The sequence below is a fragment of the Carcharhinus amblyrhynchos genome, chromosome X (genome assembly GCF_965287045.1).
Source record: "Carcharhinus amblyrhynchos chromosome X, sCarAmb.v2.hapA, whole genome shotgun sequence".
NCBI lineage: Eukaryota > Metazoa > Chordata > Chondrichthyes > Carcharhiniformes > Carcharhinidae > Carcharhinus > Carcharhinus amblyrhynchos.
The window spans coordinates 13,093,630-13,215,748 of record NC_137359.1 but is presented as its reverse complement, the minus strand read 5'-3'; the positions used below and the strand labels follow the sequence as shown (position 1 = coordinate 13,215,748).

Sequence of the window (122,119 nt, the reverse complement as noted above, 5' to 3'; positions counted from 1 at the left end):
GTTGAGTGTATTGGGGAGATTGGGGAGGGGGGTTGAGTGTATTGGGAAGGGGGGTTAAGTGTATTGGGGAGATTGGGAAGTGGGGTTGAGTGTATTGGGGAGATTGGGGAGGGGGGTTGAGTGTATTGGGGAGATTGGGGAGGGGGGGTTGAGTGTATTGGGGAGATTGGGGAGGGGGGGGTTGAGTGTATTGGGGAGATTGGGGAGGGGGGTTGAGTGTATTGGGGAGATTGGGGAGGAGGGTTGAGTGTATTGGGGAGATTGGGGAGGGGGGTTGAGTGTATTGGGGAGATTGGGGAGGGGGGTTGAGTGTATTGGGGAGATTGGGGAGGGGGGTTGAGTGTATTGGGGAGATTGGGAAGTGGGGGTTGAGTGTATTGGGGAGATTGGGAAGTGAGGTTGAGTGTATTGGGAAGGGGGGTTGAGTGTATTGGGGAGATTGGGGAGGGGGGTTGAGTGTATTGGGGAGATTGGGGAGGGGGGGTTGAGTGTATTGGGGAGATTGGGGAGGGGGGGGTTGAGTGTATTGGGGAGATTGGGGAGGGGGGGTTGAGTGTATTGGGGAGATTGGGGAGGGGGGGGTTGAGTGTATTGGGGAGATTGGGGAGGGGGGGGTTGAGTGTATTGGGGAGATTGGGGAGGGGGGGGTTGAATGTAGTGGGGAGATTGGGGAGGGGGGGGTTGAGTGTATTGGGGAGGGGGGTTGAGTGTATTGGGAGATTGGGGAGGGGGGGTTGAATGTAGTGGGGAGATTGGGGAGGGGGGGTTGAGTGTATTGGGGAGATTGGGAAGTGGGGGTTGAGTGTATTGGGGAGGGGGGTTGAGTGTATTGGGGAGATTGGGAAGTGAGGTTGAGTGTATTGGGAAGGGGGGTTGAGTGTATTGGGGAGATTGGGGAGGGGGGGGTTGAGTGTATTGGGGAGATTGGGGAGGGGGGGTTGAGTGTATTGGGGAGATTGGGGGAGGGGGGGGTTGAATGTAGTGGGGAGATTGGGGAGGGGGGGGTTGAGTGTATTGGGGAGATTGGGGAGGGGGGGGTTGAGTGTATTGGGGAGATTGGGGAGGGGGGGGTTGAGTGTATTGGGGAGATTGGGGAGGGGGGGTTGAATGTAGTGGGGAGATTGGGGAGGGGGGGGTTGAGTGTATTGGGGAGATTGGGGAGGGGGGGGTTGAGTGTATTGGGGAGATTGGGGAGGGGGGTTGAGTGTATTGGGGAGATTGGGAAGTGGGGGTTGAGTGTATTGGGGAGATTGGGAAGTGGGGTTGAGTGTATTGGGGAGGGGGGTTGAGTGTATTGGGGAGATTGGGAAGTGGGGTTGAGTGTATTGGGGAGGGGGGTTGAGTGTATTGGGGAGATTGGGAAGTGGGGTTGAGTGTATTGGGAAGGGGGGTTGAGTGTATTGGGGAGATTGGGAAGTGGGGTTGAGTGTATTGGGAAGGGGGGTTGAGTGTATTGAGGAGATTGGGAAGTGGGGTTGAGTGTATTGGGGAGGGGGGTTGAGTGTATTGGGGAGATTGGGAAGTGGGGTTGAGTGTATTGGGGAGGGGGGTTGAGTGTATTGGGGAGATTGGGAAGTGGGGTTGAGTGTATTGGGGAGGGGGGTTGAGTGTATTGGGGAGATTGGGAAGTGGGGTTGAGTGTATTGGGAAGGGGGGTTGAGTGTATTGGGGAGATTGGGAAGTGGGGTTGAGTGTATTGGGAAGGGGGGTTGAGTGTATTGGGGAGATTGGGAAGTGGGGGTTGAGTGTATTGGGGAGATTGGGGAGGGGGCTTCTCGGGACAGAGCTGTCAGTTCCCCAGGGAGCAAGATTGGCGGGGGTGCGGGGGGGAATCTTGGCTTGTAGTTTCTGTCTGTCTGTCTGACACAAGGAGGTGACCAGGCGGGAACGCGCCGGATGAGGGACTGCCTCTCTTGGTGGCGCGTCGCTGCTTTATTTTCTGTTCCATGGCTGTGCCAGTGAGGAGAGTGTGTCTATCTCCGGCAGTGTGCGCTAGTCCTCCGGGAGCAGCCCATTTCAAAGAGCTCTGCAGCCGGCTAGAGGCGGGGAGATGCAGCCGGCTTCCGAATTAGCTCGCTTCGGTCTCCTCTACTGCTGCTGCTGCTGCCTCCTGGTCCCGGTCCAGAGCTGTGGACCCGGCCGGGGTTACGGCAGGAGGAGACCGTCCCGAAAGCTCACCCCTCTCCTCTACAAGCAGTTCATCCCCAATGTGGCCGAGAAGACCCTGGGGGCTAGCGGCAGATCCGAAGGCAAAATCAGCCGTAATTCGGAGAAATTCAAGGAGCTAACTCCCAACTACAACCCTGACATTATATTTAAAGATGAAGAGGATACCGGGGCTGATCGTCTCATGACACAGGTAAGAAGAGCGATTGTACCATTCAACCAGGGCAAAGGCAGCACGGATTCAAACCCATCGCATTCAGAGATTTGCCCCTCCTTTTGAAATCATTGATTGAGATTTCGATTATTAAACAGGAATCAGGAGCTGGGGGTTCAATAGACATACCGTTGTCTCTTTTTATCCAGCCAGCGCCATTTAGAAGGGATACCATATCGTGTGTTTAATTCATTATTTATTCCCTCTCAACCCCTTGAGTGTTTGAAGCATTGCATTTTTTTAATTACTGGAGGTGATTTGATTCTGCTTGTTTTTTGTGAGGAATCTCGCTCTTTGAATGGTTGGGTTCTTCAAAAATAATACTCCCATTTGTTCTCCACGGGCCATTTAGGACGCGTTCATTCGGCATTTCATTGAATGAATTATTCTGTCATTTTGGGAACCCCGCGTTTTTGAGGCTGGAAATTTGCCCCCCCCCCTTTCTTTCCCTGCAAGGTGCAACTCTTCACACCCTGTGACAGTCTGACCCCCGCCCCCCTCTCGCCACAGCACTTTATGCATGGCAACTGCTTCCAAAAATAAATAAGAAACATCATATGTTGTGATTGAAGCTGGAGTGTTGGAAATGGATTATTTAACGAGAGGTGCTGCGGGCTCTCAGCATCTCTCCCCAAGCTGGTGCCTGCTATATATAGACAATGACCACAGCTTCAGTCAGAGAACGAGTTGGAGTGTAGCTTTAGGACAAAACAAATATAACATCCTGAAATGTATGTGATGTGGAGTTTAATGTGGAAAGAAAGCTCCTGGTCTCTGCTGCCACCCCGTCCTCCCTCTCTCTCTGCCACTTTTCTCTCTCACCATTACTAAGGTGACCTCTAGGCAGCCAGGACTGGCTGGGAGATCCTGAGGACTCGATACCATGGTGACTGGAGGCTGCATCCCGACCTTCTGGAGACTGGGTCGGGATCAGACAGTCCTGCATCCCGTTGCTATGGAGATGGGGGCCGGGACGAGGCCGCCTCGGGCCCCTGGAGTGTCATCACGTCCTCTCACATCTCTCTCATAGCTCACAGACCCCCCTCGCTGCTGCACCATATTCACCCTCTCCCTCTCTCTGTTCCGGAGCATCGCTCTCACTCTGTCTCTCTGCCAGTTGTTGCCTCGCACGGGATGAATGGATGAAGATCACCAAATGCCTCCGATCGCATCTATTTTGTGAGCGAGTGAATGTGTGTATGTGAATGAATGTGAGTGTATGCTGTGCAAGAGTTTTAACCGCTCGCTGCTTTTTGCTGGCCTTTTAGCTGCCCCGTTTTCGAGCCTCCGTCCTGTTTCGGTGGGCAGAGCGGTCGAGGAGACAGAGAGCGTCCTGGGGGGAGGGACCCCTGAATTTTACACACACATTTCAAACAGGAGCGATGGCACCAGCTTCCAAACACAATTCCATATCTGCTATCTATAATGACTCACCAAATATAAAAAGGCAACTTGTAGTTTAGGGCTAAAATGATTTGAAATAATTTGAATTGAGTGACTAAGGTTGCTTTACACATCCAGTCTTTCCTGCTTTTAAAGCGAGCTAGTATTTTCTGTTGCAAGTCCTTACTGGTGAATGTTCTGTGCCCATCCACGGTGCCAGCCCAGGTTTTGTGCCTTTATACTAGTTGGTCAAATGGGATTTTGATCAGGGTTTTGCTTGTCCTTCCCCATTGGGCAAACGCTTTTCTTGGCAATACTAAGCCACTTTGGATTGCAGAGGATTCATGTTGAATCAGTCAGAATGTACATTTGACTCCAACATCCTCAGGCCAAAGAGAGGGTGGAGGATATGGGACAGGGCTCTTGCTCTTCATCACTGTCCTGAAACCTCTCCACCATTAGAATTCTGTGTGGGATATCAATGGAGAGGACCAAGTTATGATGGTTACGTGAACGAATAGCTCTGGGTGACTTGAGCAAAACATCAGAAAACATTTGGAATTGTCCCTTAATATGTCATTGGCTTTGAAAAGGATCAGGGAGGAGCATAGGAAGGGAAATAAAGAAATGTTATTTATTTCTAAACCATCTGAGGAAGCTTATCAATTCATCTGTGTCCCGAGCAGGTTCAGTTCAGATGCTGATGATGTGACCCAATCTAATACAACCTCTGATGTTACTTGGGATGGTTCTCCCCTTCTAAATCAGCTTTTACAGTTAGGGTATTAAATAAGCCACCAACAAAGGGCCTGATCTCTGCTTTCTAACTGACATCAACATGAGATTCTCATCTGCCTTTTCTGCAGCCTGCTGCAAACATCTCTCTTGAACTAAGCAGTGAGCATTTTACTGTGAACTCCAGCCTGATTAATTATCTCCACAACATTTATAAAGTCAATTGCTTCAACTCTGTGACAGGTTCAAATTGGCAGCATCATATTAAAAGTGTGATCCATAGCATGTTTCTTGATAGTTATTTCTTACCCTCATCTTTGAATTTAAGGGTAGCAGGATGCTTTGAATAAAAAATGGCAATGAAATGAATCCTTTTTGGATTATTCCTAATATGATCACTTTTTGCTGCAAGTCCATTTTTATTGCATAAACTGACAATCTTAATTCCATTTGTGTCTTGATAAAAGTTTCCTTCTCCCCATGAATTAAGTTTTTGTAACCGTCTGGATCAATCACAGTGAACTCAATGCAACATAATCATTTCCTTTGAATACAACAGGACCATTATTTAATATCAAAATGCAAATTCACACAGTTATGTCAGGATGCAAGTTCACTTTCATTTTCTCCCCCCCTTCCCCCCACTTTTTCCTCTCCTCTCCTCTCCACTCATTCGAAAAGCAGTAAGATGCAGGGCAACAGTTCAATGGGCTATGGTGGCCCTCTGGTACTTCACCTAGGTGGCCATTCTTCACTGAGCTTTGATAGTAATTGTTAGCAGCCCCCTTTGACTGTGGGCTTGATCCTGTACCTATCTAGAAACCACACTTGTACCCCTTGGCAGAACAGTCGGGATGTGAAGAGCAACTGTGGTGCCTTCTTTGGCTGATCTCCAGTAGTTCATCATGCAGAAATCTAAGCTGGAACTGACCTATGCTTAGATAGTTAGGTCCCTTGACATGCATTTTTTGTGCAAAATTATGAAGGCTTTTGAGAGTCCAAAATTTAGATGGGCTCTTGTATATAAGGAGCAGGAGCATCAGAGGACACAGATTGAAGGTAGATGACAGAAGAACCAGGGGGAAATTGAGGAGAATTTCTCTTTTACACACCAGTTAATCTGGAATGCACATCCATGGAAGCAAATTCAATTATGACATTCAAGAGGGAATTGCAAAGGAAAAATCTGCAAGGCTTTGGAGGTAAGAGCAGGCCATTGGGACTAAGTGGATCAAAGAATCAGCACAGGCACAGTGAGCCAAATGACCTCCTTCTGTGCCATCTCATTTTATGAACACTTTGTGGTAGCTGCAGAACTCACATTTGCTACTTTAAGGAATTTCTTTTTGCCAAAATACGTGTGACGTACATAAGCGTGAAGAAGAGGATGCGTCTGTCATGATTACAAACTAAATGTAACTATTAAGAGTGGATAGCATTGTAACCGCCCCAAAATTCACCTGATGCATGAAAAAGGCTTTGTTCCATATAACAAGGGTAACAGAAGCAGACATGATCCTCCCAGAGAGGATGTTGTTTTAACATTACTGTTTCAAAGGGTTAATGATGGGCGAGACTTCCCATTTCAACCCCAGCATGAGTTCCACAATCAGGACCTGATTTTCAGGAAATGTGCAACATAACTATACCACTCACTTAACCTGCGTTGTTTATTGTCAGAAACTGGCTCCTTTGCTGTTTTCTGCTTCCTTTCACTGACTTTCTTTTTTTGAAAGCAGTTGCAGAATTTCAAGATTATCCAAGATGTAAATGTTGAGGAATCGTTTAAATGCTAGTTTTTCACAATTACCATTGTCTCTTTCGCTAAGCAGGGAAAGCAAAAGTGGTCAGCAAGTTGTGGGATATCATAGCCTGTCGACTAGGAAAAAGATCTGACATGAGCAGGCCCCCAGAGAACAATAAAGAAGGCAATAGGGTGGAAAAGAAACATTTATTTTTTAAAAGGCCTTTGCACATTTATTGTAACTGTGAGAAGCTGTTAAGAAAGTATCGCAGGGCAGAGTGATGAGGGGATGCAGAGGTTTGAAATATAACACTAGTTTTCTCCCTTCGCACTGGCCCTTCCTCCCTTTCCAAGTGGAGAGGATCTCCAAAAACACCGCAACCTTCCTCTCTTTCCAAGCTGCCAACACCTGTAACTAGCAAGCTTTCAACTCAAAGCACTTGCCAAAATGCAAACCAATGTACTTGTATTTGAAAAAGAAGTGTACAATTTGCTTTAGTACTATTGCCATAATATTCATATTTGTCTTATGTGCATATTCGTAATATCATTCGCACACTGTTAAATTCAGAGAGCAGACATACAATTCTCAAAATTAGGTCATTTTCAAAAGGCTCAAGTTTTGTAAGAGGAGAACAAGTTTAATGAATTTTTTAAATGTCTTTAGTTTGTATCTGGCCACATGCAAAAACATGACAAAGATTCATGATCGTTTAGTCTTTATGATAATTATGCAAAGGCAAAAGCCACAAAGATCAGGAAAATTTCCCTGTTACAGTAACTATTGTGTTTCTTACAGATGCAGTCTAATTCTCTGTACTATACACTCAATCATCTATTCTAATTGGGAAAGTAAATAGCTACAGTTAAATGTAGGCAGCCCCAAATGTCAGAATGCAATACAGTAGTCCTAAAAAGGATACCTTGACATTTGGAGATGCAATTCATCTTCAGTGATAGTGCACCTACAATCCATTTTACATTCTGCTCAATTGAAGATAATGGAGAAGATGGCTATCACTTAAGTGGTGTCATATCGCACACACACACACACACACACACACACACACACACACACACACACACACACACACACACACACACACACATTATACTGCCTAGCCCATACAATCTGAAATTCCCTGCCTAAGCCCCTCCATGTCTTCACCTCGAGGGACCAAGTAAGTGCCAGTTGTTATAATGGTCAGTGATTCATTTGCTGAAAACGCCACAAAGTGTGCACCAGCTTTAAGTAAGTGCCAGTTGTTATAATGGTCAGTGATTCATTTGCTGAAAACGCCACAAAGTGTGCACCAGCTTTTGAATTGTTTGTCACGGTTAGAATGTGGGACTTTCTACTGTAGGATGTAGTTGAGGCAATTAACTTGGATTCTTTCAAAAGGAAACTAGATGCGCAGATGAGAGAAAAGGGAATAGAAAGATATGTTGAGAGACTCTAAGATGAGGGAGATGAAAAGAGACTTGTATGGAATATAAACTCCAGCACAGTCTAGCTGGATCGTATATGTTGTTTCTGTACTGCATATTCTATGTAATTCTTGATAGGACCCATTTATCTCTTAAAGCTTTTTTTTATTATTTGGAAAACTTGAGAGATGCTTTCCTCAGGTTTAAGGTTTTGTTTAAAACCAATTGAAATAAATCAAACTTATTTTCATTGATCTGTTGTACTGTTTGTCTAAATATTATTGATTCAATCAATGATTCATCAGTTACTATTTTAACTCGCATTCAATTGCAACTCACATAAGAATAACATTCATGGGAATATTTGAGTATATTAGTAAGGTAATTGTTGAAAAGATTAATTGTGAATAGTTTTGTTCATCAGAGGTGACAGAATAGTCATTTTCTTACCTTTCTTTGCGTCTTTCCTCTTGCTTTTCAAACAGGTTCTACTGTGAAGGCAAAACATGATATCGTTAATCAGATATAAAATATGCAATGATTAGAACACTGACTATGGGTGTACACGTATCAAACAGCGCTTTATTAAAAATTTGAACAGATTGTTCAGCTGCAAGTTGCATTGTGAAAAAATTATATAAAAGATTATAAACCATCTTCTATAGATGCACACAAGGACACTGAGAAATAATTCTAAAACAGCTTGCTTTTCTTAGGGATTGAGCATGGATGGCAAGGGCATAATTGGAAAAGATAATTATCAAACTTCAATATGCATCCCACCCTCAAATACCATTGTAAGATTTTTTCTAACCATTGCCATGAACTTTAATAAAGCGAGACTGCAGTTTTTGTTACCTCTAACACTGGAGTTTTGCAAAGCAGGTGGGCTTATTCAGAACTCGGGCATGAAAATCAGTTTTCTGTCTGGGAATGCTAAATTGTAACACTTATCTCTTTGATCCCATATTCTCAGTTACTGTGCCATCCAAATTTTGTGAATCAATTTTAACAATCGTGCTTCCTTCCCCACACCAACATCCCACCTTGCACCAGTGTCATGTATTGTACTTGTATTGCTGTTATTGCCAAATAGGTACGTGCAATCATTACTTTGAATGCTTTCATCTGATAAGTCAAGCTGCACTGTCAGGAGTTAAATGTGATTTAAAGGTTGGAACAGAAATGGGCCGTGTGCTGGTGGGAATGATTTCAATTTGGACCAGGAGATCTGAGTTTAATGTAATCTACTGCAAAAAAATAGAAAACAGGATTTGTTCAAACTATAAAGGCTTTGTGTTGCACGTGTGTACTACAGGCAGGACTATCTGAGAAGTTAAAAAGTAAATTTTGCAATACTGTAGCCGCTAACAAATTCTTTATAATGCCCTGGGCAATATCTATAATTCTGCTGAAACAGCAGGTAGAGAGCTCAAGGTTTGGTTTCATAGCAGGAAGCCATTCACAGCATCAACATCCAGCTTCACACACAGGACAGATTAGAGTGTTACCACAGGACTATGCTGCGGTTTTTTTTCTTCATTACTTATTGTAAAACATGCATTTCCAGTTGGCTGTTTATCACTTTATTTGATCACTTTACCAGAAAAATTCATGTTGTTGTCAGGAATACGGAATTCAGTTTGTGCAAATTCCATTGAAGGAGAAATCTCTTTATTGCTAAACTGAATCCAACTTTCAGAGATACTTACTTGATATCTGTATTGAAATAATGATATAGATTCTTGAGTGTTGTTGGAGTTGCACTCATCCAGGCAAGCAGAGAGTATTTCATCATACTCCTGACTTGTGCCTTGTGGACAGGAGGTGAGTTATTCGCCGCAGAATTCCCGCCACTGACCTGCTCTTGCAGCCACAGTATTTATGTGGCTATCTAGTTCAGTTTCTAATTAATGGTAATGCCCCAGGATGTTGATGTTGGGGGAAATTCAGTGATGCTAATGCCATTGAATGTCAGTTTTGGGCAGTCCAAAGAGCATCTTTCACTGAGTTGATGACCTTCCAGCAGCAGTTGATGTTTATCTCTGTGTGCCTCTCTGAAGCAGCTTACAGAGCAGAAGAGGTCCTGTGTCGTGAAGATGTTTAGAATGGACCTCAACAAAAACTACTACATTTCTTTCCAGGCATCCTTTGCAAAGACACATTCCAGAAGGGGGTAGGTAACAGTCTCTTCAACCCGGCTCTCTTGAGGGAAGAGCGTGGTTGTGCTGAGACTCTGGAGTAGGGGCTCTTCTCACCATCAGCCAAATTAGATCTTGGTGCTTGTCTGGAGATGTGGCGTTCTGACAAATGATTTTGGCAATCTGCCCAGGGAATCATCTGATAGGATCCACCATCTCCTTTTCCAACAGGGCCTCGGAAGTTGTGCGTCAGCCACTGCCTGATGGACTTAAAGGTGTTTTCTTACATAAACATCTCCATGACACATTGGTGGTACAGCACAATCCAACTGAATGGAGGGTTCTGTGGCAATGTGACCAGACCTCCCCTTTGCAACGCTGGGGACAGTTAGAGCCTCAGCATGTAGAGACACTTTGTGTTAATGTACTGAGAGTCAAAGAAGCTGCATCAGGTGGCCATCAGAATGAAGATGATGTTGGGTACTCTTTTCTCCCCTTTATCTTGTGGTACATTGTGTGTGTAGATATGGTCAGTTTTAAATCTACAGACCTAGCAGGAGATGGCTCAGGTGACCTCTGCACAGGAGCCAGGTATGGGGTAGACCTGTGCCACATACAGCAACATGGAGCACCTTGCTTCTGATGACTGGGTGCTTGCCCCTAATGAAGGGGCGCCATTCCCAAATGTCCTTTTCACCATGGCAAGCGATCCTCCCATGCTTGGCACAGGCCCCTGATCCTCTAAGCCATATTCCCTGACCTTTCAGGCAGTCTGATCTGATGGTGAATGGGACAAAGTATCAGTCAGCCCAGTTCCCAAAGAACTTGGCCTCACTCTTGCCATGGTTTAATGAGCTCAGCTGTAGCAACCCCACTGCCATTGTGACTTAGATCAGTTAACCCAGTGCTGCTTGGGGAGCGATTTTGGGACTTCCTTAATTTGTGTAGTCCAGTTCCAAAGCCATTGATTATGTTATTGGAACCATCAGGGGAGCCTTAATCAACTCATTCTAAGCAGATTTCTAATCCTCAGCTCTCTAAAGTTCTGCTTTCTGTGTCTTAGCCCGACCCACATCAAGTTCTTGCTGATGTTTGTTGGTCTCCTAATGCACCCAATTTTAAATGATCATGTTTATATTTAAATTTCTTTCTGGCATCACTTCTCCCTACCTCTGTAATCCATTCCAGCCACATAACCACCAACCCCTGCTCCCCCAATCCAACACCCTGAACCTTTTGTTCCTCTAACTCTGGCCTCGTGCATCTGTTTCCTCTTTTTAATCCACCATTGGTGGCTGTGCCTTCAGCTTTCTAGGTCCCATGTTGTAGAATTGCCTCACTAAACTCCCTCCTCCCAGGACCCTCCTTAAAAGCCACTGAGCTTGTGCTCTCTGCTCCTATTATCTCCCTCCTTCTTTGTTTGACATCCCATGTGATTACACCTCTTGAAGTGTGTTACAGTTAAATGTGCTTTGTAAAGTTGTTGAGAGGTATAACTGGATGCTCATTAATTTGAATAGTTTAAGGAAATGTGTATTTGATGGGAGTGGTGGAGTGGAGTGGGTGGGGTAAATCAAATGAAGCCTGAAGAAAGATTGTAGATACTTGTTGCAGTCTTAGAACTCTACAGCACAGTAATACTATGTGAGATTGTCCTGTTGGATGTCTTTCTAGTGTTACGGAAGATTGATGGATCAATAAGGTGCACTGTAGGGTGATAGGATACAGGGTCACACCGACTATTCCCCACACGGCAAATTGTCTATCATAGTTGGGTTCCCAGGAGATATCATTAAATGGAATAGACCTTCTCAGGAGGGAACAAATTTTCATAGAATCCCTACAGTGCAGTCTGCAGCAACTCTCTAATAGAGTATCTTACCCAGGCCCTCTCCCCTGTCCTATCCCTATAACAAAGAACAAAGAACAACTCAGCATGGGAAACAGGCCCTTCGGCCCAACGAGCCCACGCCACCATTTCAACAAAGCATTTTCCTACACCTACCCTGCCCCGTGTGTATATGAATGGTACCCCTAATGTAGCCAGATTCAGGGGAGAATAGTGTAGGGTCAATTTAGTACACCAATCAGCCTAAGAGCACATCTTTGAGGTGTGGGAGGAAACCGGAGCACCCGGAGGAAACCCACGCAACCACAGGGAGAATGCGCAAACTCCCACAGACACAGGCCCAAATCCATGTGTCTGCACAGCTAGCAGTGATAGTCACTGAGCTGTTGTGGTGCCCATCTGCTGGTCCAGTTTTAAGCACACACAACAATGCAAAGTACTAGGCCACTCTTGAAACATCCAAGAGCAGCCCACGCGCGACCCACCGTGTGCATGCCCCTTGTTTGACAACAAGGTGGACCGACACCTGTGGATTAAAAGAGACAAAAACATTAACATGTAATACTACATTTCCAGTGTCGTCCCGAGGATCTGACCCTTTTTAGTACCGTCTACAATAACCCTCCATCCCTGTTTCGCTCACGTGTCTATCTAAGTAAACCTTAAACAAGTCCAACATGCCTGCCTCCACCACCTTACTTGGTAGCACATTCCGTACCCCCACGACCCTCTGCGTGAAAATCCTTCCTCTAGTATCCAAATCATACTTCTCCCCCCTCACCCTTAGATCGTGACCTCTCGTAATAGTTGTCCCCAATCTAGGGAAAAGCCTGCCACTGTTGACTCTATCTATTCCCTTCATTATTTTATACACCTCTATCAGATCCCCCCTTAATCTTTCTAAGGAGAAGAGCCCCAGCTTTTCCAACCTTTCCTCATAACTCAGTCCTTCCATGCCAGGCAACATCCTGGTAAACCTCCTCTGCACCCTCTCCAGGGTCTCCACGTCCTTCCGGTAGTAAGGTGACCAGAACTGGACGCAGTACTCCAAATGCGGCCTAACCAACGTTCTGTACAACTGAAGCATTAGACGACAGCTCTTATACTCTATACCCCTTCCTATAAAGGCTAGCATTTCATAAGCTTTCTTCACAACCTTCCCTAGCTGTGTTGACACCTTCAGAGACTTGTGCACCTGCACTCCCAGGTCCCTCTGTATTTCTATACTTTTAATCGGTCTACCTTTTATCATGTAACCCAACGTATTTACCCTGCTAATCCCCTAACTTACACATTTTTGGTCATTAAGGGGAATTTAGCATGGCCAATCCACCTAATCCACACATCTTTGGACACTAAAGGGCAATTTAGCATGGCTAATCCCCTAACCTACACATTTTTGGATACTAAGGGGCAGTTGGTAGCATGGTTAATCCACTTAACCTACACATCTTTGGACTGTGGGAGGAAACAGGAGCACCGGGAAGAAACCCATGCAGACATGGGGAGAATGTGCAAATTCCACAGTGTCTCAAGGCTGGAATTGAACCTGGGTACCTGGCGCTGAGGGGCAGCAGCACGAACCACTGTAACATTCAATGCTGTCATTTTCTTTGGAAGTGTTAGGAAAATTTTTGGGGAAAAATTGCAAATCTGCATGCACCTCATCCTGAGCCTCTCTTAATTTTCTGACTTCACTGCATCAAGCACATCAATATATAACGTTGACACGTGCAATTCCTTTGTCTATGGTTTTAATGAAAACGATTTTAAATGGGTCACCCATTTAAATATAATACCGAACAAAGTGATTTTATTTGTTAAACCTTTGTATGCTAGTATTTGTACAGAGTAACTTAAGGTCAGAGTCTAGAAGGATGATAATTGAATAGATTTTAAGTAGTTTTCTATTATGAATCAGTTTTTGGGAGAGCAACATTCAAATGCCCTTTGTGCTTTGCTTTCCCTTTGATAGCCTGATTTAGCACCACTCTCCCTGTAGGCCTGTTGGAAGACAATCCGTAAAGAGGACACTATTCCTGGGTATACATACGTGATTGCATCACAGTACACTGCACATAGCAAAAATGTTTAAAATTATGCAACCTCAATTTAAAATACTGCGGTGAAAATATTTGCTTTTTAAAGCCAAATTATTTTCTACATGCATATGGAGTAATAAATTGAGAGTCTGTCATGGACAGCAACAGAGATTGCGCCATGCAGACAGTAAAGGGAGGTCAGTCCATCATTTTTAATTAACAAATGTAATCTGCTTTCACTGAAAGTAAAATGGGACTAATGAAGTTTTAGTTTTATAACAGGTTAGACCCAGAGATGCTTATTCAAGAAGATTAATGGTAACCTCCTGAAGTCGTCCACAACCAGAGAGTCCATCCATTGAAGGCAACATCCAGTGTCTGAGATTGAACAGATAATGTATGAAGCGCAGGGGGATAGAAATCAAATCCCCAACAAATCTTCCAATTTAAATGCCCATGTATGTCTAAGAGTAAAGACTTACACTCAACAATTTGAGAAAGGGAGGAATTCAATATGTGGTTTACATTGAATAAATACAAAGCTTTTTTCATCAGTGTCACATTTTTATTTGTGACATTTACATTCATGACAATGAAAGAACAGTCCCTGTCCCCTTTGATGTTGTGAAGCGAATAGTCTATTGTTTATTTCAGACCACTTTTTAAATCAGGAGGTAAATCAGTCAATGATAATGTTGTTGATAATCCAGCATGGGCTTTTATACTTATTTTTCCTTCACCAGTTTGTCTCCTGTGGTTTTTAACCCACCCTTACCTGGAGACTGGTGTGTAATCACTCTCCACTGCCTTGCATAAGTCACTATTCTTCATATATCAGCCTTGACAATGAGCACCGGCAGGGTGTCTTTAATCACAGCTGAAGCCAATTCTGTCCTGAGTTTTCACTTTTGGGAGTACATGGCAGTCATGTAATATCGAGAGGAAAATGTGAAGGAACCAAGTACACAGGGGAGTACCTGAACAATAGCCGTAAAGGGCCAAGCCAAGTGAAATCCAGCTCCATTTTAGCAGCTTAACGTCACAACCTAGTATTCGATTTCAGACATTAGCAGTGCCAAGAGGGAGAGGTCAGCCGTAATAATGATACCTCTTGCATTTTATTAAATGCTTCGTCATGTCAAATATCTCTGAGTGCTTCACGCAATCGGTTAATTTTGAAGTGCTGATGATTGTTCTGTAAGTAATGCAAGCCTGTGTCTGCAATGTAGTTGGATCACCAGAGATAGACTCCTTTGTATTTGGGAGTACATTGGAGAGCGGGAGAAGCACACATCTGCGATCGACAGCACTCTGTTAAGGTAACATTGCCTTCAAAGTGGAATGAAACCCAGGGTTAAAATCTTCTTTCTTCCTCTCCTTTTGTATGAATTATTAAGCATGTGTCTCAGCTATTTTTTCCCCCCAGCACCCCCTCCCAAAATCCAAGTGGTTTCTTTTGAACTTAATTTTGAACTTAAGAGTAAATGGCTAATCTTGTGATCCTAATAAGCCAGGCTTGGATCACTGCTAGGACTACAATATTTGCAGCTTCAATTTTCCAATCCAAGCCCCCTCCCCAAGTGCAGATTTTAAAATATTTTCATCCATTAAGAGAGAAGGTTATGTTCAGCTTTTTCTGCCCGTGAACTGCACCTGTTTTTCAAATTGGAGGTTCCCTTTGGCTGGATTTATACCTCAACTTCAATAATGATGTCTGGCTGAAGCCAGCACACTGGCACATAAGCACTGCTAGTGTATAGATCAATCTGTGGGCAGCACAGTGGCACAATGGTTATCACTGCTGCCTCACAGCATCAGGGAGCTGGGTTCAATTCTGGCCTTGGGTGACTGTCTGTGTGGAGCTTGAACGTTTTCCCCGTGTCTGCATGGGTTTCCTCCCACAGTCAAAGATGTGTAGGTTAGGGTGGATTGGCCATGCTAAATTGTCCCCTTAGTGTCCAAAGGTGTGTAGGTTAGGGTGGATTGGCCGTGCTAAATTGTCCCTTAGTATCCAAAGATGTGTAGGTTAGGTGAATTGGCCATGCTAAATGTGTGGGGTTACAGAAGTGGGGTGGGGGAGAGGCCTGGGCGTAAGATGCTCTGTCAGAGAATCAGTGCAGAGAATCAGGCCAAATAGTTTCCTTCTGCCCTGTAAGGATTCTAGAGAACCTTTCTCAAGCAACTCGTAAACTGTTTCTATTTAATTTCTTGTGAACCTTCTGCAAATAAAGTTGGATAGTGAAGAAACCAGTTATTAATTAGTGGCTATCTGCAAACCAAGGTTTTTTTGTGCTGTGACTGAAATCCCCTTTATCAACTGAATAAATTTTCCAAGCTTGGATGTGGATAGCTAAGCATTGCCTCATAAACCCTTAGTGAGAGAGTAGGGAGAAGCAGTAGGATCTGAGGATAACACAAAGATAATGCACACTGTTGTCAGTGAGGAGGGAGAACTTGACCTCAGCCAAAACTCCCTTCACTGCAGCGGGACTGCAGAATCCCGGGCACTCTCTCCCCTGCCCCCCTCACACTGTCTCTCCCCCTCACACTCTCCCCCTCCCCGTCACATTTTTTCCCTCCTTACACTCTTCCCCCCCCACCCCCCCGACACTCACTCTCCCCCTCACGCTCTCTCTCCCCCCCTCGCTCTCTCTCTCCCCCCCGCGCGCTCTCTCTCTCTCTCTCTCTCCACCCCCTGCGCTCTCTCTCTCTCTCTCTCTCTCTCCACCCCCCTGCGCTCTCTCTCTCTCCACCCCCTGCGCTCTCTCTCTCTCTCTCTCCACCCCCTGCGCTCTCTCTCTCTCCCTCTCTCTCTCCACCCCCTGCGCGCTCTCTCTCTCTCTCTCTCTCCACCCCCTGCGCTCTCTCTCTCTCCACCCCCTGCGCTCTCTCTCTCTCTCTCTCCACCCCCCGCTCTCTTTCTCTCTCTCTCCACCCCCTGCGCTCTCTCTCTCTCCACCCCCTGCGCTCTCTCTCTCTCTCTCCACCCCCTGCGCTCTCTCTCTCTCTCTCTCTCCACCCCCTGTGCTCTCTCTCTCTCTCCACCCCCTGCGCTCTCTCTCTCTCTCTCTCTATCTCCACCCCCTGCGCTCTCTCTCTCTCTCCACCCCCTGCGCTCTCTCTCTCTCTCTCTCTCCACCCCCTGCGCTCTCTCTCTCTCTCCACCCCCTGCGCTCTCTCTCTTTCTCTCTCTCTCTCCACCCCCTGCGCTCTCTCTCTCTCCACCCCCTGCGCTCTCTCTCTCTCTCTCTCCACCCCCCGCTCTCTTTCTCTCTCTCTCCACCCCCTGCGCTCTCTCTCTCTCCACCCCCTGCGCTCTCTCTCTCTCCACCCCCTGCGCTCTCTCTCTCTCTCTCTCTCTCCACCCCCTGCGCTCTCTCTCTCTCTCCACCCCCTGCGCTCTCTCTCTCTCTCTCTCTATCTCCACCCCCTGCGCTCTCTCTCTCTCTCCACCCCCTGCGCTCTCTCTCTCTTTCTCTCTCCATCCCCTGCGCTCTCTCTCTCTCTCTCCACCCCCTGCGCTCTCTCTCTCTCTCCACCCCCTGCGCTCTCTCTCTCCACCCCCTGCGCTCTCTCTCTCTCTCTCCACCCCCTGCGCGCTCTCTCTCTCTCTCTCTCTCCACCCCCTGCGCTCTCTCTCTCTTTCTCTCTCTCTCTCTCTCTCTCTCCACCCCCTGCGCGCTCTCTCTCTCCACGCCCTGCGCGCTCTCTCTCTCTCCACCCCCTGCGCGCTCTCTCTCTCCACGCCCTGCGCGCTCTCTCTCTCTCCACCCCCTGCGCGCTCTCTCTCTCCACGCCCTGCGCGCTCTCTCTCTCCACGCCCTGCGCGCTCTCTCTCTCTCCACCCCCTGCGCGCTCTCTCTCTCCACGCCCTGCGCGCTCTCTCTCTCTCCACCCCCTGCGCGCTCTCTCTCTCTCTCTCCACCCCCTGCGCTCTCTCTCTCTTTCTCTCTCTCTCTCTCTCTCTCCACCCCCTGCGCGCTCTCTCTCTCCACGCCCTGCGCGCTCTCTCTCTCTCCACCCCCTGCGCGCTCTCTCTCTCTCTCTCCACCCCCTGCGCTCTCTCTCTCTCTCCACCCCCCACGCTCTCTCTCTTCCCCCCTCCTCGCCCCCCCCCACCACCATCCCCTCGTGCTCTCGCCCCCCCAATCCCCTCAGGCTCTTGCACCCCCCACCACCCCCCCCCCCCCACCACCCCCTCATGCTTTCCACTCCCCCTTTGTGTGAAGAAATGCTTCCTGATATTGCTCAAGTCACCTAGCTCAAATTTGAAGATTATATACCCTAGTTCTTGATTTGCTCAATCACAGGAAATAGTTTCTTTATATGTACCCAATATTTTTGCCATTTTAAACACTTTGTCTAGATCACTTCTCAATCTTCTCCATTGAAGTGAATACAAGTAATGGTTGTGCATCTTGCCCTCCTAGTTTAATCCATAAAGCCCTGGTATCATTTCAGTGAATCTGAACTGCAACTTGCTCTGAAGCCAATGTGCCCTTCTTTGTGCCCAATGCACCCAGAACAGAAGGCACAAGGTGGGGTTTGATCAAGAATCTATAAAAGGTAATACATAACTTCCTCCAGTTCGTATTCCTTCCCCATTGAGATATGCCTGTTCAATTTGTTTTATTTTGTATCTGTCCACTAGTTTTAAATGATTGGTGTAGATGGTCCCTGAGTGACTCTGCCAATCTCCAGTCTCTAGATTCTTGCCTTTATAGAAATTATTCCAATTGATCTTTTTTGGGTCAAAGTTTCTGACCTCACACTTGCCCATATTGGGATCAATTTGCCACATGTTTGTTCACTCACTTGGCCTGTCTGGGTCCTATGGCAGCTCACTGCATTACTTGATGTCCTTTTTAACTTAGTGTCATGATTAAGGAGGTGTGGGGGATGGACACAGACCAACTGGTGACAAAATCAAATACTTTCTCTGATCTACAATTCCAGAAGAACACTAGGATATTTATTCTTTTAAATTGGGCAGTTCAGTTTGTTACATTCAAGGGTTAGGGTGATTTTGGAGAAATGTACTTGTGTAATCACAAATGTACTTTCTGCTCTCTTCACAGACGATGGCACAGGAGCCAGTGGTCTTTGCTGGAAATGAGAGCAGCAACGTACATCATAGCATGCACTGTCACAACTCACAATTACACACATTGTCAGCCCACAATCCAAAATTTTGGGATTTACAGTGAGTGGGGGACATGATGAAGAATTGGTATAGCAGAGTGTGAGAAAAGGGCAGAAGAGGTGCAAACTGATGAGAGGTCAGCAAGTACAGGGTGAAGGCTCATCATGGTAGCTGTTTCTGCTTGAGGTCCTCAAGTGAGCAAGCTTAGTGTTCCTGCATTCCAACAGAGGCTTATTCAACAATGAGCAATCTAAAGTAAGATTAGATTTAGTAAAATTTTTCTCCACACAATTATGCTGGATCAACCGGACTGTTAAAAGTCGATAAGCCTTTCTCTGCTAGTTTAATGTCAATGCTGCTTCTACTTTACCTTTGCCTCACACTTGCACAAAGCCCCCTTGTGTTGGCATTTATGCTCCTTTTCTTCCCTTGTTGATGCTCCTTGTGCTTATGCTGTTCTTTTGCAGCTTCCAATTAAAACACTTTTAATTAGTTCACATGGTCCTTATTCTTTATCCTCTGCTGTGAGATCAGCCAACTCTAACCCAAAGTTCAGATTTTTTTCTGATTTCTAATAATAAATGTGTTTTGAATAATTATCTTTCATTTCATCTTTGAACACCTCGTTTAGTCTTCAGGTAATACATATCTCGCTTTTGTTACTGCTTGTCGCAATTTGGACTTCTCTCAGAATCCCACAGCAACAAAACACTTTGATGAATTCCATACAACATTAACGATTCTGAATCTGTGCGATCTGGAAAGACGTACTAGCCAACTGCTACAAAACCCAGAAAAAGGCATGCTGATGGACTATATATTGGTGGCTAAAAAAAAATCAGGTTTATTATAAACTACAAATTCACACAGAAGCAAAATAAATAAGAGAAAATTAAAAATATTGTATTACATAGATATTTAAAGTAAAGTTAATTTATTAGTTACAAGTAAGGCTTGCACTGCAATGAAATTACTGTGGAAATCCCCTAGTCGCCACACTCCAGCACCTATTTGGGTCAATGCACCTAACCAGCACGTCTTTCAGACTGTGGGAGGAAACCGACTCAGACACGGGGAGAATGTGCAAACTATACACACAGACAGTGACCCAAGCGGGGAATTGAACCTGGGTCCCTGGCGTTGTGAGGTAGCAGTGCTAACCACTGTGCCGCCTCTTAACTTTTGCTGATATGTAAACTGGTTTTCTGAAACTGAAACAATGAAGAATAAATTTATTGGAGTCTTTTTTTCCAGTGCCCTTTAGCTAGATCATGGATAAATATAACATGGGTGATTCAACTTCTGTTCTGCTGTATCAGTATGGCTTGACTCCAGTCTGGTTAAATGAACTAAAGTTATAACAAAAGGAAGCATGAAATGTGCCTGTTTCAGCCAGTTTTCGATGTTTTAGATAAACTTAGACTTTTCACAGTCAGAAACTATCTTTGAGGAAATTCCAAATCCGTTTTCTGTTTTCAACAGCCCAATAGTCAATATTGAAATGTTTTCTATCACCCTATATAGGTAAGAAGTGTAAAGTATTCACAAACAGATATTTTCCAATTCAAACTTGAAAACAAAGCTTTTCAGAATTTTGCCTTGCCTTTAAAGGCTGTAGCTCAACGTTCAATGCAAGGACAAAGGAAATCCTATCGCAAACAACAGCAATTTCATGATCCCAGTAACACAGCTACCCACAATTTTCTATGGAAAGATAAGTCAGGAAAATAACACTAACATTGATACTCTCTTTGAACATAACTCCTGACAATGTATACAGGATCAGGAAATGTACACTATAGTGTAACTCTACTCCTCTCACACAAGCGATGGTTACGTGTTGGTGTCACATGTGTGGGAGAAACAAAAACTATTGTCAGTATCTTGCTCAAGACAACAGCATGGTGACTAGTTGTTGTGCTCCACGAGACACAGTCTGCTTCAGTATGCATATAGAAACACAGAGCTGTCAGTATAACCATGTCTCAGCTGAACTGCGTCTTATCCCGGGGTAGCTAGTAGGTGCTGAGTCTCCGATACCTCAACTTTCTCTTTCTGAAACTTATTCCATCATCCACAATGCCCACCCATTATCCGGCACAAGAAACCAAGTACGCCTGGAAATGCTTATCCTGGTAACTGTACTTCCTTGCCATCAGAAAAACTGCACCAAGCTGTGTAATGTGCCCAAAGGAAAAGCGGGTGTTTTGAACTTATGAGGCTTTAGCCTACTGCGCGAACTTAGTATTCCCACATTTGGTTTTTATTTGCATAATTGTCCTTACACGTTCAAGGCAACCTCTCCATTTGGCAACAAAGACACATTAGGCACACAACCCAGTTTTTTGTGCTGTTCTTGCACCAAAGGTAGTGCCTTTGCCTGAAAAGAATGAATACCAAGGCACAGTTTTATTACATGAATAAATCTGTTAAAGAATCAGTGGTTTTGTACAATTAGTCATGTAAGTGGGGAATGACAATTTATTTGTCCAACTGGCTGATTTATGCTCTCCCTAGAAGCTTTTTATGTTGGGAGTGTCGATCTAGCCTATGAAGAAAACACTGTATCCTATCTCTTATACTACATATTCATCTGCAGTTTAGTGGTCTAGCATTATTAAATTTATTATTGTCACATGTATTAGTATACAGCGAAAAGTATTGTTTCTTGTGCTACACAAAGCATACCGTTCACAGAGAAGGAAAGGAGAAGGTGAGGAATGCAGTGTTACAGTCAGAGGTAGGGTGTAGAGAAAGATCAACTTAGTATGAGTTAGGTTCATTCAAAAGTCTGACAGCAGCAGGGAAGAAGCTGTTCTTGAGTCGGTTAGTACATGACCTCAGATTTTTGTATCTTTTTCCTGATGGAAGAAGGTGGAAGAGAGAATGTCCGAGTTGCGTGGGGTCCTTGATTATGCTGGCTGCTTTTCCAAGGCTGCGGGGAGTGTAGGCAGAGTCAATGAATGGAAGGCTAGTTTGCATGATGGAGTGGACTTAGTTCATGACCCTTTGTAATTTCTTGCAGTCTTGGACAGAGCAGGAGTCACAACCAGAAGGATGCTTTCCATGGTGCATCTGTAAAAGTTGATGAGAGTCGCAGCTGACATGCCGAACTTTCTTAGTCTCCTGAGAAAGTAGAGGCGTTGGTGGGCTTTTTTAATTATAGCATTGGCGTGGAGGGACCAAGCCAGGTTGTTGGTGATCTGGACACTTAGAAACTTGAAGCTCTCAACCACTTCCACTTTGACCCCTTGATGTAGACAGGGGTGTGTCCTCCACAATGCTTCCTGAAGTCAATGACAATCTCCTTCGTTTTGTTGACATTGAAGGAGAGATTATTGTCATCGCACCAGTTCACCAGATTCACTCATTCCTGTACTCCGTCTCGTCATTGTTTGAGATCTGGCCCACTGCAGTGGTGTCATCAGCAAACTTGAAAATTGAGTTGGGGGGGAATTTGACCACACAGTTGTTGGTGTATAAGGAGTATAGTAAGGGGCTGAGGACACAGCCTTGCGGGGCACCAATGTTGAGGATAATCGTGGAGGAGGTGTTGTTGCCTATCCTTACTGATTGCGGTTAGGAAATCTAGAATCTAGTCACAGAGGGAGGAGCCAAGCCCTAGGCACGGAGTTTGGAGGTGAATTTTGTGGGGATAATGGTAAAACAGTGGTTGCATTTGTTCGTGTGGGGTCAGACTTGACAGTGTAGGCCATCAAGGGTCCTGTGTGAGAGTGGGACTCGGGATAAAAGTGACAGTAACATTTTCAGCTCCTTCCTGCTGACGAGTTAAACTCCTGATAATCTGTTAAACTAGGCAGATATTAGAATATCAGCACCAGTCTTTTCAATCTAACATATAGCAATCTGGAATTAGAAAGTCTACTGATGACCATGAAACTATTGTCGATTGTTGTAAAAACCCATCTGGTTCACTAATGTCCCTTTAGGGAAGGAAATCTGATGCCCTTACCCAGTCTGGCCTACATGTGACTCCAGAGTCACAGCAATGTGGTTGATTCTCTGAAATGGAGGTCAATTAGAGATGGGCAATAAATGCCGGCCCAGCCAGCGATGCCTGCATCCCGTTAATGAATTTTAAAAAATTCCAGGCAATAACAAGCCTGGGTTATTCCCTCTGTTTTGGTCATTTACATTTCAGCATTATGTGCACAGAAAGAAATAACCAATAGAAATAAATGGAAGAACATTTACAAATAAGAAAAGAAAGACGTGCATTTTTATTGTACTGTTCATGACCATTGGACTTCTCAAAGTACCTTACAGCCAAAAAAAAGTACTTTGGAAGTGTAGTCATTGTTGTAGTGTAGCAAATAACATAATGGGGAAGCAATGGCATAGTGTGTATGGTCACTGGACTAAAGTTTAAGTTTATTTATTATTGTCACAAATAGGCTTACATTAAGCTTAGGCAAATAGGCTTGCAATGATGTTACTGTGAAAATCCCCTAGTTGCCACACTCCAGCACCAATTTGGGTACACTAGGGGAGAATTTAGTATGGCCATTTCACCTAACCAGCACGTCTTTCGGACTGTGGGAGGAAATTGGAGCACCTGGAGGAAACCCACGCAGACACTGGGAGAACATGCAGACTCCGCACAGACAGTGACCCAAGCCATGAATTGAACTCAGGTCCCTGGCACTGTGAGGCAGCAGTGCTAACCACTGTGCCATCATACTGCCCCGAGACCCAAATCCAGAGATCCAGGGTATTATTACTGTGGGGGACGTGGATTCAAAGCCTACCATGGCAGAATGCAAAATTTCTTTTCAATAAAATCTGGGATTAAAAGTCTAATGATAACCATAAAACCATCTGGTTCACTAAATCTGTCCTCATCTGGTTCCAGACCCTCTGAAATGGCTTAGCTACCTCCTCAATTCAAGGGTAATTAGGGAGGGGCAATAAATGCTTGTCCAGCCAGCGATGCCCACATCCCGTGAATGAATTTTTAAAAATGTAAGAATCATTCCTCATTATTTTATTTTACTTTACCGTTTCATAATGGCTTACGTCATGAAACAATATATTCAGTGTGTTTTTACAACTAATGGTAAGATAAGTTCATATTTTCCTAACTAAACTGTCCTCACCTGGGTGAGAGTATATAAAAACATGACCCTTCAACTGAGCTGCAGTTCATAGTAGATAATGATAGAATAGTAACCCATAAAGGCAAGCCCGGAGTACTCTCAGCAGAGGAGGAAGGAATAGGTGAGAAATATTCACAGTAATTATGCTGGGATGGGAATGATTCGTCTGGTTTTTGAATTCTGTTGTGATCCAATTCTCCATAAGATGCAGACCGACTTCACAACTAAAGAAAAAAAGTCATAGAATTTGCTGAAGCATGATCAAAATTGACTTTTATATGGTTCAGAAGATGCCTTTTTTTGTAAAGGACTAACTGCAATTTTTTTTTACAAGAGTATAAAGGTACTTTTCTGTGACTCAGCTGGTTATGGCAGTGAAGAGCTAAATGAGACAGATCAGCAAGATAATCATTTTTATAGTGCCCTCTCTCCAATCCTTGATTTGTCTTCCATATTAACATCTGTTATTTTGCAATCAAACAAGTTGCAACAAATTAACAGATTAAAAAAAGATTATTATGCTTGAAGAAACATGGAGTCAGAGAGGTTCAACTTTGTATTGGTGAACTGTGAAAACAATTTGTTGGTTTGCAAAGGGAAATTTTCTGTCTCCAGGAATTGGAAGGGACAGATTCCGAAGGAAAATGATCAGAGGTACAGCGAGCCCATTGGGACAACAGTTCATCTTCCATCATGCGATATTTGCTTTCCTAGAGTATGTTCAGAGAAAAAGATTCAGACTGTGGTGCGGAACACAATGCAGAAAAGTGGGGAAATGCAATGTTCAGACATTTTGGACAAAATAAATTTGATCTTAAAAAGTTAAATGAATGTGACAAAGATGTTTAATAATATATTTCAAAATGCGGGTGGAGATTCATTTAGGTGATGATGCAAAATGTGGGCTGTAAAAGTATATATATAAAAAAACATAAATTATTAACCACTCTGTCTCCTTGAATATTCTGTCCTTGTAAAAATTATACATGGCCCCACTGGGTTGAAAATAAACACAATTTAATGGCATTTGTTGTCATCTTGGAAAGTACAACCTAGTTTTCGATTTAGGAAGAAGTTTAGGGATAAATCTTAAAAGGCATATGATATCTTACTGGCTCTTTGGGGTATTCTAGCAATATGTGGAACCATCTGGAACAGCCTTGGCTGTTTCCATAGCAATTCCTTTTTTATGATGATTGCAAGACAGCAGCCAATCCTATTTCTTTGATGACATCACTAACCAATGCTGGCGAGTTTTATTGTGAGATATAGGACAACATCAGTACTCTGTGATTACACAGCCCCATGTTTTCCTCACAACATTAAGGCCAACAACAATATACTTTCACAACTGAGGAAAATAATTCATTGAAGAACTCACTGTTAGCCTCCAGGGCTGAAAAGCAACATTGAGAAAAGTGGTTAATTCTGTTAAGGACTCATTAATATCTCTAATGACCTCGTAGAGAGGAAATTTGATGCAGGTTGCACCGATTTCCTCAAGCTGTAATGCTAACAGGCTTTTCTTTCAGCATACCAGACGAGATAAGATGTTACTGTGGAAAGGGACATCTGCCATTCCAAACTGTGCTGCCCCTCCCCCCATCCCAATAGCCGCAGTACCATCTATGAACTCAGCTGCACTACCTGTTTTAAGCTCATAACCAGCTTCATCCTCAAACGCATGACTGTCTCTGAATTCAACCACATCACTCTCCTATACTCATAATCCCTACAGTGCAGAAGGAGGCCATTTGGCCTATGGAGTCTGCACTGACCACAATCCCACCCAGACCCTATCCCCATAACCTCATTATTTACCCTAGCTAATTCCCCTGACACTAAGGGGCAATTTAGCATAGCCAATCCACCTAACCTGCATACCTTTGAAGTGTGGGAGGAAACCCATGCAGACACGGGGAGAATGTACAAACTCCACACAGTGACCCGAGGCCGGAATCGAACCCAGGGTCCCTGGCACTGAGGCAGCCATGCTAACCACTGTGCCACTGTTCCACCCAAACCCTGTGACAGCCGTCAGCAGAAATCCTAGGACAAATGTCAAAGGAAAGCCCTCTGTCGCCCCACAAGCTTAAATGAATGAAGTTATTACTAAACTCCTAACTCATTGGCTGCTTCATTTATGCATGGGACTCGTTCATTGATTCCTTTAATTCATGTGTTTTTTGCAATTCCTTTCCAACTAAATTTATAGTTATCCTCTGTTTAAGAATCGGTAACTTCATAGCTGAAGGTTATTTGGTAAGCTAGTCATTCTTCATGAAGTTAATTTATCAGTGTTACACAGAAATAATATAGTTAATGAGCTGACCATAATTTCCGTCACTTGTTTTCATTGCGCAGTTCAGCTGAAGGCTATTGGTCGGAGTTTTCTGGAGAACTATTATGAGGCTTGAGCTCAAAGGTGTTAGCAGAGTTGACCTGATGGATTGTAGCAGAAGTGAGCAGAGATCTGGAATAGAACATGGATGCAGAGGTACAATGCATGAAGGAGAATGCCCATGTCCCAAGACAGTCAACCAAAATGTACAAAATTTCTTAACTACTAATTTATATTTCTCTTATATTTTTCTGACTGCGTGACTAGAAGTATACTTCTCTTCAATGCTGTACCAATTAAATGCAAAGTCACAAACTGCACATCCAGTTAGGCTGTTTCTTGCTGGATGCCTTTAACACGAAAACAGGTGAAGAAAACAACATCCTTTTTATGCACCCCAACATTTTGAACAAGAAGTACAACCTTCTAAAATAGGTAAATGTGCCATTGAGGGGATGATAGTTCATGAGGGAGAAAGGAATATGCCAATAGGGTTGTTGATGAAACATAGAAAATGGGAGCAGGAAGCCATTCGGCCCATTGAGCCTGCTACACTATCCAATATGATCATGGCTGATCCTCTAACTCAATGCCACATTCCCATGCTCTCCCCATACCCCTTGACGCCTTTAGTGCAAGATGTATGGCGACTTGTGAGGAGCAAACTCATTGACTATGGTGATTGTCCCTTTAAGGGCAACATAGCAGAGTAAGGATCTCATGGCTTGTATGACCCTTACTCTGCTGTGTTGTCCTTAAAGGGGCAATCACCACACTAATGCAGATCATTTTGGTTGAATCGTCTGTGCTGTAATTCGATGCAAAAACGTTTTTTGGCATGCAAGTAAGAAAACCTGGTCACATGGCCTTTAAAGCTTCAGTACCTCTTTCCTAATGATCATTCACAATGTACCAAAACTTACTCAACCCGAGAATTGAGTAATTTCATAAACTGTACTCTCATTATAGTCTGATTACTGCAATGGAAGTTAGACTGTTTCTAAAAAGGAAAATGATTGTTCCTTGTAGCTATAGTAGACGCTGATTATCAGGGGGTATCAGTGACCATGAGTAGATGTTTCAGAGGTCTGCAGAAAATATACAGTCAAGCCAGTTCTGAGGAGTATTTAATCCATGTCACAAGAGACTGAGTTTAATGATATTTGTATTTCTTGTTATACACTTGTGTTTGTGCTCATGTGTGTTTTGCAATAGGTGGAAATAAAATGATTTAAAGGGGCTAAAACAAAGGGCAAACAATTAAAAATGGTGAATTACTGACTGAAGTTCGGTGGGGGTCACAACGTTTGTTTGCACATTGGTCCATAAAAAGGTTCAGAATTGATGGAAAAGGCAATTTCAGCATCTCTCAAAGAAAGATTTAAGTGGTGCTTCAGAGTGTCAACTAACCAAGACTTATCTAATCAGTTGATTCAAATCCCACATAAACCACTTTAAAAACTCCAGTTTAGCTTCTCCTTCAAGTACTTTGAAATCATTCCAAATGTAACTTTGAAGGAATCTGTTGTAATCCAGCAGTTTTCTAAAGGCTTCCTGTTTCAGATACAGAGACAAAAACACTGGGTATTAACAAGCGTTTACTGCTGTCTCCACAAAGACGTATTATTAGATTAACTGTGCAGAAAACTAGCAGGCACATGATAGGGTCTGTGGCCAAAAGTTTTCATTTTTATTCATTTCCCTATATTCTCCTCTTTCCCCCATTTTGCACCTGTTCCCTCTTCATATTTTTTAGTTGACTCTGCCAGTCCCACTTCCAGCTAATGCAAGTTGGTGCAACTATCATCTTCCCTCTGGAAGATGTGCTTCACCCTCCACTCAGTCCATCCCACTGATTGAATCTTCCGACTCTCTCATCCTCCTTCAATGATAGTGTCATGTGAGACCTCCTGGACTTCCCATGAGGTGAGTTTTTAATTTCAATCTGGGATATTGCAGAACTCCTGTGCATGCACTTGAACTGCAGTGAATGGCAGTGGAGCAACATGCTAAGTGAAAACTATTGATTAAATGATTACATTTTCAAAAAGGCTGTATGCTTTAGTAAATTTGTTCTGGCATACACTTGGCTATACTAAAGGTGTTATTGGAATGTCAAGCCGTAATATTTTGCAGTAGCAGATCTTTCTCTCAATTTACATAGATATATTTCAAATAACATTACAGTGTATAACACCAGAAAGTTATAAGCAAACAATTGTAATGTTTACAAGAATGATTCCAGGGATGAGAAATGACAGCTTTGAGGAGAGGTTGGGACTGTTCTCCTTGGAGAGAAGAAGACTTAGAGGAGAGTTGATAGAGATGTTCAAAATCATGAGAGGGCTGGACAGAGTAAATAGGGAGAAACGGTTCCTGCTCGTAAAAGGAACAACAATGAAAGGACACAGATTTAAAGTGATTTGCGAAAGAAGCAAATGTGACGTGAGAAAAAAACTTCTCAAACAGCAAGTGGTTGGGATCTGCCTGGAAATGTGGTGGAGGCAGGTTCAATTCAAGAGGGCTTTAGTTGATTATTTGATTGGAAACAATGTGCAGGGGTTACAGGGAAAAGGCAAGGGAATGGCACTAAATCATAATGCTCATTTGGAGAACAGATGCAGTTACAATGGGCCAAATGGCCTCCCTCTATGCTGTAACAATTCTGTGATTTATGCAAACATCCACATGCATGGCAGGACAGCCTAGCTGATTCAGTGGCCATCAATAACTTGCAATAATACAGCACCTTTAACATGGCAAGATGTCCCAAGGTGCTTCACAGGGGCATAATCAGACAAAATGTGACCCAGAGCCACATGAGGTGACCAAAAACTTGGTCAAAGAGGTTGTAATGAGTGACTTGAAGGAGGCGAGAGAGATATCCAGATGAATAGGTTAAGGGAGGGAACATCAGAACATCGGGCCTAGATGCCTGAAGGCATGGCAGTCAGTGATAGAATGATTAAAATTGGGGATGTGCAATAGTCCAGAGTTGGAGATCTTGGAGGGTTGTAGAGCTCGGAGTTGGTGTGGGGGGGGGGGGGGGGGTGGGGGGGCTTGGAGGGTTGTAGAGCTGGGAGTTGGGGCAGGAGGGGGCGGGCTGTGTGGCGGTGGTTACAGAGATAGGAAAGAAATCATGGAGGGATTTGAAAACTAGGATGATGATTTTACATTCTAGGCCTTCCCAGACCAGGAGTCAACGTAGGTCAGCAGGCATAGGGGTGATGGGTGAACGAGACTTTGTGTGAGTTTGGAATCTCATGCTATTCAAGAGAGCTAAGGTTAATAACTGATGCATGCCACCACTGTAAATCAGACATTTGTAACACAGATTGCTGACGGATGATCTGAGCGTCAATTAGCTGTGCAGCTTAGTTGGCTTTTGATGATGTACATTATCCTTTTGTTTCAAGGGAGGGTGGCTTCATTTTATTATGGAAAATAAAGATATCACATCAGCAATTATCGCCTAATGTTAGCTCCCTATAAAATCAGCCAGGGCTGGTTAAAAACCACCCCTATCAAACTCCACTCACGTCCCTGGCGTTACTGCACTTCTGATTCAGACAAGTTTGCTTTTGTAAAAGTTTGAAAAGGGTCTTTGTGGGAAATGATGACTGGTGCTGTTTTTGTACATATTGGGAAAAGATTCAGAAATTCAGCATTCTCGTGTCTGCTGTGAGCCAAGTCATTTGCTGGTGCTTTTGGGAAAGTCTCATTGTGTTTCTTTATTACCAAAGTTCAGCTTTTATGACAAAGGTATAAAACTGAACACAATAATCTGTAGAAAATGTATAAACAGCTGTGAGGCTGAATAACACAGAGGCAGGGAAGTGGGATACTGTTCTTGTTGGAATGCCTCTCTGTGCTGGTGGCCTGGGTTTAATAAGCATTAAATTAGTGTGAAAGGAGGCAGCTAATGAGCAACATGATCTGCCAGATTCAGAGTTAATCATTGACTTAAACACAAAAACCAACAGCCCCAGCACATGAGGAGGGAATTAGACACAGTAAAGGGGGGAGAAACTGAGAGGATTACTGAGAGGCAGATAGAATGAGGAAGGGGGAAGTAGCAGAAATAAAAGCGAGAAAGACTATGTGGGTTGAGGGAAAGGAAAGGAACAGTGAGAGCAGAAAGGAGGAACAGAAAAGATATAAAAATAATTTGAGAGATTAAGAGTGAAGGAATAAGGAAAGTTGATTCATGCAATACAAGACTTTTGTTTCCAAAGCAAGAATAACTGTGGCAAGAATATTTTTCACGGATTTTGAAAAGCAAAAAGGATTATCATTTTAACTGAGGAATGAAGTTAGGAGAAATTTATTTGCATAGAAGGTTGTTGGAGCATGGAATACTTCTCAGGGAGTGGTCGAGGCAGGGATTTTTTTGTGTCTCTTAAGGGAAAATTTGATAAATACTTGAAACAGAAAGATACAGACAGGGCTGTAGGGAGAGAGTGGAGCAGTGGGATTAGTTTTGGATGGTCCGAGCAAAGAGCCGACGCAGACACAATGGCAAATATGTGGTCTGAGCGATGGTGTGGATATGTGGTTGAAAGCTTATCTCGGGGCCAAGTTTTACACCGAGCTTGTGAACAGTTTGGTTCAGTCTCAGACAGTTGCCAGGGAGAGGAATGGAGTCAGTAGCTAGGGAACAGAGTTTGTAGCAGTCAACATTCCTGACTGTTATCCTGCTGGAAGTGCATGTGTAGGCTACCTCAAGCATAGACTGGAGGATCAAACTTGGGACCTTCCCGGACAGTATAGCCATAACCAGCTGACTAGAGTTAGTGGAGTGGACAGTATGTTTTTTTAACTATTTGGCTACTAGCAATGATGTTGGATTTGATCAAGTGGTCTTGAACAAATAAACTCATTCCGACTGGTTGAGAGCAACAATGACTTGTTGGATATTATGACCCACCACAGCTATCAGCCAATTGGGAGTGCTGGATGTTAGGACATGCATTTTGGAGGATGGTCAATCTTTTAATAGAACTGCACTGTCACATGATTGTAAGAAGGCCATTAGACCACTTTTTAGAAAAAAAATCCAAATTCTAATTCATGATCACTACTTGTGTGGCAATAAACTTGAAGAAGCCTTATCTTTTTCCTTATTCCTCCACAAAGTGCCTTGGAATGTTTTTCTATATATAAATGTAACTTTTTGTTACACTTGTCTTTTACTGGTTTGTGCTACTGCTGTGGTTTAATCTGAAGTTCTGAATTTACCTTTTCAATACTGCTTTCTTTGTATGAAAAGCAGAAAGGTTCACAGAGATGTAAAAGGCAGCATTTTACATGTGGGAAAATTGTATTTTGCCATGGTTTAGAACAAATGACATCTGCCTATGGGGTCTGAATTTGCATCCAGTCCAAATTGACAGCCTAACAGCCACCTTTCTGTGAGGGATATGAGGGCCAGGAGTTCAGGAGGTGGGATACTAACTGAATTATGCAGGGAGTAGACATAACAGCAGCAACCAAGTGAGCTGGCTACCCTTCTGCTGATGTCAGTGCTAGAAATGGGGCATTTTGTCACTTTTGTACACAATGTCAGCATCAAGCAAACTTCAACTTATTCAAGTTAGATAAGGGTACAGGTCTCTTTTTGCTGTCCCAGCAATGTACGTTGACTTTTCCACAAGAACAGAACATAGGAGCAGGAGTAGACCATAGAGCTGTTGAATCTGTTTCACCATTCAATACCATCATGGCTGATCCTGGATTTCAACTCCATTTTCCCACCCAATCCCCCTGTCCCGTGATTCCCTATGAGATCAAACAATGGGCAGAATTTTACAGCCTCGCTTGTCCCAAAACTGTAAAATCCCGCTCAAAGTCAATGGACCTTCCTATTATCTGCCCCTCGTCCACTCTGATTCTTGTGGCAGGCTGGGTGGTAAAATTCCAGCCAATCTGTCTATCCTAACCTTAAATATATTCAACAATGGAGCATCCACAACCCAGAATTCCAAAGATTTGCATCCCTTTGAATGAAGAAATTTCTCTTCATTTCAGTCCAAAATGAACAGAGCCTTATCCTGAGACTGTACCCTCCACGTTTCACATTCCCCATCGAGGGGGAAACAACCTCTCAGTATCCACCCTATCAATCCCCATCAGAATCTTATGTGTCTCAATTCTTCTAAACTCCAGAGAATATAGACCCAATTTACTCAGCCTCTCATCATTGGATAATCTTCTCACCCCATGGACCAATCCACTGTACTGCCTCCAATGCAAATATGTTCTTCCTTAAATGTGGAGGCCAAAATTGTGTACCAATCCTTTTGCAATAAGAGTCAACATGCCATTTGCCTTCCTAATTTTCCAAACCTCGCTGGATTCCGGGGAAGTGCCGGAAGATTGGAAAACAGCTAATGTTATGCCGCTGTTTAAAAAGGGTAGCAGGCAAAAGGCAGGGAATTATAGGCCGGTTAGTTTAACGTCTGTTGTAGGAAAAATGCTTGAATCCGTCATCAAAGAGGAAATAGCGAGGCATCTTGAGAAGAATAGTTTGATAGAGCAGACGCAGCACGGATTCGTTAAGGGGAAGTCGTGTCTGACGAATTTATTGGAATTCTATGAGGATGTGTCTAGTGCGGTGGATAGAGGGGAACCGGTGGATGTGGTGTTTCTCGACTTTCAGAAGGTGTTTGATAAAGTGCCGCACAAAAGGTTGTTACAGAAGGTTAGGGGGCGTGGAGTTGGGGGTAAGGTGTTAGTGTGGATAGGGGATTGGCTGTCAAATAGGAGGCAGAGAGTGGGTGTCAATGGGTGCTATTCGGATTGGCGGTTGGTGACTAGTGGAGTGCCCCAGGGATCAGTGCTGGGGCCTCAGCTATTTACCATTTATATAGATGATCTGGAGGAGGGAGCTGAGTGTATGGTGTCGAAATTTGCTGACACAGAGATAAGTGGAACAGCAAATTGTGCGGAGGGTGTAGAAAGTCTGCAGAGGGATCTAGATAGGCTGAGCGAGTGGGCGAGGACCTGGCAGATGGAATACAATGTTGGCAAGTGTGAGGTTATCCACTTTGGTAGGAATAATAGTAGGAAGGACTACTACTTACAGGGCGAAAAGCTGCAGCATGCTACGGTGCAGAGGGACCTGGGGGTCCTTGTGCATGAGTCGCAAAAACCCAGCCTACCGGTGCAGCAGGTGGTCAGGAAGGCAAATGGGATGCTGGCCTTCATAGCGAGGGGAATTGAATATAAAAGTAGGGAGGTCTTGCTGCAACTGTACAGGGCACTGGTGAGGCCACAGCTGGAGTACTGTGTGCAGTTTTGGTCGCCGCACTTGCGCAAGGATATTTTGGCCTTGGAGGGAGTGCAGAGGAGGTTCACTAGGCTGATACTGGAGTTGAGGGGGTGAGCTATGAAGAGAGGCTGAATAGACTGGGCTTGTACTCGTTAGAGTTTAGAAGGATGAGGGGGGATCTTATTGAGATGTATAAGATGATGAAAGGGATGGATAGGGTAGAGGTGAAGAGGTTCTTCCCGCTAAGAAAGGACAGCAGGACTAGAGGGCACAGCCTCAAGATAAGCGGGGGGCAGTTTAGAACAGAGTTGAGGAGGAACTTCTCCACTCAAAGGGTGGTGAATCTCTGGAATTCTCTGCCCGTTGAAGTGGTGGAGGCTACCTCGCTAAATATATTTAAGATGCGGGTAGATAGGTTTTTGGTAGGCAAGGGGATTAAGGGTTATGGGGAGAAAGCGGGAAAGTGGAACTGATCCACTTCAGATCAGCCATGATCTTATTGAACGGCAGGGCAGGCTCGAAGGGCTAGATGGCCTACTCCTGCTCCTATTTCTTATGTTCTTATGTTCTAATTCCTTGCTGTACATATGCACTAACTTTTCATATCACTTGTATAAGCACACCCAAGTCTCTCTGAATATCAAAATCTACATGTGTCCTGCCTTTTAAAAAATATTCTGCTTTCCTATTCTTGCAAGCAAAGTCCCTCATATTTCCCCACATTATACTCCACCTACTATCTTGTTACCCACTTAAATAACCTGTCTATCTCTTTGTAGCCTCCTTGTATCCTCCTCATAGCTTACACTTCCACCAAGCTTTGTATCATCAACAAACCTAAATGCATTATTCTCTATCTTTTTACTATTCGCAGCCTGTCAACTTAAAATACCCCATATATGCCTACTCTTTGCTTCATGTCCGTTAACCAATCCCCTATCCATGCTAATATTGACTCTTGACTCTGTGAGCCCTTATCTTGCCTATTAACATTTTATTGAATACATTTTGAGGAATGCTACATCTACTAGTTTCCCTTTATCTATCCTACTGTATCATCATCATCATGAGTTCCCTGGTCAAAAGCAAGTCCTTGGTGATTATTTGCTGTACTATGGCTATGTTTATATCCCATGGCTTTTACTATGGATAAGGCAAGGAGGCAATCCTGAGTCTACAACAGCCATGCTGTTGGTATTAATCTGAACCATATGCTGCTAACTGTCCAACCAACTGAGCTAACTAACCCCCACCCTATGAGTTGCACCCTCAAAAAACTCTCATGAATTGTCAAATACGTTTTCCCATTTGTAACACCATGTTGCCTTTATCTGATCATACTATGATTTTCTAAGTGAATTGTTAAGACTTCCTTAATAATAAATTCCAGCATTTTTCCACCAACTGATGTCAAGCTAACTGGCCCATAGTCCCATGTTTTCTCTCTGCCTCCTTTCTTGAATAGTGATGTTACATTTGCGAACATCCAATCTGCTGGGACCATTCCAGAATCTAAGAACTTTGGAAAATCATAGGCAGTGCATCCACTATCTTTGCAGATACCTCTTTTTGAACCCTAGGATGTAGGCCATCAGGTCCTGGGGAGTTGTCAGATTTTCATCTATTATGTTTCTGCAGTACTTTTTCTCTGTTGGTATTAAGGACCTTAATTTTTTTGCTCATTTTAACCCCTAGGTTACCATCTATTTCTGGGTGAAACTTGTATCTTCTAATGTGAAGACAGACACAAAAGCCTTGATTCTCCAGAAACAAAACAAAGTTCCGCCACTAGCGGGAAAAACAGAATGCTTCCTGCTGTCGCTGGCAGCACCTCCCAGGTGGGATTCACCCACCTTTGGCATGTAACAATATGCATAACGGGAGGCTAGCTTGGCTTCACTGAGATCAGGGTAGCCTTTATAGAGGGTGCTCTGATTTTCACGTTCAGAGAGAGGCCCCCGACCCTCACCATCACGGAAGTAGTAACACCCCCCGCCTCCCCTGCTGATAAGGGGAACATCACCAATCGCTTAGAGAGGTCACCCCCCAACACACACACATACATGCACATGCACACACGCACACACCTGCAGGCATGAGGGTGACCCAACTTTGTGACAAGCAGCTGCAGGCAACTTCAAAACAGCTTAATGCTCTCAGAGAACCTCCTTTGAGTAAACATCATAGTTAGGTACGGGGAGGGAGGGGAGGTACCTGAGATATTTTCAAATGTGAAGGGAAAGATCAACAAACAAAGCTTGCTGTATGCTGCATGCTGTCTAAAAATCATTAAACTGGCAATCAAAGGAGACCTTAAGGACTGGACTGAAATTGAAAGGAACCGAGGAGCTTGAAAGGATTTCAAAGGCTTTCAGCTTTCTACGAAGGCTCAGAGTCTTGAAATAAACGCTGTGTTAAAAGAATGGGGCTGAATGAGCAGCTGTGGAGAAGGGGTTCCCCACCCCCGTCCCAGTAAAAGTGGCTTCTCCTGTCAGTCAGAGGACTTGAAATGCGTCTTCTCACACCTGCACTTTCTTAGAGAGAGAAAGGGAATTCCTTCTGCTGATTGGAGTGCAACTAGGATTTAAAAGTCTGCCAAATGTCCAGGGGGCATGCAGATTAAATTGACCAGACCACCTCAAGTTTTCCCGGTTGACAGACAGGAATGAATATTTTGATCAGAGAGATGCCTGAAATCACCATGCCAGGAGTGATGTTCAGGTTTCCAATGACTAGAAGGGACAGTCTAGCCAACAGAACCCCATCCCCGGGGATAGTGCCAAGATTGACCCCTTACCTCAAGCCCGAACTCACCCAACCCCCAGGATTCTTGGGGACCTTTCCCCTGCAGCCTAGCAGCAGTGCAGGGGCATGTGGGCACTGCACTTACCTCATTGACGACACCCCCCCCCCCCCCCCCCCCCCAAAGGGTCAAACACATCAGGTCCACAATGCTCGTGAGCAGCACCAAAGCCCGCCCAGTGCAGATCCTACTGGGGAAGCAGGTGAACAGCACAAGGGTGACCCAGCTTTGTTACCACAAGCAGCTGCAGGCAACTTTGCCACATTTCACGGCCCCACTCCCTTCACAACCAGGCTGTAAGATTCAGCCCATGGACTTTATTACGTCACAATGTTTGCCTAAATTGAATTCATTTGGTTCAGTTGGTAGAACTCTTGTTTGAATCCAAAGGTTTTGGGGTCATGCCCCACTTAAGCACATAACACGGGCTGTATTACATACGATACTATTGCAACCAATGCCCTTTGGGTAAGATGTTAAACAAGATCCTGACTTGTTGGTTCAGTGCATGCTAATGATTTCATGGTATGTTTAAAGAGGAGTAGGGACTTCTGCAGGTATTCTGGCCATTCTAGTGCCACTTAAAACAAATTGATTGTTCATTAATTTCATTATTGTTTGTGGAACCTTGCTATGTGAATTATGGCTGTTGTGTTTACTCATGTAACAGGAGTCATCACATTTCAAAGCAATTCATGGTATATGAAACACTTTGAGGTATTTTGATATGACAAGGTGTTCCATAAATTCAAGAATTTTGTTCTTTATGAATACCATAGCAGCCAAACTTCACTCCAATTTAATTAAGAGCCAGTCAGTGTGGGTTGCCCAGCAGCAAATTGCCATGGTTAGTGTCAGTCTGCATCCCAGAATCCATTGTGTGGTAGACAGATTTAACATGTGTGGCAAAGTTACACCCACATCTTAAACAAGATGCTCTCATTTCTTCAGAAGCTCTGATGATTGCTGCAGCTACAAAAAACATGTCAATCAATTCCGACATGTTTGCGTGTGCGCAGTGGATGCCTGAGTTTTAGAGGAAACCTGAAAAGCTACTAGACCGCAAATGAAGAGGAAATATTTGATACAACTCACTTGTAATTGTTGGTATGAACACAGGTGAGCACTGGCAATGTTGTGCAGTATTATTGCAAATTATTAGCAGTTTTGCGCCATGGATTCTGACTCATGAGAAACATTCGGCACTTAAATCGATCATTCTGGACTGCAGTTGAACCTTCAAATTTGAGCCTTCATGTTTCTCCAGAACAACTGATGGACCATAACTCATTGATAACATCTGTACTTGCCATTGTTTTTGTAACGATCATGAAGAGAACTAGAGGTTCCAACCATCTCCCTCTGCTGATCCACATATGAAAGCATGATTGTAGAAGGGAAAGGACTAAATGAAGGTACTAGCAGTATTTATTGCATCTGCAATTTTCACTTCATTTCTATCTTTTGAAGACATATGACTTGCCCTCCAGTACCTTGTCCATACTGCAGGTGTGGACCTTGACAACTATGTCAGAGGAATGTTTGACGGTATCCGGACATCACACACACAACACATCCTTTCTTCCATCTAATGTCCACTTGTCTTGAGGCTTCACTGGATACTGATTCACAGGAGAAATTCTTGTTTTCTTGTCTCCCTCCCTCGCCAACTATGTTGACCCCTAACACCATGAAATAGACTAAGTCAGCACAGGTCAGCACAGGGGCTAAACATGAGGACTAACAGGCAAGGGAATATACAATAAATGGTCAGACCCTAGAAGGACAGAGGATCAGAGGGACCTTGGTGTGCATGTCCTTGGATCTCTGAAGACAACAGGACAGGTAGATAAGGTGGTTAAGAAGGCATGTGGGATACTTGTCTTCATTAACCGAGGCATTGCATACAAGAGCAGGGAGGTTATGATGGAGCTGTATAAAATGATGGTTAGGCCACAGCTGGAGCACTGTGTGCGGTTCTGGTCACCACACTACAGGAAGGATGTGATTGCACTGGAGAGGATGCAGAGAGATTCACCAGGATACTGCCTGGGCTCAAGCATTTCAATTATCAAGAGATTTGATACACTGGATTGTTTTCGTTGAAGGAGGATCTAATTGAGGAATATAAAATCATGAGGGGCATAGATAGGGTGGATAGGAAGGAACATTTCCCCTTAGCAATAACCAGGGGGCACAGATTTAAGATAAGGAGCAAGGAGGTTTATAGGAGATGTGAGGAAAATCTTTTTCACCCAGGGGGTGGTGGGAATCTGGAACTTGCTGCCTGAAAGGGTGGTAGATGCAGGAACCCTCACAACATTAAGAAGTATTTAGATGAGCACTTGAAACGCCAGAGCGTACAAGGCAACGGGCCAAGTGCTGGGAAATGGGATTAGAATAGATAGGTGCTTGGTGGCCAGCACACACACAATGGGCCGAAGGGCCTCTTTCTATGTTGTAATGGGGCAGTTCCACATGAGGTGGTGCATTTATAAACTGAACCATTGAAGGTACTTGCTGCAAGTGATATAAAACTTCACTATTCTCAGCTGTCACTTACTATGGGAGGCTGAAAGAAAACAGTGGGTAATCAATTGAAAATTATCACAACATAATCAGTATTCCCTTCAACACTGTCACAAGTTGAGAGGTTTTTTAAAAATCCAAGAACATGGAAATGGAAAAAGAAACAGTTGCCAAGTGTCACCTCACACAGCTGTTGGGTTCAGGACCATGGCTAAAACGGACAGAGCAATAAAGATTTAATGGCATAATATAGCAAACATTGCACGTATTATCAATAACAAGCAATGGACAGGACTGATTAGAAGGCTTTAATCTAATCTTGAAGGGTCAGCTGCTGTTCATAAACCACTCAAGTTTTGTTCCCATGATTTCTGATGCAATCTGAACCCCTTCAATTAGATTACAACCTTGTAAACCACTTGCTCCTGGCTATCTATTTATCCTGTATTTAATACAGAGCGATTCAGGTAAGATCTCATAATCACAGCAGATAACAATCAGTGGCAGGTTTTTATTCATGTCACAAGCATTAGTTGTCTTTCCCCATGTCATTGTGCTTTGAAGGGTGTAGTTGGATGCAAGTGCAAGTAATATGCCTTGAATATAGAATTTGCACAAACATAATGTTATATATATTATGAGTTTAAGCTGCTCATCCCTTAACCTCTCTGAGGGGTACACTTATTTCACACATTAAGAAAAGCTACACTGTAAGATAAAGGCCCATGGGAAGTGTAGTCTGGAATTCTCTGCAGTGAATGGAGTTCTGGTTAAGCGCCAAATTTTCCATTCTCGCTGGCAGCGGCGGGACGGCGTACAAGATCGGAGAATCCCGTCCGTGCTCCCAACAATGAAACCTTCTGGTGAGGAGATGTCACAAAAATGTAATTCTCTCTGTTGAAATAGTTGCTTGGACTAAAGTTGTAAAATACAACTTTATTATGGTTGCATTTGTAGCGTATGGTGTGTTACAGATCACTTAGAGTCCAAATTGATGTGGTAACCTGCACTTATACATGTATGTTGTAGTCTGGAGGTATGGATAGTGATGGTGGAGGTTTCAATTTTCTTTCCATCACATGGCTGACGAGGAATCTCTCCCACTCTTACCACCATCCATTGGCGTGCGTTGGAAGGATTTACAGGTTAATAATCAACTGTTTGGCCGCATTATAAATACACTTTCCTGAGCCATCAAGTCCCGGGAGTGGGACTCAAACTCAGAGTTTCTGGCTCACAGGCAGGGTCTCTAACCCATTGCACCAAAAGTCTTCTCTATTTGTAGGGTGCTTGAAAAGAAGCCTGTTGTTGCATTAACTCCCTTAAGGTGGAATCTGATGGAACTGGAAACTGCACAAGTGCTGTTTCAGATCCCTACCCTAGTTGGTGCGAAACAACCTGTTGATTTCTGAGCCTTTAAACAACAACCCATTTCCAACAAGGAGCAATAGTGGAAATGCTAGTGTGAAGCTGCAACACCAGCTAGAATAAAAACTATAATTGATGGTAGGTGCTGCAGTACCTTTAAGGAAGTTTAACTACTATGGTGGCATACACAGAAATCTTGTAGCATCACATAGGAACAGGAATAGGCCATTCAGCCCCTCAGATTTGTTCTGTCATTCAATGAGATTGTAGCTAATTATCTCAAATCCATTTCCCTGCTTTTCTCACTGTGCATTACCTAACAAAATTCTATTTATACCAATCTTGAAAATTTCAATTTTCCCAACATCTAAAACCTTTTGGGGTGCTCCGGATTTCCAATATCATTTTGTGTGAAAAAGTGCTTCTAGATTTTAAACAGCCTAACCTGAATTTTAATACTGTTGCCCCTTATTCTGAATTCTCCACCAGAGTAAATAATCTCCCTGAATCCTTTTAGCATTTTAAGAACCTTGATTAGGTCACATCAAGCTGTCAAAGTTCGTAAAACACAAGCCAGATTTATAGCAAATTGTATTCAACTTAACCCTTTAAGTCCAGGTATCATTGTGTGAATCAGTACTGTACCCCCTCCAAGGCCAATATATATTTTCTGAGGTTCAATAATCCAAACCTGTATACTGTCCTCCACAGCTCCTAGTTTTTCAACATTAAGAAAATATTCTGATTTGTCTTTCCCAAATCCAAACAGAATGACTTCACACTTCTCCACATTGAACTCTATTTGACGTAGTACACAAATGGAGATTATCAATAGTGGTATTAAAGTCATACGTTGCAATGGGGATATGTAATGATGCACTTCATCATGTGTAATTTCAGAGACTTCATTAATGATTTATTTACAAGGATCTACAAGAGCAGCAGCATGTTTACAATGAACTCCAGAATGCCTCTTGCTGAAGAGAGCTCCTCCCCCTGGGGTGATTCCCCACTCTGAGTCCCAATTGGTCACCCAGACCAGGTGACCCTTACACTGCTGTGTTGCCATTAAAGAGACCATCACCACAGGATGCCACTTAGCAGCAAGCAATAACACTAAAACAATGTCCAATCATTCTATCAACTACTTTTTATTTTTATTTTTTTCAGTAATTTTGGTGTTAATGCTTTCCCACAGTGTTTGGGAGTGACAGCACTCTACAGTTCATGGCGTCATCAAAAACAAACTGCTCTTGATTTTATTACAGTGTCCAAATCCCTCCCATTCTCTGCTTCCCACTTGTGCATGCTCCTCCAATGGCTTTGTGGGTATACATATTGCATTATAGTTAGATGATCCTACAAATGAAGAAGGGCCATGGTTGGGCTTGGCTGGTGCCTTCCACACTCACGCAGCCTGATGACATTTTAGATTTTAAAATCAGAAAATTGGAACCTTTTTTGAAAATAATTGTGATACCCCATGAGGTCCATGGGGAATCACTGATTGATCTCTGAGAGGCTTGCTGATATGAGTTCCCTTAGTAACAGGCAGTAGCCTGCCCAGCTGGAACTCACTACCTGAGCCTTTTATAAGACAGGCCCAGGACTGGGCCTGCTGAACTGTAGTCTGAGGTGGGGACAAGTGTGTGTACACCATGGAAGTGGTTTCACTTTGTCTTCTGTAATAAACTATGTTCCTTTCCAGCCAGGCTTCCTGAGCCATCACAATAATCAATCCTGGGATTATGACTGTTTATAAGTAGAGAAATTCTTTAATGAATATGAGGGAGTTGGAACTTATGAAAGAAGGAAATTGAGCTGCATTTTTTTGTTCTGTGCTTTGTATAAGTGAAACAAATGCCTGAAATTCTGGGCCATGCTCTGTGTTGTGTTGATTCCCAGCTCCATTCAGAGCCTAAGTATATCCTGATACTCATAATAGAACCACACCAGGCACTGCAAGCCAACCTTTAAGTGTTATTTCACACACTGTGAATTTTACCACTATGAAGTAGCATTCCTATAGAGATGCACGCACACAATGTTCTCCAGAAACGCAAAGGGTCAGTGCTTTGTAGCCACTGCACTAAAGAGGATGCCACCTGTTTGTCCATAAGACACAAAAACCCATTTGGTTTAGGGTCTGGCTTTGTTATTAACGAGTGGGATATGCAGCACATATATCCCATAGACAGATTTATAGTAGTCATGTCAAAAAGGTGCCAGCAAATTTGGATTATTTATTATCAAAACTTTTTCTTCCTTCAGACTTCTGATCGCATACTGTTTTACAGGCACCAAATTACACCTTTGTACTTTGGCCAAAAGGCCATCCATTGTCTACATGCCTGGAGATTGAGTGTCAACAGGTTATTCGACTGAAGTGTGCATCACAGATGAGATCGATTCTACTCTCATCTGTTAACTACATACAAACTAGGAACAGGAGTAGGCCATTCAGCCCTTCAAGCCTGGTCTATCATTCAATATGACCATAACTGACCCTCACTCCTGATGCCATATTCCCACATCCTCCCCATACCTACTAATGCCATTAAAGTAAAAAAAAAATCTATCCCTTTCTTGAATAAGTTCAGTGACTTTGGACTCCTCAGAATCTTGTAGTAGAGAATTCCACAGGTTCACTACATTTTTCCTCATCTCATTCTAACTGGTCTAACCTGTATTCTGTCCTCTGGAATGTGTATGTTCCAGCAGGAGTCACTGGGCAGTGGATCAGGAGTGTGCAACTACTGTCCTGCTGAGTTCAGCCAAAGAATTGAACTAGGAAGCTTCTTGCTCTTTATGGTTCAGTAGCACAACACAAGGCGCATTTACCCAATTGTAAATCCCCAAGTGCTGCTCCAGCTGAGATTGGTGCAGACAAGGAATTGAACCTTCTCTCATCCAGCAATGCCAAAGCAATGCATCGACCAACTTGTATTGTAGTGCTTTGATATTTTGATGAAGCATTTCCATGTCTCTACACAGTTTATCTCCCATATGTTTCTCATCAGCTTTTCCTCCATTTTTGTTATATTACAGAAGTGTAAAGACGGCAGAGATTACATTTCCGTGTTAACCATTTTTATTAATTAATCATTCCAGTTATTTTAATCAGGTTCATGATCTTCTTAAAATAGCAAATGCAGAAATTTCACACCAACACCGGGGCTAATTGAAAATAGCACAGGAAGGAATTTCTCTCCTGAAGTAAATCTATAAACAATTCAAGTTTCCTTGTTTTTACAATCATCACTTGTGAAAACAATGAAGATTTTAATCCGAAGTTGTAATATATAATATGTATGTTGTTGTTTGCTATCACTCCAATTCGCTTCTCTTTGGTTCTCTCTGTACAGTTGTCTTCTCTTGCTCTTTGTTTCTCTGTCACTTTGCTTTGCTGCAGCTTCTGTACCCATTACTTGTGCTTTCTTTGATGCGTCTATATTTTTTCTTCATTCTCTCTATCTGCCTGTTTCTATCATTCTCTTGCTCTTCCGTTCACGATTCTCTCCATTGTTTTCTCCTCACTGTGATTCTGCCTATTGTCTGATTTTTTTTCCGCTGTTGTTTCTACCATTTGGACAAAGAATATTTCTTCCTGTATTGTTTCTCTGCTTGTTAGTTATTTTCTGAATTTCACTCGCTTGTTTCTGTGACTTTCCCTCCTCCCACTGTTTGTATTTCCCTTTATCATAGAGTCATAGAGGTTTACAGCATGGAGACAGGCCCTTTGGCCCAACTTGTCCATGCCACCTCTTTTTAAATCACTATGCTAGTCCCAATTTCCCACGTTTGGCCCATATCCCTCTATACCTACTTTACCCATGTAATTGTCTAAATGCTTTTTAAAAGACAAAATTGTACTCGCCTCTACTACTTCCTCTGGCAGCTTGTTCCAGACACTCACCACCCTCTGTGTGAAAAAATTGCCCCTCTGGACCCTTTTGTATCTCTCCCCTCTCACCTTAAACCAATGCCCTCTAGTTTTAGACTCCCCTACCTTTGGGAAAAGATATTGACTATCTAGCTGAACTGTGCCCCTCATTATTTTATAGACCTCTATAAGATCACCCCTCAGCCTCCTACACTTCAGAGAAAAAAGTCCCAGTCTATCCAGCCTCTCCTTATAACTCAAACCATTAAATCCCGGTAACATCCTAGTAAATCTTTTCTGCACTCTTTCTAGTTTAACAGTATCCTTCCTATAACAGGGTGACCAGAACTGTACACAGTATTCCAAGTGTGGCCTTACCAATGTTTTGCACAACTGCAACAAGATGTCCCAACTGGTTTCTCTTCCCCCATTCTCCCCATGTTTCTTTCTCTTTACTGTGTCTGTGTTTGTTTCTTTTCTGCCATTCGCTTGATGGCTGGAATTCTCCAACCTTGCCTGTGACTGGGATTATCTGGGCCCACTGCAGTGAATGGAGTGGTAGCAGGGCGTGTGAGACCAGAGGATTCTGGCCTATATCTACGAATCCTTCTGCCTCCACTTTTTCTGTGTTTGTCCTTCTTGTGAGTCTATCTCAGCTCTTTCTGTGATATGTTTCTGAATGCTTATTTTTTTCTACAATTGTTTTTTCTTCCCCTTGCGGCTTCTTTCATGTTTTCCTCTGACTCTCTCATGATTTTTTCCTTTGAATTTTCCTTTTCCTGGTGTTTCTATGATTCTTTGCTTTCTATCTGTCAACTCATTCATTATTTGAAGTGTCTACATGCTTCAACATAATGAAGCACTGTATAAATTATGTATGTATGCTATGAAACGTGCAAGAGTTGTGAATTGTTTCAGTATCTCCAAACATCATGATGGCCATTATGAAAACTTGTCAGGGGTGGCTGGAGGGACTGTGGAATCAGCTACTTAGCTGAATTCTGCTATATCCACTTGTGGCTTCAAGTCCCAATAGCTAACTTAAATATTGTGGAGATCAGAACACTGCTTCTTATACAATACCCAGAGATGTTGCTTAAGGTTAATTAGCCACTTTAATAGCTCAAGCATTTTGAATGAAGAGGAGGGTTTTGCAATTGGTTTGAAAGAATCATGTGTGATTAACTAGCCTGTCTGCTGACCATGGACCTGGTTCAAAATGCTAAATCTGAAGGTTACTTGCATACATTTAGATATGATATCTGATGTCCTAATATAGGTCATATATTATGTTCCATGTTGGCCAAGTGGTAGTGTTCTCACCTCTGAGTCAGAGAGTTGAGGGTTGATGACCCATTCCAGAGACTTGAGCACATGATTTACACTGACAAAAGTACTGAAAGGGTGCTAGACTTTTGGAGGTGCCATCTTACCTAGGTTACCTGCTAGGTGAACTTTACAGATCTCATTTGATTATTTGAAGAAGGGTAAGGAGTTCTCACTATGTTCCTGCAACTTACAGAAGATAAACGGACTATCTAGTTATTTATTTAATTGAGCTTTTTGGGATCTTGCTGTGTGCATGTTGGCTGCTGTGTTTCCTACATGACAACAGTGACTCCATTTCAAAGTACTTAATTGGTTGCAAAGTGCTTTGGAACATTTTGGGTCATAAAAGGTGCTTTAGATATGCAGATTTATTTTTCTTTCTTTTCACATTGACCCCAGCTTTCTCGGAGCACCTACTGACTATGGCTAAAAGGCTGGACAGGCCATCTATTCCCCAGCCACTAACACAACCTTTCAGTCTTTAACTAAAACTATATATCATCGCTAAGTCAGTAAATTCTCCGTTTCTCCTCTTCAATTCTCTCCCCGCCACTCCTGAAAACAACTCTCACTGTGGTATAGTTCCGCAGACAGCAGCAGGCACCTTCTGCTACCATTATTCATGTGTGACTTTTGACAGTGAGCAATAGCAGGCTATCTGACTGTGAAAGACATCACTGTTTCAGTTCAGGCTTTTTCCTAACACCTTTGCTCATGTAAATAGCCTCACAACAGTTTCTGTGAACAGATGGAGGTCTTCTATAAATTGAAACTAGATAGTTATACTCGATTATATTTGCATTAGTGTAGTACAGATCTAACAGTTAACATATAATTGCTTCTTAGACAAGACATAGGATGCTCACTATGTCTCATATGAATCCCAATGTTGTAAAGTATCATATTATTACAACTACTTTATACAGGCTAAACTAGTTAACTAAATTTACTTGCGAATACAAAATTACAGGGAAGCAAAAACATAAATAAAATGCTAACCAGCACAAATCGGTCCATGATGACTCAACATTCTTTTTAGAAAGCTACCTTTATATAGCTCTTTGAATGGAATGGAACTGTTTGGTTCCTTGGCATCAAATTCAGAATCTTGAAATATATTTTTCAGGATGAACTGTTATACACTGATGGTGGAAGCTCACATAATCTATGAAGTCTGGAACATCTCCACCAGAACTCAAGATCAACAGCCAAGAACTAGATGTATATCCCTTAGAACCTTTTGATGTGAAGCAATTTTTTTATATAACCAAGCAAACATAATATTCAGTTTCACCCCTTGTTGGACAATGAAATAATGGTTTTTAACTACTATCTTCTTTGTCATCATAATTTGCTTGTGTCAAAGCCTGACAATAATGAGAAATTCCATTCTTGCTTGACAAAATATTGTTCTGATTAACATTATAAGCATTCTGGCCTCAGCTATCACAGAGAGAATTCTTTATCAGCTACATGGTTCGTACAGATAGATTGTCTCTGATTTAACATTTTGCATTCAGTCAAATAAACAGTCTCCATTTTAAATCATAGCTACTTTAAACTATATAAAACTAAAGACAGAAATTACTGTTTTTGATACAATCATATCTGGGAAATACCTTGTTATCACCTGACAGTCATATGTCCGTGCACACTGCCAGTTGGGACGACAGTAACAATTGGGATCAGGCATCAATTAATTTTTCCTACCTTGACCTAGGGTGTAGTAGGCAATTGTCACAGTTCAGCGTGGGCTGAGATCAGTTGATGTAACAAGAATTGAACTTGGTCTGTATCGCTTGGTCGTTGAGTTCTTTGTTGGTGAGATAAAACATGCATAAAGTATAAATACATTTATTATTGTATTTATATTTTAATATTCATTGGGTTAGATATCCAGTGAGCTTCAGACAAAACTAACTGATATTTTTAGGTGGTATTTTTAAAGTATGAATAGTAACTTGTTCTTCCTTGCCATTGTTCACAGGTCAAAATCAAATACAATCTTTAAGTGAAGCTAAGTTAGAGGGTAGAGGACTTGTGGAACAGTGGGTCGCATCCCTGCCTTTGAGCCAGAGTCTCTGGGTTTGAGTTCCACCCAGGACTTGATGGCCAAGGAAGGTGCATTCATGAAGCAGTCAAACAAGTTGAGTGTCAACCTGCAAATCCATCAATGGCTGGTGGTAAGAGTAGGAGAGGCCCCCAGTATGGAAGTTTCTTGTTCCACCTACCACAGGAATCATGGTGGGCAGGGGCGGACCATGCAAAGGTCTGCTGACCTTGGATGGGATTTTCCGGCCTTGGGACTAGCAAAACCAGAAAATTCTGTCCCTGATCAGCCATGCTTGATGTGGAGTGGCATCCCTCAAGCTATAAGCCTCTGGTGACAAACTGGCAACCTGTTCTGGGAATTATGGAAACAGACAAAAGTCTTCCTTAGTGCACCACTAAGTGTAGGAAGAAAATTGGAATGGAAATTAGAGGGTCAGATATAATTGTATTAGGGTGCACGAATGTAAGTATGGGTGCATATCATGCCCTATCCTATTCTCAGCTCTGCAGTAGACAATGATCAAGATTGGAAATCCTGGCTATCTCTTCATAATCTTGGAGACCAAGGTCAATTGTGCCCCTACTGCAGTCCTGGCTAAAATCAGTTTATTCAGTACGGGATTAATGGTGGACTTTCTGGTCTGTATGTCTCAACTAATCACTGGTTGAGGCAATGAGGGAGCATACATTTCCTTTCCTATGACTTGAAATCAATGGTGCATCTCAAAATGAATGTAGTTCAAGCAAGTATAGTATATTGGAAATTATTTCTAAAGCATCAAGGATGACCCAGTGGGTAAATGTAGACAATGTCTGCTTATAGCACCGAGCCATATAGACTCAACTCAAAGGACCTGGTTTCAGTTTGCAGCTTGACTCAGTTATTGACACTCATGAGTTTGAGGCATATAACTTTGGCAGACATTTCAGTGCAGCTATGACAAGAGTGCTCCACTTTTGGAAGTGCTATCTCACAGATGAGATATTAAGGCAAAGTTCTGCTTGCCTTGTTAGGTGGACATCAAAGATCCTCTGGAGCTATTCAATAGGAGAAATCTCACATTGTTTCCAACACACAGCATCCCCTTTGCTAAAGACATGAAAATTGATCATTTATATTAAAATTGTAGTAGGAGACTGCTCTTATTTCTCTCAGTGCTTCCTGTATTACCTGGTGAAAATGCAAAGAATTAGACATGGGCCCTCATTTATAATTTGGGGCAGCACGGTGGCACAGTGGTTAGCACTGCTGCCTCACAGCTTCAGGGACCAGGGTTCAATTCCAGCCTTGGGTGACTTTCTGTGTGCTGTTTGCATGTTTACCCCATGTCTGCGTGGATTTCCTCCAGGTGCCCTGATTTCCTCCCACAGTCCAAAGATGTGCAGGTTAGGTGGATTGGCCATGCTAAATTGTCCCTTAGTGTCCAAAGGTGTGTAGGTTAGATGGATTAGCCATGAGAAATGTGTGGACAGAGCAGAGGAAAGGGCTGGGTAAGAAACTGGGCTGGATTTTATGAGTCTGCTCAAGTAAGGCTCGTAAAATCCTGCCCAAGGCCAACGGAGAATTCCATTCTGCGAACAGTAAAATTCAGAGAATAAGTGCTGAAGAGGTCATTCGGCCCATTGAGTCTGCACCAGTTGATGGGCTGAATGGCCTCTTCTGTGCTGTAGGGGTTCTATGATATAACAGTTTGCTCTATGATAAAAAGCTGCTCTTGATTGGTCTAAACCTCAGTGAATCTGGGAAAAGAGCTAAAGCATCCTGAAGAACCATTTTGTCCAACATGAGTCTCTCCAAGATCCCTATAAATCACTTTGGATTTTAAACTCTTTGCAGTGTAACTAAATTGTACTTTACAAGCCAGTCATATTATACAGTTTTGGTTAATGTGGAAAGGCTTTAGCTTCATGACAGAAATGTTGCATAATTCAGATTTTAAGTTGAATTGACAAGTATAACTGAAACTGGCACATAATAAAGTTGAAGAGGTTATCCAGCTGTCTGCTGGAGATTTTACGACCTTGTTTTAAATCTTTTTATTGGTAGTGGAAGGCTATTGGGACAGTCCAGTATTTGAGGAGTTTTGTTCTTTGCCATTGTTGATTTGAAAAGACATGGGCTGGATGATAATATTCAACACATTTTGCCACCATATCCATCAGCTGTCACAACAACCTTTTAAATTTAATTTTGCAATTGCAGTTTAAATTTGACTTTGTAATGTTTTGCTCTCTTCTGGAAATTGAAGAATATGAGAACAAATAACGACTTTCAAGCAAAAAATAAATGTACATGTAACAGGAGCTAAGAATGAACTTGTGCATTTTGCAGTACTGTACCTGTTAAGTACCAGTTTGATAGATTCGTCCTTTGGGCCTCATTAGCATTTTCTGATTCAGCTTCTTCATTATTAATAGGACTTAGTGAGAGTCGAGCACCTGTGATGGCTCTGCCTGTTATAGATGTCTTTGCTTTAGCATGGGACAAAGTTGTGAATTCACTAAGGGAGATTTGACCCTCTGGTACTGCATTTAAATTGCAAGTTCAGCAAAGTGATTTGGGCTTTGCATCAATTCTACATTTGTGCTGTGTTAAAGCCAAACTGATGTTGAAGTGAAGCAGTGTGAGCAGGGATTTTTAATCTATTTCACCCCAGTGTCAGGTTGGCCCCTGACTCTGAATTCAGGTTGAATTTACAAATTTACACTATAACTTCAATGTCAGTGTGAAACTAAACTTCCATCATCCCAATGCTCCAGATTTATTATCAATGCACCTTTCTTCCTCTTCTAAGCAAATTCTAAAGAGGATAACATTTCCAGGCCACTTTTGATATGTGCTGCAGATGAAGTGCAAAATGCTCATTTTATATTCATGTGAAACTTGGGAATAACTGTCAATGAAAATGTGTCTGAAAATGTGAAATTTGGAAATGTAGCTAGCTTGATAGAATCACGGAATGATAAAGCACAGAAGAAGGTCTTTGAAATAGCAATCTAATTCGGTCCCTTTCTGGTGCTCTTTCCTCATGCTCTATACATTTTTCCTTTTCAATTTCTGTCCAATTCCCTTTTGAAAGCTATTGTTGAATCTGTCAGACTTCTAGACAGTGTACTCCAAACCACAACAACTCGCTGCATAGAATGACTCAATCTCCCTCCCTCCTCCCTCCCCCCCCCAGCAACAACCCCAGTCCTTTTACAAATGATTTTAAATTTGTGTCCCCTGGTTACTGACCCTCCTGTCACAGGATAGCAGTGGTGCAACAGGCTTGAGCTTCGCACCAACAACTTTCCACAAGTACCTGACCTCGGTTGTGTCATCTGTCCCAAGTATTTTCTCAGGCAAAGGAGTGAAAATAATCAGCTGAGTTATGCCACATAAGTTTTGCACACCACTTATTGACCATTGTCAGGTGGTGATGTGTAGGAATGGGAAGTTGGAGAGTCGGGGGTGCTGGAGGTGGAGAATAAGAAAGACAAAAAAATGCCTTCTTGTTATTCACCACAAATATTCATCTTCTGATGAACTTTACAGATAATGCTGCTCTAAAATCTTTCAACAAACTTTAGTCAGTGCATTTTAGCAAGAAAATTGGCTTTCCAAGTCTCCCTGCCAAATATGCCAATTTGGTGTATTCATCACAACACTGGGCGTTCTTCATTGGGACAAAGACCATGCACTGATTCTGTCTCTTGTCAAATCAATGCTTTTTCATGCAATTTATTAATCAGTTCTGAAGATCAACATGGCAGCCAGTAAAACTTCCTTCAGGTGGGCCTGAAAATATTACCTGTCATATTCCTGCCTCACTAAGATTGTTCTTAGGATGGACGGTCCTTTATTTTCAGCAACCTGCTCAACTTTTGACACAAAATGGAAAACGAAAATAATGGTAGTCAAAAGGAACACATTAGAAGAAACGCGAGTGAAGATTGAAGTGGATGGTGTCACACTGGAACAAGTAGATATGTTTATCTATGTGGGACAAATGATAGCAGAAGATGGCAGATGCGATGCTGAAGTTAGAAGAAGGATAGAGAGAGCTGACTGTAATTTTGTGACAACAAAGGATGTGTTAACAAGAAATCTCAAGTTTGAAACAAAACTCTCGATACTCCATCCTATCCACTTTCCTGTCTGCCTCAGAAACCTGGGCAATAATTAAAAATTGGTAGAAAAAAATAGAGGCCTTTGAAATGTGGATGCTCAGACATGTTGATTGAAATTCAACACACAGACCAATGAAGACAAATGAAGAGAAGGAGGTGTCAGTATTTTGACAATTAGATCAGAGCTGAAAAGCTACAGAGAACTCTTGGGTGGCACAGTGGTTAGCACTGCCACCTCACAGCACCAGGGACCCAGGTTCGATTCCCGGGTTGGATCACTGTCTGTGCGGAGTCTGTACATTCTCCCCGTGTCTGCGTGGGTTTCCTCCCACAGTCCGAAAGACGTGCTGGTTAGGTGGATTGGCCAGGCTTAATTCTCCCTCAGTGTACCCAAACAGGCGCTGGAGTGGCAACTAGGAGATTTTCACAGTAACTTCATTACAGTGTTACTAATTGTGACTAATAAATAAAGAAGCTTTAAACTTTCTAAAGGGCAAAGTGGTGGGGGGGGGGGTGCAGGGGTGGAATTGAAAAAGGTTGATCTGAGTGTACCTGGATGGCAGATGTCACAGAGCAGTTGCAGATGAGCTACAGTGGATGTGTGGTGATGGTGCAGGACCAATGAACATAATATATCATAACAGCAGGTCTCTTGGTAGGAGTAGCTACAAACAGGAGTAAGAGTAAAACTGGGAAGCAAAAATCTAGTGTGGGTGTGTGAATCCATGTTGTTGTCTGGTTCACCACCCTGTCACCCACCCACCTTTCCTTATGCTTTGCCCTAATTGTTGGGCGTGCTGTCGATCAACACCTTGTCCCAGCGATGTTGGTTGCTCTCATGCTCACTGTGATTCAGAAGAAGTGACAGCTGAGGTGACGTGCTGAAGATCGCGAGGAGAGTGCAGCCTCTCCTCAGCAGCTGCTCAACATTTCAACCTCACATCCCACTTTTTCCCTCTGACACTCCAAACAAATCTGCCTTGGACGTTTTTCAAGAAGCTGAAAAATTGGCCAGGATTGAGAGTTAGTAGGCACAAAAAATAGCTGGTCCATTTTAAAAATGGAAAGATTAAATTGTACCCAGATCAAACATTTTGTCTGAAAGCACTCCTGTGAGTCACCTTGAGATGTTAGAGGCGCTATGTAAGTGTAAGTTGTTGTCCCTTATTCCTTCAGTTGCAAAGCAATCTAAATGACCTCAACCAGGCCCATGAGGTTGGCCTCTTGGAGTATGAGCTCCTTGATTGAGGTAATGATTACTGTATAACGTGTTAACCACTACCAGTCAGCAAGTGACCCTCCATCTCCGACACATCACAATATTTCACATATATTTTTATAGTCAATTGATGGAAACCAAAACAGAAACCTGACCTGTCCATTTTATTTGGCTTCTTGTTTATTGTGATTCACTAGTACAAGATGGATAAAATAGCCAATAAAGACACATCCATCACACTAATTTTTCCTGCCCCTTTCTGGTTTTTGGTGCTGTAGAAGTCCCACTGCCAGTGAAAATTACCAGTAGAACATGGCGTCTCCCAAGTCCAGGCCCAGGTAACAGTCATTGCCTGAGAAAATGATCAGCAGAACTACCTTTGAACATCAAAGTGAGAAAAAAAATGTCAAACATAAAACAAAGTGTGAAATACTATGAATGGGATTGTTTTTCACATCAAAGAAAAATGTCTGATTTGTATCACATAAAATGATCAACTACAGTTATATTAACCTTCGGAGTACTGTGTGACCTTTGAAACTATTAACATACATGCCATTTTATAATCAGCAGCAATTCTTTCAATATTGATTATGACAAAATAACAGAAATCTCAAATCTCGCAACAGTGAAGGAGACTTTTCTCTTTGAAAGAGCTGCCCACACCTCAGTTACTTCCCCATAACCCTGCAAATGTACCATTCTCAAGAATATCTCCAATTGTATTTTGAAAATTACTCTGGAATTTGATTTCAGCAGACTTTCAGGTAATGCATTCTAGATTTTAACCATGTTCTGTGTGAAAACAATTGCTCTCTCCTTTTGTCAATTGTTTTAAATCTATGGTCTCAGGAAGACCACTCATTATTTGGAATATGTCTTTGAAACCTCCCTGTTAACCTTCTCTGCTCTAAGGAGAACAATCCCAGTTTCTCTAATTCCTCCATACAACTGACCTCCTGCATCTCTGGTATCATCCTGGTAAACCTCTGCACAGACAGTCCTCACCTTTACGACTTTTGAGTTATGATGAACGGCGCTTATAACATTTATAAATTGACACCCTGTTTCATATTTACAACGCCAGTTTTGACTTTATGATGCTATGTCAGTGAACAAGTTCAAACATTCCTATGTGCCCATCTCCCTGGCTCAAGATGCTCAGTTGCTGTTCCAAGACATTTTTACTTGGAGAATCTGTGTCTTTAAAAACTTTTTCTTAAAATTTGTATTTTATAATATTCTTTTATAATGATTGAGTACAAAATTCTGAGTTATTTTGGTGTAAATAGCATATCAGGCCTTGGTTCAGGAACAAATCCCCGATTTATAATATTGGCTGGAATTCTCCAGCTGTTCATGCCCTGTTGCCGCTGCCAGCAAGAACGGAGAACTTAGCGCTCTGCCAAATCTCAATTCACTGCAGCAGTCTGGAGAACCTTAGACCTGGGCAAGGTCAGAGAATCCGATCCATTGTTTCTTTTGGGAAAATCAGTTCCGATTTATGACATTTTGACTTAAGATGCAGTTTGCAGGAACCACGTGTGCCGCAAGTCCAGGGATTGCCTGAACGCATGACATGATTTGCCTTTAAGAATACTGTGTTGCCAGTTCCTTCTTAAATCATGCTTTTCCAAGTGAAAATTAATTGTGTCACAACAATGGTCTCTAGTTGTTTTCCCAACACTGCTGTTCAGCCTATTGGCCTTTCGTTACTAAATTATCCCTCAGGTCATTTTTAGAACAGGAGTGTAGCATTTGCAATTCTCCAGTCCTTTGGCACCACTCTCAAATCCAAGGAGGATTGAAAGATTGTGGTCAGAGCTATTTCTATCTCCACCCTACCTTCTCTTGGCAACCTAGAATGCATGCCAGCTAGGTCTGGTGATTTGTTAACTCTGGGGCATTTAGTGCTTCCCTTCTTTTTCAGTTACCACAGAGTTTAAATTTCAGTCAAGCAGCGTGTACTTGGTTTGTTGTATCTGTATCTACTAGATCAACTTTCTAAAAGTACTTTTACTTTTAGTGCAGAATGTCAACTACTGATGAGAATAATTTAAAGAGTTTTACAAAATTAGCCCTCTGCCCAGCAGGTCAATCCAAGTTTTGGGCAGAGGGCGCTCGCGGACTATTTATCTGAGGTGGCAACGCTTGATTATGCCGTCGGCTGACATCCGCTTATGTGCACACACCAGGAGAGTATACCCAACAGTTCAACTATCCCAACTGATTTTATTTTCCCCTCTGTCCACCTTCTATAACCCAATCTCATCTCCCCAGCCCCATTTATGTACAACTTTTCCCCTTCCATCAACAAGTCCTATCTTCCATTGTTGATCCACCCTATTTATTACCTCTGTTCCGTCTTCTGGTAACCTCAGTCCGTTTTCTTTTACCCTGCCATTTTTGTTATCAGTGTCTAAATTCTTGGGAGGAAAAATATTAGGAAGAGGAAATTGTATATGGAAATATTTCTTGAGGCTGTAACACATCTTCATAGAATAGAATACGGTGAATATCCATACAGTGCAGAAGGAGGCCATTAGGCCCATCAAACCTGCACCAACAACAATCCCAGTCAGGCCCTATCCCCATAATCCCACGTATTTACCCTGCTAATCCCCTGACTCTGTAAAAAGTCTGACAACACCAGGTTTTAGTCCAACCAATTTATTTGATAGTAAACTCACTAGCTTTCGAGGGGTTTCCCTCTTCTTCAGGTGAATGGAGAGTTCTGGCCTCAGACAGAGCATATAAAGCACAGACAATTCCCTGACTCTAAGGGGAATTTAGCATGGTCAATCAACCTAACCCGCACATCTTTGGACTGTGGGAGGAAACCGGAGCATCTGGGGAAAACCCACACAGACACAGGGAGAATGTGCAAACTCCACACAGACAGTGACCTGAGACTGGAATTGAACCCTTGTCCCTGGTGCTGTGAGGCAGCAGTGTAACATTCCTTAACCTGCCATAATTTTCTCTTGCCTGTTGTGGCATCTTTGAATCCCTTGATGAATCCCGTATGATACACTCCTAGTTGTCAATCATCTTAATGCCATCCTATTACAGGACCTGAAAAGGCAACATTCTGATTGAATTAATGTCAACACTTAATTCAGGACATCTGAACCTAAGTGAGGATTTTTTTTTACAAGGGACTTTAATATTTTACAGGTATCAACCTATCACCCAGCACACAGCAATGTGGAGTTCCTACAAGTATTAGAACATGGGCAGACATTTTAAAAAGCTGCAGTTGATCAAACAGAAGCTGATACTTTGAATGAATAATCATGATCTTTACTGGGGAATTGAGGACAGCAGCCTAATTGAGATGCAGCCTCATTCTTCTCATCATCTTGCCTGTCTGCAATTTGCTGGTACAGTAGGTTCCATTATTAATTCTAGAAGTCAATGGAATAGCAGTGGGTTAAATACACCCAGACAGGAATCCAGAACTTCTCACAAAAACACACAAAAAATGTGCTGTTAGAATAATAATCGGTAATATAATTATCACACTTGCGTAGGATGTTAGAAAATGTCAATGCATGTCATGCATAATAAGGAAAATTGTCACAGACCCTGGCAGCTGCATTGGAAGAAGTGTAGAGGCCTGTTTGAGTATTTTGCTTCAGAATAAATAGTGGGCGAAGTTCTCTGGCCTCCTCTATGTGCTTGTCTCGGCAGCAGGGTGTGACGTGCTGTTTGCTGGCAGCAGGATCTTCTGGTCCCACCACTGTCAATGGGAATTCCCACTGAAGCCACCCCATGGGGTAACCTGCAGCAGATGGTGCGCCACCAGCGAGACCAGAGAACCCCAGCAGTGTGAATGGCCACAGAATTCTGGCCAATGTGTTTTTGTTTTTAAAATCTCAACTTTAGAAATGTTCTCCAGTTTCAGTACAAATATAGACGCACACAAATTTAGCTTTCACTCTTACAATATTGTTGCCGTATCTTTCCCATACTCTCCTTGGCAATGCAGTGCAAGAGCCAACACACTCCTGCGTGTTGTATCCTGATCGCACTCTAAGCTAATAGGCTAATAACATGCACAGTCCAGTTTGACACATGACAAATGGCAAATTTGAATTGGCTCAGTTGGTAGAAAGTTGTGGATTCAAATCCTAATTGAGGACTTGCCTATTTATCTGCTCCAGCAGCTCAGGTGAAAGTTAAAACTCTTGTGGCACTATTTCAGCTTAAATAGGGAGTTTGCTTGATGTCCCAGCCAAGATTCCTTTTTCAACCAGCACCACCAAAAGCAGATTAGCTGGTCATTTGTCACATTGGCTCTTTCTATATTCTTGCTGCGCGCAAAATGAATGCTGTGTGCTTTCGAGAGATGTGCCAAGCTTAGGGCTTTATATGAATGCAAATCTTTCTATTTTTGGGCAAGGTCCTCGAAAACAGTTGGTACCCACCGAAATGGACAATGTCAAAGAGGGAATGGGAGGAGAGAAAACTGCCGTTAAAACAAAAGGAGGAAAAAAGGTTTGAGAAAGATGTTGATTTTGGTTAACTAATGCAAACATCAAATACAGAGCTATGGTGAAGTGCTAAATTTTGCTTCATACCAAGAATGTTGCTTCTTGGGCATAAAAACAAGATGACCTAATTCCCAGGTCATTTAATGCAAAGTGAACTGGAATTGAACAGGCAAACACTAAGGACGTGGTCAGCAGGTGACCTGGAAAGCTAAAACCACATGAATAAAATGGGAATTCGGTGCTTCTTGTAATACTTAAACTGCAGTGGCACTTGACACTGCTCACAATTTCTAGCAGTCACCCTACCTCCAGTAACGCTTCATCAAACATTCATGGTGAGGGTGGAAGAGGGAGGGAGTAGGTTCCTTCATGCGTTCGCTGAAAAACATCCAGAAAATTAATCCTGAATGCTATCATTGGGTGTTTTTTTCTAGATGGGGCCGAAGGGCCTGTTTCCCGTGCTGGGATGTTCTTTGTTCTTTAAATCACAGGCTTTAAACAATCTAGCTCATGTCTAGGATTCCCCAGGACGTGAAGCTCAAATCTTGCGACGTTAGGACATTTGGAAATCTTGTGAAGTTTTGGAGCTTAAAATGAACCAAGCATATTCACGATTTGGGTGTGCCAGTTTCTGCAGCATGCAATCTGTGTTTTGTTCTTCTATTTGTTTCCTGTCTCTATGCTACAACATGCCTTGACCTCTGATTCTTAATTTGCCTCCTTGTTTCCTCCACTCCTGTCTCCAACCTCAAGAGGATGGCAAGCTAACCATAAGCTTTCTTTCATGGCTAGATCCCAAATTTCGTATTTTCACAACTGGCTTGGGCTGGTATATGTTGTTCAATGGCTGCTTCCTCTTCCTCCTACTCCATAGCCGATGCCTCCTGCTACCAACTAAGCCTGCCAATATTGATGCCTTTCACAGTCCAACCTGCAGTCAAAGCCCACCCTATCGTTGTTCAGATTCGTCCACAATCAGTGCTCTCCAAGGCCATGGCAGAAGCACGAATGAGAGTAGAGTAATCATCCTTCCCAATACATAGCACTGCTTAACTTGCAGTCTGCTGAATACATATTTTGAAAGGGTATGTGGTGTGAATTTTATCATAAATAAGCAGGGAATTTGTTCAAATTAAGAGAGAAATCTAAGCTTCAAAAAAAATTCAGAGAAGCTTGATATATAAAAAGCCAATGACGCGGCAAAGATGAGACTTTTTTGTCTCTTTCCTGAAACATTAAATCATTCAAAATATCTGATTTTTTATCTTTTAAAATTCATTTTTTGGGGTATTAAAATTATGTTGGTTTGCTGAATGCTGCAATCTCTTCTGGTCTGGATGTGAAGTACTGACCATTTTAATTTTATCAAAGGTTATTAAAAGCTCTTGTTAAGACATATATGGGGCCATCGAGCTCACCCTTTCATTTAAGCTTACAATCTGATCACAGCTCTAACGACGGGTCATCCAGACTCAAAATGCTGGCTCGATTCTCTCTCCTCAGATGCTGTCAGACCTGCTGAGATTGTCCAGCATTTTCTGTATCTGAATCCGATCACAGTATCTAACTTGAATGACTTGAGTTGTTGCTTCCACTAAATGACTTAGAAACCATTCCAGGTGCTTCTCATTCATGCTTTTAAAGCACTTCCTGTCCCGAACATGCCTTTTATCAATTGGTACAGATCTCCCAACATCCTGCAGTCATACATTAACCTGAAACAGCACTCAGATTAACCTTTTTTTATTCCACTGACCTTTCCATTCCATTTAGTATTTCACTTCACATTTCATAAAATATTTATTTCAAAATGCATCAAATACAGTCAGAAATCAACGTATTGTTAGAGGACGTATGTGACCCAGACACTTACTGACAAGGTCCATCATATAGGTTTGCTTCAGTCCCTTGAGGCAATGTAGATGTGATGGAGCACAAAAGGTTTGGGTGTGGGCTTGGTAATCCCAGTGGATTGAAAGTCTAAAGTAAAGAATAAGGTCCACTGACTGTGGGTTATTAAGGATACCTGGAGGCAACAGTTCAGTTTTCTGGTCAGGTTGAATGACCACAGACTGCTTATGGTGTCAGGAAGCAGTGACATTAGTTTCTGCTAACAAAGCTGATCATGCAGAGTATCTTGACCTTGTCTAGGCCCCAAAGTTAATGCCCTCATTGATTTACAGAGGTTAACAAGGAATGATTAGCACTGGAGTCATTATGTATTCTTTCTATACTGTTCTATGGTTAACATAAGCCACAAAAGTTTAAATAGATACATTTTTTTTAAATCAAGAGGAACTTGATTTTAAAAAGAAACTCCAACAGCAATTAAAACTGTCCACTTTAAAATCAAAATGTTTGATGACTATTGATCTCTTGCAGTGATTTCTGGGCGTAAATGACAGATGCAATTACAGAACTATTCTAGAGGCACTCTATTAGCACAAAACTAGTTTTTAAAACAAAATTATCAACTGGAATACTCCGATCTCACCTGCGGCTGGGATTTTCCAGTCCCGCTGCAGTAAATGGAGTTTTGGCTGAGTGCCATATTCTTTGTTCTTGCTGGTAGTGGTGGTGGGGCAATTCTGAACATCATCTTGGGTATCCTAAAAATACTGCATTTGAAGTACTGCTTCACTAAGTCCCAAGTACATTTTATTTCGATGTTCTAGTGATATCCCAGAGAGATTTCTGAGGAACATTCCAGAGGATATTGTAGGTCTGTTTAGCAGACTGATCCTGAACTGTATTATAAGCAGTTTAGTCCCCTGCCATGCTTCCGCTTCAAAGAAAAGGCAGTTGCCAGATCCTACCTGAAACATCAACTTCTCATTCTCTATCAGATGTGAATCTTCGCTCAGTTGTTGGCGGTTTGCCTCTCAATCAGAAGGTTGTGATTTTAATTCCAGTACTTGAACAAATAATCTAAGCCTGTGTCTTCAGTTCAGTCGTGAGGGAGTGCTGCACCTTCAAGCTCCTTGTCTGCCCACTGGGCTAAATGTAAAAGATGTCCTGGCTCTATTTGGAAAAGAAGTGGGGGATTACCCTGGCTATCCATTTCTCCTTCAACCAACACCACAAAACCTTTGTATCTTATTGCTATTCTTGGAATCTTTCTGTGCGCAAAATAGCTTTGCATAATATCAATCATTGTGCTTCAAAGTAGTTCATTGTATGTGAGACAGAGACATTTCTTAGTCATATGATGAAGCATTTTATAAATGCAAGTTTTTCTTCTTTTTTCTTAGATGCTGACAGACCTGCTGTGCATTTCCAGCATTTTCTATTTTTACTTCAGTTGACTCAGTGGGTTAATGCATCGTGTGGTTCGTTGCTGACTCATTCAGATCAAAAAGGTCCACAGGTTCCATCCTTCACCTGTGTTAACAGATGAACACAGATGAAGTTCAGTTGGATTTTGACTATGACAGAGGTGGTGGCATTGCAGTTGGCCTCTGTCCCTGGAAGGCACATGACTACTGTTCGTGATCGAATGGCCATTTGGGACAAGGTACTGGAAAGTGGTCGGTGCCCATGGAACAGTTCCAATGTGAGTCAGTGCCTTCAGGAGGAGGAGAAAGAAATAAAAACTGGGAGGAAAAACAGTTCCAGGCAACAGTTCCTGGATTTGGAAGAGTAGGAGCAGGAAATCAGGCAAGGTTCCTGCTCCTGATTACCATGTGGTGATCAATACTCCATAATGTCTGGCCGTAAGGACAGGATTAGACTCATCTGCAATATCAACCATTGTAGAATATTCTACCAGAACTTACTACATTGGATCAAACAAAAAGAATGACTGCTTTGCGAAGGTGCTGGAAGGTGGCCAGGAACAATGGAGTCATACAACAGCATGGGTAATTTCTCTAAGGGCAGAAAATCATGAAAAGAAATGATGGAGACTTATCTGCAACAAATGGAAGTTTACAGCACATAAAGAGGCCATTCTAACCGCAATGTCTGTGCCATCTCTTTATTAAATAATTAAAAACTAATTTCACTCCCCCACTGCCTCCCCATAGCCCTGTACCTTCTTGTTCAAATACTTATCCATTTTTCTTTTTATTGATGCATTGGTCTCTGTCCAAACCACTGCATGTTCCAATGAATCTCAAAATACCTTTCTACTGCTGTTCCTGTTGGACTGTCATTTTAACGGTACAAAATTTGGAAGTATTGTAAACTATGAGGAGGAAAGTATAACATTTCAAAAGGATATATATAAGAGCTGTTGGAATGGACGGAAATGTGGCAGACAATGTTCGATGTGGAGAAATGTGAGCTAATACATTTTGGTAGGAAAAACATAGGGTGGAGTATAGAATGAAGGGTACAAATCTCACACAGGTGCAGGAGCAAAGGGACCTAGGTGTATATGTGCATAGATCATTGAAGGTGGCAGGACAGATTGAGAGTGGTTAATGAAACATACAGTATCCTAGGCTTTATTAACAGGAGCTTAGAGTACAAGAGCAAGGAGGTTATGTTGAACTTGTATAATGATGTGGAGATGCCGGCGTTGGACTGGGGTAAACACAATAAGAAGTCTCACAATACCAGGTTAAAGTCCAAAAGGTTCATTTGGTAGCAAACGCCACTAGCTTTCGAGGCTCTGCCCCTTCGTCAGGTGAGTGGGGAGTTCTGATCACAAACAGGACATATAAAGGCACACACTAAGTTTACAGAATATTGATTAGAATGCGAGGCTTTACAGCTAATCAAGTCTTAAAGGTGCAGACAATGTGAGTGGAGATAACATTAAGCACAGGTTAAAGAGATGTGTATTGTCTCCAGACAGTACAGTAAGTGAGATTTTGCAAGCCCAGGCAAGTCATGGGGGTTACAAATAGTGTGACATGAACCCAAGATCCTGGTTGAGACCATCCTCGTGTGTGGAACTTGGCAATCAGTCTCTGCTCAGTGACTCTGCGCTGTCATGTGTCATGAAGGCCGCCTTGGAGGACGCTTCCCCGAAGATCAGAGGCCGAATGCCCGTGACCACTAAAGTGTTCGCCAACAGGAAGAGAACAGTCTTGCCTGGTGATTGTCGGACTATGTTCATTCATCCATTGTCGTAGTGTCTGCATGGTCTCCCTGATGTACCATGCCCCAGGACATCCTTTCCTGCAGTGTATCAGGTAGACAACGTTGGCCAAGTTGCAAGAGGATGTCCCATGTACCTGGTGGACGGTGTTCTCACGTGAGATGATGGCATCCATGTTGATGATCTGGCATGTCTTGCAGAGGTTGCTGTGACAAGGTTGTGTAGTGTCCTGGTCACCTGAAGGCTGGGTAGTTTGCTGCGGACAATAGTCTGTTTGAGGTTGTGCAGTTATTTGAAGGCAAGAAGCGGGGGTGTGGGGATGGCCTTGGCGAGATGTTCGTCTTCATCAATGACATGTTGACGACTCCAGAGAAGATGTCGTAGCTTCTCCGCTCCGGGGAAGTACTGGACGACGAAGGGTACTCTGTCCACCATGTCCCGCGTTTCTCTTCTGAGGAGGTCGGTGTGGTTTTTCGCTGTGGCGCATGGGAACTTTCGATTGATGAGTCGAGCGCCATATCTTGTTCTTATGAGGGCATCTTTCAGTGTCTGGAGGTGTCTGTTGCGATCCTCCTCATCTGAGCAGATCCTGTGTATACGGAAGGCTTGTCCTTAGGGGATGGCTTCTTTAACGTGTTTAAGGTGGAAGCTGGAGAAGTGGAGCATCGTGAGGTTATCTGTGGGCTTGCGGTACAGTGAGGTGCTGAAGTGACTGTCCTTAATGGAGATGCGTGTGTCCAAGAATGCAACTGATTCTGGAGAGTAGTTCATGGTGAGTCTGATGGTGGGATGGAACTTGTTGATATCATCATATAGTTGTTTCAGTGATTGTTCACCATGAGTTCAAAGGAAGAAAATGTTATCGATGTATCTGAAAGATGCCCTTATAAGAACAGGATATGGTGCTTGACTCATCGATTGACAGTTCTGATGCACCACAGCGAAAAACTGCACTGACCTCCTCAGAAGACAAACATGGGACATGGTGGACAGAGTACCCTTCATCGTCCAGTACTTCCCCGGAGCGGAGAAGCTATGACATCTTCTCCGGAGTCTTCAACATGTCATTGATGAAGACGAACATCTCGCCAGGGCCATCCCCACAGCCCCACTTCTTGCCTTCAAATAACTGCACAACCTCAAACAGACTATTGTCCACAGCAAACTACCCAGCCTTCAGGAGAACAGTGACCACAACACCACACAACCCTGCCACAGCAACCTCTGCAAGACATGCCGGATCATCGACACGGATGCCATCATCTCACGTGAGAACACCAGCCACCAGGTACACGGTACATACTCTTGCAACTCGGCCAACGTTGTCTACCTGATACGCTGCGGGAAAGGATGTCCCAAGGCATGGTACATTGGGGAGACCATGCAGACGCTACGACAACGGATGAACGAACACCACTCGACTATCACCAGGCAAGACTGTTCTCTTCCTGTTGGTGAACACTTCAGCGGGTCATGGGCATTCGGCCTCTGATCTTCGGGTAAGCGTTCTCCAGTGCGGCCTTCGCGACACACGACAGCGCAGCGTTGCTGAACAGAGACTGATAGCCAAGTTCCACCCATATGAGGATGGCCTCAATCGGGATCTTGGGTTCATGTCACACTATTTGTAACCCCCATGACTTGCCTGGGCTTGCAACATCTCATCTACTGTCCTGTCTGGAGACAATACACATCTCCTTAACCAATGCCTAATGCTATCTCCACTCACAATATCTGCACCTTTAAGACTTGATTAGCTGTAAAGACTCACTTTCTAATCAGTATTCTGTAAACTGAGTGTGTGTCTTTATATGTCCTGTTTGTGATCCAAACTCCCCACTCATCTGACGAAGGGGCAGAGCCCCGAAAGCTAGTGGCTTTTACTACCAATTGAATCTGTTGGACTTTAACCTGATGTTGTAAGACTTCTTACAGAACTACTTGTATAAGACAGTAGTTAGACCTCAGCTGGAGTTCTGGGCATTGATTTTAGGAAGGATGTGAAAGCATTGGAGAGAGTGCAGAAGTGGTTTCTGAGAATGGTTCCAGGGATAAGAAACTTCAGGTATGATAGATTGGAGAAGTTGGGACTTTTTCTTTGGAGAAAAGAAGACTGAGAGGAGACGTGAACGAAGCATTCAAAAATGATGAGGGGTCTGGACACAATAGTCAGGGGAAACTGTTCCCACTCATGAAAGGATTGAGAACAAGAGGCACAGATTTAAAATAATTGATAAAAGCAAAAACGACCTGAGGGAAAAAAGCATTTTCATGCGGCGAGTGGCTGGGGTCTAGAATGCATTGACAGAGTGTGGCAGAGGCAGGTTCAATCAACACATTGAAGAGGGCGTTAGATTATTATTTGAAAAGAAGCAATCTGCAGGATTCCAATGAAAAGGCAGGAGAATGGCACCCAGTGAAATGTTCATTTGAAGAGTCGGTGCAGAATGGGCTGAATGGCCTTCTTCTGAGCCATAACAATTCTGTGATCCTCAATGTCTAAATAATAATTTTAAATTAATGGCCCCTCATCATTGATGCAGGGACAAATATTTTACGGTCGATGTGGTGAATCTTATGAGATGAGCAAATTAATCCATATGTTTCCGACACAACTAGATTTGTAATTGAAAAGAAGTAACAATTTAAAACAATTCTGATTTGGAAAACGCTGATATTCTAATTAATGTCAACCAAGAATGCACTTTTTTCAAAGCAAAATCTGTTTGTATGAATGAAGAAGTTGTTCATCAGTATCTCTCACCATAAAAGAAAAGCAATTTGTATTGGTGACATTGGAAGGAATGGGTTAAGCAACTTTATGTTTAAAATTAGCAATTAACACCTCATTTGTAACTAGTTGAGGGTAATTGAGCACACCGGACAGATAATTGAGGTTAATTAATTGCAAAGCTTGAGGCTATGTGGAGTTACGTTTTAATCTTAAATCCACGTATGCAGGGAACAATAGGAAGAATTCAGCAAATGCAGTAACACGGTGCAAATGCTCTAAAACAATCTAGAAGGATAGAATATGTGAATGTGCTCACAATCTCTCAAATCATGGTCAGATGTCCCCATGCAGAGAGTTGGGGAAAAAATCAGAAGGTGAAGCCAAGCGGGACTGCACTCCTGTATTTTCAGGATTCTGTGTTGATTCAGGAGCAGAGTACCACTGGAGTAAGATGGAAGGAAACATTTTCACCGTCCTGTTGATTGAAGAGTTGATGTGTTGTGGCAACACCTGAGAAATGGGAGGAAATAATCTTTAAAAATGCCACATTTTGGTGCATCCTGCTGTGTTATGTAGACTAGGAAAGCTTCCGGGTTGAGTTAGCTGAAGCATCAGAGAATCTTCAACTTATTACAATGTCTCCAACTTATTGCAGTGCCTCTGGCCCAAAACTGGTCATCAGCAGAAGTTTCTGTTTCTCATTCCTCTAGTTCCACTAGAAAGTACATGTATAGACACCGGGCCTGATTTTGCTCCTTTTATTAAAAAAGAAGCTTGTCTTTTCCTCAAGTTACTAAGCTGCTCAAGGAACTGTGGAGATGTGCAGCTTTCGAATGCATCTCCATTTGCACCAATGACTAGCTTTGCAGTGCGCAATTTTTGATGAAATGCCTGAACGCCAACAGGGATGATAAAGTCAATTTAACGATGAGGCTTGACAAGTGCTGGTAAGCTCAGTCATGGAAAGATGCAAGCACATTACTGATGGGAGAGGCCAGCTCCTAAACATGCAAAGAAGGCGCCAAGTGTTGCAATACTATCACTGCCAAAGTGAACGTTTTCTCAACAACTGAGGACCTAGCTGAAGGTCTGGAAGAAGCTGCCTGGTTTAAAAGAAAAGCACAAAGGTAAGGCATCAATATTACTGTCAAATAACAGCGCAGAATGTATATGGAACTGAAGGAGAGTAGTTAAATATCTAAACTGTACAGGCTCAGAGAAATGTTAGCATGGATGCTGCGAGTAATGCTTTAAGAACCAAAAATTGTAGTGTTATGCAAATTGCATGAAACATGCCATGTTGGGGGTGGGCAGAGAGACTATGTATTGCAGGAAGGAACTTCCATAGGCCAAATTATCCTGACTCAATCCCCACTGCTCTTTTGTTTTAAAGGCAAAACTGGCATTTACCCGAAGGGCATGAATTCGAACAAGTGATGGACCCAGACATTCAGGAACTCACTCCATATGAGGAAGCTATGGTTGATTTATTCGGGAGGGAGAGTTGGGACTGTGGAGATTGGAGGGGAGCGCAGAACTGCTGGTATGTACTGTATTAATCATACTCTGTGATTGCACCATGTGTTACATCAACGTGTACATCAGCACTAATTCTGCACAAGTGCATAATAGTGCATGCAATGGCAAAATAGTACGCAACTGGATCTGTGCATACAGCTCTGTCCACAGAACACATGGATAACCAACTGCACCAGAAGAGCACTACAAGCATAAGCATTGTCGTCACCCCCAACTGAAATGGATATCAGCACAAGTATACCAACTGCAGGAGGCGTAGGCAATGATACTGGTCAGCAAGCAAAAGGGACTGGTGAAGGATGGATAGCAGAGGTTGAGGAGCCAGCTGGCACAGGATGCAGGATTAACATACTTTGTGCCCCTATGGAGTTGTATGGGATGCAGACCTTTAGTAGGCCTGACTTCAAACAGCAGAGCCTTGCATTGTGGACTAACTTGTTTCCTCACACACTACATTGGAAGATGGTTTGGGTTGTGTGGAACATCCAACACCCCCTTCCCCCAGATAGATGGCACCATGTTCCATGTATGTCGTGGAGCATGTTGTATACACTGCAGTCCGACATTGGATAACGGCAAAACCAATGGTGTTTGCAGGATTGACATCTGGTCATGAAATCTCCCATTCCCACTACGGAGGCTTTATAGCCCAAATTCCCAAGGTGCAGTCGTAACTAACTTCCACTTTCAAAGTGAATAGATCAAAGTGACCATAACAAAAAATTCTAAGACTTTCATAGATGCTCAATGTTCTACACTCACAGAGATCAGTGGGCATCGTGAGAAGATGCACTCCACCAGTGATATTTGTGGAGTAGCACACAGGAATTGATTGGAACTCATATTGGTGGCAGTTGTGTGCTATTGTGTAACCATGGGCATAATCTCTGACAGTGACTATGGCAAGACCCTTGGCATTTCTGCAGGGCGTTAGTCACAGATACAGTTAGCGAACTTTCTATATGCTCTTCACTCACTAGTTGGCTACATAGCCACTCACCAATTCAAATCCATCAACTGTGGGAGCACTTGGCAGTAAGGTGCATTGACAAGTCGCAGGGAGATGCTCATGACACACAAACGGCAAATACACTACTACTGCACAACTTGAATAAAATTCCTTCACTATCAGCAAGTTGCAGTCTCATTATTTAATTATGCATTTTTTTAAAAAAGCTGAAAACTAGAACAAAAATAGCTGACAGGGTTTGTGATATTGGAGGTGTCTTTTGACGTAACCAGTGGTGGTGCATTGCAGATAGTTATCTGTTCTTCAGGTCTTCCTGGGCTAGGTGGTCCATTCTGTTACAGCCTCTCTGGTCAATGAGCTTGGTCAGGATTGGGTAGATAACTGTCGTGTACTACACTTGATGACCAAGGGTCACCTTTTGAGTTGTGCCCCTCCTCTGCACTGTTGACCTACCCTTTCCTCCTCTATTGTAACGGGGCTGGCACACCTATGATCTTGGGCAGAAAGGTGCATTGTTCAATTCTGCCACTGCTGTGTTTTTTTCAACTATTGCTCTTTTATTAAGTTCTCTGAAGCCACGTCTAACGTGAAGTGAAATATTACTTTTCAATTTCACCCTGAAGCTGCAGAATGGTGCACAAGTTTATTATAAATCTTTAACAAGGCTTTGCCAATCAAAAAATGAGGCTCCCCTCCCTACCCACCTTTCAACAATCTTTTTGAATATTTTTGAGCAGGGAGGAACACACATAGATATCATCTACATTGTCACTAAAATTAGTAAGCACAGAAATGTTTCTTCCTGAGTGATGGAATCAGATTTAGTTCTGTCCCCTAAGGTCAAAACCTGCTGCCACTCCCTGTCCGAGCTCATATAAAGAACATCCACCTGAGCCTGAGGAACTGGGAGGTGCCTGTGGAACTATCAGGAGAAAATTAACTTTAAAATGTTTTCCTGTTGGTAAACATGCTGTTCGTTGTGATACTGAATCATGCAAACCAGGAAAGTCTCATTCTTTTATGTCTGGACTGTGAATTGTTTGAACCATTTGTGCAAGGCTACTGCAATTGACTTCTGCATTCCTGGGCTAAGGAGTCGGGGGGTTGTAGGACAGAAATTCAATCCTGGTTTTTGCTGCTCATCACTGTCTGCTGACTCCTGCCAGGACAAGCATATGAGTGGGTATTGGGCAAGGAGAAATTGGTCTTGGCACGAATACCAAGTCAAAGAACCTGATGGCATTCCCTCCGTGTCTAGAATAATGACTAAAGAGTGGTCACTTGGCTGAAGTTTGGGTCCCAGTACCCGAACAGAAATCGTGGCTAGAATTTTCTGGCCCCTCCTGCCGGTGGGATCTTCCAGTCCTACCAAATCAATGGACATTCAAATGGCTCGCCTCATCCTCTGTGGGGGAATTCCAGCCAGTGCTTCTGTTCGGAGAGGAAAGGAGATGCTGAGAGAATGAGTAAAGTGGATTATGAATTTGCAATGAAATATAATGAATAACTGGAATCAGTTTCACATCACTCTCGTTTTTTTCAACAGGTTAAAAAAGCTAGGGGCTTCGTTTTCTTCAGCCTGGAAGTAGCAGCCCTTGAGGCTTCTTTGGATTTTTTTAAATTCAGATTTTTAAACAAACTAACAAAGTCAGGCACACCTGGCATTCTGCCACTTTAATCCGATGAATGTTTCCGTCTCCTGTTGCACCTTTTGAAACTTGCACACCTGGCTGTGAGTGTGACTAGCTTGCCTATTAAGTTCCGTTTCATCGTGCTTAGCCTGAAATGCTTCCAACTGAGGAATTGTGGCATTGGGTGGGTCTTATTCTAAACTAGAGACTGGATTGGTGTATGGGATCTGATGATGGATTGTGATTCTAATACAGTCATGCACCAGGTGTATTATCTAACAGACATTTAGATCGAGTAGACACCGATCCTTATTTGGAGAGGAATATCTCTGTGAAACTTGGCTTTGAAATAGAATGCAACAGGAGAAGCAGTTCCTAATATTTTATATTTGGCAGCTTTTTTTCCTCGATTCACCTGCCAGTTCAGGCCCGGATTTGATCTTGGGCAGTTGCCTTTTCCCAGCATGCTTAAATTGGCAGCACTCTGAGGGTTCAGTCAGAGGGTTGTGTGTTCAGGCCACACTGAGCATTTAATCCAATTCTGGGAGAACACTGAGGGGGTGCTTTACCATCTGAAGGACCACCCTTTGGATGAAATATTGAAAAGAAGCCTTTGCCTATCTATTTAAAAACCCTGAAAAGCAAGCAATTCTCTTCCAAGAAAAGCAAAATACTGAACACTTCTGTAGATGGGTTATATGGACTCAAAATGTTTCTCTCTCCACAGATGCTGCCAGACCTCCTGAGTTTATCCAGCATTTTCTGTTTTAATTCACCTCGTATTCAGGCCAGCATTTCTTCCTCAAAAAGCAGACTAAATGGTCATGTATTTCATTGCTGTTTGTGAGTTCTTGCTGTGCGCAAATTGACTAGCTGCTGCATTTGCAATTGCAACGGCGTCTTTGAAATACTGTGGTAGTTTGAAATGTATGATGATACTGTATAAATTCAAGTCCTAACATCCTTATTTATTAAACTTCCTATCATTTCTTTTCACCTGACAAATATTGAGTGGTGGGAAATGCCAAACTGTGCAACCAAAGGGTCATTCTGTACGTGGTGTAATATTGTAGTGAAAGCTCGTTGGGTTTCTATGGGTGCAGTATTTTAATCTCCCTCGGTGATTTGGTTAATCTGGTCAAGTATTGAGCTATGCAGATGGGAAGATTATGACTTCAATGTCCAGTTCATACTACATTAGCCAACTTTTGCAGGGGAAGCAATTAATGTGTAAAAAATGACCTCTGACCTCTGTTCCTCCTGGCTGAGAAAGTCAGAAGAATTCTTTTTCCCTGTGGCTCTTGCTGGAAGGTGTGCATAAGTGAATGTTGGACAGGTACAAGATTGTGCTTGGCTTTGATAAAACCCCAATTGTGCATCCCACCTCAACCAGTCAATTGAATAGTCTTCCAAGATTCCCTCTTTAGGCTCTTCTGTGGGTAAGGTATTAGTGGGTACCCAGTATTTGTGAATTCACAACCTGATATGAGTTGGCATCTTTAAGTGTTCTGGTAACAACTAGTTGTTTTCTTGACTATTGGGGAAGTGATATGGTGTCTCACTCTCCAACTTACCTAATGTGGATATGGCATTTATCTCCTATCCTCAGTAATAGGAGTTTATATGAGAGAATCAGAACTGCAATCCTGATATAATGTGTTGAATCACCAGTGTGCTGTGGTACTACTAGGTGCTTACATGGCATCTTCAGTCACAGTAAAGAAAAAATATAATCCAAACTTTTGATAGTCTGTGTAAAGGTTAAAGGCTTCCTGATGCAAGTCAGTGTTGGAAGGTGGGCCTCAGTGACCATATCTGTACATATTCAAAATGTTGGAATATCTCGAGCACAGATTTCATATTGAAATCAAAATCCTGATTTACCACCAAATTGCCAAGCAATTGTATTTCTTCCCATTCCCCTCCCCATCCATTTTATCACTATTTTAAATACATTCGGGTTGATAACTGTTTCAATTGCCTCTTTCACAGACAGAAAGGAGTAGAATCCTTTACTAAGAATCATCATTCAAAGTCTGCCCAGCTGATGATAAAATGCTTTTCTGTTACCTGTCTGAGGTTTTAAGGTGATACCACCCACCAGTGACCGGTTTATCCATAAGAACATAAGAAATAAGAACATAAGAAATAGGAGCAGGAGTAGGCCATCTGGCCCTTCGAGCCTGCCCCGCCATTCAATAAGATCATGGCTGATCTGTCGTGGCTCAGTTCCACTTTCCCGCCCTCTCCCCATAACCCTTAATCCCCTCTCTTATCAAAAACCCATCAACCTGCTTCTTAAAAATATTTAGCGAGGCAGCCTCCACCACTTCAACGGGCAGAGAATTCCAGAGATTCACCACCCTTTGAGTGAAGAAGTTCCTCCTCAACTCCGTTCTAAACTGCCCCCCCTTTATCTTGAGGCTGTGCCCCCTAGTCCTACTGTCTTTTTTGAGCGGGAAGAGTCTCTCCACCTCTATCCTATCCATCCCATTCATCATCTTATACGTCTCAATGAGATCTCCCCTCATTCTTCTAAACTCTAACGAGTACAAGCCTAGTTTATTCAGCCTCTCCTCATAGCTCAACCCCCTCAACTCCGGTATCAGCCTAGTAAACCTCCTCTGCACTCCCTCCAAGGCCAAAGTGCGGCGACCAAAACTGCACGCAGTACTCCAGCTGCGGCCTCACCAGTGCCCTGTACAGCTGCAGCAAGACCTTCCTACTTTTATATTCAATCCCCCTCGCTATGAAGGCCAGCATCCCATTTGCCTTCCTGACCACCTGCTGCACCTGCAGGCTGGGTTTTTGCAACTATTGCACAAGGACCCCGAGGTCCCTCTGCACCGTCGCATGCTGCAGTTTTTCGCCATGTAAGTAATAGTCCTTCCTACCATTATTCCTACCAAAGTGGACAACCTCACATTTGCCAACATTAAATTCCATTTGCCAGTTCCTGGTCCATTCGCCCAGCCTATCTAGATCCTTCTGCAGACTCTCCACACCCTCCACGCAATTTGCCGTTCCACCAATCTTGGTGTCATCAGCAAATTTCGACACCATACACTCGGTTCCCTCCTCCAGATCATCTATATAAATGGTAAATAGCTGAGGCCCCAGCACCGACCCCTGGGGCACTCCACTAGTCACCAACCGCCAATCCGAATAGCACCCATTGACCCCCACTCTCTGCCTCCTATTTGACAGCCAATCCTCTATCCACGCTAACACCCTACCCCCAACTCCATGCCCCCTGACCTTCTGTAATAACCTCTTGTGAGGCACCTTATCAAACGCCTTCTGAAAATCAAGAAACACCACATCCACCGGCTCTCCTCTATCCACTGCCCTAGACACATCCTCATAGAACTCCAATAAATTTGTCAGACATGACTTCCCCTTAACGAAACTGTGCTGCGTCTGCTCTATCAAACAATTCTCCTCAAGATGCCTCGCTATTTTCTCCTTGATCACGGATTCTAACATTTTACCTACAACAGACGTTAAACTAAGAACATAAGAACATAAGAAATAGGAGCAGGAGTAGGCCAACTAGCCCTTCGAGCCTGCCCTGCCATTCAATAAGATCATGGCTGATCTGTCATGTCTCAGTTCCACATTCCCGCCCTCTCCCCATAACCCATAATCCCCTCGCTTATCAAAAACCCATCAACCCGCGTCTTAAAAATATTTAGCGAGGCAGCCTCCACCACTTCAACGAGCAGAGAATTCCAGAGATTCACCACCCTTTGAGTGAAGAAGTTCCTCCTCAACTCCGTTTTAAACCGCCCCCCCCCCCCTTTATCTTGAGGCTGTGCCCCCTAGTCCTACTGTCCTTTCTGAGCGGGAAGAGCCTCTCCACCTCTATCCTATCCATCCCATTCATCATCTTATACGTCTCAATGAGATCTCCCCTCATTCTTCTAAACTCTAACAAGTACAAGCCTAGTTTATTCAGCCTCTCCTCATAGTTCAACCCCCTCAACTCCAGCATCAGCCTAGTAAACCTCCTCTGCACTCCCTCCAAGGCCAAAATATCCTTGCGTAAATACGGCGACCAAAACTGCACACAGTACTCCAGTTGCGGCCTCACCAATGCCCTATACAGCCGCAGCAAGACCTCCCTACTTTTATATTCAATCCCCCTCGCTATGAAGGCCAGCATCCCATTCGCCTTCCTGACCACCTGCTGCACCTGCAGGCTGGGTTTTTGCAACTCATGCACAAGGACCCCGAGGTCCCTCTGCACCGTCGCCTGCTGCAGTTTTTCGCCCCGTAAGTAATAATCCTTCCTACCATTATTTCTACCAAAGTGGACCACCTCGCACTTGCCAACGTTAAATTCCATTTGCCATTTCCTGGCCCATTCGCCCAGCCTATCTAGATCCTTCTGTAGACTCTCCACACCCTCCACGCAATTTGCCGTTCCACCAATCTTGGTGTCATCAGCAAATTTCGACACCATACACTCGGTTCCCTCCTCCAGATCATCTATATAAATGGTAAATAGCTGACCGGCCTATAATTCCCTGCCTTTTGCCTGCCACCCTTCTTAAACAACGGCGTAACATTCGCCGTTTTCCAATCTTCTGGCACTTCCCCGGAATCCAGCGACGTTTGGAAAATAATCACCAAGGCATCCACTGTCACCTCCGCCATGTCTTTCAGAACCCTTGGATGCATTCCATCCGGTCCTGGGGACTTGTCCACAATCAGTCCCTCCAGTCTGTCGAGCACTGCCTCTCTAGTAACAATAATGTCATTCAGGCCCTCCACTCCTACCATCTTTCCATCGCTAACACCCGGCAAATTATTCACGTCCTCCTCCGTGAAGACCGAAACAAAAAAGTTATTCAAGGCCTCAGCCATTTCCCCATCCCCTACCACTAAGTCCCCCCTCTCATCCTCTAAGGGTCCAACGTTCACCCTAGCCAGCCTCTTCCTTTTTATATATTTATAAAAACTCTTGCTATCCTTTTTTATATTAAGTGCTAGCCCAGCTTCATAGTTTCTCCTACCCTTCTTTATCAACTTCTTTGTCATTCTTTGTTGACATTTAAACCTCTCCCAATCCTCTTCTCGCCCACTACTCTTAGCTACTCTAAACGCATCCGCTTTTAATTTAACACTTTCCTTTACCTCCTTTGTTATCCACGTCTGATTATCTCTCCTCCTACGATCCTTTTTAACCATCGGAATAAATTTCTGCTGAGCACCAAGAAAGATCTCCTTAAAGATCCTCCACTGTTCCTCAGCAGACCTACCTTCCAACGCGCTCCCTCAATCAACATTCGCCAATTCCTCTCTCATCCTACTGTACTCCCCATATGACTAGAATTAAAATACCTCATTTTGAGGACATTCAGAGTGGGAGAGTTCAACCTAATTGTGCGTTTTAGAATGGGCACTTGACAATCTGGCTATTACCATATTGAATGTAGCTTTCTGCCTCTCGTCTGAAACATAGTGTGCAAAGTATTATTTAGGCCCATACAGCATTGTTGTCATCCACGTGACTTTTTTTCCTTTAGATATTTTTATAGCTCTCTTCCCTTGCCATTTCTTTCTTCAAAGGCAAACATTCATTCTGAAATATGGTTCCACAGTTGCCAAATAAGCCCATCCAAGTGGCAACAGGCCATATTGGGCTGAAATGGTGAGTGTTAGAGGGTGTTTCAATTCAGGGTGCCACTGCTGCCCAAATCTGCCTTCACCCAATATCCTCCCCTCATCCAGCTGACATTACAAAGGAGACCAATTACAGTGTCTCTGTTGTCATTAGCTGACATTAACTAACTGCACAAACCAAGGATTGAATATGTGAATTTACAGCAACAAGTTTTCTAGTGCCTTTTAATGCAATAAAACATTCCAAGGCACTTCACAGGGGCATTCCAAATTAAAATGTGACACTGAGCCATGCAATGAGATATTAGGTTAGATGACCAAATGTTTAGTCAAAGAGGTAGGCTTAAGGGAATTCCTCAAAGGAGGAAAGCGAGGTAGGAATTGCAGATCTTCGGGCCTAGATGGCTGAAGGCACGACTGCCAATGATGATGTGATGAAAATTGGGAATTGGCCAGGTGATGGTGGGATTTGAAAATAAGTATGAGCATTTTAAAATTGAGGCCTTGCTTAACCAGGAGCCAATGTAGGAAGAGCAGCCATGGGGCTCATGGGTGAATGGGACTTGCTATGAGATCGGACACTGGCCACAGGCTTTTGAATGGCCTCAAGTTTAAGGAGGGTGAAAGATGGGAGGCCAACCAGGAGTGCATTGGAGTGGTCAAGTCTAGAGATAACAAAGACACGGATCAGGGTTTCAGCAGCAAAAGAGATGAGGCAGGTGTGGAGTGATGGTGCAGATGCCTATTTCCAAACTAGGAAAACAATCTGGGACCATTTATTGCAAAGTTTCGTCTCGAACAATGACCTGTTGCTTTGTCTGAGTACTGAAGTTTGAAAGTAACTCATCTAGTCCGAGACTCTACCACCTTGTTTTGCAATCCATGCCAATAATAACAAGTATACTTTATTTCTGTTGAATTTCAGCGCTGTAAGGATAAAGTGAATTCACTTGCAATCTCTGTGATGAACCAGTGGCCAGGGGTGAAGCTCCGAGTGACTGAGGGCTGGGATGAAGATGGGCACCATTCAAAGGAATCCTTACATTACGAAGGTCGAGCAGTAGACATCACCACATCTGACAGGGATCGCACAAAATATGGCATGCTGGCTCGCTTAGCTGTGGAGGCTGGATTTGACTGGGTTTATTATGAGTCAAAAGCTCACATTCACTGTTCAGTGAAATCAGGTAAGAGTAAGAGGTTCCTCTGGGCTTACAAAAGCAATATGATGTGGAATACTTTAGAGTGCTTTTTATATAAGTTGGTGGAGTCAAATCCACAGCTATAGCCAATATTTTGTCAAAGAATAATTAAGCCATTGGGCACTCCTCTCCTGCACAGTCAAATAGCCTGCCCAGATGTCATGTTCCCACATGGCAAAATTGTCACGTAGGTAAGGTGCTACAGGCTGTTGGTATACTTCGGGAAGAGAAGATTGACAAACTCGAGCCTGCTGTGTAGACCTTTTGCTGCATTCCAAGTGTCAGATCTCAACAGTGATATAATGTGGATTTGCTTCCAAGGTTCCCCACATGGTGATCTCCCAATCTGCACAGATAGTGGAGGGGATGAGTGGTGCAGGAAAGAGCTATATCCTCCATAGTGAGGGAAGCAAGAATAATGAATGAGTTGCACTGAATTACTGTGGAGCACAAATTACCTTTCCCCCACGTCAGTGTGTGACACAAATCAGAAAAAGGAATGAAGCCGGAGGATTAAGAAAAACCTAAATCCTCATTTCACTTTAGGTAAGATAGCTGGGGGTGAATATGATGGCTGCCTGCTGTGCGTGTTTCAAGTAGGGGGGTGATATGTGACATATGGCACATCCACTGCCTTCCCATCCACCCCTGACCCATTCTCCATAATACAGTGGGTGGGTAAGGTGTCCAGTAGGCTGCTTGCCCTTAATGAGGCCTTTGACTGCCCAATTAATGGCCTCATTCCCCCTTCACTGCCATAATACGGTGGGCACTGGAAGGCCACCAAGAGTGGAAAGCCCACTTTTTTAACATTTGAGATGAAGAGGAGGGAGGGGAAGAATGTTTCCTTCAGGGGAATGTGCCCCCACCCCCTCCAACTTTGTGCTTTCTCCCCCTGGCCTCCAAAACCTGATCTCCACCCCACTCCTCAACCTCCTGCCTAGGATGCCCAATCCATTCCAAGCCAAAAGACTCACCTTGCTCCTCACTCCATGCTGTCCTCTTTATGACTTCTGCAGCTACTAGGACTGCAAGAGCTGCCACACAATCTGATTGGCCAGCAGTTCTTGAGGATGGGATTTCCTTCCACTGAGGGCCAGTATGCTTAAGACTGCCTGCAGCATTATATTGCAGAAGGATGGCTTTTCTTTAAAGTCAGCTGTGTTTGTGATCAACTTTAGCTATGGCTCACTCAGTTGGTGACACTCTTGGGAGGTTGGTGGTGGCTCCCATTCCAGTCCAGAGACTTGAGTGCATAATCTAGGCTGATAGTTCAGTGCTGGGACCCCAGCTATTCACAATATACATTAATGATTTGGACGAAGGAATTGAATACAATATCTCCAAATTTGCAGATGACACTAAGCTGGGCAGCAGTGTTTGCTGTGAGGAGGATGCTAAGAGGCTGCAGGGTGGCTTGGACAGGCTGGCTGAGTGGGCAAATACTTGGCAAATGCAAGATAATGTGGATAAACATGAGGTTATCCACTTTGGGGACAAAAACAGGAAGGAAGATTATTATCTGGTGGCAGTTTAGGAAAAGGGCAATTGCAACGTGACCTGGGTGTCATGGTGGAACAGTCACTGAAGGTTGGTATGCAGGTACAGCAGGCGATGAGGAAAGCTAATGGCATGCTGACCTTCACAGCAAGAGGATTTGAGTATAGCAGTAAAGATGTCTTGCTGCAGTTATACAGGGCCTTGGTGAGGCCATACCTTGAGTATTGTGTGTAGTTTTGGTCTCTTAGTCTGAGGAAGGTCATTCTTGATATTGAGGGAGTCCAGCAAAGGTTCACCAAACTGATTCCTGGAATGGAAGGACTGACAATCCTGGTGGGATTGGACAGGCTAGATGCGGGAAGAATGTTCCCGATGTTGGGGAAGTCCAGAACTAGGGATCACAGTCTAAGAATAAGGGGTAAGCCATTCAGGACTGAAATGAGGAAGAACTTCTTCACTCAAGAGTTGCGAACCTGTGGAATTCTCTACCTCAGAAAGCTGTTGAGGCCAGTTCATTTGATATGTTCAAGAGGGAGCTGGATGTAGCCCTTGCAGCTAAAGGGATCAAGGGAGTATGGAGAGAAAGTGGAATACTGGAAGTGCATGATCAGCCATGATCATATTGAATGGTGTTTCAGGGTCAAAAGGCTGAAAGGCCTACTCCTGCACTTATTTTCTATGTTTCTACTGAGGGTGAGTTGCACTGTTTGAGATGCCATCTTTTGGATAAATTGTCAAACTGGGACCCAGTCTGCTGACAGTTGGATGTAAAAGATTCCATAGCATGATTTTGAAGAAGAGCAGGTGAGTTTTCCCCAGTGTCAATGTTTGTCCCTAAACCGACATCAGTAAAGTTTATTCTCTGGTCATATATGTATTTGCTGTTTGTGGGATCTTACTGTGTGCAAATTGGCAGCTGCATCTTTTACATTACAACTTTACACTCTAAAACTACTTGATTGGTTGTAAAGGGCTTTAGGTTGTTTAGGATGGTTGGAATGGAAAATGGGAAACAATGAAATGCCCTTATGAGATTCAGGAAAGTTGGCCGGAATATTCTGGCCGTTCTCGCTGGCAGGATCTTGCGGTTCTGCTGGCGACCCCCACTGCAGATTTTCCGGCGGCAGGCACTGCATAGGATGGGAAACCCCGTTGACAGCAGCTGGCCAATGGTGAAATACACCATGGGGGCGAGTGGGAAAATCTCGCCCATTGTTGAGGAAACCCTTACTTTAAACTGAGATCATTACTTGATGGAATTATAATCATTTTAATGGCTCTTATCCCCAGTATGTAGTACAACTGGCATCTGAGCTTCATTTTTATGTTGACAAACTTTTCAGAACCAAGATCACCAGCAACTGCAGGTCCTCTGGTTACAGACATACTTAGAATATACTTAATTCTTGATTTTTGTGAGTGAAAAATATCTTTCTGCGACAAACCAAAATCAGCTTGCTTGCGGACTGTTTTTCTTAATATTTTTGCCTCATAACTTTTTCTTTTAGGGTATTCTGTATATTTCACAAAGCAATAGTTCCAAGTACATTACCCCAGAGTATTTTGTTTGCAGCAAGGTACAGCCACAATGTTAAGATATATAGAGATTAACACCAGTGTGCTTACATGAGGCATGTTTGCTCTGAGAATCTTGATATCCTGCCTGTGAATGGTATGTGATGCTGGCAAGTTAAGCTGACTGGCATCTGAGGTATATGAGAAGGTGATAGAGATCTATCCTTGATGTAAAGTTTGCCCTGGCATGGAACTGACACTTTTTAACCCTTTTGAAGACACCACCGGTATTTCTCCTTCCAAGTAAACACCTATGAAGCCAGTCCCTGTTCAGAGCCTTTGGCCACTGAGTTAGTGAGTGTAAACATAGATACTAGAAGCAGGAGTAGGCCATTTGTCCCTTTGAGTCTGCTCCACCATTCATTTTGATCATGGCTGATCATCGAATTCAATATCCCTTAGTCCCTTTAGCCCCAAGAGCTATGTCTAATTTCTTCTTGAAATCAGACAACGCTTTGGCCTCAACTACATTGTGGTAGTGAATTCCACACATTCGCCACCATTCACTGTGGTACTGAATTCCACACATTCACTGGATGAAGAAATTTCTCTTCACCTCAGTTCTAAAAGGTTTACCCCTTATCCTCAAACTATGACCCCTTGTTCTGGACTTCCCCACCATTGGGAATATTCTTTCTGAATCCACCCTGTCTAACCTTATTTCTGTGAGAACCCCTCTCACTCTTCTAAACTCCAGTGAATATAATCCTAACCAATTTAGTCTGTCCTCATATGACAGACCTGCCATCCCAGGAATCAGCCTTTGCTGCACTCCCTCTATAGCAAGGACATCCTTCCTCAGATAAGGACACCAAAATTGGACATACTACTCCAGGTGTGGTCTCACCAATGCCCTATACAATTGCAGCAAAACATCCCTGTCCGTATACTCAAATCCTCTCACTATGAACGTCAACATACCATTTGCCTTCTTTGCTGCCTGCTGTACCTGCGTGCTTACTTTCAGCAACTGATGCATGAGGACTCCATTGAGTATCCACCTCTCTCAATTTACACCCATTCATCTGTCTTCCTATTCTTGCGACCAAAATGGATAACCTCACATTTATCCACATTATACTGTATCTGCCATGCAGATGCCCACACACTCAGCCTGTCCAAATCACGCTGAAGCATCTCTGCATCCTCCTCACAGCTCACCCTCCCACCCAACTTTGCATCATCTGCAAATTTGGAGATAATACATTCAGTTCTCTCTTCCAAATCATTAATATATGATGTAAACAGTTGGTGTCCTAGCACAGATCCCTGCGGAACCCTACTAGTCACTGACTGCCAATCAGAAAAAGACCCATTTATGCCAACTCTTTGCTTCCTATCTGCTAACCAGCTTTCCATCCATCTCAGGCCATTAACTGCAATCCCATGTGTTTTAACTTTCCATAGCAGTCTATTATGTGAGACCTTGTCGAAAACTTTCTGAAAGTCTAAGTAAACCACAACTACTATTTCTCCTCAGTCAACCCTACTAGTTACAACCTCAAAGAATTCCAATCTGGAGAGGGTGGCCAGAAAAAAAGATTCCACTTCAGACAGCCAGCTGACACTTGCCAGGTTAGGAATGTGAATGGTCACATAGATGAGATGCTGGATGGCAGCCAGTGTACATTGAACTGTTACCTCAACTTCTGTTGTCACCTTCAGGAGGATGGAGGTGGGGGGCAGAAGAATCAGCTGAATGTGAAATGAAACCTTCCTCCTTTGTGCTGGCTGTATGGGTTTGACCAATTTTTTAACCAGTTCCAAGAGTGCATTGGCTAAGCACATAACTGTCCATAATTTAACAGTGATTGGTATTAAATGATATCATCTAGATATATAGCCCAAAAAGAAAATCTCCCTGGTGCTGTAAGGGGGTTCAGACAATAGTAGATTATTGGACTTTACTAACAAGGGGATAAAATTTCTGCAGAGATTCTCCCGAGCTTCCACTTTCACTGCAGTGAAAACCCAAGAGAAATTAATAAATAGTTATTTTTAATATTCTTTTGGATTTCCACCAGTCTTCACTGGAGCATTGGAAATATCTTCTAATCTCTAGTTGACCTGAGTGTTTAACTCTAACACTCGCTGCCCAAGAGAACTGTTCCAATCTGTCCTGGTGTCCCTCTTTCCTCTGTTAACTTCAAAGTGAAGTAAATGAAACCACAGCAGCCTGAAAGAGTAGAAGCCAGGATCTTGTCCATGATTTCCTACCTACTGAGTTCCTGGAGTTGAGTACCTCCCTTGATCCACTGAAGTGCACTATCTCGCAGTAGATATTTGAGTAGTTTTTAAAAATTTATTCATGGGACATTGGCATTGCTGGCTCGGCCAGCATTTATTGCCCATCCCTAGTTGCCCAAGGGCAGTTGAGAGTCAACTACATTGCTGTGACTCTGGAGTCACATGTAAGCCAGACTGGTAAGGACGGCAGATTTCCTTTACTAAAGGACATTAGTGAACAAGATGGGTTTTTCTGACAATCAACAATCAATAGTTTCATGGTCATCAGTAGATTCTTAATTCCAGATTTTTTTTATTCAATGCCTGATGGATCAGCCACTGGTCTCATTGGCCAAGATAGTGTCAGTGCAGATAAACTTGAGCAGAGGAAAATAACACTAGTTTAGCCTTACTCCTAATAAAATGGTTCTTGGGGATCTTTATCTATCACAGCATTGTCTCCAAGCTATTTTCTCCCACTCAACACTAGCTGAATTCTGTCCTTGGCTGAGGTGGCAAATTAGAATGCTTGCAAACCACTGACAATGCTGCTAGCAGAAGCAAAAGAACGTAGACTTTTGGTCAGGTAAGAATTCTGGCTTGCTTATTTTCCTTCCTCTCTCTTTTCTCAAAAATGAGGGAGACAACTGCATTTTACTCAGCAGCCCCTTTGACTGAAGATTCAAATTTTCATCACATTATCCTTCTGTTGATTTGATAGACTAGTCACAACATAATGAGACACTTCCTGTAGGGGCAGGGAATAGTTGGCGGGGGGTGGGGGGTGTGCGGGTGGGGGGTGGTGGTGGTGGTGAAGGGAGGGAGGAGGGTGGTGGTGGCTCGTGCTGCTCTTCTGTGCATCATTGACAGAAAATTGGAGGGGGCTTTCATCAGGTTGCCTTTCTGCCAAAGCATTGTGTGTAATGGGGAGGGGGCTGGGGAGAGAAGAAAAGAGAGAGAAAATGAAAAATGGAAAATAACTTAATTAAAAATAGCAAGGAGGGAAAAATAATATACAAAGTAATTTTTGTACATCTAACAGGATGGCAGTCCTCAACAAGGCACTCTGTGCTCAAAAAGTCCAACTTCTTAATTTAGCAGCTTGTGCAATGGTGTGGGAAGTTTTAAGATGGTCCTCTTGTTCCCACAGCTAGTGCTTCCCTTACTGAAATAAGAACCTCCCAGATATTTGTTAGTGGGAGGAGAGGATTTACACACCAATTCAGGAAAATGTACAAGGAGGAACATTTGTAACTTTCCCTTCTGTATAGCAAGACAATTCCTGGATGCTTTCTTTGGCAGATCTGTTGCTGTTTTCATTAGACATATGCAAGCATTAAAAGCAGTGAATGCTGGTGTTCGACCCAGTTAAGCAACTGACTTAACCTTTTTAGGCAAGTACCGAGATATTGCAAAAATCAGTAGAGTTGCATCTGGACAGACTGCAAACTGATCAGAGATTTGAGATTTTAAAAAGCATTTAAATAATGTGTTGGTTTGAATCCAGCTGATAAGGCAGCTGCTGTTGGAGACTGCATATGGCCCACCCAGGACTGAGAACCCGGGCAGGTTGGAGCTATTGTGTGTCCCTAATGACGTTATGAGGAATAGGAAGTATTGTGATTGAGAGGGGAGTGGACAACCTTTTTTCCATCTATATGCTAATACTCCTCGCACTTCAGGAAGTGTATGAGAATTCTGCTGACCCTCCCTCTTTTGGGAACCACCTCACACTGTTCTCTGTCCCCCCTAACAGTATAGCACAGGCAAAATCCTTTTTGACAGGCATTAACTTTCATGTTACCCCTCAGCAGCATAATGCATTGGATACCACAATGAGACATCCTTTCAAGGACACTGTTTCTCTCCATCCTTATTGAAAGTTAAGACTCATGATGGGCTGTGACTACAAGGGAGCCAGCATTCTTTCAGTCCTATACCCAAGTAGCTATTTCTTCATGCAGACTCGGGATAGTAAGTATTCACAGATTATTCAATGAGTGTAGCCCAGATATAGTGTCCCAACTAATTTAACACATGTGACTCAAACCTGTAACCTTGTAGTTTGTATGACCCGGTTCTCCAGTGAGTTGTGCTTTATCCGTGAAACTATCACTGGGTTTTTGGATCAGTTAGGTTTCTGGCATATGCAGCAGCCTGTTTTCAAGTTTGAGCCTCCAAAGTAAACTTCTGAAATATTTGCACCTGTTTGTTTTTGCAGTGTAGAGTGCATTCTACACTACATAGCCTAGATCTGGTTGGCAAAATCAAGGCTTGGGAGGGAGAACACTGAGCAACTGCTGGGGTTGAACAGCTAAAACTCTCCAACTCATCAGTACAAAGTATTGGCAACTTCCTGCTGCTTGTCCAGGTAGGACCACTCTACCAACAAGGGCATTCACTTGCAGGATCTAAGGTTAAATGGGAAGACAAACTCCATTATCAGGTCTTGCACTCTCCAAGTGAGCCTGGTTAGCTGGCCAATCATCAACAGTGCCCTGGACCTGCCTGGTTCAGTTGTCCAAGTGAGCAGGCTATTCAGTTGTTGGTGCCATCACAACCAAGACAATCGTGTCTTCACCCAATATCTACACTCACTAATTCCCAGCACGGTTGTTGGATAGCAATAGGGAGTATGGCCTTGGTTGTTTCTGACCTCAACTGTCATCATTCCCAATCCAGAGATGCCAATTGTCGTAGAGTCATTTACAGCATAGAAGGATGCCATTTGGCTCATCAAGTCTATTGCCAGCTTTCTGCGGAACAATCCATTCAGTCACATTCTCCCACTCTTTATCACCTTAGCCCTGCAAGTTTACTTCCTTCAAGTGCCCATTCAATTTCCTTTGAAATTATTGATGTCTGCTTCTGCCACCCTCAGTGATTTCTAGTATATGTGTCTACATTTATGTCTGTGTATATCCCAATTGAGATCAGGTCTCTTGGGCACATACCAGAGATCATGAATGGAAACCACCTGATCTGTTAGGGTCACTAAACCTTTTGAAGGAAGGGTGAGCTAAGTATTCGCTGAAGCATCTTTAAAAGAAAAAGCAGTTCCCACAATAAGACTGTCACTCCTGAATTTACTGATAATTCAGTTTTAAATTGTTAGTGATCTAGAATGTGATTAAGATGGAATGCTGCGTTCAAAACAAGCCAGGTGTTTCTGTTAAGATTCAGCCAGCAGGAATAGTTGGCGGTTAGCATTGCAATCCACTTGCATATCTGATGCACTTAGATCTTGATAAATGGGTAACTAATTTGCCAGGAATGTTATTTTTGGGGCAGCCTTTTTAATGCAGTGCTTTATAAAGAACCATTTGTAATATTTCTATCTTGACCTACTTAACTACACATTACAACTTAATGTAAATTAGACATAATTTCAGAAGTTGTCCGATGGCTCAGTTGGTAAAGTCAGTGTGAAACTGAGCCACATAGACCAGAAATCCCAAATTTGATTCCTGCGCCAGGCTTTTGAGCTCCCACCGGGGCTGGGAACTGAGGCAGATGGGAGCTCAAAATGGAATTTTGTTCAGAGGTGGGATGGGGGGGTGTCAGTAGGATTACCCATCTGCACACAGCAGGTTGCTGACAGGGCTTGTTAAGCGCCTGTTGAGGCCAGCTGGGATTTTCCAGTCGGCCTGCAGACAGCAGGGGCCACGTTAGCTGCTTGGAGGCGCCTCCAGGTCACAGACCAGGGGCTAGTGCATCCTCTGCATACTCCGGTTTCCTCCCAAAGTCCCAAGATGTGCAGGTAGATGGATTTGCCATGCTGAATTGCCCCTTAGTGTCCAACGATGTGTAGATTAGGTGGATTAGCTACGGTAAGTGGGTGGGGTTACAGCGATAGGGCCTCAGTAAGATGCTTTTTCGGAGAGTCGGTACAGACCTCATGGGCAAAATAGCTTCCTTCTGCATGTAGAGATTCTAAGATGGAAGGCCTCTGATTGATCCTCCAGCTTTGAGAGCCTGCCCACTATCTTTTAATTGGATGTTGAGGCTGTCTGCAGGCTAATTAAAGGGGTGCCTGTGAAAATCACAGAGAGTGACTATTTTCCCTTCAGGGAATAGTCCCAGCCTCCTGTTTCCTGCCCCATTGGGGGAAATTCCTGCTGCTAGTCTTGTTTGAGCTACCTAATCTTGGGGGTGATGCAATAGTTTCAAACGATTGGGTTAGGGTGGGGAAATTGGATCAGAGTTAGTTGTTCAGATCATTATCCAGTGACACCAACTGTCCACCCACCCCTTCCCCACCTTGGTTAACTGGAAATTGCTGTGGTAAATAAATTTGACTTCCTGTTAAGCCACACAAAACTAAAATGGTACAAATGCTACATTTACTGTGGATATATTATAAAACATACACTTCAGGGTTCAAAACTTGCAGTAGCTTCTTGTGGGCAAAATATCAGGAAGACTGTGAAATTTGAGACGTTAAACGCATTTGAGTAATATTTGTTCACCATCAGCCTAACTTTGAAATCAACATTGCTCATTAATATCGTTAGATTTTTGAATCCGTCCACAGACAATTACTGCGGATGAGTTGAGGGAAAATCAACTGAGAATTTGTTTCATGGATCATTGTTATGTCTGCCTACTGCCATTTTCTTTTCTCTAAATGGAGTGTGAAATTTTACTTTTGGGCTACATTGCAAGAGAAGATGCATGTGGACTGTTCCAGAAAATAATTGGGATTGGGAGCGAGTTGGGTGACAGGGTAGGTTTGGTTGAAAGGAAAATTATCCGGGGGAAGGAGGATCTGAGTGGGCCTGGAGGTTTGGATTGCTTCTGTTTTAATGCGAGAAGTGTAACGGGTAAAACGGATGAGCTTAGGGCCTTGATGTTCGTGAGGAATTTAGATGTGGTGGCAGTGACAGAGTCGTGGTTAAAGGAAGGGCAGGACTGGCAGCTGAATATTCCTGGGTATAAGTGTTTTAGGTGTAACAGAGGAGGGTTGAAGAGAGGTGGTGGGGTGGCATTGTTAGTTAAGGAGCACATCACAGCGGTGCAGAGGCAGGATAATATGGAGGAGTTAGGGATTGAGTTGCTGTGAGTGGAGTTGAGGAATAGGAAGGGAGCGATTACTATGCTAGGGGTGTACTATAGGCCACCCAACAGCCCAAGGGCAGTGGAAGAAGGCATATGTAAAGACATTTTAGATAGGTGTGGAAAGAATAGGGTTGTTGTAATGGGTGACTTTAATCTTCCTGGAGTGGATTGGAAGGTGCCAAAAGCTGGGGGTTCGGATGGGGAGGAATTTGTAAAATGTGTGCTGGAAGGGTCCTTGGAGCAGTACGTAACTAGCCCGACTAGGGAGGGGGCTATACTGGATTTAGTTTTGGGTAATGAGCCAGGTCAGGTGGTTGAGGTTGCAGTAGGCGAACATGTGGCTAACAGTGACCACAAGTCTGTCTACTTTAGGATAAAAATGGAAAAGGATGAGTGCTGTCCGAAGGGGAGGGTGCTGAACTGGGGGAAGGCGAGCTATAGCCGGATTAGGAAGGAGCTGAAGGACACTGATTGAGAGAGGTTGTTAGCAGGTAAGTCCACGGTTGGCAAGTGGGAGGCTTTCAAGGGCAAACTGAAAAGGTTGCAGGAAAGACATGTGCCGGTAAAGAGGAAGGATGGGAAAGGCAGGATTAGAGAGCCGTGGATTACAGGGAATATTGAGGACTTGGTCAGGAAGAAGAGAGAGGCATATGTTAGGTCTAAACAACTGGGAACGGAGAGTGCGCTGGAGGAATATAGAGAGAGCAGGAGGGAGCTTAAAAGGGGCAAAAAGGGGGCATGAAATTGCTTTGGCTGATAGGATTAAGGAAAATCCAAAGGCATTTTACTCTTATATTAGGAACAAAAGGGTGGTTAGAGGGAAAATAGGTCCTCTTAGGGACAAAGGAGGGGAATTGTGCATTGAGTCTGAGGGAATGGGGGAGATCCTGAATGAACACTTTGCGTCGGTATTCACGAAGGAGAGGGGCTTGGTGTCTTGTAATGTCTTGGAGGGAGCTGTAGACCAGTTGAGGGAAATATCCATTACGAGGGTAGAAGTGTTAGGGTTTTTAGGTAGCATAAAAATTGATAAAGCTCCGGGGCCTGATGGCATTTATCCCAGGCTGCTTAGGGAGGTGAGAGATGAAATTGCTGGGCCTCTGACGCAAATCTTTGTCTCTTCTTTGGACACAGGTGAGGTCCCAGAGGACTGGAGGATAGCTAATGTGGTACCGCTGTTTAAAAAGGGCAGTAGGGATAACCCTGGTAATTATAGGCCGGTGAGTTTGACGTCAGTGGTAGGAACGTTGTTGGAAAAAATTCTTAGGGTTAGGATGTATAAGCATTTGGAGCGTTGCGATCTGATTAGGGATACACAGCATGGCTTTGTTCAGGGGAGGTCTTGCCTTACGAATCTGGTAGAATGTTTTGAGAAGGTGACAAAAACGGTTGCCAATGGGCGTGCCGTTGATGTTGTCTATATGGATTTCAGTAAGGTGTTTGACAAAGTCCCTCACGGTAAGCTGGTAGAAAAGGTTAAGGCTCATGGGATACAGGGACAGGTATCTAGATGGATTGGAAACTGGCTAGGCAACAGGAGACAGAGAGTAGTAGTGGAAGGGTCCTTTTCTAGCTGGAGGTCTGTCAGCAGTGGTGTGCTGCAGGGCTCAGTACTGGGACCTCTTCTATTCGTAATATATATAAATGACTTGGAAGAGGGCGTACGTGGTGTGATCAGCAAGTTTGCAGATGACACAAAGACGGCAGGATTGGCGAATAGTGAGGAGGATTGTCAGGTGACACAGCAGGATATGGATAGGCTGGTATATTAGGCAGATAGATGGCAGATGGAATTTAATCCTGACAAATGTGAGGTGATGCATTTTGGAAGGAATAATGCAGGGAGGAGTTACACAATAAAGGGTAGACCAATTAAGAGTATAGAAATGCAGAGGGACCTGGGAGTGCAAGTGCACAAGTCTCTGAAGGTGGAAACCCAGGTGGAGAAGGTTGCGAAGAAAGCTTACGGTATGCTAGCTTTTATAGGAAGGGGTATAGAGTACAAGAGCTGGCGTCTAATGCTACAGTTGTACAGAACGTTGGTTAGACCGCATTTGGAGTACTGCGTCCAGTTCTGGTCACCTTACTACCGGAAGGACGTGGAGACCCTGGGGAGAGTGCAGAGGAGGTTTACCAGGATGCTGCCTGGTATGGACGGACTGCGTTATGAGGAAAGATTGGGTAAACTGGGGCTCTTTTCCTTAGAAAGACGGAGATTAAGGGGGGGATCTGATAGAGGTGTATAAAATAATAAAGGGTATAGATAGAGTAAACAGTGGCAGGCTTTTTCCTAGATTGGAGACAAATATCACGAGGGGTCACGAGCTAAGGGTGAGGGGGGAGAAGTATAATTTGGATACTAGAGGGAGGTTTTTCACACAGAGGGTCGTGGGGGTATGGAATGCACTACCAAGTAAGGTGGTGGAGGCAGGCACGCTGGACTTGTTTAAGGTTTACTTAGATAGGCACATGAGTGAAACAGGGATGGAGGGTTATAGGAGAAGGTTTTAAATAAGGGTCAGAGCCTCGGGACATTACTGGAAATCTAATGCTACATGTGTTGATGTTTTTGTTTCTTTACTCCGCAGGTGTGTCGGTCCACCTTGTTGTCTAACGAGGGGTATGCACACGGTGGGTCGTGCGTGGGCTGCTCTTGGATGTTTCGAGAGTGGCCTAGTACTTCGCGTCATTGTGTGTGCTTAAAACTGGACCAGCAGATGGGCACCACCACAGCTCAGTGACTATCACTGCCCGCTGTGCAGATACATGGATTTGGGCCAGTGTCTGTGGGAGTTTGCGCATTTTCCCTGTGGTTGTGTGGGTTTCCTCCGGGTGCTCCGGTTTCCTCCCACACCCCAAAGATGTGCTCTTAGGCTGATTGGTGTAACAAACTGTCCCTAAATTATTCTCCCCTGAATCTGGTTTCCAATGGGGGTACCATACGCATACACACGGGTCAAGGGAGGTGTAGGAAAAATGCTTTGTTAAGATGGCGGCGCGGGCTCGTTGGGCCGAAGGGCCTGTTTCCTGTGCTGTGTTGTTCTTTGTTCTTTTGTATAAACCAAACGAGGCACTTGCTCCCAACACACAGGCGAAAATGAATTCTGTCAGCTGCGATACAAGTGATTTATCGAAAATCAGTCCCAGCGAGTTTTCTGTTTATACAATACATCACGTTCTATTACCTATTCTGCCCCTGCTGATTCTTCTGTTCTGAAGATGGTGAATCATCTCAAGGTAGAATGCCACAGGTGTTTGTGGTCCTGTGGTATCTTACCCATGTGGCCTTTTCTCTGATGTGATCTTGGTCAGTGAGGCTTTGGTTGTTTTAAATGTAGTAATAGGGGAGTGGAGGGTGAGACTTCTTTAGTCACGTGGTGCATCTATTCACTGAGGTATCAGTGAATAGCTCTACCCTATATCATTAATGAAATGCTGTAATGTCCACTGCTTTATCTATATCTATTCCTAAATAACCCTAACAATCAGTCCTACTCTGCAATGGGCACTTACGATGCTTGGAATCAACTTAATCTATACACAAAATTGAAATTGTCATGAGCTATTAACTTACTTGCATTACTCTCCAAGTTTGAGAAAGTTGATTTTTTTTACTTATAGAGTGTCTCCTCTCAAATTGACCTAATTTACAGACTCAAGATGTATCTAATTAACATAATTATTTAATGTTATCCTATTAGCATAATTAATATACTCTCCATATTGCCTTCTGGGTGAAGGTGTCACATTTTAAATCTCTGACTAATGTGCATGTCCCTATTTTCCTGAACCTGATGGTCCCCAGAGGGGTCTGTCAAAATTCGTTGACTTCAAGCACAAAGCATTCTGTCTTCTTTCTGACTAAAATATAATGGTTCAAAAATGGAACTGACAATGCTAACTAGGTTATGACAATGAACACTCTTCACTGCACTGTAAAATGGAAGTTTTAAATGGTTCCAGAAAATTCTATGTTTGGAATCTGTACTGTTTCAATATTGTGCACTAATACAATACTGTGAAATTGGCTTGGTGGAATTACTGAGCACACTATTATTAGAGTTTTGAATTAGTATGAATACATAAAGTCCTTATCAAAGGGGCTCAGTAATGAGTGTTCATTATCTCTCTTGTGCTGGACTCAGTCATTTCAGACAATTTTCTCTAATGATAGCAGTTGTTAATTGTGCATTATGGTTTTTTTTACACTTGGGGAAAACCAAAATGTTTATCATAATTCTCTATGTTTGATGTCTTTTCAAAAGAATACAGGTGTATGATGTGGTGAAGTAGCATGTACTGCTTCAAACATGCAATTCCCCACATGTTGAGTCCCTGACCTTTGCTTTGAAATTGGGATAAGCAACAACTGGAGGCTGTGTGTTGCACTGCAGGGAGGGAAAATCAGAGGGAAGGTCACCTTGGTTGCTCCTGAATACCTCTTCGCACGTGGTACACTGACAGTGAAAGCAGCAATCGATGTCTTTTAATCATTTTTGGGTGCAGCAATAAGATCACAAAAGATCATCCTCTCCTGTGTGTCTGAATAAAACACTTGTTAACCTTTGAAAAGTATAATGGAGTAAGGGACATGAAATTTATAAAGGGATGGATTTTCAACTGGTCACACTTGGGTGAGCATTGTGGATCAGCCATCAATTATAAAAAACTGCCTGATTTTTTAGTTTCCATTGAAATCAATTTGACACTTTCTATAATCATCGCCAGCTGATTTGTTTCATGCACAGGCAGCAACTTGAAAAATCCTTCCGAATGGGTTTGAGATTCGATTTTTGAAGGTAAGTCCTGTGGTTTGTGTTTGTAAATGAAAATGTGCAAATTTTCCTTTTCCTATATTCCACCTGTGACATTGAGTCATTTTTGTAAGATCAAAACTGTCCATTATAATTTGCAAATGCATGTACTTATGAAGCTTTAATGGGACCTTTTAGGCACCAATATGGGGAGTGTTTCTTACTCATGGGGAGAAGTCCTGAGTTTACAATTAACATATCGTCCTACTCAACAAATAGTGTTGGAGGCATTGAAGAAGGGAGAAATGCTGATAATAGATCCTATAGCGGTAATGCTGCAACTAGTTAAAGACCGACTTGACATGTCTGTGTGCTTTTTGCTCAAGCTCTGACTCTGGCAGACACCCAATCTGCTCGTCATAGCATGGTGATTGTCAGTTCGTAGCCCGGTCATTCAGCAAGACTTCTCACAACCACATCCTGTTTCGAAGAGGATATTTTAGTGAAGTGTCCTTCCTGAGGGGAAAATTGACATTTCATTCACTCATCTCCAAGGGAAAAGCAAGCAAGAAAGAGAAGGTGTAGGTTGCCAATTCCAATTCCATCCCTCTTCCCTTCCTAATTTCGGAAGCAGGAGGAACCAAAGCATTGCAATAACAATCAGTCTACCTCAAAATTAAAACTGAAAGGTTGCCATTTGCTTCTGTCAGCATGCAAACAGGCCTAGGAGCATATACACTCTCTGTTCTTCAAAACAGGTCATTTTTGGGTCAAGGGTTTTTAATGGAATAAGTAGAACTCAACATAGCATAGACTAAAATAAAAAGAAACAGAAAATTCTGGAAATATTCAGCAGGTCTGGCAGCATCTGTGGAAAGAAAACCGTTAACGGCCAGAATTTAACCAGCAAGCCACAGGTCTTGCTGCTGGAACCAAATGTTGAGTCCTGAGTCCACGCAAGCAAACGGCAGGAGCACAAAGTGTATGTTCTGGTGGATGCCAAAGAAGTGGTCACCACTGGAACTGTCATCCAATTAAACTGTTCCCCTCCCTCCACCCTGCAGCTTCACTGATAGAGATGGCCACCATTGAGATTGCAGAGAAGAAGGGCCAGTGAGAAGTTATTTTGAATATGTTGGGGTCAGGCAGGTCCTAGTGATTGGAGAGATCAACTCTCCAGCAGTGGTACAGTGTCCCCCCCAACCCAATTCTGGAAGTTGCTGAGAAACAACTGTGATTGACCTGGTGGTCTCCCCACGTAGCTGGGGGCTGTTTTGCCACCAATAAAATGCCAACAGAAGCATAAAATGACTATTAATTATTGGGGAGATGGTGGCATAGTGGTAATGTCAGTGGACCAGTAATCCAGAGGCCCAGGGTAATGATCTGGGGAAAACTGGTTCACTCCCACCATGGTAGCCAAAAGAATTTAAATTCAATGAATAGAAATTGGAATTGAAAACTAGTCATGGTAATGGTGACCTCACTGATTGCCATAAAAACCCATCTGGCTCACTAATGTCCTTTAGAGAAGGAAATTTGCCATCCTTGTCTGGTCTGCATGTGACTCCAGACCTACAGCAATGTGGTTGACTCTCAACTGCCCTCTGAAATGGCCTAACAAGCCACTCAGTTCAAGAGCAATTAGGATGGACAAGAAATGCTGGCCTTGTCAACAATGCTCACATCCCATGAAAGGATAAAGAAAAAAAATCAAGACTAGTTAATTGGATTAACTGGTCACATTTCAGTTTTTTGAAGGGGTAACCAAGAAAGTAGATGAGGGCATTGCAGTTGATGTTGTCTACTTGGATTTTAGCAAGGCCTTTGACAAGATACCGCATGGTAGGTTGTTGCATAAGGTTAAATCTCATGGGATCCAGGGTGAGGTACCTAAATGGACACAAGATTGCTTCTTGACAGAAACCAGAGGGTTGTTGCAGAGAGTTGTTTTTCAAACTGGAGGCCTGTGACCAGCAGTGTGCCTCAGAGATCAGTGCTGGGTCCACTGTTATTTGTCGTTTATATTAATGATTTGGATGAGAATGTAGGAGGCATGGTTAATAAGTTTGCAGGTGACACTAAAATTGGTGGCATAGTGGAAGTGAAGAGAGTTATCTCCAATTGCAACGGGATCTTGATCAGTTGGGCCAGTGGGCTGATGAATAGCAGATGGAGTTTAATTTAGACAAATGTGAGATGATGCATTTTGGTAGATTGAACCAGGGTAGGACTTACTCAGTTAATGGTAGGGCATTGGGGAGAGTTACAGAACAAAGAGATCTAGGTTTACAGCATGGAAACAGGCCCAACTTGTCCATAAGAACATAAGAACATAAGAAATAGGAGCAGGAGTAGGCCATCTGGCCCTTCGAGCCTGCCCCGCCATTCAATAATATCATGGCTGATCTGTCGTGGCTCAGTTCCACTTTCCCGCCCTCTCCCCATAACCCTTAATCCCCTCTCTTATCAAAAACCCATCAACCTGCTTCTTAAAAATATTTAGCAAGGCAGCCTCCACCACTTCAACGGGCAGAGAATTCCAGAGATTCACCACCCTTTGAGTGAAGAAGTTCCTCCTCAACTCCGTTCTAAACCGCCCCCCCTTTATCTTGAGGCTGTGCCCCTTAGTCCTACTGTCTTTTTTGAGCGGGAAGAGTCTCTCCACCTCTATCCTATCCATCCCATTCATCATCTTATACGTCTCAATGAGATCTCCCCTCATTCTTCTAAACTCTAACAAGTACAAGCCTAGTTTATTCAGCCTCTCCTCATAGCTCAACCCCCTCAACTCCGGTATCAGCCTAGTAAACCTCCTCTGCACTCCCTCCAAGGCCAAAATATCTTTGTGCAGGTGCGGCGCCCAAAACTGCACACAGTACTCCAGCTGCGGCCTCACCAATGCCCTATACAGCTGCAGCAAGACCTCCCTACTTTTATATTCAATCCCCTTCGCTATGAAGGCCAGCATCCCATTCGCCTTCCTGACCACCTGCTGCACCTGCAAGCTGGGTTTTTGCGACTCATGCACAAGGACCCCGAGGTCCCTCTGCACCGTCGCCTGCTGCAGTTTTTCACCACGTAAGTAATAGTCCTTCCTACCATTCTTCCTACCAAAGTGGACCACCTCACACTTGCCAACATTAAATTCCATTTGCCATTTCCTGGCCCATTCGCCCAGCCTATCTAGATCCTTCTGCAGACTCTCCACACCCTCCGCACAATTTGCCTTTCCACCAATCTTGGTGTCATCAGCAAATTTTGACACCCTACACTCGGTTCCCTCCTCCAGATCATCTATATAAATGGTAAAAAGCTGAGGCCCCAGCACCGACCCCTGGGGCACTCCACTAGTCACCATCCGCCAATCCGAATAGCACCCGTTGACCCCCACTCTCTGCCTCCTATTTGACAACCAATCCTCTATCCACGCTAACACCCTACCCCCAACTCCATGTCCCCTTACCTTCTGCAATAACCTCTTATGAGGTACTTTGTCAAACGCCTTCTGAAAATCCAGAAAGACCACATCCACCGGCTCTCCTCTATCCACTGCCCTAGACACATCCTCATAGAACTCCAGTAAATTTGTCAGACACGACTTCCCTTTAATGAAACCACCGTCCATGCTGCCCTTTTTTTTAAACCCCTAAGCTAATCCTAATTGCCTGCATTTGGCCCATATCCTTCAATATCCATCGTATCCATGTAACTATCTAAATGCTTTTTAAAGGACAAAATTGTACCCGTCTCTACTACTACCTGTGGCAGCTTGTTCCAGACACTCACCATCCTCTGTGTGAAACAATTGCCCCTCTGAACACTTTTGTATTTCTCCCCTCTCGCCCTAAGCCTATGCTCTGTTGTTTTAGACTCCTCTACCTTTGGGAAAAGCTATTGACTATCTAGCTGATCTGTGCTCCTCCTTGAAAGTGGAGTCACAGGTGGACAGAGTGGTGAAGAGGGCATTCGGCATGCTTGGTTTCATTGGTCAGAACATTGAATACAGGACGTCTTGTTGAAGTTGTACAAGACATTGGTAAGGCCACACTTGGAATACTGTGTACAGTTCTGGTCACCCTATTATGAAAGGATATTATTAAACTAGAAAAATGCAGAAAAGATTTACTAGGATGCTACTGGGACTTGATGGATTGAGTTATAAGGAGAGGCTGGATAGACTGGGACTCTTTTCTCAGGAGCATAGGAGGCTTCGGGCTAATCTTATAGAGGTCTATAAAATAACGAGGGGCACGGATCAGCTAGATAGTCAATATCTTTTCCCAAAGGTAGGGGAGTCTAAAACTATAAAGCATAGGTTTAAGGGGAGAGATACAAAAGTGTTCAGAGGGGCAAGTTTTTCACCCAGAGGGTGGTGAGTGTCTGGAACAAGCTGCCAGAGGTAGTAGTAGAGGTGGGGACAATTTTGTCTTTTAAAAAACATTTAGATAGCTACATGGATACAATGGATATAGAGGGATATGGGTCAAATCAGGTAATTGGGATTAGCTTAGGGGTTTAAAAAAAAGGCGGCATGGACAAGTTGGGCTGAAAGGCCTTTTCCATGCTGTAAACCTCTGACTCTATGACTCTATTTCGACGGATGGCTGAGCTGCTGTTCCCACTTTTTGAGGTACCTTATGGTCCTGGAAAGACACAACCTTCCGCTGCCTAGCTTGTCTCCAAAAGTCTAGTAAAACCCATGCCATGTTTTCAAGGGTAATGACCTAATTTGACCAGAAATATTGAGCTGCATTTTTGTGGGTCTGAATCCAACCTTCAAGTGGAAATGTAGATAGGGAATGCAAACGTGCCAGCATTGGGACCCAGAGGATGATTTTCAAGGTGCTGGTGAATGAAGTGCTGCCTCGGGAGAGACTCATCCAAAGAAGGAAGTAGGATGGGCTCCCATGGCTAGCAGGCCAGTAGGAGGTCCTCCAGCACTGAGAGATTAACAGCCCCATGTCAAAAGGTGGGAGTTGCTGATGTAGGTAGGAAAAAGAGGGGGCACCTTGACTAATGGACATGCCCTCTAAAGGCTTTTTTACAAGCCTTTTTGAAATCAGTGACCACGACTGCCAGGCCATCATTGTGAAGGGATTGTCCTCTACTGGATGGCCAGTGACATTCTGGGCAAAATTTTACAGCCCCTCCTGCCTGCAGAATTTTCCGTTCTTGCCAAAGGCTTTTGAAAGACTTGACGTATTTTATGGCCAAGGTGCCACTGTGACTGAGCTGTAAAATTCCATCCTCTGATTATGGTGGGCGTTGTTCGAGAGCTGGTGGGGGGGTTAGTTTCACAGCTGCATGGAGTGCTGGAACTCAATCTGGTGCTAGGAGGCTGCCTCCATCCCTTGGCCGTATTTGAGCCTCAGTGCGGATCCCACATGACGACTGGAAAATTCCAGCCCGGTCATTTTGTTTCTCACTCACCACAGATGCTGCCAGGCCTGCTGAGCATTCTCAGCCTTTTCTGTTTATTTTTATTTCAGATTTTCAGCATCTGTACCACTTTGTGTTTGTAATAGCATGGCCTAAAATGGATGCTGATAATCCTACATTGCCACATTTGTTAGAAGCAGCCCTGTTGTCAAATCTTCCCCAACTGTGCAATTGTAGTTGCTGAAGGTATATTGTGTATCTTAGACCTATGCAATATATCAGCCTCCCTCCACTATTCAAAGGCTCTGCAGCACATTTTTGGAAGTCTATCAGTAGAAAGTCCTCTGTGCTATTTTTAACAAACTGGTTCCTGTGTTCAGTTGAATTTCTGTGCTACTTTTAACATTATTAATGAGTCAAAGCACATAGGAATTTCTACCCTGGAGCCTCACTGAATCTAATTTTGTTACCTTTAAACTCGATAGAAAACCACAATCCTTTTCACCTGGAAAGGGGACTTTCATGATTATTTTTCCCTTGAGATGGCGAGATATTAAGGCTTTAAACACAGATTTCTTTAGCTTTTATGTGTACCTTTCAATTTGATCTTTTTGTGCATTTTTGGAAGGTTAAAACAGCTGCTTTATGGATACAAGCACTGCTTGCTGTCGTACTGCACTTTCCAGAATAAAAAGTTCTCGTATTTATTCCTGGGTCTGAATTTTCAGCTTCTGCCGAGGGTGGGAATAGAGATGGACAAAGCCCAAAAATACCAGTGCTGGATGGTGTGCCACTTTCTTGGTGCCAGACATTTTTGGCAAAGGCAGGTTCAGGGCTGGTAGGGCTATGTGCCCTACATGGAAGGTAGCCAATTAGGCTCATTAAGGAGCTTTGTTAAGTACACTTAAAGACGGCTGACTTGGATTTTCAGTTGGCCTCTAGTTTCCCAAACTGAGGGAAGGCAGTTTTAATTGCCTGGAGGTAGGGGCTCAGTAGCAGGCCAGGCGGTCAGTGCTGGCATGTCTAAAGTCATCCTGCCACCCAGCCTGGATGTGGGTGAAGCCAAAGGTTGCCCTGTTTAGGGATTTCTCTCCCAATCCATCCCCCATTGTGGCAATCTGGCTGCTGCATCTGTTTGTTACAACTTTTAAAGAAGTTGGTGAAAGGCCACCTCCACTTTGAAGTGTTTGCCCTCTGTTGCTTACCACCTACTGCAAGTTCCTCCCAAGCTAGAAGGCCTCTGGCTCTCCAGCTTTAGAGCCTGTCTGCCACTCTTAATTGGACAGGAAACCTCTCTCCATGTCAATTAAGGGAGCACATCCCAAAGAGTGACTTTTTTCCCCTGGGGTCCAGGTTTGGGATCTAGAAAGAGTCCTGACACCTGTTTCCCACCTCTGATAGTGGAAACCCAGCCCCTGATCTCAGCTGGAACAAGGGGTAAATGACAAGTGTTATGTGCCCCTTGGCAGGATAAGAGGTATTTTTCTACAATAGATTCACTTTCCAGAAGGCACTAGATAGCTTGAGTCTGAACATTGGGTGAGGAAAGGATCCTAGTTAGCTGTGATGTTGCCCATTGTCAAATGGTCTGCAAAAGCTTGCTGCAAAGGCTTACATATAGGTACTAAAATTTCACCTAGTTTAGCCTCAGGAAGTACATAATTTTCTTGGCTTGCATTAAGTGTCAGCTCAGTTCAGTGGAACCACTCTCCCATGAGTTGGAATGTTGTGGGCTCAAAAATAGTTCATTGGTTGTGAAGCACTTCAGGATCTCTTGAGAATGTGGAAGATGATATACAAATCTTAATTTACAGTCACGGTGTTGGTGGGAGGGCCATAATTGAATTGCAATTAGCAGGAAACCCAAGAGGTCGTTCAGGTGAAGGAGTCACCGTGAAGGGCTCAGGAGGTAATGTGCCAGCTCTGGTTCAGTGGGGCACTTGGTGATTTATTTTAATGCACACATCTATTGATATAAAATAAATGGCAAGCACTACCTTCCGCCACTGCAGCTGGATCCTTGCAGCAGTACAGATTTTTTAATTTAGTATGTTGCTGAGCCCCAAAATAATTTGAAAACTGATTCTGTGCTTTCAGATGTAAAATCCAGTTGCTTCTCAAAATTGCTTTAAAAAACTTGAGAAATATTTCTGTCATCCGTAGGTACCTGTGTATATTTCCCCTCTGTTTGCTTTGAGCAGATTTAATTCATCCCTGTATCCCAGAGACTATTTTATTGTAGAGTACGTTGGTTGTTAGGACAGGTGCAAGGTCCTACGGGAATAAAATCAGATTCATTGCAAAGGTTGCTGAAGGTTTCAGTGCTTTGAATCTTATTACCTTCCCGAGGCTTTGGCCAGCAGTCAGCAGATAAATACTGTCAATGTTTAATTAGCCTCCTGCTGGAGTCCACTGGGGTTATTAAACTGTTCGGATTGTAGAGACATGACTGGTTCACTCAGACATGCTAAATTGCACAAGCTCTGTACAGTACTGAGTGATTTTTACACCTCTCTCAACTTCAGGATTGTGAATGTGCAGTGCAGCCTTTTTTTCTTATTTTCGCTGCCAATTATTTTCCCTCCTGAAAATGTTTACATTAAACCCTTCACTGCCTAACCCAAGCAGTCATCATTCATGTGTGAGTGTTGACAAACTATTCGAGCATCAGCAGCATCACAGCCGAACCCCTCTTCACCTCGCATCCAGCTGGACTGCATTTGGAAGCAGAAATGTTGATCATTTTCCCTCCACACTTCCCCCTGACTATCCCCACCCCTCCCCCCCTATCTGAAACTGAGATCAGTAAGGATTGGAGATCAGAACCTTGACACACTTACCGCTTACACTAAGACATTGGAGGAACCTACCATCGCTCTCTGGTGTATACCAGCTTGATCTCTTGCCAAGGCTGCATGAAATTTGAAAAATGATATAAAAGTGACAAAATAAAAGGAATATTATCAAGCAACAAAACGTAGGCTGGAGAGGGTGAATATCAGAAACAGTAGTTGATCTGTGTCCGATTAGACTGAACACCCCCCATTCCCCACTGTCTGTTGGCTCATGCCTCATCCCATACTTCATTCTTCATGTCATGGCTTGTCTTGGGTGCTATCCACTTTTGATGTATCTGCTGTTTCCTTGTGGTTCAGTGGGTAAGTGTACCACTCTAGTTTTGTACAAACCAGGAAGGCTGGAGGCTCAACCCTGATTTGTGCTCAGTTTGCAGAAGTTAGTTAAAACATTGTGGCATTCTTTCATTTCCTAAGCTCCTCAACCTTGCTGGTACTCTCCACACCTTCAAAGACCTGCTTGTCTGACCACATCTTTAATTGGCTACTGCAACTCCGCTATTTAAACTCCTGCTTTGGCGCTTGTGTTTTGCCCACATTGGTCTTTGCAAAAAGCACAAGTGTGTTTAATATTCAATCTTTGCCAGATGTTCCGGTTCCATTTTGTCTGAACACTAATCTTTTTTTCAGACAAGTGCTGTAATACAATAACAGACTACAGGGAGCGATTACAAGGCTGTAATCTAATTGCAGAGTTCAAATGACATTATGAACTATGAAAATGAATCGTGAACATGTTTTTATTTATCAGTAAATATTTTTTATTGCACTTTTTGCTGATGCCCTCTCTCATTTAAACTAAGCCACTGCTGACAGGATGATGATGCAGCCTGTTTCCAAGTCTTCCTGATGTTTCCCTGTAAATAGTTTAGGTTTAGGATAACTTCTCATTTCCACTACCCCCCCCCCGCCCCACACCACCTGATTTCCTTTTGGGGAAGTGAATGGGGTAAGCTGCCCAACCCGTGGTGTTATCAGTTATTTGCAATGCAAGTATAGACAAACATGGGCCTCAATCCCATTGATCTGTTGCACATAGGTGCCACCTTGTCAGCAAACTGCAAGCAGTTCATCAAAATTAGTTAACCCTTGATATTGGATTGAATCCTCAGTCACTGTGTCGCAGATCTTGTGCTGGTGAAATTTTTAAAAAAAACTTTGATATATGTGCTCTGAGAAAAATCACGCTTCAACCCACTCACAGGATTCACCACCTCAAATTTGTCCTGCTACCGACATCACCTTGTTTGTACCAGTACCCAGTTCTAATGTTATACGAGTCAGCGTAACGCTCTCCACACAGCCCATATTTGGAATGACTGTTACTGTATTTCTGAATGTCTACTTGAAATATAAAAAAGTCAAAGTATGAAACTTTCACACAGTCGCTGTGAATGGAGCTGAATTTTTTTTTAACAATCTGGAGGTAATCTTCCAAAGTGCAGTGTTAATATAAACTAGGTTAGTGTTGTGCTATTTTGCATGACGGTTGACAATTGAACAACTAACAGAAGGAAGAGACTTCACAAATATTCCCACCCAGCACATCAGTGCAAAAGACAAACTGAAGTATTTGTAACCACCTTCAGCCAGAAGCGTCGAGTGGATGTTACCTGCCACTTATCAGCTCAAGTCTGAGTATTGTCTAGGTCTTGCTGCATATGGGCACAGATTGCTTCAGTATCTGAGGAGTTACAAATGGTGCTTAACATTGGGTAATCGTCAGTCAATATCCTTCTTTTGACCTTATGATGGAAGGAAGGTCATTGATGAAGAACCTAAAGATGGTTGGGCCTAGGGCATTACCCTGAGGAACATGTGCAGCGATATCCTGAGGTGATTGACCTCCAACAACCATAACCATCTTCCTTTATGCTAGGTATGATTCCAACCCTAGCCGAGCTGTTCCAGTACAGCTACAAAACGGCATCCAGCTTTTGATGTGGAAAATTGCCTAGGTATGTTCTGTTCATGAAAAGCGCAAATCCAATTTGGAAAATTACCTCCCCATCAGCCTACTCTCAATTATCAGCAAAGTGATGAAAGGGATCATCAACAGTGCTACTAAGTATACTTAGACAGCAATAACCTGCTCACAGATGCTCAGTTTGGGTTCCACCAGGACCATTTAGCTCTTGACCTCATTGCAGCCTTGGTTCAAACATGGACAAAAGAGCTGAACTCCAGAGGTGAGGTGAGAGCGAGTGTCCTTGACATCAAGGCAGCATTTGATTGAGGGTGACATCAACTCAATGGGAATCATGGGGAAAACTCTTGACTGTCTGGAGTCATACCTAGCACAAAGAATGTACAGTACCATTTGCAGCTCCTCAGATACTGAAGCAGTCCGTGCCAAGAATGTAGCAAGATCTAGACAACGTTCAGGCTTGGGCTGATAAGTGACAAATAACGGTCACACCACACAAGTGCCAAAACAAAACCATTATCAACAAGAGCGATCTTAACCATCTTCCCTTGATATTCAATAATATTACCATTGCTGAATGCCCCACTGTCAACATTCTGCGGTTTACCAGAACTGAACTGCATTAGACGTATAAATAATATGGTTACAAGAGCAGGTCAGAGCCTGGAAATTCTAAGGTTAGTAACACCTCCTGGCCAGAATCTTACCACTGTTCACTTTGGTGGGATTTGCTGACCCCGCCGCAGGGAACAGAGATTTGGTTGGCCACCAAATACTCCGACCTCGCTGCAGTGGAAGCATGATGTGAACGCCCCCTCCCCTGACTCCGCAAAGCCTGTTCACCACAAGACACAAGTCAGGAGGGTGATGGAATTCTCTCCACTTGCCTGGATGAGGCAACAGTTCTTAAAAGCACTCAAAGCTTGATGCTATACAAGGCAAAGCAGCCCACTTATTGGCACCCCATCCACCAACTTAAACATTCACTCCCTCCACCATTGACGCACAGTGGCAGCAGTGTGTACCCTCTAAGAACATAAGAAATAGGAGTAGGAGTAGGCCATCTAGCCCTTCAAGCCTGCCCTGCATGCATGGCTGATCTGAAGTGGATCAGTTCCACTTTCCCGCTCTCTCCCCATAACCCTTAATTCCCTTGTCTGTCAAAAACCTATCTACCTGTGACTTAAATATATTTAGCAAGGTAGCCTTCACCACTTCAACGGGCAGAGAATTCCAGAGATTCACCACCCTTTGAGTGAAGAAGTTCCTCCTCAACTCCGATCTAAACTGCCCCCCCCCCCGCCTTTATCTTGAGGCTGTGCCCTCTAGTCCTGCTATCCTTTCTAAGCAGGAAGAATCTCTCTACCTCTACCCTATCCATGCCTTTCATTATCTTATACATCTCTATAAGATCCCCCCTCATCCTTCTAAACTCCAACGAGTACAGACCCAGTCTATTTAGTCTCTCTTCATAGTCCAACTCCCTCATCTCCAGTATCAGCCTAGTGAACCTCCTCTGCACTCCCTCCAAGGCCAAAATATCCTTGCGCAAGTGCGGCGACCAAAACTGCACACAGTACTCCAGCTGCGGCCTCACCAGTGCCCTGTACAGTTGCAGCAAGACCTCCCTGCTTTTATATTCTATGCCCCTTGCTATAAAGGCCAGCATTCCATTCGCCTTCTTGATCACCTACTGCACCTGCAGGCTGGGTTTTTGTGACTCATGCACAAGGACCCCCAGGTCCCTCTGCACCGTAGCATGCTGCAGCTTTTCGCCCTTTAAATAGTAATCCCTCCTACTATTATTTCTGCCAAAGTGGATAACCTCACACTTGCTAACATTGTACTCTATCTGCCAGGTCCTCGCCTATCCAGATCCCTCTGCAGACTTTCCACACCCTCCACGCAATTTGCTTTTCCACTCATCTTCGTGTCATCAGCAAATTTCGTCACCCTACACTCAGCCCCCTCCTCCAGATCATCTATATAAATGGTAAATAGCTGAGGTCCCAGCACTGATCCCTGCGGCACTCCACTAGTCACCAACCGCCAATCAGAATAGCACCCATTGATACCAAATGGCAGCTGGCCGTCAGAACGGAACTGCGCCACCTCTGATTAAAGTTCAGCCTTTTTCAAAAAATATATATATATTTTGTACATCACGTAACGTATTTAATAAATCAGAGTAAACACATCATTACAAACTGTACACATTTCCATGCTTAATTGGGATTAAAGGGATCTACAAGATGCACTACAATAACTCAACAAGGCTCCTTTGACAGCACCTTCCAAACCCATCACCTTTACCACCTAGAAGCACAAGGGCAGCAGATGCATAATAACACCATCACATGCAAGTTCTCTTCCAAGCCACACACACCACTCTGACTTTTTCTTCACTGTCGCTGGACCAAAATCCTGGAACTCTTCCCAACTAGATGTACCTGCGCCAGATGGACTACAGTAATTCAAGAAGGCAGCTCATCACAGCCTTCCTGAGGGCAATTAGGGATGGACAACAAATCCTGGCCATGCCAGTGACACCAATATCCCATGAAAGAATTTTAAAAATTTGTTTCTAATAATTATTGTAACTATATTATGGTAATTGAAACAATATGATTGCTTCTTATCCTTATTTCCCATTTTTAAAACTGCATGCATAAAGGTCACAAAGGTGTCCCTTAATACTGCACCATCAAGAAGGCAGGGGTTCAGCTACGTATTTGTGCAGCGCTTGAAGAGTTGCATATCTGGTCCACAGTTAATTTCTTTAGTAGGCATCAAATGATGATGATCCCCCATCAAGAATATTGCAATTGCTCTCCAGGCTCAATGGCTAAGTATAGCTAGTCAACTAATGCTGAGTAGTGCAAATCAAGCTGGTCCTAGCTTTAATTCCTGACTCATCCGTGGTTAGGTGATCTTGACTATAGTGGTGATGGAGACACTTGAGCTTGGGGCTATGAGTCTAAGGAGAACTATATTTACTCTGGGTTGCCAAAGTAGCATCCAGGGACCATCTGGCAAGTGTATGTACACTTTTATGAGGTGAGGACAGATTAGCTTGTTTGCACTATCCACCATAACCTGCTGATACTTTAGGCTCTCATGTGAAAGAAGACATGGATGAGATATTGAAGGCGATGCAGGCACTTGAAACTTGTTCCTCACCAGCAAAGGTTTGGGCGTTCAGAGGAGGAAGGGAGAGAAAGGCAAGAAATTGAGAAAGTCAAGGAATTGGAAGGAAAACAAATAGGGTGACTACCACCAGCGAAGGAAAACTGACAAATCGCCACTATTGCAAATGGGAGCTGTGGATCTTTCTGTCAGTGATAAACCTTACTGGATGTCAATCAGAAACTTCCTTTTTGTTCTCTGCAGGTTCCTGTGGTAAAAAAATGAGAACAACTGAGTATGATGTTCATGAAGGGATTAAAGGGATTTGTGGTGTCATTGGTTCAGTTTGACCAAGTTTTTGCCTTTTTGTTGATTACAAGAAATTTCTATACTCAGCAATCAATACCTGGCAGTGGTTGTAAGGTAATGATGTCAGTGAAGGTCAAACAATAGCATAAAACTGAAGAGCTAACTAATAGTTATAGTGTTAAAATTGCTTCCCTATATGTGTTCATGGAGTGGGCATATTCTGTTTTGTGTCACTGGCAATGTCACATGAAATTGCACTGCTAGTTAATACATGAGGGCTTCACTCCTTTTCCAAGTAAGAATCTACAATTGATTATTGGCAGTGTCATTTTTTTTTCAATGCAGTAGGTGCTGACTGAATACAACAAGCCCTGCTACTAATGTTTGACATTCCAGCATCAGTGACCTGAAATGGGATGTCCTCGTAGATCATGCATCTGTGGAAGGGGTTGGAAGAGATTGTGTATTATTTTGAGTATCTTAAAAGAACCACACTTGGTTTAGATGATTTATTGTTGTTCTTTTACAGAAGGCTGATCAGATCTTTTGTGACATGTGCTTGCCAGGTTTGCATTTTAGTCTAACATCTGGGTCATCCAGTGAACTGGCACTAATTCAAAAGCCAGCTTTGAAGATAATATATAGGGACCGAAGTTCTTATGAAGCTCTTGGGTTGGGCAACTTGAAGATTGGCGATAAGGACAGATTTGTGCGAAGGAACCATTATGGGAACACATCAGGCCTGATCTTAAACAGTATTATTTATTTGTGAGAGATGGTAGATGTTATTTAGACCATAAATAACAGCTGAGAAGGTTATAAAGCTGACATCCTGAATCCTAAGCAGTTTATACAGTTGTCGAAAACTTGTGATTGTATTACAGGCGTCCAGGCATTGTTTATATTTTATTATAAATAATATATTAGGGGTTAGAGGGTGAACATATCTGTCAGTTTTTTTCACGTGAAGCTTTTAAAGTTTTATATCTACACTCTGGCCACCCAATTTTGACTTATGATTGTACTTCATTTGATAGGAAGTGGAGTTGTTTAAGACCTGTTTAAGGGCCTATGTTATAAAGGAATGCTTACAGGAACAAAGAATTTGCTAAGGAAATAATAAGAGACTATGGTGGGTTCTGGTTCCTTCCAAAAGTGGCTATTTCCCACAGGTGTAAGTTCAATCAGTTGGTACAGACCAGCGATTCAGCCATGCCCAGCATTGCAGACAGGCCCAAGTCAAGTTCTTCCAGCAGGAGTGACTGGGGAACTCTGATTGTTGTTTTTCTCCTTCTCAGTAGACCAGAGTTACTGGTGGCAATTGTGTTCCAGCAGGTATCCATAAGTTCAATACAGGCAGTCTTTGACTTTACGATGTTTGAGTTACAATGAACGCGCTTAAAACGTTTAAAAATTGACTCCCCGTTTTGACTTTACAATATTGGTTTTGACTTTATGACACCATGCCAGCACATTCATGTTCTGTGTTGCCCATCTGTATGACTGGATAGGGTGAACCATCCTGATTAGGTTGGAAACAAGTGATTTACATTGTTAATTTTTTTTGGCACAACCTTGGCAATCTTATACGATTATGTTGTTCTTAATAAGCACCCAGACTTGCAGAAGTTCCGGATTAAATGGGCAATTGATAGTGATCAATGGCTTCATTATAACCCCCACACTAACTAAGGAACTTGCACTAAGGCATGCAGACATCAACAGTCACCTTAGCGACTTGACAGGGCAAGAATTGACAGCAGTTAACACCGTCGGGTGCCCCATGACTTATTTCCAGCCTTGGTTCAGGAACTAATAACCCATTTATAGCATTATTCCTATGACAAAATTGATTCTGACTTCAACATTTTGACTTACAATGGGAACCAATTGTGCTGTAGCTACATCAAAGCTGGAATGAACTTAGTCTGTATAGCTCAGTACCACACTGGGCTGTCCATCCACCTACTGAGCCACCGGTTGCTCCATACACCATTGGAATATTTTAAATAGTTCTGTCACTATCTAGTCATAAAACTTGGTGAATTAAGTAACAATCCTTTATACATTTTAATCTGAGAAATGTCATAAATGGTTGACCCCTTTTCAGGGTGAACAATAATTATTTTTATTGGTGCCTTAAATCACTGGTTAAGATTCTGGTCATTATTTCAAGGCAAATATTTGAAGCTCTCTTTTTAAGTTATAGTGATATCGAGGGTTTTTTTTACTTTTTACTCTTACCATGTTTTAATATGTTAACTTAACCGGTGCTTTACTGTCTTGTGATGACAATTTATTATTTTGATTGGTGTGGTTTTCATTTGGGAATTAGCATTTAAACATGCACACTTATGTCACGTCATTTACAAATATGTCATTTATTTTTTACATAGTTGTGATGGTAAGTACTGTTGAACGAATATATATTTTTAAGTCCCCCCTCCCACCCCCCAACCTTTTAGAAAGGGACTAACTCTTTGGTGAAGTATGGTCCTACAACATCCCACCTAAATTGCTTAACATCCCACTTAAGTCACTAGATTAGAACCATGGCAGGGTATAGTATTACAGTCCCACCTTAGTCACTAAAGAACAACAAAGAACAGTACAGCACAGGAACAGGTCCTTTGGCCCACCATGCCTCTCTAATCTAACATTTTCTTGCCTCTACGTGGTCCATATCCCTCTATTCCCTCCCTATGCACATATCTAACCAGATGCCTCTTGAATGTCGTTATACAATCTGCTTCCACTACCTCCTCTCACAACACGTTTCAGGCATTCACCACGGTCTGTGTGAAAAACTTGCCCCTTACATCACTTTTAAACTTTCCCCCTCTCACTCTCAACTTATGCCCCCGAGTAATTGACTCTTCAACCCTGGGAAAAAGACACTGACTATCCACTCTATCCAAGCCTGCTATAATTTTGTAAACTTCTATCATGTCCCGCCTCATCCTCCGACGCTCCAAGAAAAACAATAAAGTAGTTTGACTACTGCACTATCATAGAATCATCATACGAAAGCCCATTCAACTATGGAAGGCACCAAGGCTGAACCAATCCTGTCCTCACCTGCTATCTATCCACTCACATTTAAAGCAGGATCATTGGATTGCAACTGGAACCCTGGCTGAGGCTAACTGAATCACCCCCACTGCTGCCTTGGCTGAGATCAGCTAACTGTGCTGTGAATCATGTCTGGGATCTCCTGGTCTGCATGGATCAATGAGTCATTGGATAGACTAGGGTTATTTTAACCCAAAATCCGTGTAGGGCTGGTGAAGGTAGGAAAGTAAAATGTAAAAACTTCCAAGCCCAACAAATCCACTTCTGGTTTTAACTGAGATGGGCTGGGGTACATGCATGAGTAAGTGATCAACCTGCTCTCAGGAGGTGGATCCCTCGCTTAAATATCAATGAATCTATGTGCCTCTGATTTTAGCTCTCTTACCTTCTTTAATGCTGTCCAAGTGGGTTTCCCAGGTGTTGGAAAACCTGTTGAAGGGAATTAAAGACTGCTGGATGGAATAGGTAATTGCCTTTACAGCACTGCTTGTGGCTAAGAGGAGTAGGAGCACCAACCAGTGGTTGGAAAATGGAATCCAAAAACAGTGATTATACTTTGCCATTAAATTCAACAGGACCTTGGTGAAGACAGTTTTTTCTGGCTTTCCTGACCACTGTGCTGCCCATGCCCCAGCTTCACGCCTGTAAGTGTCAGGATTGATGAACATAAACAATGGGTCAATTTCTGGTGCACTGCACACACCGGACCTTTCGCACATCATACTGCAAAATTACATCACATGGGTTTGCTCCCCCAGAGCTCTCCATATGATGTGAGTTTCCAATCTTGCCTATTTATCCTGGATAGACAATGAGTGCTTTTGCAGTGTGGGAGGCATAATCAAAGCAATAGTTATCAGGTATTGCCCACACACCTTTTATCAAGCCAGGAATACACTGGCCATGTCAGAAATCTGAGCGAAAGTCATGCCCATGGTAGGGAAGAGCAGAGAGGACAATAATAATCAAATGAACAAACAGACATTTTACTGGAGCACTTTAACCTCACTGGTGAATGATTTAATTTAACATGTAACAGCCTGAACTGTTTACACCAGGTCAGGGTACCAAGAGGACGGTAATGAAATTATGATCTTTTAATAACTTTAAATTTGACTAGAGGTGATTGTTGGGAACACAGTCCCAATGCCCTAGAAACAAAAATAGAATCCACAATTGTCAATTATGGTCAATTATTAGAACAAGCACATACTCAATACAAGTATTCAACACAAGTTTGAAGACACATCTCAATCTCATTCATACAACAAATCCAACGACCCCAGTTAACAACGCTCAGCCTGTGCCGAACGCCAACCTGTAATTTAATGGGCTGTGCAGTTTGTAAATTTGACTGTTTTTGCAGTGTTTCTTAATTTGATTAAAGCACAATTATTTTCATATTAATTTTTAGCTTCCAGGCATTCACAAAAATGACTTGCAAGTAAGTTTGGCCCAGGACCCCAAATATTCATCAGCCCCCCACTATTAACTAGTTGAAATTGTGAAATCTTGATGTTGTGATTTCTGTACGACAGCCACACTGACCCTATCAAAATAAATTGATATATTTATCACACTTCTTACTCTCTGTGCAGTGGTGTTTATTTTAAAACCTTTTATTTTTTAAGTAGTGCTGAGATTGTCACTGAAACTGCTTTAGAGGAGGTATGTGCTCTAACGGTTTCAAAGAAGTTAATAAATCGTGCTCTATTTAGAAGAAAATGTTCCCTGATTGACTCGGTATCGGGTACAGGATTGAAATTCCAGCAACAATCAGTAAATGCAGGTGCGTCTGCAGTTCTCTCATATCATCTATGTGTATACATTCAACTCCTTCAAAATCCCAAGGTAATACCAATGTAAAAGTCTTGTATGGTTCCTGAAATAACTCCTTAGAGGCTGGTGTCCCTTCACCAAATTCCCATTATTTACAAACTCAATTCCATTCCTAAGAGTGCTTCAGATACAAAGTCAGAATCCAGAGTGTCAGCAGAACTGACATTCAATATATTATGTGTGAGACTCCCTGATTGGGCAGGCAATCATTACCAACCTTTTGGCCAGCAGGCAATCATTACCTCAATCAAGGAGCTCATACTCCAAAAGGCCAACCTCTTGGGTCTCATTGAGGTCATTACAGTTCCACAAGTAAATCCACTGTCGAGTGTGGTGCTGACCAAGGCAATGGCTCATCTCTGCTCTTTGCTGATTTTACTCACAGCAGTAGTTGAAGCATTGTACCTCTGCACTGCAGGAAGGGAAAATGGCTCCACAGATCAGCTATTGCGTAACCCTTAGTTGCCATCTCTGCTGCCATAAGTCATCAGGAGTTCAGGAGAGCAACAGACAAAAAGTGAGATAGTACTTCCTATTAAAAAAACATTTTTTACAGAAAGGTGCTTTGAAACAGCAAGTTATACAGCAATACCAGCGGAACTATGCCAATGTGCTGCCTGCCTTTTCTCCAGTCTAGCCATTAGTATCACAGAATTACTGAATTGTTACTGCACAGAAGGAGGCCATTTGGCCCATTGTGTTTGTGCTGTACCAGCTCCATTGTAAAAACACAAGCGAAGAAAACCAGAAGATCTTAAAAAAAAGCAGAAATAAGAAGCTATCAATTGTAATCCTACCTCTTGGAAGAGTTTTTTTAAAGGCAAAATATCGCCACTTAAGCAGTTCATGTCAAAACATCATAGTCAAATTGCCCTTTCAAATGGGTATAATTGGATAAATTGGATTTTTTCCCTCCAGCGCATTCCAGTTCATGGATTTTAACTGTATTTTCTATGTACATTGCAGCCTTAACAGCAGAAGGTTGATTGCCATCTTTAAGTTCTCAATAAATCCACGACAAAACAGCAGGATAAGACCCTCCTGTGTCTCATTTTGACATTAATGACCTAATTCATGGTGACCTAGTAAAGTCTGTTCCTGTTCAGTGAATAACCTCTTTCCCACAAAATTGATTTCATCTCTCAAGAGTATTCAACAAGCTCCTTCAGTTGTAATGAAGATATTCACAGTTTTAACATGTATTGGGTCGCTGGCAGAATGTTACGACCATGCTGAGCTAGAAATCGTGTTTTCAGTTCAATGATTTTGATGACGTGGGGATGCTGGGTCACTTTTCTTCGTCAAGTTTAATTTTTTGCCATTTCCTAGCCTTTTTCCTTGTTGACGGCACAAACACATTCTGCTTAGCCTTCAGAACATCCTCTAAATAGGTGGTCTTGACATTCAAGTCCAGCCAGGTGAGTATTTCTCCAGCTATTTGACTATGATGGGCAGCACAGCCTGATCATACCCATACATGTACTCTTTCCAATAGGATCACTAAGTATCAATCCAGAATGGGGAACACCAACTAATTACTTTTTCTGCTCTACAGCCACAGGTGCTTACGCGATGTATTACTGTTTCAATTAGAGACTTCTTCAATTGTTTTCATTTTTTTTCACTGAGCTGGGGAACTTAATTTAATGTGGTTAATCTCTAATTCTTTTAATCTTGCAGATAATTCATTGGCCACCAAAACAGGTGGCTGTTTCCCTTCTAAAGCCATGGTAACACTGGAAAATGGGCAAACTCGGGCTGTGTCACAGCTGAATCCTGGGGACTGGGTCCTAACAGTTGATGCAGCTGGCAAGGTGGTCCCCAGTCAAGTCCTGCTCTTCCTTGACAAAGAAGAAGAGTTGAGGATCTCTTTCACCGTGCTGGAGACTGAAGATCCCCAACAGCGACTAGAACTCACAGCAGCACATCTCGTCTTTGTTTCCGATAATAACACAGACAAAATGGAAAACTTTCGGCCGATGTTTGCAAGCAGAGTGCAAACAGGTCAGTTTATCCTAGTAAGGGAGGTTAGCTCAGGACGTCTGCGTTCATCTAAGATTAAAGCTATCTATGCAGAGGAGGACATTGGTGCCTATGCGCCACTGACATCTCACGGCACACTGTTAGTGAATAATGTGCTGGCATCTTGTTATGCTGTGATAGAGAAGCACCACTGGGCACACCTGGCTTTTGCACCCCTTAGACTGTTTCACTCATTGACTTCATTGTTACCAGCCCTCCACTCCAGGTATGGCAATGCCACGCAGGAGAATGGCATCCATTGGTACTCCAGATTTCTCTACAGCTTAGGCAAGAAAGTTCTGGACAGACAAAAATTTCACTCTTTATGAAGAATCACAGGAGCGTTGCCAGAGAGAGGTTGTGGATGGAGATTCAACCTTGTTGTGTCTGTGATACATCAGGTCCATCTGCATAAGTACCTACATGGTCTTCAGCTTTAAGTGGCATTGCGGACTTCTAATTCTGTACAAGGGAACTCTGTTCCCCAGGGATAGAATTTATTTTATGTGTCAGTAAATATACAGCCAAAATATATTTTTCTACGTCACATATATAACTTTTAATTGTCCCTCTGAATGTGTATACTTTAAATATGTTGCGTGGTTAATGTAATCTTGGTCAAAAACAAACCAGTTTGGGGAATTATTATAAAGTTTATTTTTATACTTCTGAATTGTAATATAATTTTTTGGGATGAAGTCAATATTAATAGAATTATGTTTCAGTATTTCTAATAGTAATGATCAAAGTATGTTATAATGTTTTGTTAATTTAATTTTGTTTGTTCTTTTGGAACTAAAGTCTCTCTGACCCTCTTGAATTTTGTGTCTCCGCAGCCACTTTAACAGGAGTCAGGTCCGATGGTGTTGCTCTCACTTGTTGTGTCCTTGCAGTTATCTTTGCCTCTTTCCTTTTGTATGTCTTTTTCTCTGTGTATCTATCTATATATTTGACTTTGTGCTCTCTCCCTCTTTCACTCATTGTTACTTCCATGTTTCATTACTTTTATGTCTGTTTACCCATATTATATATGAACACTTGTCCCTCCCCTCTATTTATATTCCATATAATTTCCTCTGTCTATAGGTCCATGTCACTTGCTATCTCTTATTTTCTGCATTTGTTTAGTTACTTTTTCCCAATCTTGCTTGTCTTCAGCTTTTACTCCCTAAATCTCTCACACTTGTCATGTGAGGAATTTAATTAATGTTGAATTGTTTTAATCTGAATCAACTTCAATTAACCTGCAGATTGCACTATAACCTAGCTGTGAACTGGTCCATACATACTTTAGATTATCTGATGCATGCGGTGTTGTAAACCTCAAGGCAGGAGTGGAAAGGAAATCTGACTTTATATCAGCCTGATCAGAACCTATTTATATTGCAGATGGTTAAAAATTGACACGAGGAGTTGGTTGTTTTTACAAGAACTCATGCTGAAATAAATGCGCTTCATTTTTATTTAAAATTGCTGTAATTATAGAACAAATCTCTCAATATTGTTTGTGTCTTTTTTGTCTCACTGTTTCTTCCTGTTTCTCCACCCCCTCTCTTGCCATGTGCCTCTTTCTCTCTCACTCTCCTAAGTTTTATAGCTGTTTGCTGATGCTTTTAACTGAATTTGTACGTGCTTTACTGCATTTTTACACCTGTGAAATCAGAATGACCTCCTGGCGCACACCTGCACCTTGACTATGCTGTTTAGATAGGGCACTGATTTTCTTGCAAAACATTAACCAACTACTTGCTGCTGGCAAACAGCTTACTGGTTCTGTGCAGAGAGCAGCCAGCCACTCCCAATGCTGCCAGCTGGAAAGTTACCACTTATCAATAAAATGCAATCCCACCAGTTAATGAGTAACCCAGACCTTGGATTTCCTTTTGTTGGACTCCTTGTATCTTTCCAATGGGTTTGTTTGCACACTGCTGTTTGAGGGCTACCTCATCTCCAGAGAGGCCCTTTGTGCCCCTATTACATTTTATTGCACATGCAAGACTAAGCCCCATGGCGATGCACCCAATTCTGTATTCCATTTCTCACCATTACTTCAGTTTAACCCCATGACTAGTGTGCAGGGACCAAAACAAGACCAACTGCCCTGCTGGGACCATGGTAGCATTATCTGAGGGAAGTAACTGAGGAGGTTTGTCTAGTGGAGATAGAGATTGTAGAATCTTGTTTGCTTACCTTTGGGGAAGTAGGGAAGAAATGCTAAAAAAAAACTCATCCAATAATCAAATTAGTAGAGGGTCAAGTAGATGATTAATAGATAATACCAATGCAGATATTGTTCCTTTTTTTTGTGTTTTCCATCCCCTCTCCTTCTGAAGCCACGAGTACATGTTGGAGGGGAGGGGAGGGGGAGGGGAGAAATTCCAAGGACGCTTCCCACCCTTGGATACTTGACCAGGTGACTACTATTCATGGTGAGCCAAGACAGTGAATGTTGGCAGCCTATTCAAGCATAGGGACAACATATCCAAACTCAATCCTGTCCTCGCCCAACATCCATTAACTGGTAGATAACCTGACTAAGAGCATAGGAACAGGAGAAGACCATTCAGTCCTTCGAACCTGTTCTGCCATTCAATTAGATTACGACTGATCTCTATTGTATCATCAAATTTGCCTTGGTTCCAATTTAGTTTGTCACCTTCCCTCAAATCCTGAGATTAATTGTAGCATTTTTTATGTAACCCTGGTAGTGGCCAGTCAACTCAGTACAAAGATTGGTGTTCAAAACTGGGGCTTCAGGTCCCTAAAGCTCCATTCTACTTCCTTATGCTCTAAAAACCACAAAAGCAAAAATGACAATTGAGAGATTATGACAAGGGATAGCAGTTAGTTTGTAATAGTTCATCACTGAAAATTAAAAACAATTCTGACCTATAATTGAATCACATAATTTTTCTCTTTTTATTACAATCTTAAGCTTCCCTCTTGCTTTACAATCAGTTCACTTTTCATGTGGACATCAGAAGCACTTTTACATTTTGCCAATGCAGTGCAAATCAAGTTAATTTGCTTCATTTCTTGTGGCCATTCTGCCAGACTTTTCAGTTGATTTTACTTGTGTTTTGAGGTAATCATTGCTGGTGAATTAGGCAATTGATTAAAGTGCTTCCTGGATAGTTGTAGGACCACCTGCTGCAATGCAAAATTGTCTCCCAAGATATACCTTGGCTTTAACTTCGAAAGAGTATTCCCTATTGCGATTCTCCTCGATGTCTTCAGATCTTTGGAAGCAGGAAAAAAACAGCCAGGATTCGCCTCCTTGTGGATGCCAGCATTAGGCTTGTAGTTGAATAGATTGTGAGCACTAATTTTCTGAGTTTATAAATGAATAATCACTTGGGTGAACTCTAAGAGGGCCCCTTTGAAGGCTACCGCAGAAGTGGAGAGAACATTGGGGAAAGATGTCACTTCTGGTTTGAAAAAGCATATATAGGAGATGCGATATATCAGGTTGTGGAATACGATGTTTAGTCCAAGAATAAAGGAGACAAGATGTCATTCATTAATTGTATACGTCTCTTTCATGAGTGGAATAAACACTGCATTTGCCTACGTTGTGTGCAAAATTCTTCATTTCTTGTGGAACCATATTTATGTTCTGGAAACTTGCATTTCGTGAGTCTAACTTTGGTCTACTGTAGTAAAGCTTTTTTTTCTGCATTTCCTAGTGTACCAGAATGCTGAGAGACAGTTCCATCTTAAAACTTGTGCTGGCATCAATGACATTGCAATGACAGTTTGTGCGAAGCAAGAATTTTGTACATTTGATCCTTTTCTCTGTATCAGACTGTGCTCAGTTGGGGTTACTGAGGGTGGAATGTTATCATCCATGGCACATAAATCAGCAACCCGAAATGCTCCCATTTCCAGGCAATTTTATAGGAAGGGAGGTCACAGCGGATGAATCCCATGTTGCAGGCAAAGTCCAGCTTGTCTCAGAGGCAGCCTCCCAGCCCACCCCCACCAGAGCCACTTTGCCACAGGGCTACAGCTATGACCACAGCCATTCTACGGAGGAGTGTCCACCCCACCTCCCCCCCCCCACCCCCCAACCACCCATAATGATGGCCTAGACACACATTTGAACGTTTTCTTGCATCTTCATAGGGTGCCTCTATCATGTTTTCTTGCCTGCTGCAATAGCACCCTGGTGGGGATGCCAACAGGAGAATTCTGCGGGCCCTCACATTGGTTCAGCTGGTTGAATGTCCTGCCCACCTCTTGAATTGGACACTTCCTGGAGATAGCCCCTTAATTGCTCCAGGGATTTGGGATCCCCTTTTGGCCTTAGTAAATCTTTAAAAGCAGTTAGATTCCACCCAACAAGTGCTTCCAATCTGGTATAACCTGAAGTGACTCGCTGAATGAAAGTCATCTTGTGAATTTGCCAATCTTGGCAATGCAGCAACTTGGGCTCTGTGCGTGAAGTTTGGATTCTAATCTCTTGTTAGTAAGCGGTACACATTTGGATTCGGCCAACTCAATGATCTACTTTATCAGCAACTTCAAGTTTTCTGTTACAAAATCTGTCAAATCTCTCAGCCGAGAGGCGGTACCTTAAGTATAAACCAAATAAATTTGGATAAATCCGGAAAAGCACAACACAAATCTCTTTTTCCACAAGATAAAATATCCTACTGATTTACATTATAACATTTCACAGTTTCAAAAGAACAATCCAATATTGGAATGACTATATTTACATTTAATCCTATCAAAGTGTGCTGTCAAAGAATCTATAACCACTTTCCTCTACTTCCTAAGTGTGAATGTTGCCTTCCCATGTGTGTCTCAGTCACAGGCACTCGAACCATACCTCAGTCAATGTTAAATTATCAACCCCATCGTTTCCGTTGTGTTAACCTGATGTCCAATAAGAACCCTATTCCCTTAAGGCTTCAAATAAACCATCATTATCCTCCCATATATGTCTAATTTAGTTTTATACTTGAATGTTGAAACATCTAGTAATAGGTTAATCAGTTGGTACAATATAATCCTTTTGGTCCTGTAAAATCAACTGATTTCCCAGTGGTTATCAATTCGCAGCTACAGGAATGGATGGTTATTAAGCAATTTCCAGGATGACTGGTAGTCATTGAAATCCATCATCGCTTACATGAGCCAAAAAACCTTCAGACACATCATTAAAAGGCATCAAAATAGTTTGATGAGAGTGATATAGAAATAACCCATTGATTGTAAACAGACAGAATTCCAAACCTGGCAAAAAGCTCAACCACCAGACAGCCAAAGCTGAAGTACAAAGAATCTGCAACAAACGGTGGACAGAGAAGGCTGAGGCAATTCAACTAGTTGCTGATGTGTGTGGCACACACAATATTTTCAAGGTAACCAAAGAGATCTATAGATTCTCAACAGCAGTAAAATCCAAAGATGACAAGACCTTTCCCAAAGACACAGATAGTATCAACATCTGTGGGAAGGAACACTGTGTAGAATTACTCAACCTGAAGTCCATAGTGGGCATGCACCTGATGGAGAATATCCCAGCATACAATCAGCAGTGAGCTAGACAATGATCAAATGATTGACAAAGTTATAACTGCTGGCAACCACATGAGAAAGAATAAAGCTTCTGGTCCTGACAATATCCCTATGGAAGGACTAAAACATGAAGAGGACATACTGATCTCTCAGATATGTGCTCTATTTGTGAAACTCTATCACAATAAAGGAATTCCAAATAGCGATACCTTGATGATCACAATCTTCAGAAAAGTAGGCAAGTTGAACTGTAGCAACTACAGGGGCACCACATTGCTCTTAACTTTAGTAAAGTCCAAGCTAGATTAATTTTAATTGCCTCTTGCCAATTGCAGAGGAGGTCATTCCAGAATCCGTGGCTGCTAAGAACATAAGAAATAGGAGCAGGAGTAGGCCATCTAGCCCTTTGAGCCTGCCCCGCCATTCAATAAGATCATGGCTGATCTGAAGTGGATCAGTTCCACTTTCCCATTTTCTCCCCATAACCCTTAGTTCCCTTGTCTATCAGAAACCTATCTACCCGTGACTTAAATATATTCAGTGAGGTAGCCTCCACCACTTCAACGGGCAGAGAATTCCAGAGATTCACCACCCTTTGAGTGAAGAAGTTCCTCCTCAACTCCGATCTAAACTGCCCCCCCCCCCAGTCCTGCTATCCTTTCTAAGCGGGAAGAATCTCTCTACCTCTACCCTATCCATCCCCTTCATTGTCTTATATGTCTCTATAAGATCCCCCCTCAGCCTTCTAAACTCCAACGAGTACAGACCCAGTCTACTCAGTCTCTCTTCATAGGCTAGCCCCCTCATCTCCGGTATCAGTCTAGTGAACCTCCTCTGCACTCCCTCCAAGGCCAATATATCCTTGTGCAAGTACGGTGACCAAAACTGCACACAGTACTCCAGCTGCGGCCTCACCAGTACCCTGTACAGTTGCAGCAAGACCTCCCTGCTTTTATATTCTATCCCCCTCGCTATGAAGGCCAGCATTCCATTCGCCTTCTTGATCACCTGCTGCACCTGCAGACTGGGTTTTTGCGACTCGTGCACAAGGACCCCCAGGTCCCTCTGCACCGTAGCATGCTGCAGCTTTTCGCCTTTTAAATAATAATCCCTCCTACTATTATTTCTGCCAAAGTGGATAACCTCACACTTGCTAACATTATACTCCATCTGACTTTCTGACCCACCAGAGGCACAACCAACATAATCTTCACAGCACTCCAGCAAGAAAAGTACAGAGAGCAGAACATCCCTTTGTACGTTGCTTTCTTTGATCTCAAAAAATATCTTTGATTCAATGAATCAAACTGGAAGGTGCTATCACGATATGGATATCCATGTTCACCAAAATCATCCTTCTCCCACCTGAAAACATGCAAATAACAGTACTTTGCAATAGCTCCACCAATGGCTTCTCTGTCAATACAGGCATCAAATAATGTGTACCGTTTCACCAACACTATTATGAGGGGACTAATCAAAAATCTGTCTAACTCAGCCATGAATATATTCAATGAACCAGCCTCCACTGTATACCTTGTATACTTTTATAAAATATAGAGAGATATGCTCATTGCTATCTAAAAAAACTGAATGTATATCTGTCTGTGACCCAGGAAAGGAGCCACCTGGCAATATTGAAGGAACTGACACCTCATTATCCCTGTTCAGACACTAATGACCCCTCTGTGGGCTGCACAGGCAAAATTCAAAGAAAGCTACACAAAGGCCATCTGCATTTCATAACACAGACCGGCCAACCGGTGCCTACTCATCTGCTAAGGCAAGCTTCCTTTCAATTCTTAATCAGTAAGACAGTTAACAATCTGCGAACCTAGACAAGGGATACACATTTCTTGTCAAGCCAGAGTGGAGAAGTGGGAGTCATGCGACATAGACCTCTAGTTCAGGAAACCACATTCCGACAAGGAATTTATTCCCTCAAAGGGGAATTCTCTCCCCCAGTAACCAGTGGAGGCTGGGTCATTGAATATATTCAAGGCTGTGTTAGACAGATTTTTGATTGACAAGAGAGTGGGGGTGGGGCGTGTGGGGTGGCAGGCAGGCAGGCAGGAAAGTGAAGTAAAGCTATGGTCAGATCAGATCTTATTGACTGGCAGAGCAGGCTGGAGAGGCTGAATGGCCTGCTGCTCCTACTTCTTATATTCCTATGTTCTCCAAGGTTCCTACCAGAACATAGACAACTAGTCTTTCTCCTTCATGGCCAGCTGTACTTTCCAGTATAATAGTGAGACGTACATATGAAGAAGATGCTAGGTTCAATCCCTCATCTAGCTGATCTCAGCCAATGGAACAGCAAGGATGTTGAGGTGGAGAAAAAGAGCTAGTTTTAGATAATCTCATTCTCTTTTAAGATTGCTTCGCTAAAACTATAAATGGACCTTTTGTAGTGTGGAAATGGCCTACAATATTATCACATCCCAAACATATTATTTGGCATGATCTTAACTCAATGTATTCTGGCTGACGTTTGATATGCGTAGACAAAATCTTTAATTAATCTCAAGTACATGTTGGTACAATTTATGGACATGTTGTTTCATGTTGTTTTCTGAGAGCATTGTTAGGAGCATCACATTCTCTTTTCTTTCCCAAGCCAATGTGACAACTCAAGGCTGCTTAGATTGATTTGCAAATCCAGTGCTCTTTTTGATCTTTTTGCACTTGTTGCCACATCTTGAATATGTTTCTCTGGAGTAGGCCCCTGAGGAACCCCTTTGCAAACAAACTGTTTTGAGGGGACTAACGGTTGCAATGAGTTGGGCATTGTCCTTCCAACTCTTGAGTCCACAGTGAAGAAATGAAAGCCTTTTTTGTCTGCTGGCTGTCAGATCTAGCGTGAAATGAGTTTGGATTGTCTCACATGCTTGTTAAAATGAATGAATTGAAAGAACAGAATCTAGGGACATATTTGTTTATATGCTCCCTCAGTATGCATCATTGGCGCAGAAGCAAAAAACTTACCCTTTATCTCTTCATCAGTGAAGATCCACAGAATTATCCCAAATTAAGTCATTGGTGGGAGAAATGAAAATGTCACATTGAGGCTGTAAGACATGCTCTTTAGAGGTTGCGACTCAGACACAACATTGACACTGAATAGAGGGGGAGGCTTATAATGCAGCTTACCTATGCTATATCTAACCTGGAAATGTGAAGAATTATACTCCTCAGCACCACTATCCCTTATCTTGAAAAATATACAATTAATTTGATCAAAATAAATCTGATTTGTAAGAAATAATTACTTTTTTAGGATAATATATGTGGGTTTTAATGTTGAAATGATGGGAAGTCATTCCTGATAAAAATGGCTTGGCAAGTGTTTTTCCATCTGCTTTTTCTATTGAGTGTGCTCTTAATGTGACCATCACAGAAGAATAATTTGTTCTTTTACTTTAGATTGGTCTGAATTGAATTACCATCCTAGTGTAAGGTGATTGCTCTGAGAATTGGTGTTACAATATTACAGCCCACTCTCTTCTGACTGTGGCTTAATCACTGGGAGCATGTTTTTGCTGAATTTACTCTTCCCTTCCAAAGAAGCTCCAGTTTATTTTCCACATCCAGTTCTCTCAGAATTTTCTCCCCATGTATTTTCCATGAATCTGAGTGGGTGGTGTGTGGAAAGGTTTAGAGATGTAAAAGGATTTCAGCAAGTAAAGAGACAGGGAAGATGTGTAGGAGAGAAAAGAATAAAAGAGGTCTGTGATGGGGTAGAAGGCAGGAGTGACTAACATAAGAACATAAGAACATAAGAAATAGAAGCAGGAGTAGGCCAACTAGCCCTTCGAGCCTGCCCCGCCATTCAATAAGATCATGGCTGATCTGTCTTGGCTCAGTTCCACATTCCCGCCCTCTCCCCATAACCCTTAATCCCCTCTCTTATCAAAAATCCATCAACCCGCGTCTTAAAAATATTTAGCGAGGTAGCCTCCACCACTTCAACGGGCAGAGAATTCCAGAGATTCACCACCCTTTGAGTGAAGAAGTTCCTCCTCAACTCCGTTCTAAACCGCCCCCCCTTTATCTTGAGGCTGTGCCCCCTAGTCCTACTATCCTTTCTGAGCGGGAAGAGTCTCTCCACCTCTATCCTATCCATCCCATTCATCATCTTATACGTCTCAATGAGATCTCCCCTCATTCTTCTAAACTCTAACGAGTACAAGCCTAATTTATTCAGCCTCTCCTCATAGCTCAACCCCCTCAACTCCGGCATCAGCCTAGTAAATCTCCTCTGCACTCCCTCCAAGGCCAAAATATCCTTGCGTAAGTACGGCGCCCAAAAATGACTAAATGACAAATGGGATGATCCGGACCTAGGCCTTTTGGCTCCTTGGCACCCAACTCCACTTTCTTCTCACTTGAGCAATATGCCCTCACTAAAATGCCTCAGGATCCTTCAAAGCTGTTATCTGGGACATCTCCCAGTTTGCAGTCCACAAGTGCATCAAGGAAGTCACCAATTCACTCTTTTCCAGGATGAATCAGTACTTTGCTTTTTCTATGGATGAGAGCAGTGAAAATGAGAGAATCGTGGAGTTTGCAACAATGGTTGGCTTCTGTCGGGTGCAATATGCTTGTTGGATGCACTGACATTGCCATCAGGCTACTGTTTTCTTTTATTATTTATTAGTCACAAGCAGGCTTACATTAACACTGCAATGAAATTATTGTAAAAATCTCCAAATCACCAGCGCCTGTTCGGGTACACTGAGGGAGAATTTAGCACGGCCAATGCGCCCAACCAGCACATCTTTTGGACTGTGGGAGGAAACTGGAGCACCTGGAGGAAACCCACGCAGACATGG

At 43.0% G+C, this 122,119-nt stretch overlaps 1 protein-coding gene across 1 annotated transcript; it reads left to right on the top strand.

Moving 5' to 3' along the window:
• The first annotated feature begins 2,050 nt into the window (after positions 1-2,050).
• On the top strand, positions 2,051-113,260 carry LOC145361836 (sonic hedgehog protein-like). The gene is made up of 3 exons (XM_080217786.1): positions 2,051-2,359; positions 75,840-76,101; positions 111,420-113,260. Exons 1-3 carry the CDS (start codon positions 2,051-2,053, stop codon positions 112,088-112,090), a joined length of 1,242 nt encoding a protein of 413 aa, XP_080073912.1. The 3' UTR covers positions 112,091-113,260.
• Positions 113,261-122,119: the final 8,859 nt, after the last annotated feature.

What these genes read in the sequence shown, in the direction of transcription:
- LOC145361836 (XM_080217786.1), top strand. Translation starts at nt 2,051, where the DNA reads ATGCAGCCGGCTTCCGAATTAGCTCGCTTCGGTCTCCTCTACTGCTGC. An exon ending in CTGATCGTCTCATGACACAG is followed by an intron (nt 2,360 to 75,839) that starts GTAAGAAGAGCG and finishes GTTGAATTTCAG; the next exon opens with CGCTGTAAGGATAAAGTGAA. An exon ending in TCACTGTTCAGTGAAATCAG is followed by an intron (nt 76,102 to 111,419) that starts GTAAGAGTAAGA and finishes TTAATCTTGCAG; the next exon opens with ATAATTCATTGGCCACCAAA.